General features: G+C 34.7%; 2 protein-coding genes across 2 annotated transcripts; both read left to right on the top strand.

Annotated features, from left to right (window-relative positions):
- Positions 1-28,370: 28,370 nt before the first annotated feature.
- Positions 28,371-103,442, top strand: LOC131038795 (patatin-like protein 2). The gene is made up of 9 exons (XM_057971340.2): positions 28,371-28,487; positions 28,596-28,777; positions 28,876-29,056; positions 29,155-29,353; positions 29,756-29,853; positions 29,935-30,116; positions 30,234-30,298; positions 30,400-30,485; positions 103,158-103,442. Exons 1-9 carry the CDS (start codon positions 28,371-28,373, stop codon positions 103,440-103,442), a joined length of 1,395 nt encoding a protein of 464 aa, XP_057827323.2.
- Positions 103,443-132,321: 28,879 nt separating this feature from the next.
- Positions 132,322-132,723, top strand: LOC131038794 (patatin-like protein 2). Its single transcript, XM_057971339.1, has 2 exons — positions 132,322-132,447; positions 132,556-132,723. The coding sequence occupies exons 1-2, from the start codon at positions 132,322-132,324 to the stop codon at positions 132,721-132,723; spliced, it is 294 nt and encodes a 97-aa protein (XP_057827322.1).
- Positions 132,724-144,179: the final 11,456 nt, after the last annotated feature.

Genomic DNA, 144,179 nt, shown 5'->3' with positions numbered 1-144,179 from the left:
AAGCCAAAGTCCACCACTAAGTAACTTCAAGTATCAAGAAGGAAAATATGAGCGGAATGTATGTCTCCATGTTAAAGTGATCATGCATGCCTTATTGGGAGTGATTTATCTAAGGTATGATACACCAAAGAGAGAGAAAGAGAGAGAGAGGGAGCACATTATCGCAAGGATTTAGTCCCCAATCGAGGAATAAACCCAAGGATAATGAACGCAAAATGCAAAGAACAAGGTGGCTTCACTTTCCTCATGGTCAATATGTTGTATGATAACTCATGTACATCATGTATATATATATGCATAGAATAGTCCTTATTCCCCAAATAAAGGAAACCACCTTGGAAGAAAGGGAACACATGGGTCTTTTGAGTCAACATAAAAGAGACCAAAAGATATCTCAATGCTTTGCATCGTCCTCATGTAGACATCACTAGGGAAAACAAATAGAAGAATGGTCACAAAAGACCAAGAAAGGAGAGAGGTATATGATCTACAGTGCTAATGTAGCTAGTCTATCATGGCATCCACCTCTTGGCCTTGTTGATCATTATTTTGGGAAGGTGGGAAATATTCCAGAGGAGTGACATCGAGCACATAAGATGGAGCTATCACAAGATCCAAACAAGGACTATGCTCATGTGCTAGGTCACTTTGCTCGTTTCTAGGAGCTAGGATTAAGGCTTTTGAAAACTCTGTAGATAAATGTTTGTATTCATATTCACTATCAGAAGCATTAGGACCTGTATTGCCATCATGAATAACATTTTGACCTATTTCTTCATCATGATTTATAGAAAGAGAAGCTCTAACATGAATAGAAGTAAAACCATCACAAGTTTTTTGCAACTTATGATTTGGAGATTTAGGCTCAACATCTTGCTTAGGATAAAATGGAATCATGTCAAGTGTTTGTGTTTTGGGAGATTGAATAGTTTCAGAAACAACTTCACAAGCCTAAGCATGACATTTTCATCAACGTTCTCTCGCACAATGATTCTATCAAGTCTTAGCGACAGGCTAAGAAGAAGGAGGAATATTTGTTGAAGGGGAAATATTCTTATCTTTGGTTGCTGGATGGTTAGGTTGAGGTCTTTTAGGTTTAGCAAGAGGAGAGGTGGGTCTCTTCTCTCTATAAGAGAAAGGAGGTGGAACTGTACCATATAAAGGAGGAATATTTAGTGTAGGAAGGAGACCAGATCCATCATGAGGAGGATGTATAGGTCTAAACTTTGAAGGAATAGTATTGTTCTTCTTAGAAGAAGGCATAGTTTCATCCATAGGAATAGGTTGGGAATCTTCCTTAGGAGAAAGATTAGTTGTATCTGTTGGGGGAAGAAATTCATCTTCAAGAATGATGGGAATATCAAGTTTTGGAGTTCTATGTTGGCTTAAGTATAAGATCATATCTTTCTTCCATTTTTGATAAGATTGAAAGAGAGCAACACTTCTCAGTGGAAGAGATCCAAATTATTGAGGCCAAAAGTAATCAATAGGAACACCTAGGCTTCTTTTGCTTTGTCGAAATAAGTTATGGTTAACAGTTATGATTTATCCATTGTGGGGAAATTTTAAACACTTATGGATAGGAGAAGCAATAGCCTTCATGGAAGATAGCCAAGGGTAGCCTAACTTCAAATGAAATTGTTGAGAGGAAGGAATGATAACAAAGTTGACATCGATAGATTTAGTATGAACCTCAACAGGAAGTGTGATAGAACCAATAGTAGGACAAGAAAATCCATCAAATAAATTAACAACCATATTAGTATCATAATAGATTGGTTGATGCAAATATAAAGTATAAAGATATTCTTCAATGATGATATTAACCATGCAAGAGGGATCAATAAGCACACCATGAAACGGTTTGCCTTAGATCTTCACAACTATGTATAGAGGGCCATCAGGTGCGCTAATGGTCTCACTAGGGTCAAATGTGACACATGGAACCTTAGGTGTTTCTTGTTTCTCTACCATATTGACCATGTTTCGAGCTATGAAAGTGACATTAGAGGGAGAGAAAGAGGTATGTTCAATTTCAGTCATGTTAGAGGTATGAGAGGGTAAAGGATTAGTGAAAATATTAATATTTTGATTAGGAGGAGCTACTGATTTGTTTCCCTTATCATTCACACCTACCACAAATATAGTATTGTTATCAATCAAGTCTTGAATCATATATTTTAATGAAAAACATTCCTCAGTATCATGAACAGGTTAACAATGAAATTGACAAAAAGAATTATTATCAAAGTGAGGCAAGGTTGCCTTAGAAGGATCAATTGGTTTTATTGGAGGAATTTTGATAAAATTTCTTTGTAACAACTAAGACATGATTCTATGCAAAGATTCATTCTAAGGAGTAAATTGTCTTTCTCTTTTGAAAAATTTAGAAATAGGAGGCACACCTATTGTAGAATTCACATGGTTTTTGTTTATGCTGTCATTGAATTTTAAACCTTTTTTCGGTTTGAAATTCGCAAACGGTTGTTGAGAACTCTCACCCTTATCACTCAGAGCCATAGGAGTATATTTATCTAGTTGACTCATAGTCAATTGATAATTGTGAAGTGTTGTGCACAACTACAGAAAGAAAGTAAACTCAAAAAGGAGAAGTTTTTCCCTAATGTATTTTTGCAATTAGAAAAGAAAATTATTTGAATATCATTATCAGGCACCGGAAAAAAAATTTGAGAACACAAATGCTTATATCTACCAATGAATTAAGTTACTTTTTCTTGAACACCTTGTTTCCAATGCATTAAATTAGTCAAAGTGATTTTAGGACCTATGTTGTTTTGAAAATGTTGAATAAAAATATTTGCTAATTGTTGAAAAGAAGTAATAGAATAAGAAGGAAAAGAGAAATACCATTGTAAAGCCTTATCTCTTAATGGTCTAGTAAACAATTTAGTAAGCAACCTTTGATCATAAGAAAAATTAGTACACAAAGTTTGACATGTGTTAAAGGATCACCTTTTCCATTATAGAATTCCAATTAAGGGACTTCAACATTCTTCGGAGGGATGACTCTAAAAATATCAAGAGAAAGTGGGATCACAACATCATATGTGGGCACACTAAACTTGGATTGACTCAAAGAAGCAATTTGTTGTTATAATGAAGACACAGTTTGAGCGAGGTTATTAATGGTTACTTCGGTTAAAAAATTTATGTTAGACATGTTTGATTGAGAAGGTGGTGTAATGATATTGAAAGAAGGCATTGGTTGAGAATAAGGTGGTTGGACACTATGGTAATTAGGAATAGGTGATGATTGAGTAGTAAATGGGACACTAAAAGGAGGAGTAAAATGATTGGATGAATTGCCCCCTTGTGTCACATTGATAGGTTGAGGGATATTATGAATAATCATTGAAGGCATAGATAAATATGGAGGATTGAATGAAGAAGAGGGATTTCCCCCATGACTAATGGTTGTAGGTATGACATTCTGAGTTGAAGTAGCCATAATGTATGAAGTGAAAGTGGGAATACTAGTCATAGAAGTGGTCAACCGAATAGAATGATTAATTTATGTAGAAGGTTGTGAATAAGCTACGTTCTTAAGACAACTCTTCATAGGCATAACATTAGAATCAACAATGTGAGAAATACCACACAATATATCAATTCCATTTTTATCACTTTGATTCATGCATTTTAGACCTTCAATTAATGGAAGAGCTTCACTATTGGGATATTATTGGAACATCCATTGTTGGAAATTGTCAAATTGATTATCCAAATTTGATAGTTGATCTATAGAAACTCTAATTAAAGCTTCTTCTTCATCATGGGAATCATCAATTGGGTAGATAGGATGTTATTAGGATGAGAAGAATTAGCCATATCCTCATTGTAGAAGTCACCCAAATTAGGTTCCATCTCTTTGGGAATTAAAACCTGGGAAGCCTTAATTCCAATGCTTTTTCTAACGGGGATAGTATAGGTAGGACTAATAGTTGTCAAACTCATGCACTAGGGGGAAAATTTGAAATTCGAATTTTAAATTTTGAATTTTGGGAACACAATTTGTAAAAATAAAAAATGCAAAATTCAAGAAAATGATGATTATATAATTTGAACTTTATGGAAAGAAGAAATGGCATAGTTTCCAAGAAAATTTATGATTAATAAAAAGAGATTGAAATTTAAAATTAGGGCCAATGGGATACTACTTAATGACAAAATTAAGATCTTAAAATTAAGGCAAATTATAATCAACCACTTAATTTTAAATGCTTCCTTGAAAGTTGTAATGTTGAAATTGGGAAGTATTTTTTATTTTAGAGGGATCCAAATTCAACAAAATTAGCCATTTTTCTGGATTTAAGTAATTAAATAGTCATAATAGTCTCCCAAAATTTCAGAAAAAAAGCCAGGGACCAGGTTGAAAGTGTACCTAGTCCTCCCAACTTTTTCAAAAAATTTCAGGGATGAAAGCTATGATGATTTTGAGAGCTAACCCCAAAAAATTGATTGATAGTACGATCTCTAGATAGGCAAAACTAAGGTTTGAATGTCAAAATAGGACCCTATTAGGATTTTGAAAAAGATAAGAAATTGAATTGCAATTTTGAAAAAGGTCAAATCTAATGGATAGGGCCACCTTGAATAATATGTAGACAACTGAAATTGGTTGAAATTGATTGAAATTTGCACAAAATCCAAGTAAATTTGAAAATTAGGGTTTTAGGACCTAACTACTGAATTTTGAAATTTTGAATTTTCAAAAAAGGAGGGAAATTGAAAATTTGAATTTTAGGCAAGAATACAAGTTTGAAAATAGTCACAAATCTGAAAATTAATGTAAATCTAATTTTTGGACAAATTCAAGTTGATGTTTAAAAATTAGGGGTTTAATAATTAACAACTTAATTTTGTAATTTTGATTTGTAAATTGAATAAGACAAAGAAAGAATTGAATTTGATAAAGAATGCAATTTTTAGATCTAAGAAAATAGATAGAAATTTTTGCAAAACACAAGTTCAATTTCAATTTTAACAACTAGTGTTTTGATTGAATTAACCACTAAGTTTTATAATTTGCAAGAAAATTAAACTTGTAAATGAAAAATATGCAATAATTTTCAATATCAAGCATGTAAAACGCTGGGTTCACCAAAATGTGATATGGTGAAAAGTGATGATGGGAGATCAAGTAGAAAGTTTTACTCCCCTCAAGAAAGGGATGAAAGTTTCACAAAGGATTCCCTTCAACTTCTCCTACATATTACATTTAAAAGAGGGGTTGAATTCACTAGATCCAATCCCAAAAGATAGAGATTGAATGCTAAGTGAATTGTAGGGAATTTGGAATGCATTCGGAAAGTAAATTAACCCTTTTTTAAAATAGACAAGTTGAATCAAGCAAATTAAGACTAAGTCTAGAAATGACAATGAAACAATTATACCTTGAGATAGAGATGCGAGATGAAGTTGTGCACCTGGAATTAGTAGTAAAATGTTGAGATAAAGCTTCCCTGCAAATCTGAGCAAAATTTTTTGAGACCGGGTTGAAGTTGCACTTGGTCTTCCAAAAAATTCACGTGTCAAAAAGGGTTTTTCTGTCTCTGAAAATGAAGCCTAAACATGTAATTATATATGTGCACCTGCAACTTATGCATAGAAAAGAGAGGAAATGTGGTTGGGATTGTGAGTTTGCCTTTAGGTCAAACCCCATTTTGGAATTGACCAAGTAATTGAAAAATGTTGCAAGTAAATGAAAGGAAATGTCTGAAGTAAAACCCACCTCAAGAAGGGGATGCAATTGAAATGTTGAGGAATTTTCTTTGAAGGATATGCGAAATAGGTTGTCTTGAGTTATGATAGGAATATCCTCTTCAATGGTTGAATCCTTGACTTGAATGCAACAACTAGCAGTGAAAGGAGACTTGAAATGCTCAATGGATACTTGAATGCTTGAATGTTTGCTTGCGCTTTATGATCAACTTGTTGTTGCTTATCATCATTTTTTTGATTGAACTTAATTTTCACTTATGCAAATAGGAGGGGATATTTTTCTTATATACTTGCCAATTAGGGGTATTTAGATAATTTTCCATCTTAGGCTGATATAGGAAAACTTTTATCCACTCACAATTTACAAGCCCAATGCAAAGTTTGATCAAGGGAGGCCCAAAATAGGGTTGGGACAAGGACACCATGCCCCTATCCTAGGAGGATAGGGGTGCCACACCGCTGTCCTTCCCTAATTTAGGATAGGAAATGACAATAGGTCATGCAGAATGGTAGAAAATTCAAGTTTTTAGTGTTTTAAGCATGTCTCGAGTCTCCAATTAGTCTTAGGGATTCATCCACTAATGCAAAGACCCAAATGCAGTCGAAAATTGCAAGGGTCGCAATTTTACGATGCTACAAGTTTTTAGATTTTAATGTTTCATTTTTCTAAGCCTTGTATCTCATCTTTTGATTAGTTTATTGGATGGAGATCTATTTTCATAATCTATCATATTGAAGTCATTTATTGCAATGATAGAAACATAAAGTGAAAGTGTAGATGAACCAATGTATCTAAAAGTTAGATTAAGTTTTTATTCTTCCATAATTATAGCCTAGCCAGGTAATTGTTTTCCTCATTATTACATTGCTATATGGATAGACATTCCCAATGATCACTTAAGAAAATATTTATTTTGGCTACAATATCAATAATATATATTGACTTGCTTTCAATTCTAGTGAAAAAATGTTGAAGTCAATATGTTAGAGTTCATTAGTATATAAATATCTAGTTATGTGATTGTATAGCATAGATTGAATGTTAAATAAAAATATAGAAAAATAATATTTTAGATAAGAACTTCTATTTCTAAATAAAATCATTAGTATATTTTGGTTAGTTAGTTACATATCATGATTCTCAATATACCAATAAGAGGAATAGTGGAAAATACCATGGACGGTTTCATGATACTTGTTTCCTCTATAACATCTATTTATAATATTTATTAACCATGAAGAGACCTTGGAAAAAATGAGATAAGTAAATCATCCAATCTAAACAATGTTGTCAACATTAAATGTATATGTAATTGTCATGATGCATTATGTCTTCAATACTACATTTTTGGAAATTATGCATGCTTTGTCCTCTTGGTTGTCCAATGCCACCTTCAGAGATTCATGACATGTCTTAAGTGCTTCTTGTTGTTTGTTTATCTTTCGTGCTTATATCGAGCATTAACAAGTCGATCTTTTGGTCCAATGAAAAACCTTGGCTAACATGAGCTTGAATCCATTAGCCATGCTAGGAGATATTGTTGGAAGGTGTGTACCTTCCATCCCCTTGGTTGTTCAGTGCTACCCTTTGGGATTCATGACATGGCTTAACTACCTCCCATGGTTTTTTTATCTTTGGTGTTTGTAGTAATCATTAACAAGTCGATATTTTTGCACAATGACAAACCTTGGCTAACATATATGCATAATAGTATTCTAGTGTCTTCTTGATTATGTTGATCATCACTATATTTTTCCTTGTGTCTGAGATAGATCTTTAATCATCGTATTAACATTAAATAGATAGTAAAGTTGTTGTACTAAAATATAAATATATCCTTTTGCACAACTCCATTACTCTTGCTATTACTTCATTGATAACATCCTTCTGTAGGGTTAGGATTTCATCATGTCAAGAAGAGGGGAGTGTAAGTACTTCATGCTTTTGGTAGGTAAGTGCTCCATCAATGTTCCTATCAGTGGTGTACTTGACGAAGATAGATGTTGGGAGTTCCTGTCATGGTAGTATTCATGTTTTTATTCTTTATGTATTCATTATATTTGACTTTGTGGTCTATTGTAAAGGGAGATGTTTCCTTATGTTCTTCCTTGTTATTGTCTTATGCACTAAATCTTTATGTAAAAATGTAATTTCATGTCTCTGATTTTATATAGTTGAATATATGGCATTAATCTATGCTTGAGTATGCACATTTTGTATATTGTTTTAATTTGATATTATGAAGGTCCTTACACAAGTGATACCAAGAGTTGTGTTTTTCATGCATGTAAACTATATGATCGTGCCTTGTGATAGTCGAAAGCATCTTTATTGGTTCTCTAAAAATAAGAGGTATGTTAGGGTGATTTCTAGGAGATTTTAGAGATTCTTGCATGCACTATTATGTTGCCAAAATTATTCTAGGATCTCATTGTGTTTTTAATACCCCTTATAAGAGCTTTGCTACGATATATTAGAAATGCTATTTATAGATAGTACATCAGGTTGTGCTTTTGAGTGGGGTGTTTTTAATTCAAAGGGTTTTCCCATGTTAATTTGGTGTTATATTTTTACTACTTATTTCTATTTTCATTTAAGTTATTTGAATGTACATTTTCTCATTGTTACTATTAAGGCTTTTAAGAAAGATATAGCACTCTCTCCTCATAAGATCAATGTAGGAATCTATTTAAACTTATATTGCTTCATTTAAAGAACAACTCAAAAGGTAACCAACAAAGATAGAATCCCCTTTATCACTTGCATTTGTCGGGATTTTTAGTTCAAGGAATTTTTTAGGAGTTTTTGTGAATATTTAGAAGTGAGAAACAAATGAATGGAAGGAAAAGAACCATAGAGCTTCTTAAGACGATATCAAATGTTCACTTGGGGTATGCATGAAATGGGGTGCACCTTATTTAGGGTGTTTGTGCCTTTTACAATCGAAAACTCTTGGAGGCTACAAATTTATGGCAAAATTCCTATAACAATTCATATTTTGTTTCTAGTTTATCTCTAATCCTGCACAACTATAGAATTTCTATTAAATTATTTATATTAAATAGGTTTACTGCATCATTTTGACCCACTTGGTGCTCTCTAGTTTTCACTTTTATTAAGCATATGGACAATTGATTGATATAGGTGGATTATAAGGGACAAGAAAATGTTGGGTTTTTATAGTTTCAAGATATTCTAATTGTAGATAGGAATTCAGAAATAATCAAAGTAAATTGAAATTAAACTAGCTCAATCACAAAACCAGAATGTAATGACAAGAATCCTAAAAACACATAATAGAGATACTGAAAATAAGACATTCAATTCAAATGCAAACCATCACAAACGTGAATGTCTCCTTCATGATTCTCCATTGTCCTTCTTTCTCCTTCAAATTGCTTTGTTTTTTGGATCTCACCTTCAAGTGCATAAGCAAAATGTGAGAGCAAGATTGACAAGACGGTAGCGCAAGAATACTAGAAGCGTGATTGATTCGGGGATCGATTTGAAAAAGTGATTAATTGGGATTGAAGAAATTCATCCAATTTATAGATAAATTGGAGAAAAGACAAGATTAGCATGAAGATATTTGAAAGGAAATTTCAAATCAAGAATGACAAATATGACAAATAATGACAAATTGACACTTTCTATGCGAAATTGATTGATTGATAATTATGACAAATTGCTATGTCAAAATTGATTGATTGACAATTATGACAAATTATGACAAATTTGCTATGTTATTCCCATGAAAGTAGGAGAAATAGGAGAAATTAGATGAATTAGAAATTAGAAATTAGAAAATTGATGAAAATTAGAAAATTGGGAATTAGGAGAAATTAGTAAATTGGAAAAATAGGTAAATTAATTAATAATTTTTCATTCATTAATTAATTCACAAAGAGAGGAGGAATTAGTTAGCCAATTAAATAAATATTTAATTGTGACAAGAAGACTTAGGATAAATAAATAAATTATTTAACCTAGAAGGAGAAATGACAAACAAGATTAAATGAATAAATCATGAAACCCTAGAAACTGCAAGGACGACAATTAGGTCTTGACAAAAGATAATTGATATCGATTTGATTTGATCATGACTCTGACTGACAAAGGACCAATGTTGATAAGTGATTTGATTGATAAATGCACCAATTGACGAGGAACAATGACTAATTGATCCAAATTGACATGATTGAGAAGGACGACGATCGATGTCAAATCGATCGCAAAATGACAAGATTGAAACAAAATAGATTGCAAAACAACAAGATTGAAAATGACCACGATCGATGACAAATTGATCGCAAGATGATAAGATTGAAAATGACAATGATCGATGACAAATCGATCGCAAGATGATAAGATTGATAAGAGGACAAAACCCTAATTCCATCATCGATTAGGATTGACGATGTCAAAATATGCCAAATGAGCACGCACATTGATGCGACAGGATAAGATCGACCAAAATCATGATTGAAGATTGTTATTGACAAGACCAAATTCGAAAGTGAGACAAATGAAGAATACAGAAGAAGGACTTGATGCTCGCAAATGATAAAGACCAAGTGCGCAACATAGAAGAAATGTTAATGCGACACAAAAACCCTAAAATAAGGCAATGCGCCAATGTTAAAGTATGACTCCGCAAGTGTTGACCATTTTTAGATGTCTACATTTTGCCCCTCTTTGAGGCAATGTGATTTTAAGTGTTGTTTCAAAGAACGATAATGAAAATACCCTAGATAATGACAATGACATATGCATGCCCCCTTGAGGAATTGGCCGGAAACATCCAAAAAAGAGGCCAATTCATCGATAAGAATGATAGAAAATGATAGGATTAAACAGACTGACAATTGGGGATTGGATACACAAAGGACAAGCAATTGAAGGCACAAAAGACCGTGACTAGCATAAGATGGAGAGAGTGCACATCCATCTATGCATTGACAAAGATCTATAAATGAGACAAAGAGAGTGAAAAGAGCTCATTTACACTAGCCAAAGAGGAGGATTTGTTGCTTTGGAAAAGGACACTTGCAGAGAGATGGTGAAAATTCCAATGGTAGATCACCTTGAGGAACATGTACACACCCACAAATGACCAGATGATGCAGGAGCAGTGGTATGTATCTCAAAAACCCATATTGTCAATTTCATGAATTTTGATCGCTTGTGGGACATTGTGGGGCCCATAGGGAATGAAGAAAGTGATTTCTGTGCTTGTGTGAGAGCATCTTGCACTTGTCTAGGGTAGCCTGCACTTGTGTAGGGTACACAGGCACAAGTTGTTGCTACACAGGCGCAGGACCTAGCACACAGGCGCAGTTGTGCATTGGGAACCCTAATTTGACCAAAAACAACATGTGAATGATCCTGAAAAGGGGGTAAGAGTAGGATAGGTCAAAATAGATAAAGAACACCCTGATTTGTGGATGAAATGAGGAAATTCAACCCATACGAGAAAACCCTAAAACTGACAAAGTGTACCCCAATTGTGATGCAGAGTCAACAGTATCCACTGATTACACGGGAGAACTGACCTGACTGCTTCATGTTACGACATAGACTCAGGAACACAGACATAGATACATTAGCAGGAATTGGATTATACTATATCACATTCATGCTCGAGATTAGGGCAAACATAGGACTGCTTACCGCATTGGCAGAGCGATGGCATTCAGAGACTTCCTCTTTCCATCTGGCGACTGGAGAGGCGACTGTGACACTAGAGGATGTATGGCATATCCTCCGCATTCCAATTCATGGAGAGATGATAGAGTATGACCCAGGGATAGGGAGAGACACTTTGTGTAGATTATTTGAGTGCGATGCAGATGATTTGGATATCGTAGAGAGGGAGATTGGCTGGGAGAACATGACATCAGAGTATGATCGGTGATATGTGGTGATAGCAGTGGTTATAGCATGCTTATTAGCAGGGGACAGATGAGGACATGGATTCCCTATTGGATGGGGAAGAGTGCTAGAGTGGATGGCGATAGAGGGGAGTGTGTACGCATGGGGACCATGTGTGCTTGCTATGCTATATTTTCAGTTGCATCAGATAGCATACCAGGGAGTGCAGACTTTGAGCTGTGGAGTCACACTGTTATAGGTATGGGCATTTGAGCACATAGCCATATGTCGACCAATTGCAGAGAGATAGGTAGTACCACATTGACCATATGTGTACTGCTATGGGGGAGCACTGAGATAGGGTCTATTCGGATACATACTATATTGGCGACATGAGATAGACAGATTGAGAGAGTTCACATGGAGGCCATATCTTGATTGCCTTGGATGGTCAGATGATAGTGAGGAGCTACTGTATTGCAGATAGGAGAGATACCTGATTGGGTGACTAGTGAATCACCAGAGAGTGATTGAGATGTACCTACCAGAGAGAGTGAGATGACAGTTTGGAGAGAGGCGGGATGTACCTAGAGGGACTGCACACTTTGTTCGATCTCACAGAGAGACGAGTCAGTGGGATAGAATGATTCAGCCACACATAGCATATGCTGACTTCACATAGCTATAGTAGAGATAGTGGGATTGGAGATCAGATCTGGTGGATACCTGGATGATAGAGGAGTATGAGCGATGGTTTGCATGATGACAGCCAGTGCCATTGACAAATCTTGATATTCCAATACCTAGGAGATAGGAGGACTTCCCACTTGCTGGAGAGGAGGGAGATGATGAGGATAGAGATGAGGATGGTGATGAGGATGAGGGGGATGATGAGGATGAAGATTATGAGCCAGACTCAGCCGATCAGGAGTCATTGCAGGATATACCCATAGAGCCGGAGACAGCTAGCATAGAGGAGATGAAGATGTGTAGGGCTACCATAGCAAGTCAGCATGATCATATTGCGACATTAGAGAGATAGAATGCTATCTTGAGGACAAAGTAGGATCAGTTCATAGTAGAGATAGCCAGAATTATAGTGGCTCAAGATATAGCGATAACCCAGGCACAACAAGAAGGGCAGAGAGTCACCGAGTATATTGGGTCGATTAGGGATGCCAGTGCGCGTGAGATGGAACAGATGCTAGTAGAGACCGGAGAAGAGATACGCCATTGGAGGACACTATATGAGAGTGCAGTTCCACCAGAGTAGAGAGCAGCGTCATATTGGGTACGATCGAGGACAGAGAGTAGGCCACACTCTCAAAGGTTAGTGAGCAGCATGGGGGTGAGTGGACCTATGAGACCACCACAGCCAGGACCAGGGACAAGAGGGACATCATCCTTGAGACATGGAAGGAATGAGGAGGACAGAGGGAGCACCCAGTGATAGAGGCACGTACTCCTTATGATAGATACATATATAGTGTGACATTTATGTAGTCATCCTGCGGGCCATACTTAGGACAGACAGTCCAATTTTGTACTCCGATATTATTTTGATATATGATATGATATGCATCTATATGATGGAATGCAACGGGCTATGACATATGTTTACTTTCCATGCATGGATGTCTGATACACTATTTATTGTGGAACATGTATTGATACAATTTTATATGTTTTTTGATGCATGTATAATATGAAAATGGATAAAAATGCTTGATATAATGCAAATGTGCTAACCGATGAATGTAGGATGCAGCTTTTGTGTTTTGGAGATTGGAGCACTAAACCGAACTAAATACCCAAACTGACAAAAGAAATGTTAGTAAGAAGAAATGAGACAAAGGACAATTAGAGACGAAGAAAAACTTGCTTTCACTAATGCACAGAAGTAGGTGAGAACCTTTATTTGATATGGCAAAATGGATGCAGCGCAACATGGCAATGAAGGCCAGAGCGATAATGCAATCCCTTTGCATAAGAAAGACACATCGCACACAAGGAATGAGTGAATCATCCTAGGGTGCATACATCAAGGGTCGAGGTATGTGCGGCATTCACAAAGCAAATGTACTTATCACAGACACCCAATGATATAGTTGCCCCCATTTGTGACAAACATTCCACAAATAGAAAACACAACAACAAAAAAAAAGGGACCATGAACCATCCCGGGTACTCTAAATCACTCAATGACATCATTGAGCAACATAGGAACATGATCGAAGATAAATCAATAAATGATAAGACTCACTAATTCCAACAAGTCAAACAAACATCTTGATCTTCATTGTCAAAAGTTGAAAGTGTTGATAGGATGATCATGCTGTCTGGTTTTAGGACATGCGGTATCCCGTCTAAGACAGGACACAGTCTAGTTTCGAGCATACCACACCCTGTATAAGACTCATGATAATGTGCCAAGGACAAATGATATTGATGTTGATTGATTGATATGACAATTTTAATCAGTTTGAATGTCTGGTTTGATTGAAAAAGTTCATCTATGAATGCGTGATTTCATTAAAGCACAATGTGTGATTGCATGTCGTTGGAGGTATGCTCAACGATCTGTCTATGCACAAAGGGGATATTTTTTGTTTTACTTTTCGAGTTTTTACAATTTTTTTTGTGTTCATTTTTTTCAAGACTGTATTTGACTTTTTAGGGATTTATTTCAGGACAGTTTTTTGATTTGTTTAGGGATTATTTCAGGACATTTTTTTGATTTTTTTTTTGGGATTATTTCAAGACATTTTTTCAATTCGAAAGTTCCAGTGATTGATCATGACAAGGGACACGCACCTAATGCACATCTGAAAGACATATATAGAGACCAGGGGTGAAACATATGCACAAGAAACTGGAGTATGCAAGACAATGATGTTGACAAATCACAGGCTTGGAACAGAACATTGGGTCAGGACAAGGATAGGCGCGATAAACCTGTAGAGAGAAAGCATAGCTAGAGGTCATGATAGAGGACGGAGCAATGATCTTTTTACACATGGCACCTATTTGCTAGGTTTTCACCATGGTACCTACCCAAAGCACTTGTTTGCTAGGTTTTCACTAGAGGGCAAATCATTTTTCTTTACTTTTTGTTCCTTTTCTTTTTTTCTTATTTTTTTCACTTTTTTTTTTGTATTTTTTTCACTTTTTGATTTTTTGGTATTTTTTTCAGGATCATAGAATTGTTGATAGAAAATTATGCCCAGTACTTGTGAAGGTGCATGCTATTTACAGGATTGGACAAAGGTTCACCTTTTGGGGTGGCAAGCTGATATGCCCCCAAGCCATAGGCTGCAGTACCTATGAAAGACCCAATCCAATTAGGTTCAAACTTTCCTTTGATGATATCAGTAGATTGTGCATTCTTGGGGTTTGCCTTTAAAACTAGATCTCCCACTTCGAAGTGTCGCCCTTTGACCTTCTTATTATAAGAGCAACGGAGATGGTTTTGATATGCTTGTAAATGTGTCAGGGCTGTCTGATGTTTCTCATCTAACATCTCAAGCTGATGCAACCGAGAGACTCTGTGCATTTCATCATCAATCAGATGTTGCAAGGAAACATGCAAAGAAGGAATCTCCACTTCCAAGGGTAAAATGGCTTCCGCACCATACACCAAGGAATAAGGTGTTGCGCTAGTAGGTGTGTGGATAGAAGTGCGATAAGCCCATAGTGTTGGATTCAACTATACATGCCAATCTTGACCAGCACCATTGACAACCTTTTTCAAGATCTTGATAATGGTTTTATTTGATGCTTCGGCTTGACCATTACCCTATGGATAGTATGGACTGGAGAAACGGTGTTGGATGTGAAACTTTTCACAGAGTTCTTTGACATCTTTATTCTTGAATGGATGGCCATTATCTGTGACTATGGCAAGGGGAACCCCATATTGGCATATGATATAATTCAATAGGAGTTTTGAAATTTGTACACCAGTAATATAGGTCATGGGGATAGCCTCAATCCATTTTGTAAAATACTCTATGGTTGTAATGATAAATTTGTGTCCATTTACAGATGTCGGGTGAATCTTGCCAATAAGATCCAATCCCCATTGAGAAAAGGGCCACAGAGATATGACAGAATGAAGCTCTTGGGCTGGCGCATGAATGTAATTTCCATGGATTTGGCATTTGTAGCACTTCTTGACAAAATCATGAACATCCTTTTCCAGAGTGGGCTAATAATACCCAGCATGAATCAACTTTTTGGCTAAGCTCAGACCATTGAAATGGCCCCCACATATACCATCGTGAACCCCGTGTAAAGCCGTTTGTGCTTCATCAGAATCCAAACACCTGAGGAGGGTATGGTCAAAGGAACGACGGTAAAGGGTGTCAGCAATGATGACATATTTGGCTGTCTATCGAATGAAGGCTCGGCGTTGGTTGGCGGAAAGGTTAGGTGGTAAGGTTTGGGATTTCAAATATTGATAGATGTCATTTTACCATGGGGAGTTAGGACCAACAAGAACACATATCACATCTACTGTCAAAATTTCAAAAGAAGGGACAAGCAACTGTTCAACCAAAAATTCACATTTGTCCATATTGTGGGGCATATTTAACATGGAAGCAATCATAGCCATTGCATCTGCTGACTTGTTTTGCATTCTTGGAACTTGACTGAAATGGATAGCCATGAATTTTGTCTTGAAGAAATCTACCATATGCTTGTAGGGAATAATCTTTTCATCTTTTGTTTTGTAGTCATCATTCACTTGACGGATGACTAACTGAGAATCTCCATAGACTTGTAAATGTGTGATGTTCTAGTGGACCGCTACTCGGAGTCCTGTGACTAGAGCTTCATATTCTGCAATGTTATTGGTATAATGGAAAGTTATTCTGTAGGATTTGGGAATAGCATCACCTTGAGGGGTGACAAATAATATACCTACTCAAGACACAAACTTGGTATGGGATCCATCAAAATATAACTTCCATTCATTAGAAGATGTGAAAGCAAAGACTGATTCATCTAGAAAATCGGTCAACATGGGATGATCATCATAAATAGGAGCCTCTGCAAGTTGATCCGCTATGATTTGTCCTTTTATTGCCTTTCACTCCATGTACTCAATATCAAACTCACTGAGGATCATAACCCACTTTGCTAGGCGACCTGTCAAAGTTGCCCTACTAAGCAAGTACTTCAAGGGGTCAATTTTTGTAACTAGCAATGTCTGATGACTTAACATATAGTGTCGAAGCTTCTATGTTGCAAAGACCACTGCTAAACATGCCCGTTCAATAGTGGAATAATTCAACTCATAGCCTACTAGTGTCCGACTGATATAATAAATAGCTCGCTCTTTGCCTTTCTTGTCCTGTTGGGCCAAGAGAACTCCTAGTGCCATTTTAGTTGTAGAAATATACAATATAAATGGCTTCCCTTCTATAGGAGGCATTAGAATAGGTGGCGACAACAAATAATCCTTGAGAGCTTGAAATGCTGATTGACATTGCTCAGTCCATTTAAAAGTGACACCTTTATGCAATAAATGCTAGAAAGGATGACATTTGTCTGCTAATTGAACTATGAATCGGTGGATTGACTGTAGCTTTCCTTGCAGACTTTTTAGTTGACGGAGATTGGAAGGAGGAGGCATATCCATTATTGCTTTAACCTTGGCAGGGTCGACTTCAATGCCTCTATGAGAAACAATGTACCCTAGTAATTTGATGGCTGTGACACCAAAGACACACTTCTTTCGATTGAGTCTAAGCTTGTAGGTCTCCATTCGGTCAAAGATTGGGCCCAGGATGGCTAGATGACTATCTCTTGTGACAGATTTGCATAATAAGTCATCAATATTGTCCTCCATCAAAGTATGCATGAAATCATGGAAAATTGTTGTCATAGCTCTTTGATATGTTGCACCAGCATTTTTAAGACCAAAGGTCATCACATTCCAGCAGTAAGTACCCCAAGCACATGTGAATGTAGTCTTATGTTGATCTTCAGGAGCAATGCGAATTTGGTTATAGCCAGAAAAACCATCCATCAATGAGAGCATCTCATATCCAGTAGTCATGTCAACTATGATGTCTATATTTGATAGTGGAAAGTCATCTTTAGGGCATGCTTTATTGAGGTCCCTAAAATATGTACAAATTCTGATGCCCCCAATTACTTTGCTAACTGGTACCAAATTTGAAATCCAGTCTACATAATCAATGGGTCTGATAAAGCCCACGTCTAGTAATTTTTTTAGTTCTACCTTGATCAAGAGAGCCACCTAAGGATGCATCTTTCTGAGTTTCTGTTTGATAGGCTTGGCATTTTTTTTTAATGGCAAGTGATGAAGGACTAATTTTGGATCAAGGCCAGGCATATCTGCATAGGACCACGCAAAATTGATCTTTTTCTCAAGAAAGAAATTGACAAAATCTATCTTTTCCTGTTTTGATAGAGAAGCAGCGAAATGAATGACCTTAGGGTTGTCAAGCGTACCCAAATTTATTTCTTCGGTCATTTCCACAAGCAATGTTGATTTATCCTGACTTGACGAGGGTACGTCCAATCTTCCACCTTGGGGTGCCTCAGAGAGGTTTTCACCCATAGGTATGTCTTTTATTTTTACTTTTTCATGCTCAGAGAGCGCCTTACGGTTTTCACTCAAAGACCTATCTTTTTCATTTTGTACTTTTTCTTTTCTTTTGTCATTTTTATGACTGGAAGATGGAGTTGACTCCCCAAAATATGCTGTGGAATCCAGATCAATAGCAAATCCAAGGAATTCTGCAATTGCTTCATCATTTTGAAAACAATCCAATGTGAGTGGTTCTTGTTGGTCATGTTGGATAAACTATGGATAGACAAGGGGCATGTCATCATCGGTTTGAAAGAGAGAAAGGGCTGAGATGGTAAAGATGTAAACATCCATGGTATCACTGTCTGAACTGCTTGTATCTGATTCGGAGCTTGGGTCCTAGAATGACTCTATCCAAGCATCAGGACATGTTTTAGGAGGGGGAGTTATTTCATGTTTGTCTTCCATGGGCACATCATCAGGGTCAAGGAAAACATTGTCAAGGGCATAGGAGCTAGAAGAAAAGGAACTCCACTCCCATTCATTGGAATCAGTTTCGGGTCGGGTATCCTCAGGTGTTGTTTCATCATCAGAGTTACGCCCCTTTCTACACATGGTCATTTTGGTAGACGAAGGTCCAATTCGCAATGGTACAAAACCTAACCCTAAAGTTGGAGGTCGCATCTTGGGTATAATAGGTTCTAGCCTTCCTTTTTTGTCAGGGCCCAAGCCACTGCAGCCATCATATCCTTTCTTCTGCAGCATAGTAAATCCTTTGCCGTACCGCTCCACCGGCAACCTGACAGGTGGGGTCTCAGTTGGATCCTTATAAAGCCAATCTATGACATCATCATCTAATGTTTCTTTGTCAAGTTCACCCCATCTTGTAAATGTAGTGGGGGGCTGATATTGAATAACTACCTTAGGTTCCTTTTGCAACAAATGTGGTTTGCCATATGATTTTGGAGATATTGGTAAATTCTTGATGAGGAATGTTTGAGCCATTGAATACTCTCCACATCCTTGGTCCTGTATCTTCAATTTTCCTCTGACAGCATCTAACAATTCATTAGGATCCACATAATTATGTGAGTGGGCCTCTCTATTGACTAACACTTGCTGCTGCGAGGAATCCTTTAGAGTAGCACAAAATTGAAATGGATTAGGATCTCCTGGAATTGTTAACTTAGTTCCATTGTAAGGATATTTTAAACATTGATGATAAGTGGATGGAACTGCTTTCATTGCGTGGATTCACGGACGGCCAAGAATCATATTGTAAGGGAGATCGAGGTCTCGGACCTGCAAGAAAGTGTTCTCTGTCACTGGACCGACTCTGATAGGCAATGTAATTATCCCTTTAGATGGGCACTCATCATCATCATATGCTTTGATTGTTATTCTTCTGGAAGCATCAATGTCATTTTCTGTATAACCAAGACCAATGACCACTCTCAAGGTACAGATGTTAAGACCTGCTCTGCCATCTATCAAGACTCGTCGAATTTTGCAATTATGGAAAAAAGACTTCAAGATGTAAAGAATCATTATGAGGGAGCTTATCAGGTGAAATGTCATTATCAGAAAATGCAACGTGTTGGGAAATAGCTAGATGTCCAATTCGGGCTTGAAACTAGTCAACATCAATGTCTGTCAGGATAGTGGGCTCAATTAAAGCTTTATCTAGGATTGCGCGATGCATGGGGGACATTTTCAATAGTTCAAGGATTGATATTTGTGTAGGTGTCTTTCCCGGATGATCTAGGAGATTATACTGACTCGCAGGGGTTGATTTGGGAGGAACTGCAGGAGCTCCTTTCAGGACTATTTTGGATCGACGAGTGGTGACTGCACAAGAAGGATCTTCTCCCTTTATTCTTAGAGTGGAAACATACTCATTTGACACTTGAAAACAATTGATGACATTGTTATAACTAGTATTTGCATAATTTGTTGTTTGGGTAGAGTTTGAAGAAGATGCTTTACCCTTGTCATGATCAAGCAAAGGAGTTTTGAAAATTGTATGATCAGTGTTAGAGGTCGTGTTGGGCGGATCTACCTCAATTACTCCTTGGTCTAAAAAATCTTGAATCATATGTTTTAGTTGAAAACATGATGCAGTTTTATGTCCTTTTGACCGATGGTACTCACAATATGCATTATCATTCCACCAATGTGGCTTTACCAATGGTTCTGCCTTGATATTTGGTAACTTGATAAATTTTGCTTGTATTAATTATTTCATTACTGACTTGATAGGCTCTCCCAATGGCGTAAATTGTCGAGGAGGTCCATCCCTTGATCAAAAAGGTTTTCGTTGCTGGTTTTACTGCTGACCTTGTTGTTGATTGTATTGTTGAGTGTATTATTGATATGGTGGCTATTGAGTAACATTGCTTGCTGGTGTTTGATTTTGTTCCATAGTTGACATATTAGGAGCACTCAATTTCTTTATTGTGAATGGGGGTTGATTTGCATTCACCGCTCTTGCGTCAACAACTCCATCATTAGTGACATTCTTGTTTTTGTACCAAAATCTATTTATGTCCCCTGAATTGTTTGTGTTGTCACTATCTTTGTTGAGCTTAATGATTCCCTTAGCTACAAGAGTAGTTTCAATGTTCATCCCTTTCTTAATGAGTTTCTTAATGGTACTGGGACTTTTCAATTTGAGTTCATACATCATTTCTGGGACCAGATTTTGAATGAATAAGTTTACTTGTTGTTCTTCAGGTATATCTAGGGAAGAACGACTATACAAGCTTAGCCATCATTGCAAGAATGTCACTAATGGTTCGCCTTGCTTTTTCTTGGTGTTGCATAAATCTGACATGGTCACATCACTATCGATGTTGAATGCGAAGTGAGATATAAAATTTTGAGCCAATTCCGACCAAGTCCTTATATTCCCTGGCAGATGCGAATACCAATCCATGGCTTGTCCCATGAGACTTTGTGCAAATAAGCACATTAAATATGTTTCCTCATAACTCACTTCAGTACATGCCACAAAAAATGCTTGAATATGGTCTTTTGGATTGCCATTCCCTTTATATTTCTCAAAATTAGGTGCCTCAAAATGCTTAGGGAAGGGAGGCATGTACAAGCTCTTGTCAAATGGATTAGGACATAAATCTTGATCTGTGTACAACTTCTTTGTTCCTTTGGTTTCCAATGCATCGACTTGTCGTTGCAACTTCTCAAGCTATTATGCAATTGTGTCAGATTTTGGAGGTCCATCATTAATCCTGGTGGGTACTCTTTGTCTATACATCATGTTTCCAATCGGTTGTTGATGCTCTAAAATTGCCATCTTTGGTGTCTCTGGCATATAATGTTCTTGGTACACCTCTTGCTGTTGTGGTTGTACCATGCCTTGATATTGACCTTGCTACTGTGCTTCTTGCGGTGGAATCATCATTTGTAGCCTAGGTTGATATTGCAATTGAGGGTGTTGTTGATATTATGCAAACGTCAATTGCGGTTGTGAAGTATGATAACTTGTTTGTCTTGGCACATATTGAGGCATATGTTGTTGTTGATGCTGATGAATCAGAATTTGCTGACTTTGTGCCAATTGTCATTGTCTCAGTGTAAATCCCATCATTTGCAAAAAACTTTGTTTGGGATGTTTTTGTTGTTTCTCCTTTAGATGGGGTATGGCACTTGCATTGACTTGTTGTGTCATTTTTCCAATCCATTATGGTGGTTGCAAGTTTGCATTAACTTGTAATGGTGTAGAGGGCGCTGCAACTTGTTGTCGAATGCGATATTGTTGTTGTTGTGCATTGTTTGTTTTCACATTCAATTGTACCTTTTGTGTATTACTCAATTGTTGCAACATTTGCTGTTGATGCAAATCATTATCTGTAGCTCTTTGTGTCGCCATTATCGAAGGATCTATCATAATAGTTTGCATAGCCGGTACTTGAGTGTTTAGCAAATATATTAAGCTTAATGGGACATAGGAACTTTGTTGCATTGTGGAATTGTTTTGGACATTGGTGAGATCAGGCATTCCAGTCGTGAATTTTTCTTGCATCTTAGATTTTGATCCAATTTTATGCATGTGAGGAACCACTTCTTGTTGAGGGACAACTGTCAATATTTGTGTGGTCCTCATTTGATCTTGTGTTACAAGTGTTGTATTAAATAATGGATTATTTATTGTTTCAAACAGTGACTTTTGAGGAATAGTCACTATCAATGCTTTTGAAGCACGTTTACTCATCAAGGTAGGTTGAGTTTCTTGTTGCACATTTTCCTCATTTGGATGTGGAGAAAAACATAACAGCTCACTGCCTTGTTGTTTTTGCACACTGATTTGCTCACTTGAGGAGGTCACATTACTCATCATGTCAAGATATTTTTGTGGGAACATCTTAAAGACCTTGTTCAAGAATTTATCCATCTTTTTTGTCATCTTAGGATCTTTAAGGAACATATCAACATCATCGGAAGCATCAAAATCTGATGAAGAATCTGGTAAAACATTTGGATTTGTCTCCTGTTGAATGCCTTGATCTGAACCAAATCCTTGTGAAAGAGTTTGTTCCTCATATAATTTTTGAGTTTGAATATCATGTTGCAGGTTTGATTGATTCCAATTGAAAGGTGCATTTCCTCTTGGTGTTGGTGGAACACTCCCATGTCTTCGTTTCATGGGTACAAATATTGGTTCATATAATGGAGGTGGTCCAAGTTGAACCATTCCATATGGTGGTAATGATGTGCTTGACAAACCTTCAATTTGTACTATTTGACTAGTTTGAAACTGTGAATTTGACATGTTGTCAATGGGTTGATACGTTGGTTCGTCCATCTTCTTAGATTTTGACCTTGTTTCAACAGGCATGTCACTATGCAAATGCAATATTTTTGAAAATTTTCAAGGATAATGTATGATATGCAACTAAATGCAAACTAAATAGATGAAAATGCAATCTATAGAAAGAATGCAACCTATGTTTTTGGTTGTTTTTCAAGATTTTGACAAACTTTTTGGAATGCAAATCTAAAAAGAGACCTTGAGGAAATTGAAATGATGTCTAGACCTCAAAGGACAAAAGGACCAAGTGACAAAAGGACAAAATGACAATGTCTCCCCTATATGCTTGGATACTAAGCTAGGTTCAAATGAAATTGATGACAAAAAGACAAAAATTTGATAAGGTCTAGACTTCCTAACAATAACTTAGGGTTTATCAAAGATTTGCATTACTCAAGTATGACAAAACCTAGTTTTGACACTATATGCAAAGGGACAATTACTATGCAAATGACCCTAATATGATATGATAATGACCTAAGCTTAATGAAGAGACCTAGGGTATGCAAATGTGACATAATGTTATGAGGACAAGGATGCAAATGCAAATGTATTAAAATGTCAACCTAAGGAAAAACCTAAGGTTGAATTATGAAATGGTATTGCTCTAATGCAAGATGACACATGCAAATGGATGAGCCTTATTGATATGCAAAGGAGTATGACCTAGGTGAAACCTAACCTTGGTAGTTGACAATGAATTTGCAAAATGCAAACCTAGGATGAACCTAAATCTAAGTGACATGAATGTTGAGACAAGATTTTGAAAAATGTTTGACAACCATGTTTGAAGGTGTTTTGAACTTTGTTGAATGAAATACTCTTGTGCTTAACTTTGTTTTGAATCAATTTGTCTTATTTTTGAAATGAGACACAACTCAACTTTTGACAAGCAAAGAAGACAAGATATTTCAACTTAGACTCAAGACAATCATGCTCATTCACACATTTCTTATGGTAGGTAAGGACAGTAGGTACTTGAGAGGTAGACTCATTATGAGATTCAAGGAGAATACATAGATGCTTGACCCCACGGGCTCCCCTCCATGGCACTCACTTCTTAGGGCAGCCAAGCATCAGTCCCCATGGAAATCTCCCCATGGCGAACTTAGTATCTCTTCCAAGTATCCGAACTCCTCCTTCTCAAGCAACTAGAAGGATTTTTGGCCCCTAAATACAAGGTGTTTAATAAGAATTTCTGTTAAGCGTTACTCCTTGGTGTCACGCAAGTGTGATTGAGACATAAGTCCACCAAGATACCAAACAAATGTAGTCATGCAAGTACAATTTAGACCACGAGGCCCTACTTAGATGTTGATATGAGAAAGAGTCCAAGGGTCATCACTTCCCAAGTAACTACAATTCCCACGTAACCCTTCCTTCAAAGCTTTTGCCCATTAGGTATTTATTTATAGTGAGTTAGAATGCCAAGGTACTCTGGCTGTGCTCACTTTGGGTCGTTCCCTTCTCACGATTGTCACTTGCTTGCAAAAGAAAGAAAATGGTTGGGAAGGCAAGCCCTCTAAAGGTGACAAACAATCCAATACATGAGAATGGTATCAAAGATTTGGATTTCTGATTACCCTAAGAAGGATGAGAGCATACTCTCCTACTCCAATGTCAAACTCAACAATCAAAGCAAACACATGTTCATTCCATCCTACTTAGCAATCATACTAGGTGCCTAATTATGAATCACAAACACAAAGTTCGGTTGGAATACAAGGCAACCTGCAAAATCACTAAGTTAGAAGTTTGATTTGTTTGGTCTTTGACTAGTGAACCTGCATAAGATTTGTTAGTAGTTTCATTTTTGTCTTCGCCATGCGTAATGCCAAGGTGCTGCACAGAGAATCAGTACCAAAGAAAACCAAAATACCAGAATAGAATGCAAAACAAAGTAATTTGCAAGTAAAAACACTGATTTTTACCTTTGTTTCTGGCCTTACATAGGCGCAGAATGTCTTGACATAGGTGCAGAATGCATTGACACAGGCACATATCTCTTTGACATAGGTGCAGAAGTCCTTGACACAGGCACAGATCCCTTCACACAAGTGCAGATTCCTCCTACACAGGCGCAGAAGTGCCCCGAAAGCCCTGAGTTGCCCTGTTTCTTGGGTTTTCACCTGCAAATCAACTCAAAAGGCACTCAAAACATGTTTAAATGGTTAGTTTCACGTCGGGTTGATCAACTGATTATGACTATTTTTTTTTTTAGAAGAAAAATCTACAATTTTCTCCACAAAAAAAATCTGCAACTTCACAAAACATTCAAAAAAAAAATAGATCCAAGCATGTTCACGTTGGGTTCACCAATTAATGTAGATAGGAATTCAGAATTCATCAAAGCAAATCAAAATTAAAATAGCTCAATCACAAAACCAGAATGCAATTGCAAGAATCCTAAAAACACTCAATAGAGATACTGAAAATAAGACATTCAATTCAAATGCAAACCATCGCAAACGTGAATGTCTCCTCCATGATTCTCCATTGTCCTTCTTTCTCGTTCAAATTGCTTTGTTTGGTGGATCTCACCTTCAAGTGCATAAGCGTAATGCGAGAGCAAGATTGACAAGACGGTAGCGCAAGAATACTAGAAGCATGATTGATTCAGGGATCGATTCGAAAAAGTGATTAATTGGGATTGAAGAAATTCATCCAATTTATAGATAAATTGGAGAAAAGACAAGATTAGCATGAAGATATTTGAAAGGAAATTTCAAATCAAGAATGACAAATATGACAAATTATGACAAATTGACACTTTCTATGCGAAATTGATTGATTGATAATTATGACAAATTGCTATGTCAAAATTGATTGATTGACAATTATGACAAATTATGACAAATTTGCTATGGCATTCCCATGAAATTAGGAGAAATAGGAGAAATTAGATGAATTAGAAATTAGAAATTAGAAAATTGATGAAAATTAGAAAATTAGGAATTAGGAGAAATTAGTAAATTGGAAAAATAGGTAAATTAATTAATAATTTTTCATTCATTAATTAATTCACAAAGAGAGGAGGAATTAGTTAGCCAATTAAATAAATATTTAATTGTGACAAGAAGACTTAGGATAAATAAATAAGTTATTTAAACTAGAAGGAGAAATGACAAACAAGATTAAATGAATAAATCATGAAACCCTAGAAAATGCAAGGACGACAATTAGGTCTTGACAAAAGATAATTGATATCGATTCGATTTGATCATGATTCTGATTGACAAAGGACCAATGCTGATAAGTGATTTGATTGATAAATGCGCCAATTGACGAGGAACAATGACTAATTGATCCAAATTGACATGATTGAGAAGGATGATGATCGATGTCAAATCGATCGCAAAATGACAAGATTGAAACAAAATATATTGCAAAACAACTAGATTGAAAATGACCACGATCGATGACAAATCGATCGCAAGATGATAAGATTGAAAATGACAATGACCGATGACAAATCGATCGCAACATGATAAGTTTGATAAGAGGACAAAACCCTAATTCCATCATCGATTAGGATTGACGATGTCAAAATATGCCAAATGAGCATGCAGATTGATGCAACAAGATAAGATCGACCAAAATCATGACTGAAGATTGTTATCAACAAGACCAAATTCAAAAGCGAGACAAATGAAGAATGCAGAAGAAGGACTCGATGCTCACAAATGATAAAGACCAAGTGCGCAACACAGAAGAAATGTTAATGCGACACAAAAACCTTAAAATAAGGCAATGTGCCAATGTTAAAGTATGACTCCGCAAGCGTTGACCATTTTTAGATGTCTACACTAATCACTTGCTAGTCATGCATCATAGGTACATCTACTCCCTTTTAACTAGGGAAATTTGATCCCTTTTCTTGAGGACAGCTTTGGTGACTTCTATATTTTTAGCAAACCTATATACAATCAATCTAAAACTTCTAGAAGTCTTAGACCTATTTTTCTCTCCAATTGTTTCTATTTTCTACCCCAACTCTTATGTTTGTTGGATTGGATCCAATAAGAATATTATATTTGTAATATTAGGTGTAAATTTGATTTAAAGCTTAATAAACACACTTAAATAAAAATAACTCCTATACCATATTCTTAAAAACATAAAATATACATGCATAAAAATGTTTCCTCAATTTCTTCTCTTCAATAATGAAAAAAGAAGTTTTCATTAAAAAATGTGTTTTCTTAATTTTGTGATAGGTGACAGTGAAACTTTTGATTTTGAATGATGTGATAGAAAGAACTCATCTTTAATAGTGGTTTATAGGTGTACTATTTGAGGGTCATCAAACTTCAATATGATGAAAGTGGCTTATTGAGAAAGGTCATCTTCCAATGAAATGTATGATTAACAAAAAAAAATTGAGATATTAATTTGTTTGCAAAATAAATTGAACATTTATAATCACAATTTTTTTCAAAACAAACACTTTACGCTCTCCCATTTGAACCTCTGTAAGATTATGAAGTTTACATCTTTCAATATTTAAATTTGATAACCATATAGCTACATTTTCTCCATAAAATACCAACAATTTTTCAAAAACTATATCGTATGGAAGAAAAAATTTAGATTTACTCACATTAACTTTAATTTGATATATATACCTCAGAATAGATAACCGTAAGGAAATAAATTGCTTGGAGGAAGTGTCGACCGTCATTTTTGCTCCGGTGTTTATGCTTCATTCAAAGCGTTAAATAGCCGTTGATTAGATGTAAGAGAAAACCAGAAAACTACAGAGAAGAGCATGAAGCACATTTTAGGATTTCTGAGATGCCCTCCATGAAAACCAAAACACAAGTAGCAAGTAAACAAAGTGTGAGGATAAGTGCAGCCTCCAATCTCAAGAAGTCAGGGACAGAGAATATATTCTCTGGCTTCGCAAACAATGCTTTTTGTCAAGGTTACATTCACGGGGAATATATATATATTTATTTATTTATTTTTTATATTGCTTGATGAAATGAAAATTGAAAATATTTACAAATAATAATAGAAAAAGATAAAAGAGAGTAAATGTGGTGAAGGTTTTATTGGGTTTAAAAATGTTAGGTTTAAAAACTGTGTCATTGTTTAGTTTATTCACATGTTTTTATTTAGATTTGTGAAACGTGAAACATAAAACAAAAATTTGAAAGAAAGAATCTAAGGTATCATAAAATGGATATCTTATATATACCATATTTTAAACCATTGAGAGGTACCATTTTTTCATTCATATACTGGATCGGTGGTCCAGGATCCTGCACCACTTGCCTGGGCTTCTCCCTTTTCTGCCCCGAAATCAGGTCCCCATTTTATAGCTATTGTTTTATTCAATATTTGCCTCTAATATTCTGCCAACCATGAGAAACTTCTCACAGGCTGATGGAGATACGATCACCATTCTTAGCATAGACGGTGGAGGCGTCCGGGGCATTATCCCTGCAACTATCCTTCAATGTCTTGAGGAAAAGCTTCAAGTATTTATTTCTTTCTCATCCAACCCATTACATATTCTAGATTATTTCTACTATTCTTATTGTTTTTAAGAGTTTTTTTCACTTCACTTAACTTCAATCTGTTGTTAGAAACTGGATGGCCCAGACGTTAGAATAGCAGATTATTTCGATGTCATTGCGGGGACAAGCACTGGAGGGCTGGTTACCGCAATGTTAACTGCTCCAAACAAGGAAAACAAACCACCGTATACGGCCAAGGAGATTCAAAACTTCTATTTGGACGAGAGTGAAAAAATTTTCCCATCTGCAAAGTTAGTGCTCTACTATTTCTGAGGATTCTCATTTTTTAGAATAGAAAAACAATTAAAATTGTGTAGGTGACTAAGTTTGTTCAATGAATCTTTACCAGCCGTGGAAAGTTGCATTCAGCATACACTTTTCTATTCGGCCCTAAATATGATGGCCTTTATCTGCAAGATCTTGTGAAAAGAATAGTAGGTGACATTCATCTGGACAAACTACTAACTAATGTGGTGATCCCTACCTACGATACTGTGTTTCTGCAGCCTACAATTTTCTCTACTTTTGAGGTAGTCTTGTTTCTTTCACTATTTCTTGAATCAGATTCTGTTAGTACTATTTTTTATTTCAAATAAATAGATCGTCATTTGTACTGGGTTATCTACAGGCCAAGCGAGACGCATCAAAAAATGCAATGCTATCAGATGTATGCATGGGTACTACGGCTGCCCCAACATATTTTCGTCCTCATTATTTTAAAATAAAATATTCGTCCAGCAAGTCTAGAGAAAATCCGTCCGGCAAGCCCATTGAGATAACCAGAAAGTTCAATCTCATAGATGGAGGAGTGACTGCTAACAACCCAGTAATATTTCTTCCACTAACTCCACTATTCATTTGTTAATCGCCAATACTTAGCTACGACTAACTCGAATGATTTCAACTCTACTTTCAAAAATAACATTTGCAGGCACTAATTGCTGTCAACGAAGTGAGCAAAGAAATAAAGAGTAAATCCAGCCAACCAAGTTTCAAACATTCCGAGGAGGTGAATTAATCAAAGAACTATACATTATTTTGACTTGGTGATTTCACAAATTTTTAACGGTTAGCAATTTTCAATCAGGAAAAGATAAATATTGTGGTCCTGTCTGTTGGAACTGGATACCAATCGGCACGACACAAAGCCCGTGATGTTGCAAAGTGGGGAAAGAAGGACTGGGTCAATCACAAAAATGAGGTGCCACTAGTCGACACTTTCATGCAATCAAGTTTAGATATGGTGGACATTTACGCCTCCTTAATCTTCCAATCCTTTAAGACTGGAAAGAATTTTGAGCCTGGAAGGAACTATATCAGAATTCAGGTGAATAAATTTCTTCACCTACAGAAGCTCTTTACCCATAAACTTTAAAGTGATCTTTAACCATTCGTTGTTCTATTTTAGGATGACAGCTTGGAGGGAGATGCAGCTTCTACTGATGAATCTTCTAAGGAAAATCTGCATAAACTTATTGAGATAGCCAATGGTGTCCTGAAAAGGAATGTTGGAAGAGTCAATTTAGAGACGGGAGCGTTTGAGCCAGCTCCTGGTAAGGCTAATGTTAGCAACAGAGAAGACTTGGAGAGGTAAGTATCTATAGAAAGATTCACATTTTTTTTGATAATTCCATTTTGAAATCGAAAACAGAGAAAGTATTAGTCGATGATTTGAATATTTATGATGGTATCTTGATTTCTGAGCAGCTTTGCGAAGAGACTCTCGGACGAAAGAAAGTCGCGAATGTCGCGATCATCTGGTGATAGAGCTCGTAATCATATGCGAGCTCTCTGATCAACCGAACCACGTGATTGATGACCCTTCTGGTGCCTGTTTCTGTTTGCTTTCTGTTTTTTTTTTAATGCTGATCAGCTATTTTCTTCTCGTGTTATGTTCAATCATGGTGTAGTGTAACAGTGGTTTTATCGTTATTTCGATATGAAGTTGGAAATATTGATGTACAGGGTTTATGGTCCCCTTCAAAACCAATTTATCTTAATCAAAATCATTTGTACCAAAAGACTGGCCATTTTTTTTAATTTATTATTTTAAAGGAGGAGAATAATCATATTAATTGTTTTAACTCAAACTTTGTTAATAAGTGAAGTGAAAATATTTTTTCAAGGGCTGGAATGCCAATAAAGGAATATCTTGCTTCGATGATGTATTGTATAATAATGAACTCAGAAGTAGGATGCAATTGAAACAAGATATTAATCTAGCAGACTCTAATAAGAGGCCATTTTTATGGTTATAAAAGCTTTGAATTGGATTCAATTCTCTGCGAATGTCAAATTCAGTTCTGAATATTTTTAGAGCTTCAAATCACAAGATGGACCTCCTCTCCCGAATGTCAAACCAATTAATCTCTATTAAATTTTATCTGTCCCATGATGTCCTTGAACATGTCAACCGGATTTGAGGTATTAAGATTGAAAAAGATGAATGGTCTTCTATTATGAATGTCTACTGGTCTAGCAAAATTGATCATAAAAAATGTTGTTTCAGATGGCTTTTGCTGCTTAAAAATTTGGTGACTGGTCCTTCCTAAACTGTGAGATATTTGTAATTGTGTCAATGACATCGATCATATATTTTGTAAATGCAGATTCGCTAGTAGATTTTTTTCTTTGTTTATGTTTAATATTGTGGAGCGTTGGTCTTAACTTCTTTTGGCCTATTTTGTCCATTGAGATAATGAGGTATATCTGGAAAAATAGAAACAAGTTTGATTACCAAGGCAACAATAGTGACCTTACTGAGACAACTTTTTAGAATCGCTTTCTTACTGATCATTGAATAGGTTACTTAAACTCTAAAGGTTCCTGCCGATAGAGTCATGAAGACCATTGACGAAGACTTTAGGCAACTATTCAAAGAAGAGTCGTGAAGACCATTGATGAAGACTTTAGCCATATGAAGTGAAAAATATTGCTAATAAGTTTAGGAATGAGTCCATCAACTTCTGGAATAAGTATTGCAAACACCACCAGTTTTAATTAAGGATAAATACTACTTTGAAAGGCATTCAAAGAAAGGAAATTTATTGATGTTAATATTGATCGAAACAATGATGATTATGTTTGTTGTTGGAACAAGCTGTTACAATATCATGTACAACAGAAAATTAAATGGGTTGTATTTTTTTATGTTTCAAATTAACAAAAATGATTGATCAATGTGATATATCTTTTGATAGAAGTTAATTGAGAAGATAAGTTTTTAATGAAAAATAATTAATATTTTCAAATATTATTTTAAATATATAAATTAGTATCTAGCATTGAAGTTACTTAAATCTAAAAAGGAGAGATGAACCCAGAAAGAAATATGAGATTGAGTAGTTGTCTTTAGTATCCTACATTTATTTTAATTGGATATTGGACAACATGCTAAAACAACATGCTATTATGCCTTTAAAATGGAATGGACATAGTTGATTTCCAATCATATTAACATTTAGAAGAAAGATGATGTAGCTTATAGATTTAATTAAATTTCTACAACATAATGACATACAAATCAGCACTTCAAAAATATGAAAAGGGAAGAATTGAAGACAGTAAATCTGATTTAAAACCTAATAAACACATTAAAATAAGAATAATCCATATTCCATATTCTTAAAAGCTCAAAATACACATATATAAAAAGGTTCCCCTTCGTTCAAGGGGTTGAGCTTAACTACACTGGGTTCTCATTGTGGAGACCCAAGTTCAATTCCCAATAGGGACATCTAAAGTGGAATTCTAAGCTGTGACTCTTGGCCTTCCATAGGATGGGGAAGGTCTTGGGGTCAATCTAATCAAACATAATAATAATAATAATAATAATAATAATAATAATAATTCAAAGATATGTAATAGGTATGGGACCCCTACTTTTTTTTGAACAACAATGAAGGAAAGATATTTTCAATTTATGATAGGTGACAACAAAACAGTTAGCATTAAATGATGTGAAGTCGGAGTCATATTTGGTTGACTTCAATATGTTGGAAGTGACTTAACAAGCCAGGTCACCTTGCAATGAAATCTATAATTAAACAACAAAAAGAAAAAATTGATGAATGGAGTAGAGGGTGTCATTTCTCTTTCACCGCTCTGCTTTCCAACTTTTGTTTAATCTTGTGGCCGGCTCTCTCTTCTGGGTTTTTGATAATTGCAGCTTAGATTTGGGTGCTATGGCAATGGATTCTCCTATTTGTTTGAAATCTTCAAAGAGTCAAATGGCATTTATAGGACAAATCAGTGAAAAGAGGATGCATCCTTTTGAATTATCATTTCATCATCTCCAAGGTGGTAAGCTCATCTTGGGTGACATTTTTATGAGAACAAACCACAAATATAGGGTGAATACTGAAATCCCTGTGGTTTTTCTAGAAACCATGCTCCATTTTGGCCTTTCAAAGAGAAAATTAGAGATACTATGCAGGAAAGTCTTTAAATTCGACTTTTGGGGGCCCTAGACCAAGTCCTGTAGAATATTGATGAAGAATTGACAATCCCACTGCTAATAGATTTTGGGGTGACATTTAAGAATGGGAAAAAACTACCAAGGTTCCCTATTTTATATATTGAGGACATGCAGACTTTCAAACATACCAAAATTGAAAGAGAAGATTGGATTGCAAAATTTCTTGATTTTCATGGGTTTTTAGAGTTTGCTTCAGAGGAGAGAATGAAGGATTGGGCAGAAGAGCTTCATGATGCTGAGGGAGTGGATTCGATCTTCATTATATGTCTTTGAATGGTAAAATCTTTTGAAGACAAGAGACGTGTCTCTTCATAACTCGCATCTTTCGATCCATAATGCATGTTCCCTTCTTTATCGCTGTATTTGCCTTACTAATTATAATCGCGGCAGACTAACACGAAACAAATCGCCCTTGTATATCTTAGTCGTTGTCTTTGCAATGACCGGGATAATGACTGTTCGTGGAATGATTAATTATGTTATTCCCCCTGTCTAATGATTAGTCTTTGACTTGTCTTAATCAGTATAATAATCGATGCATTAACCAGATTAGACAGATGGCGCAGATCCGACAATTTTGTCTCTGCAGTTACTTCCCAAAATTGGCCCTTCAACGAAAGCAATTTGGGTATGTCTCCTTGATGGATCCAAGAGAATCAATAGTTCCCAAGATTTGAGATTGTTGATTATGTTCCAAATTTATGATTGTCACGTCATTATTCATGATTATAAAATTTTATAGTATGTTTTTTTTGTTGCATTTGTGTGTTGTTGATTGGTTTTTCATTAAGCGTTTGTTTGGGTACACTATTGCTAAAATTAGAGTTGTCAATGGGATTGTTGTTTTTGACACAAGTGTTGACATTTTTCAGATTGTAGGATTCTCTTGAAGATTATATATCTAATTGATGATTGTATGTCCATTAATCAACATGTTTGTTGATTTTGCTAGTTTTCTGAATATTTCATTTGTACTTAGAAATATCTTCCCATTTCAATATTTTTTACAATTGTTTTTTTCAATTTTGGGTTTCCTCAGTTATAATAATTGCATGGATATTCTTATTAGAATTAAATGTTTTAGAGTAGAGTTTTTGAACGAAGAGATGCCAATTTCAAATCATATTGAGAGGTTGCAGTTTTTTGTAGAGTATTGAGTTTTTGAATGTTTGAGACATTGTAGAGGTTTCGATAACCTTGTACAAAATTGTTTCATTATATTTTTTGAGTTTTGGCACAGATTCTTTACCACAATCTTTTTTTATATGTTTGCATGATTTTTCATTTATAGAAGTCATTGACTTTACAGACCACTAGGAACATGGTTATTCATTGTCTTTACACGATGATAAGTCTATACTTATGTAGTTGGCAGCTTGTCCATAGAAGTTTTTGTATACTTATGAAAAGTAGCATGCAATATCTAAATTTGAATGTTTGTCGATACTTGATGATGGATAGCATGAGAGATCAACATGAAAAAGATTAGAAACTAATGGCAAGCGACAATGTGAGCTTCTATATTTTTAGTTTTGGCATACTTGGAATACATAATTCACCTTGTTGTTCTCAAAAAGAGAAAACCCAAGTTCACCTGCAATTTACCTATGAAGCAGCCAATTTTAATCAATGAAATACTTTAGAGCTTGGGACAACATAACAAGGATAAATATCCTTCTACTCTTTAGGCTTTGCAAAGCCTAGGTGGGTGTACCTTTGATGCATAAAATTAGACCAATGACAACATCAACAGAAGTAGATAGATCTTATTAAAGGTTCAAAAACAAGGAGGGTACTATAGAGAGGCTAAATCTACAGTGGCAACTCAACATGTTTGAACATGAGATAGGTGGAACAATTCCACAAAATAGAAAAGAAAGATATTATGATTTGATTTTAAAATGTTGATGTAATTGACTCCCAGCTATAACAAATTAGTGCCTCAATCCAGGCATAGAGTCACAAATAGCTACAAATGAAATCTAAGCTGCAAATCGGATCTACTGATAGATATCCCTGTATTAATGCCTGACATTAATACATTCTGAACTTCAAATCAAAAGATCATACAAATCAAAACAATAATTCAAAATTCACAATTTCTGTTCATCGAGTTTAAATCCTTTCTGTAAAGCATGCCTAAGAATAGGAATTACACTCTCCCTTGGAGAGGATAAATTCAAACCTCCTTGAAGACTGGATTTATTGAAATTTGAAAAAGCCCTGAAGACAATCCAATGGAACTACATCTATGCCTTACATATATGCGACCGACAACTAAGAAATTACAACTAAATGTATCTATTCAATGATAGAAGAATGAGAAAATCAATAATTACAACCCCAAAAATTAAATGCATAAAACTGGAACCCCTCTTGGAAATCTCCCTTAGAGAATTTCTAAAAAATTGGAACCCTTACAAATGAGAAGAATTGAGAATATAAAGAAGGGGGAAAAGATCAGATCTACATCACAAATTGCCCTGTATCGTCTATCCCCAACTAAAAATATTCCTTCACCCTTCCCATGGAAAATGCTCTCAAAAAATCTAACATTTGTTGAAACTGATAGCAAAAACCTATTTGCCATTTCGAGAGCTTTCCAACGATATATAACAGTTGCATATTTGGACAAAAAATAACCCCTCAACCATTAATCTCTTGGATGCACAACACTCATTTAAATTTTTGAAATTTTCCTATAGTTGGAACTATATATGTAATTTTAATTTTTCCATTCTTGTGCGTCGCCAAGTTGCGATGATTAACTGGCGAGCTATTTCTCATCGCGGTATAGCAACAACCGTTGGATCTTCTTGAAATTGCTCGATCTTTAACACATCAAGTTGCTCCTCTACTAGGCCCACCATTCAGTTGCTTCTTTAACACACTTGAGTTGCTCCTCTATTGGGCCCACCAATCAGTCGCTGAGTTGCAAAGGTTAACCGTCAAGCATTTTTGCATTGCCGTATAGGGACGACCGTCAAATCATCTGCAACTTTCTCTCTTGTTAATTCACCCTTTTGTCATAAACTTTAGACCCCTCAAGATGTGTGCATGCACATGGGGTACACTGGGTCGCCAGGCAGTCTCTTGCCAAAAGCCTTTAAGCTTTGACACTATAGATGAGTGTGTTCTAGTATTTAAATGAAAAATTTTCTCCCCACTACCAATGTGGGATAAATGCGTTATGCCTGGCAACTCAATTTGCATGAAAAATTCTTCAACCTTTCCTGCTATGCCAAAACCCATGGCAAAATAAGCATTTTCCTGAAGGTTACTAAAATCTTTTATCTGCTCATGGAATTTGTTTGAAAATTTTAATCGCCTGCTAAGTGCATTTGTTTGAAATTTTAATGGCTTTTTCAAATTCCACTCGATGCAAGAAGGATGTTGGAAAGGGTTAGTGGACCTGGGTGAATGCCTGCGAATGAAATTCATTGAAACCTTCTATGCCTCCCAAACACCATGCGCCAAGGAAGACATCGCTTTACACTTGCTAAGTGCATTTGCTAAAAAAATTTAATGGCATTTACCTCACACCACGCAGGGGAATTTGATTTAAAACCATTGCATTTGCGTGAATGTTTAAAATGCCTTAGTCTGCTACCATGCCTTCTCCACCATTTTCCACCTTTTGGCTCACAGTAACGGGGAAGCTTTACACCGGCCAATTGCACTGCTTTGAAAATTTTCTAAGCCTTTTTAGTAGTGTAGCCCATTTCATTATTAAGCCACCTATAGGGGAGGATCTTGGTAGAGGCAGTGGACTTTGGTTTTACACTGGCCAAGTGCTTTTTCTTAAAAGTTCCTTTAGCCTTTTCACGCTCCACGAGCCAAGTTATTCCTTGAAGAGGCTTTCAAATAATTTCGTCTTATTCAACCTATGCTAGTAATATGAATTTTGTGTCCTCCCCTTGTAAGGAAACATTTACCAGTTCTATAGTTCATTTGTATAGTTCATTGTTCTTGATAACTAGATATTGTCAACCATTCTTATCTCTACTCCTATTCATTTTTACCATCCTCAGCAAACATACAAAGGTCAAGCATTGCACGGGATCCATTGTCATATTCCACTATTACATATGCATTATCTAGGATGTCCATTAGTATTTCATAATGTGTCATATTGGGTGTTGAAACCACCAGTATGTCACACTACTCACAATTCAAAAACTCATGGTAACTTCGAAAATACTATCTGTGCTAGAACATCCCGCATTTCTTTTACCTAGACCCACACTTCTTGTGTTAGAAGAAACTTTCTTTATCCATGTTCCAGAGCCATTACATACAGCCATAATAATCCCCAGAATGTGCTTCCTTAAATGATATACCTTCATTCCTCATGAACTCCTTAATACTTAGATCATATAAACATATGATTTGAAATAACAATTTAAACCTTGATTCAAAAGACATTGTGAAGCTACAGGTCAGGTCGGGCCCCAAAATAGGCCCGACTGATTAAAAAAAATCGTTTTCATTTAACTGACCCTTGAAATGCCTCAGGCACCTTGAACCTACCTCTGGAGTTGGTCTGTACAATTGTCTGTTAATTAAAATTCAACTTGCAACTTTCCGGCACTTGTGCCCAAAACACTGAAATGGCCTCAAGAACTGGCTCTGAAAACTGATTAAAACATCTTACTGTATCTTGCCATCTAAAGGACATACTATCTAGTATATTGACTACCACCTTGCAAAACCATTCGTCATGACAAATCCCAGGTGATGAGATATTAATGCACAGAGTTGATTAAATGGCTCTATCAGCAAATGAACCTGATAAAATCAATGTGCATGGACCTCAAAGTGCATGCATTAAAAATATCAAATAATCTCTGTAGATCCCCAAATCTGGGGCATAGATACTTTGAAGTACAAGGAAGACCATGGAATGTTCAGTTTGAATAGGATGCTGGTAGGGTACAAATGGTGAGCTCATGAAAATGGCAACTTTAATAGATGCAACAATGAAAGTGCAGAAAATTGAATAAAATGGCTCAAGAAAACCTCTTGGAAAACTAATCAAATGGATTGGTAGGAGCTTCAAACTGGAAACACAACTTGTCTTTCATACTAGTAGTAACCCAAAATAAACATTTTGATCTGACACTCACCGGGTCATCTTTTACACATGTGCAAAGTGGTGCTCTAATATAGCTATTGAAACAGGGACTTATGCAAACAATACAAACTGCAAATGGATTGATCTTGCCAAACTGAGCAAATGGATTCATAGGGTCTTGAAATTTGGCATGTGAACTCACCTATATGAATACAATTCGATACACTTTTAATTTCAACATGACACTCATTTGGGCAATAGTTATAGGCACTCAAAGTAGGCCACTTGATAAAATCTGAATTTGTGCATAGAACAACTTTGGGTCTACCCATTAAAATGGATACTTGATAAACTGATCTCAACTAAATTCTAAAATTTTTAGAACACTGCATAGGCTAAATGAAAGGTGTACAATAAGTTTCCAGAGTTGTACCTCTTGATAATCAACTGGCTTCATTTTGCATGCCCTCAAAGTAGGCCCCTCAGTTTGATTTATTAGGTGGTCATTTTAAAGTGCAGAGAAAAATTTTGAAATGGGCCTCTTAAAATACTCAAATTTTATGAGTCCCAACAATGGCTCTAACTGGGGATGGTTGATTGCAAGATCAGCACAAGAATTTAGAATCTTTGGTTAAGCAGACCATCTAAAAACAGATCACTTCTCTTCTTCTCAAAAACAAGGGTTCCTTATTCTACCCAAAAAATGGAGTACTTTATTCTACCCGAACAATAGGGTACTTTATTGAAAACTACACAACTGAAAGAAAAATGACTATACAAAGTATACAAACATATTTACAACTGATTATAAACTGCCCCAAACAATCTCAGCATTTACCTCTGTCAAAAGTTTGATTCTCATCACCTGATATAATGATCCAAACAAAGGCACATTTTAACAACAACTGAGCATAATCCTTATGATCAACCTCTTTCATCTAATTACTAAAACAGCTGATGTGCGCACCTTTCACTTAATTTCAAACTTTATAGCCACACACTACTTCAACAAAAGTAAAATCATGAGACAAATAACTATAGAGGCCTTCCCACAAGCTACCATACATTTCACTATCCCAATCAACTCTATCCTTTGCAAGGGCATCGTCATGCTGAATTTAAAAAATAAAACATTCATTTTCACCATTGTAATTCTCATCAACACATGCCTTGTTATCATTTAAATTCATAGAATGAGGAACATTAATAATCGATTGATACAAACAAGGAATATAAACATTTTGGTCCAGATGTGGTACTTCACTATGCTAGCCACACTGTATATTATCCTTGTTCATCAAACTCAATACATCAACATTCTCAATATCCCAATCATGGAAAATAATGCATACTTTTGGCTGAAGCAAATCCTCAGCTAAGTCTTTCTCATTCAGACTTACATCCATCTAAAAAAATTCAATTTGTGGTCTGAAATAATCATCACACAGCCCATGCCTCTTATCTTAATCATGAAGTATATTTTTAAAACACGTGCTACTGCTATTTGGAACTTCACCAACATCAAAAACTTGTTCAATACAAGGGGAAACCTTAGCATTTTCATCATTGACAACAACACTATGAACATTTATATCAAATGCAAAAAGCTCCATATCTGGTTCAAACATACCATCAACATTCACATCCTTTTCATAGTATGCCAAACTTTGAAAACATTCAAATATAGGTTCATTTAAATCTGAAAATGAAACATTATCTGCACTTTCACATATGTTTTTATCTTAAAAAGTACTTCCATTTTCATATTCCTGACTGAGATATATGACTTGATCTCCTCTTATATCATCTTCACTTGCATAATCAGCAACACTTGGTGATACTTCAGTATTTGGTACTTCAACATCAAATACATTAGCAACATGTAAAGACCGATGGTCATCACCATCATTGTTTTCATTATTATTATCCCTAGGATATGCATGATTAACTTCATATTTTGCAGCCACATAATCAACATAACCGACATACAAATCAAATGGTGCATATCCTTTATATATATATATCTATCTCTGTAACAACATTATCACAAAACTTCTCACTGATTATTCCATCACTACTGTAAGAGACAACCGTCATCGACAACAAAGATTCTTGGCAAAGATTGTTTTGCTCAGCTTCATATGGTGTTTCACCATTGAAGATGTTTTGACAAGAAGAAGCAACAAACAAAAAATTATTTGAGATCCCAAACTTTAAATTTTTTTCAATGTCCCTAGCTGTGTTAAAAGCTTCATGAAAAGTTTTGGGTTCCTTGTCTTTTAATAAGAAACCCATCTTCTCATCAAAATCACTCATATAAATCTACAAGCATGCTCCATCATTAAACTTATACTTGCTGGAAATTTTATACAATGTGTGAAAACCTGATATTAAATGTCGGTACCAATTCATCTTCCCTAATTTGCACATACATGAATCCTCTCAGCATATCATAATCACTCACCTTTTTAGCAAATTGGGCTATAAAGTCACCTGTTAGTTTATCCCATGAGGAAATACAATTTGCTCACAAAAAAGAGAATGAAGCCCTTGCATCCTCGTTCAGTGACTGGACAAATAATTTCATGCACATATTCTTGACAAACTTCAAAATCTCCCATCAAGTTTGAAAATCTTTTCAAATGTAGAGGTGTTGATTCTGATTTCTTTCCACTAAATATTGGCAAATGCTTTCTAATTTCTATGGGTATAAGATTTGGGTAACCCAAAATACCTTCAAAGTTTAGAGCAACATAATGGTTCATTTTGAATCATTTTGAAACTTCTCTTATAACATGTTTGTGACATTTCACTAGGCATGCCTATATGTGGAAGTGTACAAGGCTAAAAAAATTCACTACACATTTCTACTTGCTTCCACAAATAATTGTACAACCTTGTGTAGAATAACAAAAAACTCAAGCATATATCATCATACTAATCTATTTATAACATTGCTTGACATAAATTTTCTCCAAATTTGCATACTACAACAGAACATATATGCTAGAAACTTCAGCAAAATAGATATGCAAATCAATTTGTAATTTCTCTTTTTCCCTCTTTACTAGTACTATTCATCTAATGGGAAAACTATTTTAGTCATTCAAATTATTTAGAATAAATTATTTTTCATTGAAACTTCTGAAAGTATCTGGATATTTGCAGCTACTGACTTGTAAATCTACACATTTATTCACATTTTAGCTTGGTCTTTTACCTTAGAGTCACCTCCTCTTGCATAGAGGACCATTCAAAACATATTTAATTCTTTAATTCTGCTTCAATCTTAAACCTCCAAGCATTGGCTAAATCTTTGTTGTAAGTTCACCAAATCTTTTAAAACTTTTACAATAATGCACACTGGTGCAGAGATCTTTCGGAGTCGCCACTCACTGCTGTGAGAATTTATAAAATCATTTATAGAACATGAACAAATCTGGACTTACACAAAGATAACTGTATAACAGAATTTCAACACTTGGCACACAACACTACCAACCAAATAACTACAGATCTGGAAATACTTTCATATTTACAACACTTTAATGACTCTTTCCCAAATGAACATGGTTGGAATAACTGGCTTTAATTGTTGATAGACAAAGAGTATTCACAATTTGAATCACACATGCAATTCCCCAACACAGTCGCCATTTTGTTGTTCTAAAAAAGAGAAAACCCAAGTTCACCTACAATTTACCTATGAAGTAGCCAGTTTCAATCAATGAAATACTTCAGGGCTTGGGACATCATAACAAGGATAAAAATCCTTCTACTCTTTAGGCTCTGCAAATCCTAGGTGGCTGTACCTTTGATGCATAAAATTAAACCAATGATAACATCAATAGAAGCAAATAGATCTTATTAAAGGTTCAGAAACAAGGAGGGTACTGTAGATAGGCTAAATCTACATTGACAACTCAACATGCTTGAACATGAGATAGGTGGAACAATTCCACAAAATAGAAAAGAAAGATATTATGATTTGATTTCAAAATGTTGATGCAAGTGACTCTTAGTTGTAACAAATCAGTTCCTCAATCCGGGCATAGAGTCAATACATATAGCTACAAATGAAATCCAAGTTGCAAATCAGATCTACTCAAAGGTATCCCTGTATTAATGCATGACATTAATACATTCTAAACTTCAAATAAAAATATCATACAAATCTAAACATTAATTCAAAACTCACAATTTATGCTCATCAAATTTAAATCCTTTCTGTAAAGGATGTCTAAGAATAGGAATTAAACTCTCCCTTGGAGAGGATAAATTCAAACCTGTCACAAACCCTATTTTTCCATAATTATTTAATTAGGAAAATAATGTTTATTTTCCAAATGAAATTGAAATGAAATGAAAATAGAACTGTTAATGAAATATGAAAGGATATCGAATGTACTGATATGATTTATATACAATTGAATGATCAGAAATAATTTTTATTATAAATTGGGATCGTCATTGCTAATGAGCGATTGAGTGCAAAGTGAATGCAAGAACAAGTGAACAATGATGAAGGCAAGAACATGGTTCAAGTAGAGTTGTCTTAGCTCTTGTATTTCATTAGGATAGATGAAATCTCTCACACACCACATTAGGATTTATATTTGCATCTTGAAAGATGAATGATTTAAATGACCTTATTTGAGTGTTTGTTCAAATTGAAATGATGAATTTGGAATGAGAAGTAGATTGATTTAAATAATTACACATATGCATTGATTGCATTATTTGAGTAGTGATTGAATTATATATAAGTTACATGAGTGACTGTGAAATATTATGCTTTATTGTTAAAAGAGATGAAATGTGTAAAGGATTCAAAAACAAATATTGACCCAAGGTTTTTATGTTCTTCTTGTTTAGATATGTATAATCTATGAAAAAGTGTACTTATGAGTTTACTTTTGTAAATTGGTCAATAGTATAAAATATATATGTATATGAGAAATCGATTTAATAATATACATGTATATCTATATAGTTATAAATATCCAATTATCATGAAATATGATTACTTCATGAATTTTGTTAATATCTATGTAATCATTCGAGATTAAAATAAAAATATATACGTATTATTTAATATATATGAGTTCTAATAATTCAATCATGTTATGGTAACTGAGTATATAATTATCGAATATGTAAATATTTACATAACTAATTTATGAAATTAAGTTATTTAATGAATATCTAAAATATATATTTATATATATATATTTAATTATAGAAAAAGGGTTATTAAAGAAATTGTTAGCAAGTTTATTGTTAATATATATATTAATGAAAAGTCATTAACTATATATTAAAAATATAATAAAAATTTGGAAATTAAAATAAATTAAAAACTAAAAATTAGAAATAATGGAAGTGGCTGGTTTTTAAGAGAATTAAACAATAAAGAGGGTGGTCGATACTATCAACCACCCCCCTTAATAAGAGGGAGGGGTCGGTATCACCACTAACCACCCCTCTCCCTTTCAATAAAACAAACTCTCGTTGCAAGTCGAATACGGTGGAAGACAAATTAAAGGTAAGTTGTTTTAAGGGAAACACCACCGAGCACCCCTCCTCCCATTTAAATAAAGTTGCACCACGTTACAATAAACACCGATCAATTTGCAACCATGTCTAATAATATATGTGGTGGTAGGGATTAATGTAGGGATAGGGATTAATGTAGGTATTAATTTGGAAAGTAACGTGGTTCACCAGCCCACGTAAACCCACCGATATCCACCATGATCGACATCTATAAGATAGTTATTTAACGTGCATGTTTTTAGGAAGTTATTTTTAGTGAAGTCGACTTAGTCTTGGAGTTAAAAGCCACATGGATAATCTATAATTATGGATTTAACAACTTTAGAGGTTTGGTGTCACAAAATAGATAATAAATAACTTGCATGGTGAACACATAGGTGTTCAAATACGATTAGGACTGTTATGATGCAATTAGATCATGAGTGGTGTCATTTAGAATCAATCCACCACTTGTACAGATAGCTTGAAAGTAGGAAAGAGGGTAAACGACTACACTATATATAGACCATTGAGTTGGAAAAGAAGAGGAGGTGAGATGCAACTAAGGATTAGATAATTGAATGAAGAAGAGAAAAGTAGTGAGATTTAGATATGTTTACGATCGAGTCGTAAAAGATCGACCATGATCATCTCAGATTTAGAGTTGAATTTCAGAGTAAAGTTCAGAAATGAAAGAGATAGAAAAGAAGGATAGGGAGGATGGAGTTAGTAGAAGAATCGACAGATGGAGAGCGTAAAAGAGTTTGTGAACCATCTTCAAAAAGAGTAGGCAAATGTGAAGAGGGAAGCAAGTCCATCACCTCAAGCCAGTAACAAGAGCATAAGGAGGTAGGATCTACCTTAATTATTTTGTCATTATGCAAGGATAGTGAGTGAGTCATGAAGTATGTTTATTAGAATAAAGTTTGATTGAGACAAGTCATGATTAGAACAAAATTGTGTGAACTGTCTTTTGAATAGTGTTACAGAGAAATGTATTATGAGGTACATTTGCTAAAATAACTATGAACATGCATGAAAGATGCTGAAGAGTTGTAGGAATTGCGTTATAAGTTTCTTTAGATATTCTCTAAAGGATGATCTAGTTTTAGACTTATGCAATATACTAATGGAAGAGCTAGAGTCGAAAAAGGAATCATTGTTAATTGTTCAAAAATAACGTTCATGTAAATAAAGATACAATAGTGAAATATTTTCTTAAAGTTTGTTGATAAACTTAGTGAAACTCTGATAAATTAGATCATCCAATCCTCTAAGAAAAAAGTAAGAGGATAGAGAGATAAACTATGAGATTGAACCACGAAGAAGATGAAATAATAGGATAACGACTTATTAAATAATGAAGTTGTTTTGATTTCACAAGGAAAGTCTCACACTTTCAAATTTTGCATGAAAAATAAAGATGGTTATTGAGTGTCTCATTTAAAAAGCCTTATAGATAGGCATTTTGTGAACTTGTATCATATTAGATTATTGTTATGGTAAATTAGTGAAGTTAGTGTGTTATGTTTTAAATTATCAAAAGTCACATATTAGTATTAAACTAAATATGATGTTTTTAGAAAAGAGGTAAATGAACCACGACACTTGGAAAGATAGAGAGAGTTTAGATGAGATAAACTTAGAATTCTGAACCATAAGAAATGAAATGCATGTTAATGATTATGCTATGTTTTGATAATTGAATTGAAGAATGTGTACTCATTTTATTCAATTGATATGTAAGATACATACATGTGTTACACCTTCTTAATATTTTATTCTTTTTTTTAAATTGCTTGAAAGATAGAAGCAAAAGATTGTTTTCTTTCAGAGGTATACTTGTTTGTTTATGAAAGAATGCTTCCTGTCAGATAGGATTGGATTAACAAAAGAATGGTTCTCTCTCTATTTCTATTCAATGAAAGATTGTCTTGCTTAAACATTATATTAATATCTTATGAGATATAAGAAGCTAGAATTGAAAAGATGAAAGATTGTCTTCTGTATATTTTATTCTAGATTTATATGAACAAAGCTAGATAGGCTTGTGTTTGTGGAAAGTTACCTTCCAGGACGGGTGCTGAATGTGGATTATAGAGAGAATAGTTGCGTTTTCCAACTATCTAATTTTGTTGTGTATGGCATTATACTTGGCCGAGTAATCAAATTGAATTAACCATTGAAATAGATAGAATTCTTTTATTTTATCCTATGTACCACATCCTTGAATGATAGTTAATGCTTGCTTCTTATAAGAAATAGAAAAATGAAAATGCTTGTATCATTTAGGAATGCACCAAATTCCATCTTGCCTTTCGAATTCTTTTGCTAAGTAATTCGTGCAGGGTCGGGTATTCTTGATTGACTAAGAATTTCGGGGAAGCGTAAGCTTCAAGGTTGGGTGGAAAAAGTGCCTGAATCTTGTTCTCGTCTTCATGCTAAAGATTGCATTGGCGATAGCTTTAGTTGCAGATCAATGGACGCATCTCACCCTTTACTTTGTATTATTTTGTTATTGAACTTATGACAACTTGAAATGCATAAGTATTATATGATTGAAATACTACTTATATCGATTTATTGAATGCAGAATCATTATCTTTTATAGAAATTTTGTGTTTATTACGATCTAAATGGAATGATAAATTTAAGCTATGAATGGAAAATGGAATGAAATAGATTTATTAACAGATTTATGAGTTTATTTAAGAATAAAGAGTATTTTGGCTATTATTGAAGTTAGCATGATTTACATCTTTACATTTTGGTATCAGAGCGCAGTTTATAACTCTAGGGCCTATGAGTCCACTTCATGAATGAAGTCATGTGCTTGACAAACTCACTATTGGATATTTAACACATGAAATTTGTAAACAAAGGAGCACAAAGCCTTTTACAAGTTGAATTGATGACAACAACCTAAAAGAAGGATGATGATTGATTAAGGGAGAAATATTTCCCTCCTACTATGAAATGATTTTAGGATATTCAAGATGAGAATTATAAGGTTGAGGAAGGCAGTTGTTTACTTCTAGGATGAAAGAAGAAAGGAATCAACTCCTAAACCAAGAGAAATGAATTAGCTAAGCAAGCTAAGTAGGGTAACAAAAATCTCACCTACCTTTCCGTTGGGAGACAAGTATAGTTGGACGATCCTATTGAGGAGATAGACGAAGAAAATCAATATGAGCATCTCCCTATTGATTCAACTATATTTAGATCAAATGAATCAAAAGGATGTACCCCATTGACTCCAGGAGAAGAGATATAAATGTGGGTGATATCATTTATGAACAATCTATAAGTAAAGTTGATTTTTTGGAAATCAACATGGTGTTCGGATAGATTGAGAAAGAGTATCTCCTAGAATGACATACTTAATGGACACATTCGTCAAAAGATAGTTATTGAGTAAGAGTTGGATGCTTATATAGTAAGTTGTGGTTGAGATTTTATTGATATGCAAGTGATGGTTGTTATTAGAACCTAGATGCTTAAGATGCTTGATTTATTAGACTGATAATTATTCTAACTTATCTCTTGCAAAATATATTATTCAATGTCTATAGTGTACGAGGTAGGTACTATATGGATAGAAATTATGGATGATATGATGAAATATTCATAGGACTCTGTATTGTAGTTTGTGTCCTTATCTTCAAACATGAAATTGTAGGTACTATGTTTTATACTCTCTCTCGCACACTCTGGAAAAGATACCCCAAGGTGTTGTAACACTCCTTCATATGTGATTAGTCCTAGTCACTCAATACATTTGATATGTATTCAGTTTGATGCTTTATTTGGTTTATTGGTGAATTATGTGATCATTGATTTTGGATTAGTTTTGACTTCTTGACTTGATTATATTTTTTATTCATTTTCTAAATGGACAAGTCACAAATTTTCTATTTTGTGACCCTTGGTTACACTTGACTTAATGTTTCATTATGTGCATTTTATAATTTACTGTTGAAAATGATCACTTGTTCTCTTAACCTTTATGGTGGTTGATCTTATGTTTGAAATTTTCATTGTCTTTTGGTTGCATATTGCATTTAGTCCTTATCATGATCATAGTGAACCCCTGAAGGTATGTCCAAGAGAGTAAGAGCAGAGAGTGGACCAAACATAAGAGTTGTGCCAGTAAGGGCAATAATACTATGTGTTGTGTATTTTTTAGTTTAGTAAATTTAATGTGTGGAATAAGAGAATAGGCCTTGCAAAGGGAAATAAGTTTTTATATACATATTTAGTAGATAGACAAATTCAAATTAGTTCATCAATTATATGAGATCCTCCTTGGTTTTTACCTTTGAGATCATGTGACCATGCAAGATGTCTTTTGTTAAAAAGGTTTTTGAGTCTTAAACATCCAAGAATATATGGTCTTTGGCATTAAAAAAAAAAACACATTTGAGATAATTGAGTATAAGGTTGTGTTAGTAGTTTAATAACATATGTTATGATGTTAGGAAATTTTTTGTCGTCATGGTTGCTTTGTCGTTTGTCGATTAAGAGCATACATAGTAATTTGGAAATCTTATGGATTGATAGAAGTTTGAGGTATGAAACAGATTGAGTTGGTTGGTATAGTTGGAAATAAAAAGGAACTCAAATGATGGGTTCTCATAGATCAAGAGAATTTTATCTACCATGTTTACTATAAATTCAAACTTGAGATAGCAATAGATGCAGAATCACTTGGAAGAAAATCATTTTTGAGGTTTTTAAAGTAGATATTTTGGATCATAGATTTGATAGATTGAGAAAAGAACTTGAGGGTAATTAAGAATGTCAATGAAGGACGTACTCACTTAGAGGCAGAAACTTGAGCAAGTTAATATTGAACTCTATTTAAAACATTTGGAAATATCTAGTTAACCAAGAGATTGTTGATAAAGATGTGATGAACCTAAGAACTTTGGAAAGGATAGTTGAGTATGTGGCACAATGTTTAGCAATCGAAAGTTGAGCAAGATTGTATAATAGGCCTTTTTTATCAAACCTAAGTATAGTTGGTTGAAAATCAATATGAAATTTATTCAAGGATTGCTTTTGAGAAAGAACAAGAATGACATCATAGTTGGTTATTGTCAATAGATTGACAGAGTTTGCATATTTCATACTTGGATATATAGAAAGATGAATCAAGAAATCTTGTGAAGACATTTACTTATTCAACTTAGAAATTGTATAAAGTTTCAAAAATAGAAATATCAAATAGGAATGTTTGGATGACATTTTGGAACTGAACAATATTGAATATATCTTTGGGAACTAAATTAAATTGGCATGACATGTTTACGTAGATGACCGAATGTAAAAATAGAAAGAGTTAATCAGGTTGTGGAAAATTCATTTTTATGTATCGCATGAATTAGAAATACAAATGGAAGAAATATTTGCCTTTGGACTAAGCTGGCATACAACAAAATATTTTCATATGCTTTTAAGAAATAATACCCATTATGATGTTTATGACAGAAATGACAAACATTTGTTAGTTGGGATAGAATAAAGATAGGATCATCATTGGTTCTAATATGCTTAAAAGAAATGAATGAGAAAATGAAATTGATCAAGAATATATTCGAAGAGATAGTCGATAGACAAGAAAAAGCTATGATAATAGAAACAAGACTTTCAGATAATTGTTACTAAAGAAGAAATTCTTTTGATGAAAAAGCCTCATAAGAGTTTTATTTTATTGAGGAAATCATCAAAGTTGGTACCAAGATATATGGGACCCTTCGATGTGCTGGATGTATGAACCCAGATGCTTGTGGATATAGGATCTAGGAATAGTGCTAGTGGAGCACATCCAAACTCTTGATCAAAGTAGCGTTAAGACTACTTAGCAGAGATTTCACTCAGTATTGGATGTAGTGGGACCGATATTCTGATGATAGTGCTATTTGGGAGGATGATGTGATGATTGACTATCATATTCATCTTTTGTTTTCTTAGAGTAGTATTTGCTTGATGCATGAAATACATGAATACTCTGATTTTGATTTGCATGTTGTAAATTTGGATAGTATAGATGATACTATTATTGCTATATTTGATTGAGATCATAATGAATGGTTAATGTTTATGATATTGAGAAAATATGTTCTTATTGATATAATAATAAGACATTGAGATGATGTCTCTTTTAAGAGGGGAAGGATGTCATGAACCCTATTTTTCCATAATTATTTAATTAGGAAAATAATGTTTATTTTCCAAATGAAATTGAAATGAAATGAAAATAGAACTGTTAATGAAATATGAAAAGATATTAAATGTACTGATATGATATATATACACTTGAATGATCAATAATAATTTTTATTGTAAATTGGGATTGTCATTGCTAATGAGCGATTGAGTGCAAAGTGAATGCAGGAACAAGTGAACAATGATGAAAGCGAGAACATGGTTCAGGTAGAGTTTTCTTAGCTCTTGTATTTCGTTAGGATAGATGGAATATCTCACACACCACATTAGGATTCATATTTGCATATTGAAAGATGGATGATTTAAGTGACCTTATTTGAGTGTTTGTTCAAATTGAAATGATGAATTTGGAATGAGTAGTAGATTGATTTAAATAATTACACATATGCATTGATTGCATGATTTGAGTAGTGATTGAATTATATATAAGTTACATGAGTGACTGTGAAATATTATGCTTTATTGTTAAAAGAGATGAAATGTGTAAAGGATTCAAAAACAAATATTGACCCAAGTTTTTATGTTCTTCTTGTTCAGATATGTATCATGTATGAAAAAGCATAGTTATGAGTTTACTTTTGTAAATTGATCAATAGTATAAAATATATATGTATATGAGAAATCAATTTAATCATATACATGTATATCTATATAGTTATAACTATCCAATTATCGTTAAATATGATTACTTCATGAATTTTGTTAATATCTACGTAATCATTTGAGATTAAAATAAAAATATATACGTATTATTTAATGTATATGAGTTCTAATAATTCAATCATGTTATGGTAAATGCATATGTAATTATCGAATATGTAACAAATTTATGAGTTTAAGTTATTTAATGAATATATATATATATATATATATATATATATATTTAATTATAGAAAAAGGGTTATTAAAGAAATTGTTAACAAGTTTATTGTTAATATATATATTAATGAAAAGTCATTAACTATATATTAAAAATATAATTAAAAAATGGAAATTAAAATAAATTAAAAACTAAAAATTAGAAATAATGGAAGTGGCAGGTTTTTAAGAGAATTAAAAAATAAAGAGGGTGGTCGATAGTAATATCGACCACCCCCCTTATTAAAAGGGAGGGGTCAGTATTACCACCGACCACCCCTCTCCCTTTTAATAAAACAAACTCCTGTTGCAAGTCGAATATGGTGGAAGGCAAATTAAAGGTAAGTTGTTTTAAGGGAAACACCACCGACCACCCCTCCTCCCATTTAAATAAAGCTACACCACGTTGCAATAAACACTGATCAATTTGCAACCATGTCTAATAAGATTTGTGGTGGTAGGGATTAATGTAGGGGTAGGGATTAATGTAGGGATTAATTGGGAAAGTAATGTGGTTCACCAGCCCACGTAAACCCACTGATATCCACCGTGATCGACATGTATAAGATAGTTATTTAACTTGCATGTTTTTAGGAAGTTATTTTTAGTGAAGTCGACTTAGTCTTGGAGTTAAAAGCCACATGGATAACCTATAATTATGGACTTAACAACTTTAGAGGTTTGGTGTCACAAAATAGATAATAAATAACTTGCATGGTGAACACATAGGTGTTCAAATACGATTAGTATTGATATGATGCAATTAGATCATGAGTGGTGTCATTTTTAATCAATCCACCATTAGTAGAGATAGCCCGAAAGTAGGAAAGAGGGTAGATGACTACACTATATATAGACCATTGAGTTGGAAGAGAAGAGGAGGTGAGATGCAATTAAGGAATAGAGAATGGAATGAAGAAGAGAAAAGTAGTGAGATTTAGATATGTTTACGATTGAGTCATAAAAGATCGACCATGATCATCTCAGATTTAAAGTTGAATTTCAGAGTAAAGTTTAGAAATAAAAGAGATAGAAAAGAAGGATAGGGAGGATGGAATTAGTAGAATAATCGACAGATGGAGAGCGACAAAGAGTTTGTGAACCATCTTGAAAGAGAGTATGCAAATGTGAAGAGGGAAGCAAGTCCATCACCTCAAGCCAGTAACAAGAGCATAAGGAGGTAGGAACTACCTTAATTCTTTGGTCATTATGTAGGCATAGTTCGTGAGTCATGAAGCTATACAATGTTTATTAGAATAAAGTTTGATTGAGACAAGTCATGATTAGAACAAAATTGTGTGAACTCTCTTTTGAATAGTGTTATAGAGAAATGTATTATGAGGTACATTTGCTAAAATAACTATGAACATGCATGAAAGATGCTAAAGAGTGGTAGGAATTGCATTATAGGTTGGTTTAGATATTTTCTAAAGGATGATCTAGTTTTAGACTTATGCAATATACTATTAGAAGAGTTAGAGTCAAAAAAGGAATCATTGTTAATTGTTCAGAATTTACGTTCATGTAAATAAAGATACAATAGTGAAATATTTTCTTAAAGGTTGTTGATAAACTCAGTGAAACTCTCATAAATTAGATCATCCAATCCTCTAAGAATAAAGTAAGAAGATAGAGAGAGAAACTATGAGATTGAACCACGAAGAAGATGAAATAATAGGATAACGACTTATTAAATAATGAAGTTAATTTTGATATCACAAAGAAAGACTCACACTTTCGAGTTTTGCATGAAAAATAAAGATGGTTATCGAGTGTCTCATTTAAAAAGCCTTATAGATAGGCATTTTATGAACTTGTATCATATTACAATGTCATTATGGTAAATTAGTGAAGTCAGTGTGTTATGTTTTAAATCATGAAAAATCACATATTAGTATTAAACTAAATATGATGTTTTTAGAAAAGAGGCAAATGAACCACGACACTTGGAAAGATAGAGAGAGTTTAGATGAGATAAACTTAGAATTCTAAACCATAAGAAATGGAATGCATGTTAATGATTATGCTATGTTTTGATAATTGAATAAAAGAATGTGTACTCTTTTTATTCAATTTATATGTAAGATACATACATGTGTTACACATTCTTAATATTTTATTCTTGTTTTTAAATTGCTTGAAAGATAGAAGCAAAAGATTGTTTTCTTTCAGAGGTATACTTGTTTATTTATGAAAGAATGCTTCTTGTCATATAGGATTGGATTAACAAAAGACTGGGTCTCTCTCTATTTCTATTCACTGAAAGATTCTCTTCCTTAAACATTATATTAATATCTTATAAGATATAGGAAGCTAGAATTGAAAAGGTGAAAGATTATTTTTTGTATATTTTATTCTAGATTTATATGAACAAAGCTAGATAGGCTTGTGTTTATGGAAAGTTACCTTCTAGGACGGGTGCCGAATGTGGATTATAGAGAGAATAGTTGATTTTTCCAACTATCTATTTTTGTTGTGCATGGCATTATACTCGGCCGAGTAATCAAATTGAATTAACCATTGAAATAGATGGAATTCTTTTATTTTATCCTCTCTACCACATCCTTGAATGATACTGAATGCTTGTTTCTTAAAAGAATTAGAAAAATGAAAATTCTTGTATCATCTAGGCATGCATCAAATTCCATCTTGCCATTCGAATTCTTTTGCTAAGCAATTCATGCAGGGTCGGGTATTCTTGGTTGACTAAGAATTTCGAGGAAGCGTAAGCTTCAAGGTTGGGCGGAAAAAGTGCCTGAATCTTGTTCTCATCTTCACGCTAAAGATTGCATTGGTGATAGCTTGGGTTGCAGATCAACGAACGCATCTCACCTTTTACTTTGTATTAGTTTGTTGTTAAACTTACAACAACTTGAAATGGGTAAGTATTGTATGATTGAAATACTACGTATATCGATTTATTGAATGAAGAATCATTATCTTTTATAGAAATTTTGTGTTTATTATGATCTAAATGGAATGATAAATTGAAGTTATGAATGGAAAATGGAATGAAATAGACTTATTAATAGATTTATGAGTTTATTTAAGAATAAAGAGTATTTCGGCTATTATTGAAGTTAGCATGATTTACGTCTTTACAAAACCTCCTTGAAGACTGGATTTATTGAAATTAAAAAATACCTGAAGACAATCCAATGGAACTGCATATATGCCTTACATATATGCGACCTGCAACTAAGAATTTACAGCTAAATGTATCTATTCAATGACAGAAGAATGAGAACATCAACACTTACAATCCAAAAAATTAAATGTATAAGACTAGAACCCCTCTTGGAAATCTCCCTTAGAGAATTTCTCAAAAATTGTAACCCTTACAAATGAGAAGAATTGAGAATATAAAGAAGTGGAAAAGATCATATCTGCATCACAAATTGCCCTATGTCCTCATTTGTTGAAACTGATAGCAAAAACCAATTTGTCATTCTGAGAGCTTTCCAACAACATATAATACTTGCATATTTGAGCAAAAAATAACCCCTCAACCATTAATCTCTCGGCTGCTCCTCTGTCGGGTGCAAATATCTCACATGTTAATTCTTCCATTTGTCGCAAAATTTCGATGCCTCTATTTGTGTGAGCGCGCGTGGGTTCCACTGGGCCTCCAGGAAGCCTCTTGCCAAACACCTTTAAGCTTTGACACTATAAATGAGTGTTCTAATATTTAAATGCATAAATTTTCTCCCCACTACCAATGTCGGATAAATGCTTTATGCCTGGCAACTGAATTTGCATGAAAATTTATTCAGCCTTTCCTGCTATGCCTAAACCCACGGCAAAATAAGCATTTTCCAGAAGGTTACTAAAATCTTTTATCTGCTCATGGAATTTGTTTGAAAATTTTAATCGCCCGCTAAGTGCATCTGTTTGAAAGTTTAATGGCTTTTTGAAATTCCACTCCACGCAGGAAAGATGTTGTAAAGGGTTAGTGGACTTGGGTGAACGCCTGCCAATGAAATTCGCTGAAACCTTCTATGCCTCCCAAACACCACACGCCAAGGAAGACATCGCTTTACACCTGCTAAGTGCATTTGCTAAAAACTTTTAATGGCATTTGCCTCACACCACGCAGGGGAATTTTATTTAACGCCGTTGAATTTGCCTGAAGGTTTAAAACGCCTTAGTCTGCTACCACGCCCTCTCCACCATTTTATACCTTTTGGCTCACGGCAAGGGGGAAGCTTTACAGCGGCCAATTGCACTAGTTTGACAATTTTCTAATCCTTTTCAGCAGCGTAGCCCATTTCATTCTTACACCTTCTGCAGGGGAGGATGTTGGCAGAGGCAGTGGGCTTTGGTTTTACGTCTGCCAAGTGCTTTTGCCTGAAATTTCCTTCAGCCTTTTCACACTCCACGAGCCAGGTTATTCCATGAAGAGGCTTTCAAATAATTTCGTCTTATTCAACCTGTGCTGGTAATGTGAATTTTCTATCTTCCCCTTGTAAGGAAACATTTACCAGTTGTATAGTTCATTGTTCTTGATAACTGGGTATAGTCAACCATTCTTATCTCTACTCTTGTTCATTTCTACTATCCGCAGCGAACATACAAAGGTCAAGCATTGGACGGGATCCATTGTCATATTCCACTATTACATATTCCACTATTGCATAATCTGCCATATGGGGTGTTGAAACCACCAGTATGTCACACTACTCACAATTTAAAAACTCATGGTAACTTCGAAAATACCATTTGTGTCAGAGCATCCCGCATTTTTTTTACCTAGAGCCACACTTCTTGTGTTACAAGAAACTTTCTTTATCCATGTTCCAGAGCTATTACATACAGCCATAATAATCCCCAGAATGTGCATCTTTAAATGATATACCTTCATTCTTCATGAACTCCTTAATACTTAAATCATATAAACATATGATTTAAAATAACAAGTTAAACCTTGATTCAAAAGACATCGTGAAGCTACAAGTCAGGTCGGGCCCCAAAATAGGCCCAGCTAAAAAAAAAATCGTTTTCATTTAACTGACCCTTGAAATGCCTCAGGCACCTTGAACCTACCTCTGGAGTTGGTTTGCACAATTTTCTGTTAATTAAAATTCAACTTGCAACTTTCAGGCACTTGTGCCCAAAACACTGAAATGGCCTCGAGAACTGGCTCTGAAAACCGATTAAAACATCTTTATGTATCCCACCATCTGAAGGACGTACTATCTGGTATATTGACTACTACCCTACAAAACCATTGCTCATGACAAATCCTGGGTGATGATATATTAATGCACAAAGTTGATTAAATTGGTATGTCAGCAAATGAACTTGATAAAATCAATGTGCATGGATCTCAAAGTGCACGCATTAAAAATATCAAATAGTCTCCGTAGATCCCCAAATCTAGGACATAGATATTTTGAAGTACAAGGAAGACCATGGAATGCTCAGTTTGACCAGGAAGCTGATAGGGTACAAATGGTGAGCTCATGAAAATGGCAAATTTAACAAATGCAACAATGGAAGTGCAGAAAACTGATCAAACGGATTGGTAGGAGCTTCAAATTGGAAACACAACTTGTCTTTCATACTAGTAGTAACTCGGAATAAACATTTTAATATGACACTCACCGGGGCATCTTTTACACATGTGCAAAGTGGTGTTCTAACATAGCTGTTGAAATAGGGAGTTATGCAAACAATACAAATTGCAAATGGATTGAGCTTGCCAAACTGAGCAAATGGATTCATAGGGTCATGAAATTTGGCATGTGGATTCACCTATATGCACACAATTCAATACACTTTGAATTTAAACATGACACTCAATTTGGCAACAGTTATAGGCAGTCAAAGTAGGCCACTTGATAAAATCTGAATTTGTGCATAGAACAACTTTTAGTCTATCCCTTAAAATGGGTACTTGATAAACTAATCTAAACTGAATTCTGAAAGTTGTAGAACACTGCATAGGATAAATGAAAGGGGTACAATAAGTTTCCAAAGTTGTACCTCTTGATAATCAACTGGCTCCGTTTTACATGCCCTCAAAGTAGACTTCTTAGGTTGATTCATTAGGTGGTCATTTGAAAGTGCATAACAAAATTTTGAAATGGGCCTCTCAAAATACTCAAATTTTATGAGTCCTAACACACCTTTTAGTGAATGAAACGAGCCTCTCAAAATTATGAGTACTACATATTATGAAGAATTTATAAAGATTTGTGCTATAAAAAGTTTCAGACATTATTCTTGCATCATTTCAATCTACAAAATGAGTTCAAAACATTCTGGCTCATTCTTTCTTCTAGCAATTAATCTACAAATAAAAATAATAATATTAATAGTGAAAAACATAAACAAATGAGTTGGAAATGAAAGGTTATACATGAACATTGAATTCCCCTATGAAGCTAGTTGTAAATGTATGTTTCATACGTTTATTTCACATTAATGGTATTAATGTTGGATGTGGCAAGTCTGAGGCCATCATAATTCATCTTATTCAATATCATGGTATACGATTAAACTTCTTAATGACATATGATAGATAATATTTGGAAGGAATGATTGCTAAAGGGTTTACTATATTTTTTAGCTTTGTATTTGTCAATTTCAAATATTTAGTCTTTTACTTATGCATTTTGTCTTATCTTCTTGGAGCACTTGCATCCAATTCTCACTTGTGAAGCTTTTCTTTCCTTGAAGCTTTACGCATGGTGTTTTCACTTTGACACATCACAAGGCAATTTCGGGACCAATACAATGTTCCCAACATAAATCTTTAGATATTTGATGTTGTCAATGCAAAGCTTATGTTACTCAAATTGAACTTATATATCTTGAAACAGAATTTTTTATGACTATATGACAAAGCTCTCTTGATTGATTCTAATATGCTAATAACCTAAATACATGACCACAATACTGAAATTCAAATGCATATACAACCTCATACAATGCACACACTTCTATGTTGTTAATGAATACAATTATAACTATATGATGAAGCTATCTTGACCGATTCTAATATGTTAATAACTTAAATACATGACTATAGTACAAGAATTCAAATACTTATACAACATCATGGAATGCACACACTTCTATGTCATTAATAAGTAGAAGCTCTCTTGGAACATGGAAATTAACAAATTTCTCATATCTAGAAGATGTTTCATCTTCCTACTGCTTTTCTCATTTCTATCTTCTACTTACCATCCCCAATAGGCCAATTGATCTTAATACATTGATCAATGAATGCATGTCTTTCAGTTGAGAAAGGTTGCCTCTAACACCCAAATAAACCGACAAGAAGGTCAAAAACGACTTATTAAAATAGAACCTTCTGGTTCTACATCTTTTGGTTTTCTTCTCAAGCCAATTTGATCTGCAAAGTATTATATAACTCAGGCATTTACTGTATACCCTGATTACACAATTTTAAAAAATAAGATATCAAATTTTGTGTTGGATCTAATATTGTCATTACTAGTGTTAAAAAGGTGATGATTTTTTATATAGCTATGCGAAGAAAACTAGATGAATACAGAGAAGGGCATCAAGCATGTGTTAAAATTATTTATCTACCCAACGTGAAAACTAAAACACGACGTTATGGACAGCGAATATATTCTCTGCCTTTGCACCCAATTACGTTACAGGGAATACAGTATTACACATATCTCCTACTATTGACCCTTGTACAACATGCTTACTTTTATATTATATTAGTGAACGAATAATTTTTTATTATTTACAACTTGTTATAAGATCTATCTTTTAATAGATAATGAAAAGGGTGCATTGAATATAGTCAAAGGTTAGATTTAATGGGAATAGAATTTTGGACAGAAAAATATTATTTTTTATTTATTTTCATGAAATATAAAACAAAATTGAAATAGAAGATTCAAAGGTATAATAATAATGTTTATTAAATTCAGATAAGGTTACATTTTAGGAAATATAATTTTAGTTTATTAGTAGTGTATTAAAAAACACAAGTATTATAAGAAACATGCAGTATACATATGTGTAGTATATTTTGAACATAATTCTTTTAGTTAATTGAATGCAAAATAGATGTATTCCTAAGGTATAGGACCTTACTAGAATGTTCTACATAAGAATGACACCTTTTTCTTTTACTAATGAGTTGCAATCACAATTTATGTGTAGCTATTTAATTAAAATTTTCAAAACTACTATGAATTATATGATCTAGAATGATATTTTTTCTTATAGAAACTATGAGCAAGTAAAAATGTGAAGGCACTAACCAATGATGTTGTATAATGCTCAATGCACATAGAAACAACTTGGGGGGTCCATCTTAGAGGAAGAACCATAATTCAATAAAACCTTAATTGCGAGCCTCACAAGGATGAATAAGTTTAAATGTATCTTCAAAAACTATGATGAGATATAAATGTTTGATAAATAGTTTTGTCAGCTTGTCTTTGTGGAATTTTCCAAGTCACATTGGATTAACCCAATGATCAAAAGAATTTAAATGGCTTCACATGGTAGAATGTAAATTGCAGAAACTTTAATATCAATTTAAAGGCTTAGTGAGAAACACTCTTATTGTTCAATGAGTATAATAATTGAGCATTGATTTTGTAATAATTAAGTTTAAATAAAGAAAAAATCAACCTTAATTGTAGATATCTATATTGATTTTTCAATTGTCCTTAACTTTCATTTTACCAAACATTTCACATTCTTCCTTTTTCTTGTATTTGTTTTCTACTATCTCTTCATTTTCCTTAATTGCTTGTTCCAAATTTTCTTTCTCTAATTCATTTTCTTACCTTATTTAACTACTTCACTTTCATAGTTCTCATATGAAATTGTAATTTTAAACACTAGTACTACACAAAAACCTATAAGAAATTATATCGCATATGGATTACCATAATTAAACTTATTCATAGATTTTTCTCATTGTAATTACCCTATATGAATCTTTCTTTTTTCAAATTTATGATCACTTCATCTCCAATTTCATATTACTTATATCCTCTCTTTATAATATACTTCTCTCTTTATACTTATTATTCATCTTTTCGAATTAGTTTCTTACCCCATCCTATAATATCCTCATGCGACATAAAAATATTCTTCCTTAAAAATAATCTTCTCTTCATTTCTAATATTTCTTAGCTTTCATACATTTCTTGGATTAATTCATACATTTCTTGGATTAATTTTATATACTGACTCAATATTTTTTTCTTCTTATACTCATATTCACTAAATGATAACTCCAATTGAACCAATATCATGTCTCAAGTACTTATCACCTACTAAACATCTCAACTAGTTACCTAGACTCATTTTAGCTTTCTTTTTCTATCTATTAGGCATTGATGGCTTGTTGAATCAAATTTCAATCATATCTCCATATTTATTATATTGTCTTCTAAAGATAACAAGAAAACATGATTTTTATATTAGAAAATATACTTATTTAAATTCAATGTAATCTCACAATATATTAAAAAAAAAATCACATACATGTATGACATCATCAAAGTTTTTGCATGGTACAAACCATGTTATCTTTGAAAACATATCCTCTATAAAAAATATTAAATCATTCCATATTTTGTGATCACTATATGATAGAGAATATTACATTATTGTTGGTTAGCTTAAATAATTAATAAAAATAGGTTGGTTATTTTTTGGGAAGTTATTCCCATTGGCTATTTTCATAAAAGAAAATAAGTCTTTGAAATTCATTCCATTGTAATGTAATATGATCTGATTGAATCCCAAATAAACATCAATATGTCATTTTTCTACTTCTAAAATTTGATATTCATTATATAAATTTTCTATTGTATGTTTACGCTCATTTTTATTCACTATAAGGTTAGTGTCATAAGATTATAATAATGTGTTATAGATTTTAGACACAATTATAGATATAAAATTTTGTTATTTTATCTCTATCAAGAAATTCATTTATCTCAATATAATCTCAATATGATACTTTATAAACCTTTTCTATTTTGATTTACCTAAGAGGTTGTCTTTAGGTGGATTAAGCCTTAGTTCAAAAGCTTGTGCAAATTGTTCCTTCATATTGGTAACTTTAAGCCCATGTTTAACTATACTGAATTTTTACAACATTTGACTATTTATTTCACTTCCTCTACATTTAACACTTTTCGAAGACTAGTATTCACCCTTTTTTTTATGCCACTTATGATTGAAGGTTTATTATTCTCAACATCTGTAAGTGTTTCTTTAATATTATATTTGGTATAGTCCTATCGTATTTAAATATTATTTATGTTTATAGTTATATTCACTTAAAATACAACTTCAATTCGTTATGTAATTGATTGTTCACATACTTATTTTACTCATCTACTAGTAATTATATAAATCTTTTATGTTGAGGAAAATTTGTTTTTAATCTATCAGTATGATTCCAAGTTGTCATTTATGATATTTTCTTCATCTATAAAAACTAAAATCCCATAGAGTTGTAGTTAATACAAATATATATTATATTTTTGTAGTGTCGTAAATTGTACACCCTTCCTAGGATGGTACGATTCCATGCTTGGTTTAGCACTCGCCTTAGTGTGTTTGCATCTTGCATTGTAATTTCCCTTTAAGCATTTAATTAAATCTAAAGTCACATTTCATCACTCCTCACATCATAAAAATGGGCCCTTTACCCTAAGTGTGCCCCTTTTTATTTTATTTCTCCAATAAATCATTAAATCATAAACCCTAATTATGTCCTATTTCAACCTTTAAGGCCTTATTTTGCATATCAAAACATCTCAAAATCAACTATAACTTTGAGATTCACTCTAATATCATTATATCTAATGACCTTGAAAATTTGGTGAAAAGTTGGTCGGACCATGTGCAAAGTGCACATGTTCCTCGACTTTTTTCCCAAAATTTTGGGAGCATGATCCTAAGATATTATATTGCTTAACCCCAATAAATTGGCAAGAAATTCAGTCTCTAAGTCAGCATAAAGATGAAATTAATATCTAGACTTTCATACGTAAGAGTCCTCTTTCTTCATTTGAAGGGATCTACCAGATCTAAGAATCTAAGAGCAGGTTTTTGGAGCACAAGGAGCCATCTATGTAGTGAAAGAGAAGCCTATGCGGAGTCTTCAATAATATTCACTAATATTCAACAATATTAAACAAAATTTCATCAAGCATTTATCATCAATTAGGAGCCTTGAAGACACTGAATAATAATAGGAGATCATTGACTGATGATTGGCTTGTACCCCTCCCTTAGGGATTGGGTATGGTTTAATGTTATTTTAATGTCTTTGCATGAGCTTCATTACATCAATTTATATATTTACATTCAGGATTTAGATCACTTTGTATCATTGATTTAGAGATTTTACTTTGTCAATTATAAGAAATTAGGATTTACTCTTTAGGGTTGCTCTAGATTGTTTGCTTTCATTTTAGGGTCTTGCACACACACAAGATTCCTGCACATACTATTTTACTATACAAATTGGCTATTTGTGGAGGTGGAAATCACCAACATACAATTTGACTAAGGCAAAACCCTATATAGCCACCCAAACGCTATCTTTTCAATTGCAAGTGCAGAAATAGGTACCTGGAAGGAGTTTTAGATTAGTAAAATGAACAAGTACCACCCAAAAGTCTCAGAATTGCTCAAAAATATCAAGCACAGGGGCGTGACACCTTGGTACTTCCCAAGAAAGTGGCGTGGCACCATGGTCCGCCTCAAACTTAGTGATTTTGACAGGGTATGTGATATTTTGCCAAGATCAAGGGCACAATGAAACCTATAAAATAGAGACAAAAGAATGACAAGAACAAACTGTGTTTTCATCAATATGCAAATGATCAACTGGATTCCCCAATACAATGAATATAGACTTGGTTGTATAGACAAGGCCATATGGATGTACGAGCACACTATCATGACACATGGATCAATGGGAAACAAGCGTAGGTAAGAAATACTAGGGGTAGGTAGGAGAAATAATATAATATTCCACAAGAGGTGGATGACCCCCCGAATGTGGAGTGTAACAGAAAAAAAAGACCACAAAAGGTGGAATTTCTCCTACAAGCTATATCCCTATGTGCACACTTCCCTAAGTATCTCAAATCCAAACTACGAAGAGATGCATTGTCCTAAGTTAACTTAAGTAAAGTGTAATAATATCTATAATGAATATTTATTTACACTAACACCCCTTCTTAAGTGCAACTTAGGGGAATGAAGACTCAAGTCAACAATGTAAGATGGGTCCTGACTACTAGGCCATGATAGGTACCCATGTACAATATGAAAATGCAAGAAAAACTAGGCAATGCAATCTCTCATAAACGAAGAAAGGGAGAAAACTCGGTGGGAAAAACCTCCCCCCAAAATAGAGATGAATGTACAAAAGACTCTCAAAGAAGAAGGACAAAACCTCAAAGATGAAAATGTCCCCCCTATAAGAGAGGAAGGAGAAGTCAGCTGACCCCCCTTAATGACACATCTCGCATCCCCAAGAGAGCTCACAACTACTGGAACTTACTCTCAGTGAAAGGTTTGGTGAATATGTCTGCAACCTACTCCGATGTAGGACAATACTGCAAATTAATGACCTGCTTCTAAATCAGCTCTCAGATATAGTGCATATGAATCTCGATGTGTTTGGTCTGCGGGTGCTAGACCGGGTTCTTCGAGATTGTAATGGCACTCTGATTGTCACAATGTATAAGTGTCGATCGTGGAGTGGTGAACCCAAACTCTGTGAGAATCTGCTGAAGCCAAATGGTCTCAATCGCTGCGTTAACAGCTCCTCGATACTTAACCTCAATCAAAGAGAGAGCAATAGCATGTTTCTTCTTGCTCTGCCAACAAATGGGGCCTGAACCAAGGTGAAAACTGTAACCTAAAGTAGACTTACAATCATCAAGATCGCCAGCCCAATCGAAGTATATGTAACCAACCATGCAAAGTTCTGTGCATGCTGCATAGAGAATCCCATAGTGATGTGTACCCTGGATGTAATGAAGGATGTGTTTGGCAGCTTTCCAATGAAGCTCATGTGGTTCTTGCATGAAGTAGGAAACCATGCCAACCACAAATGAAATATCAGGGAATGTATGAGTCAAGTAGATGAGACTACCCACAAGCTAACGATACAAAGTGGCATCAACTAGTGGACAAGAACACTGAGCCTCAAGCTTGACTCTTGAAAGAAAGGCAGTCGGTGTAGGCTTACAATCAGCCATATGAAAGCATGTAAGTAGATCAAGAGCATACTTGGGCTATGATAGTGTAATCTCGGAAGGTGACTGTGAAATCTCTATCCTGAGAAAGTAGTGCTAAAGACCCAAGTTAGTCATAGAAAATCTATCATGCAAAGCAGATTTGACCCTGCTAATGATGGATGTGGTACTCCCTGTAATGATCAAATCATCAACATAGAGCACAAGTATCAAGTGAGAGTCATCCTATCGCACAATGTAGACATTCGGATCTGAATGAGACCTGGTGAATCCTGCTAAGAGAAGAAAGGAGTCCATCTTCACATAGCAAGCCCTGGGGTCCTGCTTAAGGCAATAGAGAGATTTCCTTAGTCTGCAAACCAAGGAAGTATCCTGGATGAAACCATGTGGCTTCTCCATATAAATCTCCTTATCAAGATCCCCATGAAGAAAAGCACTCTCCACATCCATTTGATGTACAACCCAACCATGAGCTGCAACAATAGCAAGTGTCAAGCGAATGGAGTTCATCTTGGCTATGGGCACAAAGGTCTCAGTATAGTCAACACCTGCTATCTATGAGAAACCTTTCACAACTAGTCAAGCCTTATACTTATCCACACTACCATTCGCTACATACTTGGTCTGATAGATCCACTTGCATCGAACCATCTTTCTCCCCTTAGGGAGATGGAATAAATCCCATGTGTTGTTCCTCATCAAGGAACTATACTCTTCCTCCATAGCTTGGTCCCACTGAGGAACCCTTGATGCTTCCTGAAATGTCCCTGGATCAGAAGTAGTAGCAATGAGTGCATGTGGCAGATCTTGATGCTGTGATAGAGTTCTTTATATATTTGAAGGATCCCCAATAAGAGAACCCGCAGACTCAAGTGTCTGTCGAGCCCAACAAGGTCTAGGTGGAGGTGGATAACAAGGCTCCTCAACTACGAGTGGACCCTGAGGAGGTGTAATCTTGTGAGTCGGAGTTGAAGGAGTCTCATCATCTGAATCACTAGCATCAATATCCACAATGGAGGAAGGTGGAGTAGGTAGAGAGGCTAAGCTAGGAGAGCTTTCCTCAAAGTGAAAACTCCTCTCAATGAACACCTCATGTGTCTCAAGATCCATCAATCTATATGCCTTAACACCCTCAAGATATCCAACAAAAATGCAAGGCCGACTCTGAGGTTCCAATGCCTTGCATTTCTGCGGAGGTATGCGAGCCCATGCTAGACACCCAAAGACTCTGAAATGTCTCACAATCGGTTTCCTACCAGCCCAAGCCTCAAAAGGAGTAATACCTTGCAAAGCTTTGTGAGAAACCCAATTCTGGATGTGTGTGGCACAACTAATAGCCTCTACCCAAAAGGCGAGATCAAGAGAACATTCATGTATCATACAACTAGCCATTTCTTTGAGAGTTCTATTATTGCATTCTGCAACTCCGTTCTACTGTGGAGTGTATGCAATAGAATGCTAAAGATCAATACCCTCAAATGTACAAAAATCCTCAAGTCTCTTGTTCACATATTCCCTTCCATTATATGTACAAAAAATCTTGATCACTTTCCCGGATTCCTTCTCCACATGAGTCTTGAAGTCCTGAAATCTGTCAAATACTTCACTCTTATGAATGAGATAGTAGACCCAAGTGAAGCAGGAGTAGTCATCAACGAAGGTGAGGACATAGCGGGCCTTACTAAATGAAGGTATTGGAAATGGACCTGCTACATCATTGTGAACAATTTGAAGCACTTCCAAATCTCTCCAAGCTTTCCCCTTATCAAACTTCTCCTCAGGATGCTTGCCCATGGAACAACCTAATCATACACCCTCTAAAAAACTGATTCGAGGTAGACTTGTGACCATGTCTTTAGTGCTGAGCTGCTGAAGATAGCAGTAGTTGAGGTGACCAAACCACTCATGCTATAGCTTACTTTTGGAATCTGAATGAGTAAGCAAGGCCCTAGAAGGTGAACTTGGCACAAAGTGGGAGAATTAATAAAGCCTTGAATTGTCATTGACTTGTCCCATTGCTACCAAGGCATCATCATCAAGTTCCTTTACCACAACTGAGTTAGGTGTAAAATCAACCTTTTTCCCATTCCCATAGTGAGTGATTTGGTAGATAGAGAGAAGGTTGGTAGACAAGTTAGGAACATAAAGAACATTCTCAAATGTTCCATCATCCATGTCAACTAAACCTTTCCCTTCAACCTCTACTTGTGTATCATCACCTATGTAAATGTGACGTACCTTAGATGGCTCCAATGTAGAAAACTGCTCCTTTGTAGAACCCATGTGATATGAGGCACCCAAGTCAAGTATCCATTGCTGTGAAGAACCTGTTGTAGCCACAAATGCTTGCCATTTTCCCTTAGACTATGAGGAAGAGGAAGGAGATGAATCCTTCTTTGTGTAGGCGTATGGCAAGTTGATGTTGTTTTTCTTAAGAAGAATTGTTAACTCATCAACTTGCTTGGTGTGGCATTGATGCTCATCATGACCATACTTCTTGTAATATGCACAAGTTGGTTTATCCTTCTTAGGTGGTGTCCCCTTCTTGGAAGAGGATAAAAAATCACCTTGTGATGGAGAGGATGATTGCCCTTTTTCCTAGTGTGGCTTTGACTTAGAGTGCTTCTTGTTGTTGTTGGAATCTTTGCCTTGACCTCCTTGATTCCCTTGATTAGCCACCAAAGCCTTGAACTTTGAAGACTTTAGAAACCCCATGTTCAACAACTTAGATTGTTCCAATATCAACATTTGTATGAAAGCATCAAATGAAGGCATAATATAGGAACTCCCCACTGTCAAACGATGAGTTTAGAAGCTAGACACAAATGCTGCATATTCTGGTGCAAGCTTGTCCAACAAGTTGAATATCAATTACACAATCCTTAAGCTTCTCTCTTAGCTCATTTTCTTTGGTGACATAACCTTCAATTGTATCAAAACTCTTGGGATCCAAGTTAGTGAGCTCACTATCAATCTTGTAACCTATGATTTCATCAACTTGACCATACAATTTCTAAAACATATCCCAAGCATCTTTGATTGTAGTACACTTCTCGATATGAAAGATGAGGTCATCTAATACATACTTACGCAAAGTTCTAAGAGCCATACAATTCTTAGTGAGCCATTCTAACTAAGCATTAGGATCAACCTTAGGATTAGGTGGTGCTGCTATTGTTCCATCTATGTAATGGGTGAGACCTTTTTCCATTAATTTGCTCCATACTTTAATTTTCCATGATGCATAATTATGTGGAGTTAAAGGTGGAAATTTATGAGGACTCATTGCAACAAAAATGAAAAAGCACAAGGAAAGAGAGACACAGTCACACAAGACACCCCCCAAATTCACTCAATCAAAGAACCCCCCAAAAGTGATGATTTGACACTTTATACTTAGTGCATGTACAATGGGCCACTTGCAAAAAATGGCAAAGTGGACTTCTGATTTCAATTTTACAACTACCTCAATAAGGCCAAAAGAGACTCAAACTAATAATGCAAGAGATCTAAACTAAGATCCAAGCAATTTACAAGTACCAAATAGGCCAAATAAGACCAATATCTAAAAGTACAATTTCCACTCAAAATCTTTGAAATCTAATCATAGATTATGAAAGTAGATGAAAAAGCACACATTTAAAAAAAAAATGGCACCTAAAAAAGAGGTTGTATGAGCTCAAACGAGGCCTTTGAAGTTGCCAAATTGAGGATTGGATAGGTATAGCTGAGAGAATTCAAAAACTCCAAAAAGCATGTTCATCTAAATCAGAATATAGCCACACCATTGCGAAGAGCATGAAAAATTAGCCCAAATAAAAAAAAATGCACCCAAAATGGAGCAAAATTGAGCCAGTTATGAGCCTCCAAAGTTGACCCAAAAAATCCAAACTAGTCAACGGAGAGGGGTCTAAAAATTTCCAAAGAAAATGCTGACTAGGCGCTGATTGGGCACTAACTGGGCAGAAGGTACGAGTTCTTCAAACAATTTTCAATTTTTTTTTTTGTTTTTTTTTCAAAAAATAATTTTCAGAAATTTTTATTTTAATTTTTTTTGAAAAAAAATCTGAAAATTCTGTACCGTACCACCTGAATTGGGCAGAAAATTTCCTCTACACCCAAAAATCGATTTTCACCAAAATAGGTCAAGTTTATACTCATTTTTTATGGAAACGGTCTCCCGGATGCAATGGTGATGTCAAAAATGCTCTAAGATGCCTCCAAAAAATGCTTGTTCCTTAGATCCAAAAATAGAAGTCTTCCAAAATATCTCCAAAAACCAATCAATGAAGCCCCAATGGCTCTGATACCATGTGAGATTTTGCCAAGATCAAGGGCACAATGGAAAGTAAAAAATATAGACAAAATAATGACAAGAACAAACTGTTTTCTCATCAATATGCAAATGATCAACTGGATTCTCCAATACAATGAATATAGGCCTTCTTATATAGGCAAGGCCATATGGATGTACGAGTACACAATCATGACATGTGGCTCAATGAGAAACAAGGATAGGTAAGAAATACTAGGGGTAGGTAGGAGAAATAATATAATATTCCACAAGAGGTGGATGACCCACCGAATATGGAGTGTAACAGGAAAACAAGACCACAAAAGATGGAATTTCTCCTACAAGCTATATCCCTCTGTGCACACTTCCCTAAGTGTCTCAAATCCAAACTACGAAGAGATGCATTATCCTAAGTTAACTTAAGTAAAGTGTAATAATATCCATAATGAATATTTATTTACACCAACAAGGTATAGGCTCAGGGTCTCAGAATTGCATCCCCTCAGTTGCAACTTTCTGTCAGGTTCTCAAGGACAGGGGTGTGGCGCCCTAGTCCTGGTCAGTTTGGCTCAGTTTTCAGCATCATGTACACATCCATATTCCTCTCCCTTATCTTCTTTCATTATCTTTGTTTCAAATTTGCAAGTTTGTTCAATTTCAGTTCATATATTCTTCACTGTTCATCTCCTAGTCTAGTTGATCAATCAAACCCTATTTTTCTCATCACATACAAAAAGAGGAATAGAAACCATAAGAGATAATCCCTGGCTCTCTATTTCTCACAAGAGGTATGCAAAGTGATCTATCTCCCTAGGATCTTTCGTATTCCTAATGTGTTAGCTAAAGTGGGATTAGGTCCTAGTCACCCGATCTCGCTTTTTCCCCTACACATTTTGGTGAACCCGACATGAATCCAATCTTCTTTAATTCTAATTTATGTTCTCAGATCTGAGTATATTTTCTATTTCAAATTCAAATTCACATTTACAAGTGTCAATTCCTTGCAAATTTATTAAATTTAGTGGTCAATTTTGTTAAAACCCTAATTTTTCAATTCAAATTCAAACTTGTGGATAGCTTGGTTTCGATCATTAACTTCAGATCTGATTTAGGAACACATTTCACTCATAAATTTAATTTTCTAAATCAACATTTAGAGTACTTGAATTGGTTAAAATTGATGGTAAAAGTACAAAGTCGTGTCACACTTTTATAAAGGAAATGGTCGATGGTGATTCAACATATTAAATTAAATCAATAGAAAGTAAAATATATGTCTTGAATTTTGAAGTGGTGTAAACTACTAAAATTTATATTATTCTATCTATTTTATGTTTTTAATTTTAACAAAAATTTAAAAAATTATTTGAATGTAGTTTTTATAAAGTAAACACTATAATTTAGTTGCTGATAAAATGTTGAAATTGAAGTTACACAAGCCACCACACTTTATTTAGTAGAATTTACCTTTTCTTCTTCAATTTTTTTGTGTATATTCATAACTTGAAACTTTAGCGCATGGATATATTTTTTTATTATTTTTTATATTTTTCAATAAATTTAAAAAATTTTGTGTGCTAAAATATAACTCCTTCCAATTCCAACCACATTTTTCTTAATTATTTATCTAAATTATAAAATAATTATGTCATCTTGACATAGATTATTTTCTCTACTACATCATATTTTTTTCAAAATTTTTAAATAAATTTGAGTATTTTTCCTTGACAAGATAATCAACTTTATATTTTAGTGTTGATGACCTACTTTCAATAAAAATAAAATATAAAATGTAAAAAATAATTAAAATATTAAAAGGTGTATATTTTAGAAAATTCACTCATAGATCTATAAAAGGTTATTTTTACATTTAAAAAAATGTATTATTTATAAGAGTAGGAGTTGTTGACACCTTGGGTTTTTTCAATTTTTTTATTTTTTTTGGTAATTAGACCCAAAGTTGTATAAAATATAATTAGAAAAGTTGTGGCCCATGTATAACTTAGCTATTATGAATCTATATAGACCATATGTTTGACTAAAATTAATTTTTAGTTAGAATTACTTAAATTCACTTGTGCTGATAGGTTGGCTTGAAACGTGACATAGTTTTGTGCTTTTACCCTTGAACATTTCTTGCATATGCTATCATTTGAAAGAGGAATTTTTTTGTCATGATGCATTCATTTCATAAAAGTGATAATGGGTTAGCTTCCCTTGCTTCAATGTTTCCATCTCTTAAAGAACCTCCTCCTATCTATGACAACATTTTAGTGCCTAAAAGAGTTGTTACCAATCATGTCAAAATTTGCCTATGCTCTAAGGATGAATATTTGAAGAGTGATCTTGACAATTCTCCTAAAATGTGCCCTTCCCATCTAGCTATCTTAGAGGAAAAGGATGATATCATAAACATCTTTCTTAATGTTACTTTACCTTCTTTACATGATGCTTCTCTAAGTGAAAAGGTATTGATGGACATTGAATTATCTTTGTTGGCAATATGAAGGAATTGATTATGTGTTGCATTGATGTTTTGTCATTGATGTGAACACTAGCTATTATGGTTGTTTACCGGCTTCCAGTAGAAGGATTGGATTAGGAAGATTATCAGTTGATTGCCACCGATATGATCTGAATGATGGAATAAGTTTGTATGAATGGTTCATATGCTTCTGAAGTATGTTTCAGTCAGTTGGTATTGACTTGATGATCGGATGCTATCTTATATTCTCATAACCCTGCTTTGTAGGTCCGGTATGTTAGGATTCTCAAAGCTATTGAGAGGGGGGGGGTTGAATCAATATCTTACCGGTATATCAATTTACTTGACTTAAAACATGAAATGCATATCAAAACTGTGTACCGGTAAACCAGAAATAATGCAGTAATTAAAAATAATAAAAACAACATGAAAAACACACCATAACACAGTATTTTAATGAGGAAACCAGGTGTGGGAAAAACCTCAGTGGGATTTGTGACCCACAATATTCGCTTACTGGCCAATAAGGGAATATTACTCTTACATTAGGGGCCTACATATGTAGGAAGGCCAAGTGCCTAGAGCTCACTGCTCAAATACAAAAGAAGTCTCACTAACTTACAAAAATGGATTATATAAATCTAATGTCTTGTACTGCTTAAGATTAGCATTTTCTATGCCAGATTCAGTATTGGTTTATGCTCTGCTACAACATAAACCCTTAACCAATAATACGCATATTAGGTCTACATATTTCACATCCTCCTACACTCTACAAAATGATCTACAATGATCTCATACACATATGAGTCATATTACAATTCGCCATGTCGGCTTACAATAATTTTACAATTATTTACAAAATACATTTCAAACAAAATTGAAGTCGACCAAGGTGTCGGTATCCTTCCTTTTATTGTCGGTGTTTAGTCTATTGGTGCAGAGTCAATCTGTCGGTGCCGGTGCCAGTATCTTGTCTTGCTAGTGTCATATGATTGCAAGGTTGCCATCAATGACAAGACCTTCAATCACCTACAATTTCTCATTGGAGTGTGCATTTGCCAACAATCTCCCCCTTTGGCATTGATGGCAACACTCATGAGAAAAATTAAAAAAAAGTGTCATCCAAAAAGAGTGTTAAAATTGTCTTACCAAAAATGTGTTACCAAAAATATGTGCTCCCCCCGAGCTGATGGTTCATCTGCTGATCATTTTTCTCATTGCCTCTACCACCCCTTTCACATCAATGACAAAGGTTGTCATTCAGTGTTAGTGGAGTCCTGTCGGGATTCTCGTAACCGATGGGTTACAATCTGAAATATATATGTCAAGATCAAATTTATACCATTGCTAAATATCTTGCTATCTTTTATTGCCTCTTGTGTTCTTTGCACTGTACTAGTTAGTATGTGCATTTTCTCTTCCGGTGTCTTTAGTCTGGGAACCAGATTCTCTGATATTTCTTTTCTTAAGGAAATAAGATACTCTAGTCTTGGACTAAGTCTAGATTTTAAGTCCTTTGCCTTATCCTTTATTCCTTGTTTGTCATTTTCCAGTTTCTTGATTTTCTCTTCTTGCTTTGCAATCTTCTTTTCTAACTCCAAAAATGAATCTGATGCTCCTATTAGATTGTCAACAATATTGTTTATCTTTTATTGAGCTTTGTTGATCTCCTTGTCAAGATCCTTTATTAATACATTTGTTTTGCACGTGTCCCTGTACAGTTTCTTGAAGTCATAAATTATTTCTCCAAGTTCTGGTAAAAGGGTGTCCATTTCTTCCTCGTTCTTCTTAACAATATCCACAAAGAATTTCTCTTTTTCTTTTATCATTCTTTCCTTAATTTTATCCTCATTTATTTGATCAATAGTCAATAAATTGTCAGTGATGAACTTAGACAATGTGTATAATTGTCCTAAAGAATCTTTATTGTCAACTAAGCACTTTGGTGCAATCAATTTAAGAATTGGTATTGTATCATCAATAGCCTTATAGGCTTGTGCATTGCATTCAGTGATCTTCTTTATTGAATCTAATAGGACCTCTATTACATTAGTAGGTCTGAATTCTATCATAGCTATACCAGATGTTTGACCAACAGTCTTTACAATAGCCATGCTATCGGTTGTGGTAATTTCCTTGCTTGGTTTGACCTCTAGTAGGTCACTCTATGTTTGCATTTCTACAAACAAATTTTTATGCTTTTTAGTTTGTGTCAGTGGCACTATCTCTGTGTGAACTTGTGCTTCAACCTGTGCCTATTTTGGTTTCTCTTTCTGTGTCTTTGCCAGTTTCTCAGATGTAATCTCTATTTGTGCCTCATAACTCTCTTTTGTTGGTTCTTCAGATGGTTTATTTGATGTATCTATAGATTTCTCTGTGGTATCCTCTACCGGTTGCTCTGCCCGTGAGGATTCTATGTTTATCTCAACTTTTGCAGCCGATGACTCAATAGTCACATCTTTTACCTTATCCTCAGTGGTTTCTCTGTCAACCACAACATTAACTTCCTGAGTATCTACATTTAGTGTATACAAAATTTCTGATTTAGGATTTGTATCTTCTACCGAAGTCTTCATACTTTCTATGGCCGGTTGATTTTCAGTAGTGTCTACCGGTGGAGTATCTGAAAGGGGTGGGGGCATATTGTTAGTTATTTTTATGCTTGGTGGTCCACCTACCTTACCTTTTCCTTTGTCTCTGTCCTTTTGATATACTTTGATAGTCTTAGGTTTGAGTAATTCTTCCTGGCTTTCTTTTTCCACAAAGAAAATATCCCATGCATATGCAGTTTCCTTCGAAAGTTCCTTTAGTTTGCCAGCCATTAGTGCTACATGTTGGTGAGCAGTAGAAAATATTGTCTAGTTAGCTTTACTGATTAAGTTGTCTATTTCATCAGTTGAATTAACTGGATGTACTGCCAGTAATTTTTCAATCTTAATCTTTTTATCCAATTCCACAATAGGTAATCTTCTAGCTTCAAGTCTCCTATACAAATCATTTGGAATTTCATCGTCAACTTCCATTAAAAATTTCTTGTATATATCTAAGTGTAGAATTACACTATTCTCTATACTTTCTTTGTCATCAGCTGATAGTGTATTGTATAATTTATTTATGTTCTTCAGCTTACCATCCTTTGCGATTTCACTAAGAAGTTTGTCAAGAGGAGTAATGGTCTCTTTTCTCTTCTTCTTCTTAGGAGTCATTTTCTTTGCTGGAGGCCTTACTGCATGTTGCTTCTATCTTGTCCTTTTTGGTGAGGGAGAAGGTACTGGTGAGGGTTTTCTTTTCCTTTCAACCCTTTTGAATACTGCTAGTATGTCACTCTCAAAGGAAGTTCCAACCGGTGAAAAATGAGTTTCCGGTTGAAGTGCTTCCAACTCACCTTTAGTTATACCAGTTTATTTTAACACATCTTCCTTAATTGCCTTTTCTTGCTGGGTTCCTTTCCTTACAGTTGCTTCAACCTTCTTAACCCTTTTTCTAGATTGAATTTGACTTTCTACTGTTTCTACACTACCAAATAATTTCTCTTCTAGTTCCCTTGGAGCTTCAAGGAGGGCTTTTGCATATGTTTCTATGATGTTGTCATCTATTTCATAGCCCATTTTAGTTACCCAAATAGTTCTAGGGATAACTACCTCCATCCAGATTTCATCTTTCTTGATCACAAAATAGATTTCTTTTTGATACTTATCCACAATAGCCTTTGATAGTCTTACTCTAGTTTTCATTCGAGCCTTCAATGCTTGAAAATACTCATTTAGGTTTTTCTCCCTGTTTTCTCCCATATTGTTCAATAGTTCTGATAGTTGCTTTCCTACTGGGATGTCATATCCAAAATCTCTAGGACCAATACCGGGCACTTGTTTGGTTATGTACAACATCAAACAAACAAGCAAATTTCCAAATTTGAATGTTCCTTTATTATCCTTTTTAATATTACCCAATTTGTCTATCAACTCATCTTTAAGACATTCATAAATGTCTATTCTTGCATTATCATTTACCATATCATAGGCACTCTTGATACATAGGCTAGAAACTGAATTTAACCTATTTTCATGTGTAGCCTTATAACCAAAGATCATACTGATAAATTTGACATTTATATCCTTCACATCATTTACCCTTAGAGATCTCTTATCAAATGTTGCACCAGTTAGGTTTATCACTGTGTCATTTGAGACCTTCTTTGTTTTGTCAGGCCTATTGCTGGTGGAGGGTAACCTTGTTATAGTTTTTACCACTTCTCTTGTGATTTTATGAATTGAGTCTAACCAAAAAAATTCACCATGTACTCTTCTTAACACAATCCTTCTGATATCCTTGGGAAAATCTGAGATACCAAGAATTTCAGTGAAACCTAGGGTTTCTACTATCTTATGTTCAGGTTTGGCATTTCTAGATTCATCACAAATAACTGTTTGATACATATTCTTAATTTCCTCATCACCTAGTTCATCAATATGACAGTGTATATACATCCTAGGGTCTTCAACATATACTACTCCCTTAGGAATTTGAGAAAGTGCACCTATGCTATCATCTTTCTTCACAATTTCGGGAACAAGCTAGAATACGGGTCTAGGGCACTTCATAACTTCAACAAAAGTAGGGTTTGCGATAAATTCAGGAGTGGATGAAGATGCCATAGCTATAAATACCTCAATCTACCTTAACGATGAATGATTTGATGAATTACTTCACTTCTTCGCTTGGAATACCTTCACTCAGGAAGTTTTGCGCTCTCCAAGATTTGAATGCTTGGTGAAATGAAAATGGAGCCAAAACACTTGCTTTATAATGTTATTTTCTCCAACTACCACATTTAATGCTTGCCGGTTAAGTTACAACTTAACTCATCCACCGATATAGAAGTAATTTCAACTTCTCACCATCAACTGAGGGAATAGTAGCATGTTTTTCATTTGTTGCTAAACCCCCAAAGTATTTTCCTTTAGATAGATGAAGAGTCTCCTACTAGTGGAGTGTTACTCTATTCTGCTGGTGGAGGAGTATTCCCATCAATATTTTGATCTGACTTTCTGATCCATTATTTTGAGAATTCTTTCTTTACCTCATCAAACTTTTATTTACCTTTCAAACTAGGACTTTTGTTATTTGCCGGTGATGACTTGCTTCTACAAAAATTAGCAATATGTCCAATTTTGTTACAAGCATAACAAGTCACATTGTTCTTCTGAATAGCTTTCCCATATCCTATGTCATTTTGTGTTCTGCATTGATTAGACAAGTGTCCAAATCTTCCACAAACATAACATCTTACATTCATTCTGCAATTCTCTAAATTATGATCAACTTTTTTGCATTTAGAACATTGACCGGTGGATGTATTGGTGTTCTGATAATTTCTAGATCTACACTGATTTTCTCTATGACCATACTTGTTACAGTTAAAGCATTTTCCATTAAATTCATAAGCATTTGGTTGCCTTACCGGTTTGCTATGATCATGTGTGTTTGCAGTACCAGAGCTTTCACCAACTTCAAATCCAAGGCCATTTGTGTCACTATTAGGTTTTTGATTCTTCAGCATGTCACCAAGTTCTTCTGAGCTTTTCTTGAATTTCTCCTTGTGGTGATTTGCAATAGCCAGTTCTCTTTCCTAGATTCCTTTCTGTGTCATGAGTTCATTTGTGTCATTTTGTGTATGCATCAGATCTGTCTTCAACATATAATTTTCATGACTAAGTCTTGTTTTTTCATTTGCAGCATCATTCAGTCTTGTAGTCAAGTCTTCTTCATTTTTATTTCTACCTTCAATTTCTTTGCAAAATCTCATAGTCATATCCTGCATCTCATTCTTTGTTGTACTACTTTCTTGTCTTAGCTTTTTTACCAGATCATTAAGAGTTTCCTTTTCATCATTCTCATTCTGCATCTTTTCACAAAGTTCTCTTCTCTCACTTCTTCCAATAGTAAGATTTTCTTGAAGTGCTTGAATAATATCCTGAGCAGCCTTTAGATCATCTTCAAGTTTGATGTTCTTCAACTTTTCTGCATCATAGTCTGAAAGAGTTGTTTCCATTTCTATTTGTGTCAAGATCTTCGTCAAGTTGTTAGGCTTCTGAAAATAGAGGACCAAGATCTGATACCAATTGTTAGGATTCCCAAAGATACGAAGAGGGGGGGGGGGGGTGAATCAGTATCTTACTAGTATATCAATTTACTTGACTTAAAACATGAAATGCATATCAAAATTATGTACCGGTAAACCAAAAATAATGTAATCATTAAAAGTTAAATAATAACATGAACATGAAAAGCACACCATAACATAGTATTTTAACGAGGAAACCCAGTGTGGGAAAAACCTTGGTGGGATTTGTGACCCACAATATTCGCTTACTGGCTAATAAGGGAATATTACTCTTACATTAGGGGCTTGCACATGCAGGAAGGCCAAGTGCCTAGAGCTCACTGTTCAAATACAAAAGAAGTCTCACTGACTTACAAAAATGGATTATATAAATCCAATGTCTTGTACTACTTTAGATTAGCATCTGCTATGCCAGATTCAGTACCAGTTTCTGCTCTACTACAACATAAACCCTTCACAATAATTCGCATATTAGGTTTGCATATTTCGCATCCTATTTCTCCTACACTCTATAAATTGAGCTACAATGATCTCATACATATATGAGTCATATTACAAATCGCCATGTCTACTTACAATGATTTTACAATTATTTACAAAATACATTTGAAACAAAATTGAAGTCGGCCAAGGTGCCGGTATCCTTCCTTTTACTGTCGGTGTTCTGTATGTCGGTGTAGAGTCAGTTTGTCAGTGCCGGTGCTGGTATCTTATCTTGTCAATGTCATATGATTGCAAGGTTGCCATCAATGACAAGACATTCAATCACCTACAATTTCTCATTGGAGTGTGCATTTGCCAACACGGTAAGGGTTTCACCAACAAATATTTATTGAAGATATTTGATACAATGCTAAGTGGTGTTGGTGTAGCTTCTAGAAGGGATTTAGGATGCTGATAGTGATTGTGTTCATGCCTTGATTGATTGGTGTCATTTCTTTGGTGTGTGTGGATCTAATTTAGCTCCGATGCTATCTAGGTTATGGACCGGTTTAATGAAACATGTTGGTGGATCCTTCTGATGTGCTTCGGGGATATTTTATTGATTGGATGATATTTGTTTGGCCTTAGGCTGACATGTTTTATGATTTTATTTCAGGATTATGTAATGGGTCTATTGAATTATCATTTAGGTGGCTGACCTAATTGTTTTGGTTGAGGGCTTGTATAAATATTATAAGATCTCATTGTAGATCATAGACAAAGAGTAAATAATGTAATAATCATTTGTGCAGAGGATTTGGTTGATCATAGGTGATCGAGTTGGGTTTACGTAAGAGGTTTTAGACCTTTGGTATTGAGCTTAACTCGAACTGTAATCTGGCATGTTTGATGCTATCATAGGTAGTTCTTCTTTCTGGATTGTTGTACAAATATTTTGAGGTGGTTGACCTCTTCTTTAGTTAGTGAGACTCCATTGGGATGTGCAGTGCACTCTAGGAAGTATGCCTTCCAGCATGTGTAGGCCCCTATTGTAATCATATAATTTATGAAGAAGTATCATCTGACTATGGGTAGGGTTTCCCATCATGGTTTTTCCCTTTATCGGGTTTTCCACGTACAAATCATGGTGTTATATGTTATGGTTGCATGGTATTGATTCTCTAGTTTTCAATTATGCTTTAATGTTTTATCAGGTATTCTGGTATTTGTTTTCTTATCTTCCAGTAAAAGGTTTTAAGTTCTTTAATTCACATAATTTGTTAACAACTGATTCACCTCCCCTCTTAGTTGTCCACTAGTTATCTTAACAATTGATATCAAATCCTTGCCCTCTTTTTTGAAGAAGCCTAATCGCTCAAGGAAGATCCTATGGCAACTAATAGTTCATCTACTATATACCGGAAGGACAACCCTAAGCTTGATGGAACAAACTATGGAGTATGTAAAATTTAGATGGAGGCTCATTTAAGATGCATTGGAAAGGAAATTTGGAAAATAACTTAGAAAGGTTACACTACTCATGATCCAGCATCTGGCAATCCTACACCGGAAGACTTGGAAAAGAACATTGAAAATGACTGTAAAGCTAGAGAAGCCCTCTTAAGTGCCTTATCAGATAAGTAGATCATGGGATTATCAGATAAATCATCGCTAAAATCTATATAGGACAAGTTGGAGACTCTGAATGAAGGTGATCCCACTATTAAAATTCCAAAACTTGAATATTACTGGATAAGATATGAAAACTTGAAGATGGAGGAAGATAAATAATTTCTGCATTCATGGAAATGGTAAATGAAATTGTATTAGGAATTCAGTGATGTGGTCAATCTCTAAGTGAGGAAGAGATTGTTTCAAAAGTATTAAGGGTTTTTCCACTGGCATATAAGATGAAGGTAGTTTTGCAATTAATCAACTAAGAACCATGCCTAATTCTTCAGTCAATAGAGATACTCTTGTTGGGAAGATATCTTCTTTTGAGCTTGAAGAATTTGGTCCTCCACAAGCTGCAAAGGTTGATACTGCATTTAAGGCATCTACATCATCAACCAACAAGAAAAATTGGAAATTTTTGTATGCAAAGGAATTGGAAGAGATCAGGAAAGAAGATGAAGAGCTTGAGAAACTTGAAGCCCTATTTTCTACAAGGATACCTAAAGGTCTGACATGAAGAAAGTATAAAGGAAAATTTCCTTTCAAATATTTTGCATGTAATAAGATAGGTCATTTTTCATCTAGATGTCCTGAAAGGAATTCAAAATTGGAAGAAAGAGAAATAAGATCTTTTAAGCCTAACCCTGAATATCAGATCAAGCATAAGTACAGGAGAAACAAAAACAAATCATGCTACTATGCTGATGAGGAAGGAGTAAGTAATGACTCAGAGGAAGAACTGGCAGGAGATTTAGCTAGTGGATCTGACAATGGAAGAGACTGGGTATTTTATGCTATGAAGCAAGATGATCCAGAACTAGTTATCAAAAATGAGGAAAAGGCCCTTGCAGTAAAAGTTGAAGACATAGATGAATGGGTAATAGATAGTGGATGTTAACATCATATGAAAGGAGACAAAAGAAAGTTTCTAACCCTACAAGAATTTGATTGTGGTCAAGTTAGATTTGGTAATAACAAAGCATGCATGATCAAAGGAAGAGGAACCATTTCATTTGATGGTAAGCATAACACTAAAAATTTATATTATGTTGAAGGTCTCAAGAATAATATTTTTAGTGTAGGATAGTTGGTAGACAGAGGATTTGAATTATAATTCAAGGATGGGAAGTGAAAAATCATTAGCAAATCAGGATAGTTGGTAGACATAGACAAAAGGTAACATCTTTCATTTGAACTCCGGTGAAAAAATATGTTTGATTGCATGTATTGATGAAATTTGGGTATGGTATAAGAGGTTGTGTCATGTAAATTTTGATTGCATTGTAAAGATCAGTTCAACTAAGGTAGTTAGAGATTTACCTAAGATTGTGAAACCTCATAATCCAGTTTGTAAGGAATGTCAAATAGGTAAGCAAATACGAACTTCTTTTAAGAGAATACCTAATAAATCTAATGATATTCTTGATTTGATTCATACTAACCTATGTGGTCCTACTAATACAAGAAGCTTTTAAGGAGATATATATTTCATGTTAATCATGTAGGTTGCTTTTGTAAGGGAGAAATATGAAGCCTTTGAGAAATTCAAGATCTTTAAAGCTATGGTTGAGATAGAGACAGGGATGAAAATCAAGTATCAGAGATCAGATCAAGGTGGTGAATTCATGTTCGATGAATTCAATAGCTCTTGTGAGAAAAATGGCATTAGGAGACAATTATCTGCACCCAAGACACCTTAGCAGAATGGCATTGTGGAAAGAAAGAATAGAACCATTTTGGATGCAGATAGAACCATGATGATGGAAGCTAATTGGTCTCATATCTATTGGAGAGAAGAAGTAAGTACATCTATTTATACATTCAACAGGGTTCATATCAAAGGAGATACCGGTAAGACACCTTATGAATTATGGTTTGGTCATTCCCCTACTCTTAAGTATTTCAGAATCTTTGGAAGTAAGTGTTATATCAAAAGAGATGATTCGATTGGAAAGTTTGACCCTAGATGTGATGAAGGAATATTTCTTGGTTATTCAACTAAGAGTAAAGCATACAAATTTTATATCAAAATATTGAAGAGAATTGTGGAGAGCACTAATGTGAAAGTGGATGAGTAGCACAAAGACCAAGCTAAATCTTATGACAGAGAACTAACAATGGAAATGATCATAATTGATCCACTAATGCCTATATTGAAACAAAATGCTAAACTAGTTACCCTAGTATCATCAAAAAACTCAACTGTAACTGAAGAGAAGCATAGAGAACCTGAAAACCAGAAAACACCAAGGTATGTAAGGCTAAATCTTTCTAAAAATTAGATCATTTGAGACAAAAACAAGGGAGTTATGACAAGAAGAAGAATGGAAAATCAAGAGGTATGTTTCATTTCTCATATTTAACCAACATCAGTAATTGAATCTTGTAAAGATGAATGTTGGATGAAAACTATGGAAGATGAATTAGATTAGATAGAAAAAAACAATACTTGGACTTTGGTTCCCTGGCCTAAAAATAAGAATGTAATTGGAACTAAATGGGTTTTTAGAAACAAACTAAATGAGGATGGAAAATTTGTAAGAAAAAAGGCTAGATTGGTTTGCAAAGGATATTCTTAGAACAAAGGAATTGATTATGGTGAAACTCTTGCACCACTATCCAGAATTGAAGTTGTTAGACTATTATCACTTATGTAACCTATAAGAACTACAAGGTCTATCAAATGGATGTTAAGTGTGCATTTTTGATTGGAGAACTAGAAGAGGAAGTCTTTATTGAGAAACTTGATGGAATTTTACTAATAGATGAGAAAAATATGGTTTGCAGATTAAGGAAAGCCCTATATGGATTAAAACAGGCTCCTAGAGCTTGGTAAGCAAGGTTGGATAAGTAGCTTTTGAAGCTTGATTTTATAAAAGGTAATGCTGAAAGTAACTTATATTATAAGATCACTAATGATGATATTCTGATTATTGAATTATTTATTGATGATATCATTTTTGGAGGTGAAGAAAAATTGTGCATGGAATTCTCTGATAATATGAAGATAATTTGAATTGTCTATGAATGGAGAAATAAGATTTTTTCTAGGTTTGCAAATTACTCACACTAACAAAGGAATCTTTATCTATCAAACTAAGTATCTAAGGGAATTATTGAAGAAATTTGGTATCGAAAATTCCAAACCGGTTAATACTCCTACAGTTACAAGTGAAAAATTGTCAATTAAAGATGTATCCCCTAGAGTAAATCCTACAAGATATAAATCCATGATTGGTGGTTTGATGTATTTAACTCAGACTAGACTGGATATACTGAATGCAGTTAGTACTATATCAAGATTTCAATGTAATCCAAGAGAAAATCATGAAAGTGCAATAAAAAGGATATTCTGGTATTTGCAAGGAACAACTAAATATGGTTTATGCTACCTAAAAGATGTCGACTTTACTTTATGTGCATATACAGATGTAGATTGGGCAGGTGTTGCTGATAACTAAAAGAACACACCCGGTGGAGCATTTTCTCTTGGGAAAAATTTGGTCTTGTGGATCAACAAGAAGCAGTCATGCATTTCTTTATCTACTGCTGAAGCTGAATATGTTGCAGCCACAACTAATTGCACTCAATTTCTTTGGATGAAGATGATGAAGGATATACAATTGAGTTGTAATGATCTAGATGTTATTCATTGTGCTAACTCTGTAGCTATTGACATATCAAAGAATTTGGTATTTCACTCCAAGACTAAGCGCATATCAATCAAGTATAACTTTTTGAAGGAAAAGGTGGAAGCAAAAGAAGTCAGATTGGTTTATGTGAACACTAAAGAGTAGATAGAAGACATCTTCACTAAACCTTTGTCTCGAGAATCATTTGAGAATTTGAGAGACAGATTGGGTGTTTCTACCCATCTAGTAGAGACTTAAATGATATAGATGTAAATCAGTCCTGTATGCATTATCAGAGCTATCCTTTTCTCCAGATTGATGAACTAATGCTACTACTCAGGAGGAGTAGTCAACCTTGAGATTTAGAGTTCATATTTTGTTTGATGTCTATGTCATATCTTTGGCATTGCTGTCAAAGGGGGAGGAATATATGTGAAAAAACATTTTTATTTATTTTTCAAATTGATTGCACTCATCAAGGGGAATGTGGTGGCAAGTTTCGTGGTATTTGGTCTTTTGATTCAGATCTTCATTGCTATATCATTTTATGGGAGATTGTTGAATATATGTGAAAAAATATTTCTATTTATTTTTCAAATTGATTACACTCATCAAGGGGAGTATGGCGATGAGTTTGGCAGTATTTGGTCTTTTGATTCAAATTTGGTTCAGAGCTTCATTGCTATATCATTTTATCAGAGATTGTTGGTTGTCTTTCATAGGGAGAGACTTGATTGACATTTCTTGGCAATTGGATATTTTTCACATGTAGTGTTGCCATCAATACCAAAGGGGGAGATTGTTGGCAATATGAAGGAATTGATTATGTTTTGCATTGATGTTTTGTCATTGATGTCAATACTAGCTGTTATGGTTGTTTACCAGCTTCTGGTAGAAGGATTGGATTGGGAATATTATCAGTTGATTGTCATTGGTATGATCTGAATGGTGGAATAAGTTTGTATGAATGGTTCATATGCTTCTAAAATATGTTTTAGTCAATTGGTATTGACTTGATAATCAGATGCTATCTTATTTTTTAGTAAGCCTGCTTTGTAGGTCCAATAAGGGTTTCACCAGCAAAGTTTTATTGAAGATCTTTGATATAATGCTAAGTGGTGTTGGTGCAACTTCTAGAAGGGATTAAAGATTTTGATGGCGATTGTGTTTGTTCCTTAACTGATTGGTACCATTGTGTTGGCATGTGTAGATCTAATTTAGGTTAGGTGCTATCTAGGTTATGGACCGGTTTCATGAAACATGGTGGATCTTTCTGATGCGCTTTAGAGATGTTTTATTGAGTGGATTATGTTTGTTTGGCCTTACGCCGACCTGTTTTATGATTTTACTTTGGGATTATATAATGGATCTATTGATTTATCATTTGGGAGTCTGACCTAATTTTTTAGGTCGAGGGCTTGTATAAATATTTGTAAGATCTCATTGTAGATCATAGGCAAGGAGCGAATAATGTAATAATAATTTGTGAAGAGGATTTGGTTGATCATAGGTGATCGATTTGGGTTTATGTAAGAGGTTTTAGACCTTTGGTATTGAGCTTAATCGGAACTGTAATCTAGCATGTTTCATGTTATCATAGGCAGTTCTTCTTTCAAGATTGTTGTCCAAATATTTTGCAGTGGTTGAGCTCTTTTGTAGTGAGTGAGACTCCATTGTGATGAGTAGTGTGCTCTAGCTAGTGTGCCTTCCTACATGTGCAGACCCCTATTGTAATCATATGATTTCTGCAGAAGTATCATCTAACTATGGGTAGGGTTTCCCACTGTGGTTTTTCCCTTTATTGGGTTTTCTATGTACAAATCATGGTGCTATGTGTTATAGTTGCATGGTATTGATTCTTTGGTTTTCAAATATGCTTTAATACTTTATCAGTTATTCTGGTATCTGTTTTCTTATATTTTGGTAAAAGGTTTTAAATACTTTAATTCACATAATCTGTTGACAACTAATTCACCCCCTTCTCAGTTGTCCACTAGTTATCCTAACAATCTTGTCCTAAATTTGGTCTTACCAATTGGGTCATGTTAGTGAAATGAGAGGTTATGAACACTTCTTTCAAAGATCTCCTTCCTAATTCTTTGAAGAAAGATGTTCATCTCCCTCCTCAAGAATACTCCCCTGATGAGGATCATTTTGTGCAAGAAGATGGTAATGTCCCTACTTTTCCTAGTATTGGCATTTCCTCTTTTTAATTTGACAAAAATACCACTAGAGATGATGCATTAATGAGAAATTCTTCTCCTTGCCCCGAAGCTTGTCTTACCCATAAAAATGCCTTAGAAAATGAAGATGAGATTATAATCAATTTTCTTAATGTTCTCTCCCCTAAAGATCCTATTGAACCCATTTTGAGGCAAGAGGATGATTTAAACATATTTTGTGATGCCCCCCCTCCTAAGGAGGAAGAATTAATGAATGATTTTATCCCTTCTCCCAAAATTGGCAATAAAAATAAGGACATCCTTGTGCAATATATTTCTAATACTTTATTCAATGACCTCACTATTTTGGATGAACCATTAGAAAAAGGTGTTGATTATTCTCTACCCTATGAGAGTAATCTCCTTGATAGAATATCACCTTCCATGAATCTCAATCATTCTCCCTCTTAAAAAATAGCATCTCCCTTTCATCAACTTGGTTCTACTTATAAGGACACCCTATTTCAAGGTAAGATTTTTGACATCTCTTTCAAAGGTCTCCGTCTCAAAGCTGAAATTTTAAAGAGTAATGTTGATCCTTCTCCTAGAGAGTCTATTCCCTATGTATATCCTTTGATGATAGAGGATGATATGACCTTTCTTACTAATACTCTTCCTTCTAAAACATCAATGTCTACTTCTAGCCTATCTCCTAAAATTGATCTTATTCATGATACCATTTTAATGCAAGAAGAAACTATCAAAAATTCTTCCAACAATATTGTTCATTATTCTTCTACAATTCATAAGGACTCCTTTTATATTCCAAAACCAACTTAAATCAATTCGATACATGTGAATGAAACACCTAATAAACCTCTCTTCACAATTGAAGGTGCTTGTCCTTCTCAAAGTTCTCAACATAAGCCTATCTTAGTGGTTCAAGGTGGTTATGCGATTGATTCTTTTTGCACTCCTAAGAAACCTATTATTATTGTCCAAGGAGGTTATCCTACTAAGAGCCCTTATGAGTATGCTAAGAAAATTACTAAAGAGAGTTATCATATGGTTGTTCATACCTACAACACAAGAAACAATAGGAAACCCAATCCTCCTCTAGTTATCCCAACTTCACTTCCTCCCTCTCAACCTACTCTTCCATAAGTACCTCATATATCACAAACTCTTAGTAAGGCGTATGATCTCATTGAACAACTTAAAGCTACTCCTACTAAGATTTCTATTTGGGATTTGGCTCAAACTTCACGTGCTTATCATGGGATGTTACAAGATGCTTTGAAAAACTTAGATGTCCCACATATAGTGGCACCTAATAACATGGCTTCCTTGATTGATCCTACAAACAAACCCAAAGCTCAAATTGTATTCACACAAGATGATTTACCTTCTCGTGAAATCCAACATCAATATGATCCTCTTATGATTATGGTTATTATCAGTGATAGTTCTATAAGATGAACCCTTGTGGACAATAGGTATTCCCTTAATGTTTGTGGTGTGGACTTAGTGGATAAGATTAATGCGGATAGTTGTCTCATCTAACCCACTTCTCTTTATATTCAAGGCTTCCATGATGTTTCTAAACAATATTTAGGTGTCATTATGTTACCTACACCTATTCATGTCATGCTTAGTAATTTGACATATAACCTTTTATTAGGCAGACCATGAATTCATAGCATGCAATTTGTCCCCTCAACTTTAAATAAGCAAATCAAGTTCATTTATAACAATAAGACATATACCTTGTTAGCTAACAAACCTTAAGAACCATTAAAATCTGAATCTTCTTGTTCAACTACTTCCCATTCTTCTTCAAATCCTCCTACTTCTTCAAATACATCTATTCCCTTTAATGATCTTGTTCCTTCTAGCACTCCTTACTCTTCTACTCAATCAAAATCTCCTCTCTAGGATATCTTTTCTCTGGAAGGAGTTCTCTCAGATGATTATTGGTGATCTCTAGACTTTAACCCTACTTTTTTAGGAGAGTATAGAGTATCTCAAAAAGAATCTAAGACTAAGAAGGATAAATCTAAGGAGGAACTTAAAGAGAAACCCACTTTGTGGTTGATTCTAATTTAGATATTTCTTCAAATCATTCCTATAATCCATATAGAAATGAGACCTATGAGACACAACCATCTCTTTCTGATTTTGCATCCCTTTATGGTCCTGGTTTTCACATTTTAGCTAAGAGTGTCTATAATGGCAATGGTTGTGGTGCAAATGAACAAGGAATTAAAGTTCCTTTAGAACATAACACACATAAAGATTCATTTGGACTTGGATATAATCCTTCTAAGCCCACTAAAGCATCTAAAAGACCATTTCTCAATGTGAATGCTATATTTAGTAGTGATGATGAACTCACCTCACTTAAGTCATCTTCTACCTCTTTCATTACTCATCCCCCTCATAAGAAAATCTTGGTGATGAACAAATCTCTTTATGTATCTCCTCAAGATATTTCTAATCCCAGTTATGAGAATTTATCTTCTACTCATTTTAAAATCCTTTCTTCTAGGAATAATGTTCTAATGAATTACACTTATCCCTCTCCTAATATTTCTTGTGTGCAAGAAAAGTATGACTTAGTGGCCTATTCTTCTCCTATAAACTTCTCTCTTTCTAAAGACTTTTTAACATTTGTCATCTTATACATGTTTTTAATTTCACTTATAGTAGAGCATTTAATATGTCATATTATAATACCTCATTCAATCTATCATGTCTTTAAATAACATTAATGGCTATTATGTTGCTCATCATTATGTGACTTTGGTAGCTCACTTATTAGGGGGCCATTGTCATTCATGATGGTACAATTTCACATGCAATCATACTTTTTTGAAGCAACATAATAGCCTATTTTTATCTTATCTCTTTTCCCTATATATGGGGTGGAAAGATTTATTTCAAACATCTCTCCTTCTTGAGATTAACATTTCCCCTTTGTGAAGTGTCAACGTATAAAAATGACCATATTCCTAAATGAATATTTTAAGTTCATTTCTCTATTTAATTAAATCCAATTTAATTAAATTATCCACCTTCTTCTATTTAATTAAGTAAAATACTCAATTTATTTAAATTAAATTCACTATACCCATTATTGAATAAATCATTTTATTCAATTAAATCCCCCCTATCCACTTTTAATTAAATTCAAATTTAATTAAATAGTTACCCTAAATTGAATAAATCTAATTTATTTAATTTCTCCAAATTGTAACCAAATTGAATGAAAATCATTTAATTCAATTAAATCCTATCATCCCCCCCATCCACTTGCAAAATCCCAAACCCCTTCCTAATCCCTTCTAGAATCTTCTAATCACTTCTAATCAGCCTAAACCCTCCTCTAAACTTTGTCACATCCCTAAGCAAAGGGAAGTCACTTCTCAAACCCACAAAGTCTTTGATAACCATTAAAGGCTTCAGGTCTTCAACCACTAAAATCCTCAAAGTCTTTGAAAACCATTGAAGGCTTCCAACCTTCAACCACTTAATCCCCAAAGTCTCCAATAACCATTAATGGTTAATTCAAACCCTCCCACATGGTTAAAACATTTGTTTTGACTCAACCTCTATCCAACCCAAGGGTCTCATCAAGCCATTAATGCTTTGACCATGATTATCTCTTAATCATTTGCACAAAGGTTTATCCTTAGATTAAATCTTAATCCATTGGGTAAACCTAATTTAGACTTGACCCTTAGCCTTTAGATAACCATGAGGTCTTCTCAGGCCTTTAATGCCTCCAACCTCTTCTCTCAACCCAATCCTATGTTGACACTTGTCACCATGTCATTGGTGCAAATTGTGCACATGGATCCCCAACTTTCAAGCTTGGCCCTTGATTAAACCTTTCAATCTTGACCATCCATTGCCTTGTTTGTGCTATAAATAGAGCTCTCATTCCTCCATTTCAAAATCATCTTTCAAATTTGTAGCATCATACTTATGCTCAAATTCTCTCAAGCTTTCATTTCATATATGCTCATAATTTAGCCTCTCTTTAGAATAGAAATTAGTCTAAATATGCATGTTTAGAATAAGTTCTTTATCATTTTAGCTCAATCATAGACTAAATATAGTATGCTAGGATAGTATTCATACTAATCTTGTCATCTTATCATTTAGTTTATCGCATTTTAGCATCATACATAGCTTACAACACATCTCATACTAAAATCTAAAAAAGCATCTCTCGTTCTCATATTTGCCATCCCTAAACCATTTTGCTCAGTAATCTGAGAGCAAAAACGTTGGTTTGAGGGACATTGTGAGATAGAGAACCATGGGACCCTCCTTGGGAAGCTGAGTAACACTACGTTACTCCATAGCTTGCACCAAGAAGTCATGTGTGTGTGTGTGGACTAGTATTAACAATATTTTCATATATTTAATTTTATTCGCCCACTTTTCCCGCATACATTTCTGGCGCCCACCGTGGGGCCCGAGCCCCAATAACACATCGTTTTTTGAAATTGATCATTTTTGCAGGTCCGCGGGAAATGAGAATCAGCGCATCGAAAAGATATATTAGCGCATCCGCCTAACAGTTTAGCGCTTCTAGCCTACTGTTTAGCGCGTGGGCTCTGTGTCTTAGTGCGTGAACTCTTTTCCTTAGCGCATGATTCTGTTTAATAAATTTTCCTGTAGGTGTCGACGTGGGCAAAACACATAGTAGCGCATATACCTAACAGATTAGCGCATACGATCCACATTTTAGCACATGTAATACATCTTCCAGCCCGTAGAATCTAAACATTAGCGCATCAGATTCAAACTTTTCCTGCATAACTGACCGCAGAAAAAACAAAAAAATAGAGTAGCGCATGAAACACATAGAGAAGCGCATCCCAGTAACAAAATAGCGTAGAAAAACAATTGTATAGCGCATCTGGAGCATATTGTAGCGCGTACAGTTTGTTTTGTAGCGCATCACAGACAAAACAAACAAACAAAAAAAAAAAAAAAAAAAATTTATTGTAACCGAATTAAAATTCTAGACTTGTAGAAGTCCCCCGAATCAACTAACGATTTTATCTTTTTGTTTGTTTGCAGGGTTATAACGGTTTTTGGCAGGTAAAGCGCAAAAATTCACTTTTACATCAAAACGATTTTTTTTTTTTTTTTTTTTGACCTCCAAAAACGAAAATTTTGCTTTGTTGACCATTTTTCACTTTTCTAGATTAGAAAATCTGTCTTTTAAAGATTAAAAAGAACATCATGTTTTTGTGGAGCAACATCTCTGCATAGATTTTAGCAAATCACTGATTTGAAAGGATAAAATAAGACCTCATTGTTTGCTTTGTCTCGAAAATGGAAGGTATATGCTCTCCCCTTAACTGGGTGATCAAAAAGCCAAACCACTCTTACGCTTTCAGTACTTCACGCATTTAAATCCTTTAGCAGGCCTGGCTTCTCGAGGAGTTGCAATCAACTCTTAAAGCCGTTTATGGCCGGTGTGAAGGGAACGACCTAAGTGGGGAACAACTTTGACGCCAAGAATTCCAACCCACTATAATCAAATGTGGAAAGTGACGAAAGTCCTTTTCAACGGTTGTGCGCAGTGATTAGCCTTCCCTCAGTATCTTTACGATACGTAAAGCCTTTGTTCTAAAGGTTGGGAAGCCTCCTGAGGGAGTTTATCACTGACGGTCGAACAGGAAGCCTGATTATGAACCTTAGAAATAGAAACCTTGAACCAAGTCAGTCGCCAAACATTGGCAATATCATAGTGCAAGGGTGGGGAAGAATCCGCCCCCAAGATTACTCACCATATATCTCCCAAGATAACTACTCAACTATGAAGCAATTCACTTTGAGTTAATTTCTGGCAAAAGGCAAAAAAATGGGCACCCTCTAGGGGGTGACAAGGTTGTTTGAGCTGACGGAGTATCAAGACTAGTGGGCTATGATATTGTCAATGACCTTTGAATAAAGAGTCTATCTAATGTGTCTTTTGTTGTAAATCAAACCAGTGATAACATCGAGGATTTGAACACATCCTCAAAAGAATATACACTCAATGTTTAGCATTAGGATGATCATTGTCTTCATGTGTGCTATGTATTCTTGTCACAAATGCTAAAATATCTTGCAAAGTATCTAACAATCAAACTCAAAAATCAGTTCAAACAAGGAAAAATCATAAAGTGGAGAAGATTTCCATATCCAACAAAACATCTTTTGAGATGGCTATCAACATTTCAACTATCTTTAGGAAAGACTTTCATCCAACAAGATTAGGGGAATACCAAACCAAGTAATCCTTTCTAGAAAAAGTTTTCAAACTTCTTGAGTATCCTTTCAAGTCCAATATCAAACGTGATCACAAGAAATCAAATCAAAACACCAGAGAATCATTTCCAAATCAAACAAGTTAGTCTTAGAACAAAAGTTGTCAAATCCAAAACTAGCTAAAGATAAGACTTTATCCTATCAAAATCAGGTATTATCATCACCTTGATCAAAAGGTCCATCATCTAAAGGATTCTATCAAACAACATACCAAGTTTAAACCTTAAGTTGTCAAATCAAGTTTCTATATCGGGAGACTTTATCCATATCATTTGACACACTTTGTCATGAGGGGGCATCTAAACCTTCATTTGATAAAAGTAGACTTAAGTTTTCAAACAAAGTATCTCAATCCAAACATCGAAGGAAACCAATGATCATTCGTGTATGACCACTCCTCATATTTTGAGACGAACAAGTCTTCATCACAAAACTAAGTTAAAGAAGAGACAACCTAGTCCTAAGACCCTTACCAAAAGGAGTAAATTTCTCTACATCAACCTATCAAAAACATCAACTTTGATCATTCATATGACCATCAAACCGAGAAAAAGGAAACTCAGTCAAAGGAAATAAGTCCTAGCATAAATCAAGATCACAATATCATGACTTCCCAATCTGGTCCCATTTTTGATCAAGATCCCACCTGTCAAGAATCTTATGATGATCCCCTAAAATTTTGGTATTCCATCCCCGATGATCCCCTTTCATCTCAATAGCAGAGTCCCATTCAACATCCACCTCCTAAGCAAGAGCATGATATCCCTTCCATCTCCTCCACTCATCTAATTCAAAATCAAGAGGAAAGCACAAACTCAAATGATCCTACTCCAAGTCAAGATCAAGATCAAGGAATGTCTTCTTCCTCCAAATCTATCTTAGGTCCTTTCATTCCAAAGTCAATCTCTTCATCCTCAAAATCTATCTTAGGTCCTTTCATTCCAAAGTCAATCTCTTCATCCTCCAAATCTATCTTAGGCCCTTTCATTCCACAATCAAACTCTTCATCCCTTTCATCCATCTTGGGTCCTTACCTCCCTCCATCACTAATCCATCACCTCAAATGATCCATAAGAAAGATCAACGAGGAGCACATCTTTGAAATTCTTTCAACCCTCTATCTAAACATCTTTCCAAAACTATTCTTCTATCATTTCCTCTATCTATTTTGGGTCCTTCTGTCCCAAAAATTCAATTTTCCTCCATCTCTTCATCACTTCTCAAGTACCAACACTCATCCTGAATACATTTCCCTCTATCCTTGCACAAATCTTCAAACATTCTATCTATTATCCAACACCTCTTTCCATCCCTATCATTCAATCCTTTGCATAAATCCTTCATCTGTGAAATAGGAATTTGTGTCATTTTGTCACATACTTTCCCATGCTCGAATCTAATGTTCAGTCCTTTTCTTAGATATCTATTCATGAAATGCTTCAGAATCCGAGGTAGTTCCTCTTTAACATTTTCTTTGGTTGGGATACACACTCAATCCAGAAAAGAACCACTTATCGTATCTTGGTACCGACATCTTTTGATTACTATATCTCATACACTTAATCGATTGCTCTAAAAATCATTGTGATCTCTTAAATTGAAGACATGGCTAGTGAAAAATCTAAAATCTTGCTTCAGTGCCACTGTAATTATCAGACCCATGTAAGTTTCATCACTTACAAGCCAATGCAAGAAAAAAAGAGAAAAAAAAAAGAAATATCAAAAGCATGAGCAAGAAAATGAATATCAAGAAAAGCAAAATGCAATGAAATGCAATATCAAAATGATTGGCTATGGGAACATGCAAGTAACTCCATCGGGGCTATGGACGCCTGGCTGGCAATGGAGCAATATTTGTGAAATTACATCGATAACCTCGTCGGGGCTATGGACGCTCGCTGGCAACGAGGCTCTATCCAAGATGCTTTTGAAGTTAAGGTAACTCATGTACCTAGCCATGTTGGATTCTGAAGATTACAATGATCATATGAGCCAGAATGAACCCACTTGCACACACATGGGTAATCAAAGAACTAAGTACCTTGATCCAGTTTGGGATTCTTCTTCCCTTTTGAGTCTGCTTCCTAGTTGCTAGAAATGTTCAGTTGAATTTTCCAGAGGTTCTAAGTGTGGGTTGGGTCTCTATCTTTGAAAAGTTTGAGAACACTTATTCAGATGGTGCTAAATACTATGACAATCTTACATATCACCTTTTTGCAAATGGAAACTTCTATGCTTGGGGGCAAAGTTCATCTACTCTATTCTTCCTACAATATCTCCCAAATCCTCTAATCCATATCCCTTATTCTATCTATTCATTTCTTCTATCATCCAATTCTTTCTACAATCTTGCTTCACTCTAATCCATATCCCTTATCCTATCTATTCATTTCTTCTATCATCCAATTCTTTCTACAATCTTGCTTCACTCTAATCCATATCCCTTATCCTATCTATTCATTTCTTCTATCATCCAATTCTTTCTACAATCTTGCTTCACTCTAATCCATATCCCTTGTCCTATCTATTCATTTCTTCTATCATCCAATTCTTTCTACAATCTTGCTTCACTCTAATCCATATCCCTTATCCTATCTATTCATTTCTTCTATCATCCAATTCTTTCTACAATCTTGCTTCACTCTAATTCATATCTATCTATCCTATCTATTCATTGCTTCCATCATCCAGTGCTATCTATATCCTATCTCTATCCATATCCCCTTTTTCATCCTTGATCTTGATCAAAACTATGGACAACAAATCTATTTTGGTTCAGTCATCCATTCATCCATTCCTTGTCTTGATATACATTGGGGCAACCAAATACATCTTTCTTCTAATCCAAAAACTCAAAAAAATCAAAATATCCAAAAACTCAAAAAAATCAAAATATCCAAAAAAACTCAAAAAAATCAAAATATCCAAAAACTCAAAAAAATCAAAATATCCAAAAACTCAAAAAAAATCAAAATATCCCAAAACTCAAAAAAATCAAAATATCCAAAAACTCAAAAAAAATCAAAATATCCCAAAACTCAAAAAAATCAAAATATCCAAAAACTCAAAAAAATCAAAATATCCAAAAACTAAAAATCGACAAAAATCAAAAAAATCAAAACAAAAAAAAATCAAAGCATGAACACATGGACCATCCATCAAATCAGATCAACAACAGGAGAACTCTCAAAGTCTACAATCAAACTTATCACATGTCTTGTTAATCAATCCATTACTTAAAATCAACATCAACATCAAACATGTCTTATACGGGGTACTCACTCTTTGAAACTAGACATTTCTATCAATAATCAAGTCTTGATAATCAATCCATCCATCAAACATCATTTTTCATCAAAGCAGAGTGACAAACAAACCATTAAAACTATTTCTCGAGTTAAATTTGTGCTAAAACAAAAGTTGTCAGAATCCTAAACAAATCGCATGATAAAAGATGTCTCTCTTATCATAATCCGGAGACCTCATCATCAGTATAAACAGAACCCTTTACCATCTTACGGATTTTTATCTCAAAAACACTTGTTTAAAATTTTCAAATTGTCAAATCCAGTTTCCAGATCGGGAGGCTTTTATCCATATCATTTGACACGCTTTATCGTGAAGGGGCAGCTAAACCTTCACTCTGATAAAGTAAGATTTGAAATTTTTCAAAAACAAGAATCAACTGAATCCAAACCAATCAAAGGAATCCATTGATCACTCATGCATGACTAATCCCCTTATTCTGAGAAGAAAGAACTTTTATCGTAACATCATGTTGAAGAAACAACAACCTAGTTTTTCCAAATTCATCAAGAGAAATAAGTTTTTATACATCAATCATCAACCAAATCATAACAATGACATCAATCAGTATGACTGCTGGATTTTATTATAGTTAGCCTTATCTTTATCAATTGATGGTAGTACAGGGTTCACAAATCATATTGTACATATCATATCCACCCATCTGAGACATCACCAGAAATTCACAAATGCTTATCAATCTTGGACATACTTAGTGTAGTCACTGCCCTTGGTTTCTCTGAAACAATTATCCAAATAATATCCCACCATGGCTTGGTGATCAGTATACATATACATATCAAATTAGTATCAACAATAAGGGGGAAAATCCTGACCTCGCTAGGGGCATTTCGCCTTCAAGATTTTCAACATCAGACCAAAAACGTAGTAAGACAACAAGGATCAAAACAACCAACAAATGACAAATGACAATGCGAGAAGGCTAAACATCACGAACTTGAACTGATTTCAACTGAACAAAGATCTATTTTGCAAAATGTTTTAATTGACAAGAATACATTCCAAATAGCATGCATGCTTACTTATGGTTGTTAATTTTTGCTTATCATATCTCCTGAGCACCTCTAGGATGTCTTACGACTAGAGAAGCAAGGAAGGAATGTGATGTTTTATTTGTCTTCTATCTGTGAGTGAAGTCTTTTACCATGCAAATTTTCCCTATGAAGAAATTCGGTGGCATATCGCTGAGGACATTTCGGATTTGTATGGGACAAAGGTTAACTCTTGTATGTTTACGCAATCCGCACTCAGGTCATCCTGGTTCAATTATACCTTGACGCTTGTGCTATCTTGCAAAATCAAATATCATGTAAATTTTTCTTAGGTCATTATGGTTCAATTATACCATTATGCTTGTATAAATTTTCAACATATCTTAAACAAATCAATGCTCAATGATGATATCTACAAAGAAAGCAAACAAATGGCTATATCGGATGGCAAATGCAGGACGAGGATGCTCCAAAAAAAAAAAAAAAAAAAGAAAAATATTAGTTGCATATCATTTTACAATTAGTTGCATATCATATCATACATCTCATTTTCAAAATATCATTCATCATTCATCATTGCATCCCTCGCATGCATATCTATCACATCATCATGGAATCTTTCTTCACTTTCATATCTTCTATCATTCTTCCAAACTACCATCATTCTTCTAAACTATCTTCTATCATTCTTCTAAACTATCTCTATCATTCTTCTAAACTATCTTCTATCATTCTTCCAACCTATCTTCTATCATTCTTCTAAACTATCTTCATCATTCTTCCAAACTATCTTCTATCATTCTTCTAAACTATCTTCATCATTCTTCCAAACTATCTTCTATCATGTCTTATACAGGATATATCGTTCCTGAAACCAGATGTTTTGATCAGCTCTTATATAGGCAGTATCATTCTTGAAACCAGATGCTCGATCATCCATGTCTTATACATGAGGTGTCATCCCTGAAACAAGACTTGCTCTCATTCCAATCAATCTAATCAATCTTATCAAACCCATGCATGCCATCACTATCTACTCTTCCATCTTTCAAACAACATTCTTCTGCTTTCGAGAGATCATTCATGCTTTGTGTGCACGAACGATCTCCCGAGGGGGCATTATCATATCAACAAACAAAGCATATCCAATATCAGTTTCCACATCACAACAAAGATATCAAAATCAAACTCACATCAACAACATGAAACAAATTTTCTCATCTACATCAAGTTCAAAAACCTATCATTTCATATCAACTTGTAACACAACTCAAGTTCTCAAAAACCATATCAAAACTTGTAAAACAACTCAAGTACCAAAATCACATAAACTTGTAAAAACAACTCAAGTTTCCCACCCATATCAGCTTGTAACACAACTCAAGTTTCCAACCCATATCGGCTTGTAATACACATCAGGCTTCCCACATCGAACTTGAAATAGAACATGCAAATAAATCATATTTTGATCAGAACAACACATTGATATCTACATAACTTGAAATATCTCACATCAAAACAAGTTATACCAACACTCATATTGGACAACTACATAAAATCATGACAGCACGACACAAATATCAAATCTGGGGCATCACACATACAATCAAATCTGGGGCATCACCATCAAAATATCGAATCTGGGGCATCACACATCAAATATCAAATCTAGGGCATCACACATCAAATATCGAATCTGGGGCATGACTTACAAATCATAAGAGCGACACAACAAAAATTGCATTTGATCATAAATCATGATAAGGCATCATTTTCTTTGAAATAACATGTGCACACACGTCACTTCAAAGAGGGGCAAAATGTAGACGTATAAAAATGACCACATTCCTAAATGAATATTTTATGTTCATTTCTCTATTTAATTAAATCCAATTTAATTAAATTATCCACCTTCTTCTATTTAATTAAGTAAAATACTCAATTTATTTAAATTAAATTCACTATACCCATTATTGAATAAATCATTTTATTCAATTAAATCCCCCCTATCCACTTTTAATTAAATTCAAATTTAATTAAATAGTTACCCTAAATTGAATAAATCTAATTTATTTAATTTCTCCAAATTGTAACCAAATTGAATGAAAATCATTTAATTCAATTAAATCCTATCATCCCCCCCATCCACTTGCAAAATCCCAAACCCCTTCCTAATCCCTTCTAGAATCTTCTAATCACTTCTAATCAGCCTAACCCCTCCTCTAAACTTTGTCACATCCCTAAGAAAAGGGAAGTCACTTCTCAAACCCACAAAGTCTTTGATAACCATTAAAGGCTTCAGGTCTTCAACCACTAAAATCCTCAAAGTCTTTGAAAACCATTGAAGGCTTCCAACCTTCAACCACTTAATCCCCAAAGTCTCCAATAACCATTAATGGTTAATTCAAACCCTCCCACATGGTTAAAACATTTGTTTTGACTCAACCTCTATCCAACCCAAGGGTCTCATCAAGCCATTAATGCTTTGACCATGATTATCTCTTAATCATTTGCACAAAGGTTTATCCTTAGATTAAATCTTAATCCATTGGGTAAACCTAATTTAGACTTGACCCTTAGCCTTTAGATAACCATGAGGTCTTCTCAGGCCTTTAATGCCTCCAACCTCTTCTCTCAACCCAATCCTATGTTTACACTTGTCACCATGTCATTGGTGCAAATTGTGCACATGGATCCCCAACTTTCAAGCTTGGCCCTTGATTAAACCTTTCAATCTTGACCATCCATTGCCCTGTTTGTGCTATAAATAGAGCTCTCATTCCTCCATTTCAAAATCATCTTTCAAATTTGTAGCATCATACTTATGCTCAAATTCTCTCAAGCTTTCATTTCATATATGCTCATAATTTAGCCTCTCTTTAGAATAGAAATTAGTCTAAATATGCATGTTTAGAATAAGTTCTTTATCATTTTAGCTCAATCATAGACTAAATATAGTATGCTAGGATAGTATTCATACTAATCTTGTCATCTTATCATTTAGTTTATCGCATTTTAGCATCATACATAGCTTACAGCACATCTCATACTAAAATCTATAAAAGCATCTCTCGTTCTCATATTTGCCATCCCTAAACCATTTTGCTGAGTAATCTGAGAGCAAAAACGTTGGTTTGAGGGACATTGTGAGATAGAGAACCATGGGACCCTCCTTGGGAAGTTGAGTAACACTACGTTACTCCATAGCTTGCACCAAGAAGTCCTCTGTGTGTGTGTGGACTAGTATTAACAATATTTTCATATATTTAATTTGATTCGCCCACTTTACTCCATAGCTTGCACCAAGAAGTCCTAAGGTGTTACTCAGCTTCCCAAAGAGGGTCCCATGGTTCTCTATCTCACAATGTCCCTCAAACCAACGTTTTTGCTCTCTGATCACTGAGCAAAATGGTTTAGGGATGGCAAATATGAGAACGAGAGATGCTTTTTTAGATTTTAATATGAGATGGATGTTAAGCTAGGTATGATTCTAAAATGCAATAATCTAAATGATAAGATGACAAGATTAGTATGAATACTATCCTAGCATACTATATTTAGTCTATGATTGAGCTAAAATGATAAATAAATTACTCTAAACATGCATATTAGTCTAATTTCTGATCTAAAGAGAGGCTAAATGATGAGCATATATGAAATGAGAAAGCTTGAAAGAATTTGAGCATAAGTGTGATGCTTCAAATTTGAAAGATGATTGTTAAGAATGGAGGAATGAGAGCTCTATTTATAGCACAAACAGGGCAATGGATGGTCAAGATTGAATGGTTTAATCAAGGGCCAAGTTTGAAAGTTGAGGATCCATGTGCACAATTGGCACCAATGACATGGTGACAAGTGTCAACATAAGATTGGGTTGAAAGAAGGGGTTGGAGGCATTGAATGCCTGAGAAGACCTCATGGTTATCTAAAGGCTAAGGGTCAAGTCTAAGTTAGGATTACCCACTGGATTAAGAGTTAACCAAGGATAAACCTTTGTGCATATGATTAAGAGATAATCATGGTCAAAGCATTAATGGCCTGATGAGACCCTTGGGTTGGATAGAGGTTGAGTCAAAACAAATGTTTTAACCATGTGGGAGGGTTTGAATTAACCATTAATGGTAATTGGAGACTTTGGGGATTAAGTGGTTGAAGGTTGGAAGCTTTCAAAGGTTATCAAAGACTTTAAGGGTTTTGGTGGTTGAAGGTTGAAAACCTTCAATGGTTATCCAAGACTTTGGGCCATTTTGAGAAGTGACCTCCCTTTGCTTAGGGATGTGACAAAGTTTAGAGGGGGGTTATGTTAATTAGAATCGATTAGAAGATTCTAGAAGGGATTAGAAAGGGGTTTGGGATTTTGTAAGTGGATGGGGGGATAATAGGATTTAATTGAATTAAATGATTTAATTGAATTAAATGATTTAATTCAATTTGGTTATAATTTGGGAAATTAAATAAATTAGATTTATTCAATTTAGGATGACTATTTAATTAAATTTGAAATTAATTAAAAGTGGCTAGAGGGATATAATTGAATAAAATGATTTATTCATTAAATGGTATAGTGAATTTTATTTAAATAAATTAAGTAATTTACTTAATAAAATAGAAGAATGTGGATAATTTAATTAAATTGGATTTAATTAAATAGGGAAATGAACATAAAATATTCATTTAAGAATATGGTCATTTTTATACGTCTACATTTTGCCCCTCTTTGAAGTGACGTGTGTGCACATGTTATTTCAAAGAAAATGATGTCCTATTATGATTTATGATTAAATGCAATTTTTGTTGTGTCGCTCTTTTGATTTGTCAGTCGTGCCCCAGTTTCGATTTGATGTGATGATGCCCCCTCGGGAGATGAATCAATATTTTTTGGAAAATTTTTTATTTTAAATTGATGAAGTTCGTATGATGTGTAGGATTCCGTGCTTGTAGAAAGTGTGTAAATTGATTCATCTCCCGATAAGTTACAACTGTTTTGGTGTAGGGGAGACCGCGACCATATTACAGGTCCAGTTGGCTAACCCTAATTTCATTTTCCTCTTATAAAAGGGGAAAAGGGGTTGATTTAAAGTCATTTGTGCTTTGTTGACTTTGAAGAAAAGAGAATTGGCTCTGGAGAGAAAATGCCTATTCCTTATCATAGACACCGTTTCAAGCGCCTCCGGAGATATCGGAGACCAGTAGCGCGTGGACCACTAGTAAGTCAACATTTTTGACCCCTTTTGGATTTTTCATTTTGTCATTTTCAGGTGTTTTTTGAATTTTAAAGTTTGGATAGTTCGTTTTAGCATGTCTAGGGTCAACAGTAGCACATACGAAGTGTAGAATAGCGCATCAGATTTAAATTTAGAAGTTGTGTCCGAAAATGTTTAGTTAGCGCATAGGATCTGTAGGTTAGCGCGTGTAGATAAAATAGCGGATGCAAAGGTTTGGGTAGCGCGCAGGGGAAACAGGGTAGCACGCAGGTATGACTAGCGCATAGGAGCTACCGGGGTTCGCATAGGCAAAGGGGTTTAGCGCGTAGGACTAGCCTGGCGCATAGGGCTAAAAGGGTAGCGCCTAGGAGGGATATGTTAGTGCGTAGATAGGTTCTAGCGCATAGGATAGATTAGGTAGCGCAATGGAAGAAAAGAGTAGCACATAGATATATTCTAGCGCATATGACATAGAGATTAGCGCATAGGACAAGCAGCCTGGCGCGTGGGTTTGTTTTAGCGCATCCAAAAATTTGTTTACAGTTTTGACCAAATTTGAAAAGTTGTATTTTTGTGTGCCTGTCACATTGTGATGTATTTATCCAAGATGAGTATTTATATAACTTGTTTTGATGTGCAATTTTCCAAGTTATGTATAGATTATCAGGCTGTTGTTTTGATCAGAATATGATGTATTTGCGTTGTCTGTTTCAAGTTCAATGTGTATGAAAGCCTGAGTTGTTTTACAAGCCGATATGGGTTGGAAACTTGAGTTGTTTTACAAGCTGATATGGGTGGGAAAACTTGAATTGTTTTACAAGTTTATGTGATTGTGGTACTTGAGTTGTTTTACAAGTTTTGATATGGTTTTTGAGAACTTGAGTTGTTTTACAAGTTGATATGAAATGATAGGATGTTGAACTTTGATTGTAGATGAGCAAATTGTTTCATGTTTTTGATGTAAGTTTTATTTTGATATCTTTGTGTTGATGTGGAAACTGATATTGGATATGTTTTGTTTGTTGACAGGAGCGATTGGGTATTGTGCAGTTGAGGGAGAGATTCTCGAGACCATGGACGCTGATACCACATCTGTCACAGGCAGATTTGGACATTATAGAGAGATGTGGATTGACCTTGCTTCTAGATATGCCTCGGTTCACTATGAACCGGGGACTGTTGACAGCATTGGCAGAGAGATGGCATAGCGACACGAACACCTTTCATTTTGCCACTGGAGAGATGACCGTGATATCAGAGGATTGCTACCACATTTTGCGCATTCTTGTGGTAGGGGCATTGTTACCCTACGAGCAGTCAGAGGAGGGTGGCACAGAGGCACTGCGCCGTATATTTCATGATGAGACTGTCTGTGGATACGAGATCCCCTAGCAGGAGTTTTTGGATTTGGATTATGCACCGCTGCCATCTGTATTGGCAGGATTCATTGGGGGATTCCTTTGTCCTGATCGTAGGTCAAAGGGATTTTCAGTAGGATGGGGGCTGGTCCTAGAGCAGATGGTTGCACAGGGTCAAAGATTTGCGTGGGGGTTAGCGATGTTGGCCCATCTTTACAGGAGCCTGCATGAGGTAGTATACCTCGGTTATGGGAGCTTATCAGCGGGCATGACCCTATTACAGGTATGGTGCTGGGAGCACATCCCAGTAGCGAGGCCATTGGCAGATAGAGATAGGCTCGTAGGTACAGCATACGCCTATGGATATAGAGGCCTAGTTGTCCAGCGTAAGCTGGGCAAACTAGAGCACTGGAGGAGAGTTTTTGATGACATAGATACGGTCACGTGGAGACCGTATACAGGTTGTGAGGTATGGGCGGAGGATGGTATAGAGATACCTTTCATTTTCATGATGAGGTATCTAATTGGGAGGACTCCATTCGTCATTGAGCGGTTTTTGGTGACCCGAGTTTTGCGGCAGTTCGGGAGGCAGCAGGGGATTCCGTAGGGAGCGTGCTTGTATGCATGGCGGCAGCAGGATGTGGCCGATTGGGGGCCAACTATTGATAGTGTCGTGGCCATAGAGGCGTTCACAGGGCTGGTAGGACAGATCTGGGACTATGCCCCAGAGATAAAAGATGCAGGGATGACTAACGAGTTCGCTCGTTTGTTTGCTGCACGGGCAGTAGCGAGGATCTCAGATCCAGAGGAGATGAGGCCAGCATTTGATTCGGATGGAGAGGAGGGGGGAGATGATGGAGATGACAGAGACAATGGAGATGATGGAGGAGGTAGAGGAGCCAAGGGGAGGCAGGGTGGCAGAGGTGTGCAGAGAGCAGTACGACAGGGTAGGATTGAGAAGGGGAGAGGAGGATTGGCCATTGGAGCCGGGAGAGAGGGGAGAGTGACAGAGGTGCTAGCTGCAGTGGGGGGAGAGGAGGAGGTGGTGAGACCAGCATAGAGGAGGAGGGTAGATATACTCCCACCTCCCGTACCTAGGACAGGCCGAGTGGGAGGGGTGGCGCCAGCACAGGTACCACTGCGGGTTTGAGTGCCGGGTCATGTAGAGGATGCTCAGATCCGGACCCTATAGATTACTATTCAGCAGCTACAGGCACAGATTTTGACATATCAGCAACAGATCTCGCAGTTGACCGCTGAGAGAGATACTGAGATAGAGCGGCGGGGTCGAGCGGAGGAGGCGTTGGCGACTGTGCAGAGAGCAGCGATGGGTGGTCAATTAAGAGACACCCTTAGAGAGCTGACACGGAGAGTGCAGGAGGCTGATTATTATAGACAGCATTATGAGGCTGCAGTACCTAGAGATTCGGCGAGTGGAGAGCTTTGCACAGTCGAGATCGAGCCGATCTCGAACTGTCGGTACATGATCTGAGAGCCGAGGTGTGACTGGGCCGGCGAGACAGGACCCTCCTAGAGATCCAGGGGTGAGTGTATCTGGAGCGAGGCAGGACCCTCCTAGAGATCCAAGGGCGGGTGCATCGGGAGCAAGACCATCTCCGTCAGGAGATAGTCATACTTGAGAGACATGGTCTCTGTTGTATTTTTGGATCTTTTGTATATTGTGTACTGGACATAGTGTTGAGGCACATTTTGTAGATTATGATCATTTTTGAGATATATATATGGATGGCATCATTTTTGGATCATGTGATGTGTTTATGGATGCATTGTTATGTGTGCTACTTCCTTTTTATATGATGATGTAATGTTTACATATATGATGTAATGTATGATGCAGGATGTATGTTTTTATATGCTATGAGATGTATCTTGAAAATGAGATGTATGATCTAATATGCTATTACATGTAATATGATATGATGTAAAATGATGTAATAATGATGCAAAATGATATGTAACTAATATGCAACTAATTGAAAAAAAATGATATGTGGGAAAAAGTGTGCGAATAAAACTTAATATGTGAAAATATGTAAATATTAGTCCACACACACACACAAGACTTCTTGATGCAAGCTATGGAGTAACGAGGTGTTACTCAGCTTCCCAAGGAGGGTCCCATGGTTCTCTATCTCACAATGCCCCTCAAACCAACGTTTTGCTCTCAGATCACTGAGCAAAATGGTTTAGGGATGGCAAATATGAGAACGAGAGATGCTTTTTTAGATTTTAATATGAGATGGATGTTAAGCTAGGTATGATTCTAAAATGCAATAATCTAAATGATAAGATGACAAGATTAGTATGAATACTATCCTAGCATACTATATTTAGTCTATGATTGAGCTAAAATGATAAATAAATTACTCTAAACATGCATATTAGTCTAATTTCTGATCTAAAGAGAGGCTAAATGATGAGCATATATGAAATGAGAAAGCTTGAAAGAATTTGAGCATAAGTGTGATGCTTCAAATTTGAAAGATGATTGTTAAGAATGGAGGAATGAGAGCTCTATTTATAGCACAAACAGGGCAATGGATGGTCAAGATTGAATGGTTTAATCAAGGGCCAAGTTTGAAAGTTGAGGATCCATGTGCACAATTGGCACCAATGACATGGTGACAAGTGTCAACATAAGATTGAGTTGAAAGAAGGGGTTGGAGGCATTGAATGCCTGAGAAGACCTCATGGTTATCTAAAGGCTAAGGGTCAAGTCTAAGTTAGGATTACCCACTGGATTAAGAGTTAATCCAAGGATAAACCTTTGTGCATATGATTAAGAGATAATCATGGTCAAAGCATTAATGGCCTGATGAGACCCTTGGGTTGGATAGAGGTTGAGTCAAAACAAATGTTTTAACCATGTGGGAGGGTTTGAATTAACCATTAATGGTTATTGGAGACTTTGGGGATTAAGTGGTTGAAGGTTGGAAGCTTTCAAAGGTTATCAAAGACTTTAAGGGTTTTGGTGGTTGAAGGTTGAAAACCTTCAATGGTTATCCAAGACTTTGGGCCATTTTGAGAAGTGACCTCCCTTTGCTTAGGGATGTGACAAAGTTTAGAGGGGGGTTATGTTAATTAGAATCGATTAGAAGATTCTAGAAGGGATTAGAAAGGGGTTTGGGATTTTGTAAGTGGATGGGGGGATAATAGGATTTAATTGAATTAAATGATTTAATTCAATTTGGTTATAATTTGGGAAATTAAATAAATTAGATTTATTCAATTTAGGATAACTATTTAATTAAATTTGAATTTAATTAAAAGGGGCTAGAGGGATTTAATTGAATAAAATGATTTATTCATTAAATGGTATAGTGAATTTTATTTAAATAAATTGAGTAATTTACTTAATAAAATAGAAGAATGTGGATAATTTAATTAAATTGGATTTAATTAAATAGGGAAATGAACATAAAATATTCATTTAAGAATATGGTCATTTTTATACGTCTACATGAAGTAGTGTCTTCTGTAAGGATTTCTTATTGACTGTAGAGGTGTATTCATATTAGAATTCCTTCTCTGATATTGGAACAAGCATCCCTAATGGGGATCTTAAGTACATATCCTTAATTGGGACCTCCTCCTTAGTGTTTCTATAAATAATCTCTCTTTGATGTCATTTCAATCCTCCATTCTTTCCCAATTTCCTTTATGGAGTTGCATTTTTTTTTAATTGTATCTCTTGCATTTGTTTCTGTTTAATTATTTCATCTTGTGTTAGAGATCTCTCAAATCCTCACACTCTTTTTTGTTTTGGAATTGAGGTTTAGTCCTATTTCTTACCAAATTATTCTCCATTTAGTTTGTGGTCTTGTATCAAATCTTCTTGTGAGCATTTGTCATCAATCTTCTTTCACAATTTGATGTGATAAACATGATACCCTGTTTCAACTCACTAAATTGGCAAGACAAAATAGGGGGGTATATAGCTACCTTCAAATTTTCATCACCTTCCTTATTAAGCATTTAGGTGATTTTGTAGGGTGTGGTTCCTAACCGTGTACTACAGATACCGTTGGGGGCTTCGTTTGACAACTTATGGATATATCCTTTTTCATGAATTTTTACTTTTATTTACTTTAGATTACATATTCATGTAGTTTCATATGACTGCTAATGTGGGGGATAAATGTAGTACCGTAAATTGTATACCCTTCCTAGGGTGGTACAATTCCACGCTTGGTTTAGCACCCGCCTTAGTGTGTTTGCATCTTGCATTGTAATTTCCCTTTAAGCATTTAATTAATTAATTTAATTAAATATAAAGTCATATTTCATCACTCCCCATATCATAAAACTGGGCCCTTTACCCTAAATGTGCCCCATTTTATTTTATTCCTCTAATAAATCATTAAATCATTAACCCTAATTATGTCCTAATTCGACATTTAAGACCCGATTTTGCATATCAAAACATCTCGAAATCAGTTGTAACTTTGGGATTCACTCTAATATCATCATATCTAATGACCCTAAAAAATTTGGTGAAAAGTTGGTCTAACCATGTGCAAAGTGCAAATGGTCCTCGACTTTTTTCTCAAAATTTTGGGAGGATGATCCTATGATATTATAATTCTTAACCCCAAGAAATTGGTGGGAAATTAAATATCTAAGTCAGACTAAATATGAAATTAATATCTAGGGTTTTATACATAATATTTCTCTTTCTTCTTTTGAAGGGATCTGTCGGATTTAAGAATCTAAGAGTAGGTTTTTGGAGCACAAGGAGCCTTCTTTGTAGTGAAAGAGAAGCCTATGTAGAGTCATAAACAACATTCAACAAAATTTCATCAAACATTAATCATCAATTAGGAGCCTTGAATACATTGAGGAATAATAGGAGATTACCAACATGACAATTGGCTTGTACCCCTCCCTTAGGGGTTGGGTATGGTTTCATGTTATTTTCATGTCTTTGCATAAGCTTCATTACATCAATTTGCAGCATTTATTTACAACATATAATTTGTTAATTATAAGCAATTAGGGTTTACTCTTTAGGGTTACTCTAGATTATTTGCTTTCACTTTAGGGTCTTGCACACACACATGATTCCTGCACACACTATTTCACTATACAAATTGACTATTTTGTTGAGGTGGAAATCACCACCAAAGGGGTTTGACTGATACAAAACCCTATATAGCCACCCAAATGCCATCTTTTTAGTTGCAGGTACCCAGAAGGAGTTTCAGATCAGGAAAAGGCACGAGTACCACCCAAAAGTCATAAAATTGCTCAAAACTATTAGGGACATGGGTGTGGCACCCTATTAATTCCTAAGAAAATGGCATGGTACCATGGTCCCCCTCAAAATCAGTGATTTTTGATAGGTTACAAGCTCAAGGTCTCAGAATTGCATCCCCTCAGTTGCAGCTTTCTATCAGGTTCTCAGGGACAACAGCATGATGCCCTGATCCTAGTTAGTTTGGATAATTTTTTAGCATCAGGTACACATACATATTCCTCCCCCTTCTCTTCTTTTAGTATCTCAGTTTCAGATGTACAAGTTTGTTCAATTTCAGTTCATATAGGCTTTATTGTTCATCTCTTAGTCTAGTTGATTAATCAAACCCTATTTTTCTCATCACATACAAAAAGAGGAATAGAAACCCTAAGAGATAATCCTTGGCTATCTCTTTCTCACAAGAAGTAGCCAAAGTGATCTATCTCCCTAGTCTTTTTCATATTCCCATTGTGTTGGCTAAAGTTGGATTAGGTCCTAGTCACCCGGTTTCACTTTTTCCCCTCCACAATGTTATATAAATCTTAATGAAATTAAAGGTTCTATATTGATCAAAATTTAATTGTTAAAATATATAATAATAAACCAATTTATATCTTCGGGTTATCCCCCCTTGATAATGGTTGGTTGAATTTAAAATTTGATGTGTCACAAATATGTAACCTAGGCTAGGTGGGAGGGGGCTGGGTCATTAGGGGTCCAAATGGTAAGTTAATATTTGCTAGTGCAATTAAGATTGGTACTCAAACTTCCAAAATTATTGAAGTGGTGATGTCTTTTTATGGGATCTCAATTGCTAAGGATAGAGGTTATCAAAGAATTAATATAAAGAGGTACTCAAACAATGTCATCGTGATGCTAAAAGGTAAATTTAAGCCAAGCTAGATGACAAAAGACCTCATCACTAAATGCCTAATTTTACCTTCCATATTTTTCCACATAAGAGTCACCCATGCCCTTAAAGAGGAACAAATTTGTGGGCAGGTTGACAAACTTGGTTTCTTTCTCCAACAATCTCAAAATATGGACAATGGTGCATGAGCTACCTAATCACATTTGTGCCACAATTCAAGAAAAAATAAATTATAATGATGCATAAAGATCCAAGGTTTGCCCTCTTATTTTTTGTCTTGTCTATCTTTACCTTCAATCATGTAATGACATGGATATGGCTAATTAAATACAAAGGTAGAAACAACTATCCAAATACTACGACTTCCTATCTTTTTTCTAGAGTTGGTTTTTGTAACCCTTTGCCAGTCATTGTTACTAGTTATCTTGGCAATAAACTAACTATGGGGCTGATCTCATCCAAATTGACACATATAATTGTGATAGGTTAAATAATTATGGTATTCTTTGTCCAGCGGTTTCAGAGAGGAAACCTTACATCCTATGTAGAGGGCATGAAGGGTTTTTACCCTTCTCTCTCATAATAGTTTGCTCACTCTTGGAATGAAGGAAATGTTATTATCAGGGGTCATTTTTTACTATATCCATGGAATATATTGGTTCTATACTAGTCTTATTTTAGAAGGAGTGACCTTCCCCAAAATACCTAATGGGCACTATAAAGCTAACTTCAAAAGGCTTCTAGAGTCAAGTGAGAAATTTTCTCATTTGTAAAATAGATTTAATAGGAAAGATTTTCGTAGTGTATGGATGTAGGCTACACTACTCCTAATTATATGAATTACCTTAGATAATAGACTCAAAAAATTTCTCCCAATTATTCCCTATGTTAAATCATTTAAGGTACAATGTGAAATGAACTTTGCCTACTAGATTTCCTCTTCCATTTCACAATCTGTCTTCATTGTTAATTCTCAGAATGTTCTCCCTTTTAATTAGGGTTTAATCCTAATGCTTTATAATGTCCACCTGGCTATGACCCCCAGTATCGATCCCTCCATTAACCCATCTAGTTCCTCCCTAACCCAACCCTCGTCATGGAACTCTATAGAATCCCTGATTGCAAGATGCCTCTAATGTGATCAATACCCTTAAGTCAAGATATCTACTTGGGGGAAATTATTTCTGGGAAATCTAATTCCTTTTGGTCCACGAGCTTTGAGTAAACTCCAAAAATCCCCAATGTGAACTATATTGACCCTTCTACACCTAATTTGGATTCTCCTCCTCCCTCAGTTATTGATTACCCCCAAAAGTGGGATTTACCAAAAAATAATGAGAAGGAAAAGAACTTTGTGGGGCTTATAATAGGAAAAATTCCATCATTGATTGGGTCCTCACCTAGTTTAATATTGTAAAAAGTAAAATAAATAGATTGGAGGTGTTGGCCAAGGTTTATGATAGAGCTTTTAATTGGGACATGGAAGATAAAGAGGAAAAGTTCTAGTTGGTGGCTAATTATCTATTGGAGACGCTCAAGAAATGGTATAAGTGAAGGAGGAAATTAAGGCTCTCATTGATAAGGTGAACTAGAGAGAGGATAAGAAGGACACAAATAGGGTTATTATGGAATTACAGGGAAACCAAGAGACTATTAAAAGGAAACTAGATGAGATGGTGGCTCTCAACAATGAAATGGCAAGAAAAAATTTGGCTTGATTGAAATTTATCCCAGAAGAGATTAATAGAAGACATGTGAAGAGGAAGTGGTACTTGGAAATGACATGTGACAATATTTTGGAGTCCACTGAATTGATGACCAAGGCTATTCCAAAGTCCCTTGTTATCTCTTCGAGTAAAGGTTCAAACAAAATATTGTTTTTTTGAAGAAGGTGAAAGTACTTTGCTAGGATTGGCGAGCTAAAAATTATGCCACTAGGTAGACCATCGATTTGTGTCTTATGTGGGTGGTGTAGGTTTCTGGTTTAGTTTTATGTTGTTTGTTATATTTAGTCGTTAGTTGGCTCTAGGTATTTTTGTTAGCTATTCTATTTATAAGGTGCTCTCACTCCTCTTGGGACCCCTGGTCTTGGCTTTATGGTTTTTATGTAAAGCTTCGAGCTTCTCCCATTTTATTTAATCATAACTAATCTATTTCTTCACTCAAATTATCAATTTTTGGTTGAATTACATTAGTGTACGATAATCTATTTCAAATAAGAATTTAATTGAAATATGTTAACATATAATAAAAATAAATAAAAAGAATTTAAAACATAGAATACATATCAATAAATTGCATTAGTTTCAATTTTATGCTCACTTTCTATTATTTTTTACTATTTCTATGTTCTTTGAAGATTTGAATAATGATCCTTATGCATACTATTTGTATTTTACTTAATTATAATAGTTTTACATTAAATAGTAATAAAATTATTATATGAAGTATTTGTTTCTCAAAATATAAAATAGTACAAGAAGTGAAATAATAAACTTGAATATCAATTTTAGAATGGTAGAATATATAAAATATTAAGAATAAAGAAACAATATTGAAGGTAAATATTCTATACCACTCAATTGAACAATTCGGAAACCATTATCACAATTTAAGCAATATAATAGCAAGAAAATCTATTTAACCATGATTATGGTGAATAGTTAATAATTTTATTAAGGGATAGGGCATGCATAGTGGTGTACCATAACGTTAGGCATTGACATGTAGTCATATATATGTCACACTAGAACTAAAATTTCATATTGACATGTACAAAAGGATGCACACAATTTAAACATTTTTCAAGTGCATATTGTGAATAAAACCTTGTTAAAATTATATACATTCTACGTATGAAGTCATTGAATCCTAGGTGTATGTTAGAAATATTACATACTAATACATAGTTAATTTTATGTATAGATTTAGGGCATTGTCATGTATTTAGCTAAGAGTTAACAAAATCCTAACTTTTTACATAGTAACTATTTAAAGATAATAATGTAATTACTTAAGAGATAATGAAACTCTAATATGATTCTCAATCAATTAACTTAAAAATATAGCACTCATTTTTAATGATTTTACAATAGCCATGCACTAAAACTAACTTTATAATATCTTTTACAAACAACCAGTTTTTTTAATATTATAATTTAATTAATAGAATAAATAAATAAATGAGTAATTTGCATAATGTAAAGTTGTACTCAGTATACCATCAGAACCTCCACACTATAGACCATCAATTTGTGTCTTTTGTGGGTGATGTATTTTGGTTTTGGTCATTTTTTGTTTTAGTGTTCTTGTTGTTTCTTGCTCTTTAGCTACTTCTAGTTGTTTTCTATGACTCTAGTTCTAACGTTGGGTGTGTTGACTCTAGTTCCAAGGTGATCTTGGGTCAGCGGGCTATGGGGGAGTTGCATGTGATTACAATGATAGGTATTTCTCGGCAATGGCACTCCTACCGGGCACTCAGACAAATAATTTTGCTGAGGCAAATGCAACCTACATTGGGCTTAAAATGGCTAGCCATGCAGGATTTAAGAAGGTATGCTTCTGGTGCAGGAGCACCTAGGTAGTCCAATACTCCCATTTGGCCATCATGAGTTATTTATCATTCTATGATATAACAAGGTCCTTGAGACCAATTTGTAGTGTTTGGATTCAAGTTGAGCTCTCAATTGTCTCATTGTGGTCAAAATTGCCATTATAGGGTGAAAGTCTGTTTAAGGCATCCAATGGGATAATACACCATTTATAAGGGGTTTTGGGGTCTATTAACATGTATTCATCATATTTTGAAGCCATGTAGGTTCTTTTTAAGTTTTGTGTCAAGTTGGGCAAAAAGTTGTCTATGATGACAATGTTGTCACAAGGAATTTTTGCACCAAAATTGGTGATTAATTGGTTGTTTGTTGGTATAAATTCAAAATACAGTTATATACCTTGTAGGAGGCTTGGGAGTAATTTAATAAGGAAATATCCATGACCAAGGGTCGGTTGAACCATCTAACTAAGCACAATAAATGAAATTATGAATTTTACCCTGCATGTTTATGAGCTTCTCAACATTGCAGACCGCTATACTAAAGTTTTACATGCTTTAACGTGCTAATTTGTTTGGAAAATCTCTTGAATGTGTTAGAGGGGTGAATCCCCTACAATCTCCCTTTGGTTTCATCTCATTTCATTTTGTAAGTTATAACCAAATTGGTGGAAACTATCAAAACCCTAGTCCAGGGTGATCCGAGGCAATCTAAATTGCATTAGGGGTCATTTCCACATTGATAATTTATTGTAAAGGTGTGGGATGAATCTTACAACCATGTATTTTGTTTTCTTAATCATTGTAGGGCTCCATGATATGGTTGGCACATGCTTGTGGAGGCACAAAGACTAATTTTTGTGTATCAGTCTGATAAGACAAGTGAAATGATGAGCTTTAGATGGTGTGAATGCAAAAGTTGACCTTGAATGCTTAAGGAAGGTAGTGAGGGAAGTATGAGGATTTCATAGACATGATCCAAGTAATTTGTGATCAAAGGAACCAAGTAAACCAAGAGGGTTTATGATTGTCCTCTTCTATATGTTAATTGCCACAGTTTGGTAGTGGATTAAAATATATACATACTTTGCAAAAATAGAAAGGTGGGTTGTTGTTGTGTTTGATGTTAGGAAAGAGAGAAGAAGGGATATAAATCATTGTGGTAGGAATTTAGAGTATTAGGAAGTAGGCATGTCCCCTATAAATGTGATTATCCCAAGCATACATGACTACTATAAAAGGACAATGTGGCAGTAGTAGAATACCTTGTGACCTTATGGGTGGCTGGGAGGGTAAAGGATCATGGTTGTTCATGTTGGGAGGTCATTGTAAGAGTTTGAAGGGGTTCATTTGTTTGAGGGTATCTATTTCATGATGTGAGTTGACTATTAGTGGGAATTAGAAGACCTTGTTGGGGGTTGATTTGAGTGAGCAAGATTTGAGAGTTTGGTGAGATCTAGAAGTTGGAAGGTCTTAAATTGGCCTTGGACAGAATGAACATGCCTTGAATGAAGTGTGATAACTGATGGGTGAGGTTTGGTGAGTATGGTTTATTTTTGAGGTATTGAAGCCTTTTGAGTAACATGTATCCTTGTGAGGGGTCTTGTGAGTCAGTGAAGGGTAGACACCTAATTGAATAGGTGAGTTGGGAAAATATCTCCCTAGTTGGTTGAGTTTATTAGATGCTATACATCATAGTGGTATCAAAGAAAGAGAGTAGATTTGTTGAAGCAAATAATTAAAGTGGAGAAAAGTGATTAAGAAGCTGAAGACAAGATGCCTCCTAAGAATTTTGGTATTGCTAGAGAGTCATAGGAGTTGAGAGAGAGGAATACTAGGTTGCAAAAGTCTTACAATACGGTGTTGGAAAGGACTAAAGCCTTGGAGTCTAATAAAAGAAAAAATGTTGATTTGGGAAATGTGAGTTACAAAGAGTTGGAAGAAGAAGAGTTATAGGAAGAAGAAGATGAAGAGCATATATATCCTGAAGAGCCGCACACACTCAGATTATTAAAGGCAATGAAGGGTGACCAGTATAAGGTAAGAGTTGATTTACCTATGTATGGTGGGAACGTGAATGAGGAAGAACTACTATATTGGATTACAACCATGGACACTTACTTTCAAAGTGAATATGTACTTGATGATCAAATGGTTAAGGTGGCAAAGACAAAATTGAAAGGGCATGCACTTCTATGGTGGAATTTGTTGATATGTGGGAACTGATCAGCAAAGTAGTGTACACTCAACATGTATATCAAATTTTTTTTGGACATTTTTTTGTTGATGAAAAATGACATTGTAATAAAACCCTAAAAAGGTCAACTTTGTTAGTTGCCCTAAAAACACATGTTATAAGCGACTGGGATGTTTAAGGCATTGTGAGGTTGATGTACTATATTTGTTGGATAATAAGAAAGATTGGATGACTGTGTATGGTGGATGTAACCCATTTTGGGTGAACCACGTTAAATCTCTTTGTTATCTATGTCATGTTTTATTCCTTTATCTTTTGTATTTAGATCTACATATAATTGTTAGTTCATATTTTCTTCGGATCTGCTTGAAACCCTAACAATTGGTATCAAAGCGAGGTTTTCTGTAAATTGGAAGGACTTTCAGATTTGAGTGGGAGCAATGGATGATTCCAAATTCAAGGTTGAAAAGTTTAACGACCAGAATTATCAGTTATAGAAAATACAGATGGAGGATTACCTGTATCAAAAGGATTTGTGGCGGCCATTGGAAGGAAAGGAAAATAAAGAGACCACAATGTCAGATGAAGAGTGGGACATTTTAGATAGAAAGTCACTAGGATCCATTTGATTGTGCCTTGCACCGTCTATAGCTTTCAATATAACAGAAGAAAAAATGATTATACATTTGATGGTGACATTGGTTAAGTTGTATGAGAAACCCTCAGCTTCGAATAAGGTATTTCTTATGAAGTGTTTGTTTAATTTGAAAATGAGTGAGGGAGGATCTATAGCGGAGAACTTAAATGAATTTAATACAATTACCAATCAATTGTCTGCGGTAAAAATTAATTTTGTAGATGAGGTTAGGGCTCTCTTAATTTTAAGTTCTTTGCCAAAAAGCTCGAATAGCTTGGTTATGGTTGTAAGTAACTCTATCTCTGGTAAAAATACTTTGATATTTGATGATATTGTTGGTGTTATCCTAAGCGAGGAAATGCAAAGGAAAAGCATAGGTGAGGCTCCAACATCATCAAGTAGTGTTTTGAATGTGGAGAACAGAGGAAGATAAAAGGAAAGAAGAAAAAAGCCCTAGGAATGAGAAGTCACGAGAGAAGTCAAAGAAAGGATGCTCTCAATCTAGAGGAAAGAAAGATTGTTGGTACTACGGAAAGCCCGATCATCTAAAGAAAGACTGTTGGTCTCGGAAAAACAAAGAAGGAGACAAAAATGAAAATGACACTAAGGAAGCTAATATTGCAAGTAATACTTGACAAGATGCTTTAATCTTATGTTTGGATAATGTTAATGATTCTTGGGTAATAGATTCTGGGGCTTCATTTCATGCTACACCCCATAGAAAATATTTTCTAGATTATGTTCAAGGTGATTTTGGACAAGTATATTTGGGTGATGATGAGCCCTATCAAATTGTTGGAAAAGGAAAGATAAAGATCAAGTTGCAGAATGGAAATGACTAGTTTCTGCAGGAGGTAAGACATGTTCCTAATTTAAGAAGAAGTTTAATTTCTGTAGGGCAACTAGGTAGTGAAGGTTGCATAGTTACCTTCTCAGACAGTATCTGGAAGGTCACTAAAGGATCATTAGTAGTAGCTAAAGGTGCGAAGGTAGGCACATTATATCTGTGTACTGGTAACACTTACTCTACCCTAGCTGTTAGAGATAAAGTTACTGCAGGGGCAACAACAATAGATGTTGCAAGAACAGATTCGATAATGTGGAACCATAGGCTTGGGCACATGAGTGAGAAAGGGATGAAAATCCTTCACTCCAAAAATATATTGCTAGGACTAAAGAAGATTGATTTAGAGTTTTGTGTAAATTGTGTTTATGGTAAACAGAAAGGAGTCAGATTTCTCAAGGTTGGAAAAGAGAAGAAGAGTGAGAAGTTAGAGCTTGTGCATTCAGATGTATGGGGACTGACTCAGGTATCATCTCTTGGTGGCTCTTGTTATTATGTTATTTTTATTGATGACTCAACCAGAAAAACGTGGGTATATTTCCTTAAACAAAAATCAGATGTTTTTGAAACTTTTAAGAAATGGAAAGCTTTGGTTGAGAATGAGACAAGAAAAAAGTTGAAGTGTCTCAGATCAGATAATGGAGGTGAGTATTGCAGGAAAGAATTTGAATATTACTGCTCTTTAAATGGGATTAGACCCACAAACTCCTGCAAGTGTTTGACATTCTACAAGGTCAAGTAGAACCCTTGAACGATTTTCTCCTTCTTTGTATTATATTTTATTAACTGATTCTGGTGAACTAGAAGAATATGAAGAAGCAATGCAGGTGGATGCCAAACAACAGTGGGAGCTAGGCATGAAAGAGGAGATGGACTCCTCGATGAAAAATAAGACTTGGGACTTAGTCCCTTTACCTGCAGAAAAAAGAGCTTTGCCTAACAAGTGGGTTTATAGGCTGAAGGAGGAGGAAGGAGGTCAGAAAAGATATAAGGCCAGACTTGTGGTAAAAGGTTTTGCACAAAAAAAGGGTATAGATTATGATGAAATATTTTCTCTAGTTGTAAAAATGACTTCAATTAGAACTGTACTTAGTCTTGTGGCTGCAGATGATTTACATCTTGAACAATTAGATGTCAAAACAACTTTTCTCCATGGAGATTTGGAGGAGGAAATTTACATGTTGCAACCATAGGGATATGAGCTCAAAGGTAAGGAGAACATGATGTGCAGGTTGAAGAAAAGTTTGTATGGCCTAAAGAAAGCACCCCGACAATGGTATTTAAAATTTGATAGTTTCATGGCTGAACACGATTATCATAGATGTCATTCTGATCATTGTGTATATTTTAAGAGATTGGATAAGGGCAGTTATATTATCCTGTTGTTTTATGTTGATGACATGCTTGTTGTTGGATCTAACATGCAACATATAAATGATCTTAAATAGAAATTAGCCAGGTCATTTGCTATGAAGGATTTGGGTGCAACTAAGCAAATTCTTGGTATGAGGATTACAGGGGACAAGAAGAATAGTACCTTGAATGTGTCCCAAAGTGACTATATAAAGAAGGTGTTGAAAAGATTTAACATGCAGGATGCAAAAGAAGTTAGTACACCTTTGGATAGTCATTTCAAATTGACTAAGGAGATGTGCCCAAAGGCATAGGAAGAGGTAAATAAAATGTCTAACATCCCATATTCATCAGCTGTTGGAAGTCTGATGTATGCAATGGTATGCACAAGGCAAGATATTGCACATGAAGTGGGAGTTGTGAGTAGGTTTATTAGTAATCCGAGTATGGAATATTGGAATGCTGTGAAATGGATTCCTCAGTATTTGAAAGGAACTACTATGAAGGCATTATGTTTCAAGGATCTAATGTTGTTCTGAGTGGATTTGTTGACTCTTATCTGGCAGGTGATATTGATTCATGAAGGATTACTACAGGGTATGTTTTTACTATAGGGGGAACTGCAATCAGTTGGATTTCTAGTCTGCAAAAGGTTGTTGCACTTTCAACCACTGAAGCTGAGTATGTTGCTGCTACAGAAGCTAGCAAGGAGATGATTTAGGTAGAATGTTTTCTGGAGGAATTGGGTCAGACACAGGAGGATCGCCCATTGTATACCAATAGCTAGAGTGTCATTCATCTTGCAAAGAACTCTACTTTTCATTCAAGGACAAAGCACATTCAGCTGAGGTACCACTTCATCCAGACTGTTTTGGAGGAGGGTCAGTTATGGCTTGAGAAAATTCACACAAGTGAGAATCCTACCGATATGTTCACGAAGGTAGTTTCCATAGGAGAAGCTAATTTCTTCATCATTTTCTATTGATCTTCTTGATTGATAATTGTGGAATTTATACCAGTCGAGTCCCAGTGTTTTATACAGTGGATGTTGCAAGTACAGTGGTGTTGTCTAGTATCAGTCTCCAAGTGGGAGATTGTTTGGTGTGGAGCCTGATCAATCTCCAAGTGGGAGATTTTTGTTATGTGGTGAATGATCAGCAAAGTACTGTACACTTAGCACGTATCCTCATCGGGATCTGGGGTCAGGCTGCGGGCATGCAGGTGATAGCCCGCTGCAGGGAAAAAAATTTTTGGACATTTTTTGTTGATGAAAACCGACATTGTAATAAAACCCTAAAAAGGTCGACTTTGTTTGTTGCCCTAAAAATGCATATTATAAGTGGTTGGGATGCATAAGGCATTGTGAGGTTGATGTACTATTTTTGCTGGATAATAAGAAAGATTGGACGACTGTGTATGGTGGACGTAACCCATTATGGGTGAACCACGTTAAATCTCTGTGCTATCTATGTCCTGTTTTATTCCTTTATCTTTTGTATTTAGATATGCATATAATTGTTAGTTCATATTTTCTTCGGATCTGCTTGAAACCCTAATAGGAATTATGAACAAGATGAGAAGAAAAAGTGGGGAAAATCAAAGAAACATCTTGGGATAGGATGGTTGCAAAAGTGAAAGGTAAATTCCTTCCTAGAGATTATGAAGTTCAATTGTTTAAGAAGTTGCAAAGTTTAAAACAAATGTACTTATATGTGAATAAATACATTGATGAGTTTTATAAGTTAAGAATAAGGGTAGATAGGGATGAAGATGAAGTTGAAAAAATGGCTAGATATCTTGGTGGCCTGCATTTTAATATACAAGATGAATTGATTGTTGCTAGCCCAAGAACCATGGAAGAATATTTTCAATTAGTTATTAGGGTGGAGGAGAAGATAAAGAGAAGGCAAGATAAGTCTACTAAAGGAAGGGACATCAATACAAGAGGAAGATGACTCTTTTCTACAAGCAAGGAGCCTTATGAGGACCAAGAAGAAGCACACAAGGGTAAGGAACCAAGTGTTGGTGCGAGAGGTGGCTTTAGAGGTTCAAGAGGCAAACTTGGAGGAGGAAGAAACTCCAATATATTTGCAGGTAGATGTTCTAATTTTAAAGAAGTTGGGAGCCTAGCTTAAAGTATCTAAAAAGGCAAGGATCCACATCAAGTGGTGGTGAAAGAAGGAATGAAAAGAGAGTCCATTGTGTGGAAGAAGAGGAGGGTGAGAGTGTCAACTCTTCAATTGGATATATTGATCTTGAAGTAGAGGAATCATTCATGGTGAGAATAAATTTGTTGAAGAGACCCAAGGAGAAAGACATTAGCCAAATGAAGAGTTTATTCAAAACATGCAAGTGTAGAGGTAAGGTATGCAAATTTGTCATTGATTCAGGTTCACAAGATTATAAGGTATCTAGGGAGATGGTAGACAAGTTGAATCTAGATAGAATACCTCATAAAGCACCTTATGATGTCTCTTGGGTAAATGATAATTAGTCATTTGGTAAATGAACAATATTATGTAGAGTTTTAGATTGGTGAGTATAAGGATAAGGCTTTATGTGATGTCTTACCCATGGATTGTTATCATTTGTTATTGAGGAAACCCTAAAAATTTGATAGAGAATAAATGTATGATGGTAGATAAAATACCTACCTAATCAATAAGGATGGAAAAGAATTTAGACTAAATTCTTTGTAGGGATATGAGAATGTGAAAGGTAAAACCAAGATGGTGATGTTTGGCAAGGAGCCTATAAGGTGTGATGAAGTTGAAGCCATTTCAAGGCTTTAATGCACTAGGGAAACAAAGTTAGATGATGGTATACTAATTGGGGTAGTATTTTGTCCATTTGTGGAGGAAAAAATCAGTCACCAAATAGAGATTGCAGGTGCAACAATTCTAGTTCAAAAGGGAAGGACCAAATCTGTAATGGAAAGAGTGCAAGTGCAAGCACCACATGACATCTACGTGTGTGAACCAAGAATGGATATGATTTGTAACCATTTTATATCTAATATTACTTTGTATTTTTTTTGTATCCTTTTGTTGCAGGTGTCCAAGATGTTCAACAACAACATGGAGTTGGTTGACACTCATAGGACATGAGTTTTCCCTTAAGGGGGGTGTATGGTGCAGGAGCACCTAGGTGCTCCAATACTCCCATTTTTCCATCATGATTTATTTCTAATTATATGATGTAATAAGTTCTTGGAAGAACATTTTTCATGTAATAAGGTCCTTGATGCCAAGTTGTAGTGTTTGGATTCAAGTTGAGTTCATGATTGTCTCATTGTGGTCAAAATTGCCATTATAGGGTGAAAATGTGTTTAAGGAATCCAATGGGATTATCCACCATGTATAAGGGGTTTTGGGGTCTATTAACATGTATTAATCACATTTTTAAGCCATGTAGATTCATTTTTAAGTTTTGTGTCAAGTTGGGCAAAAAGTTGTCTATGATAACAATATTGTCACAAGCAATTGTTGCACCAGAATTGGTGATTAATTAGTTTTTTATTGGTATAACTTTAAAATATAGTTATAGCCATTTTAGGAGGCTTGGGATTCATTTAAGAAGGAAATATCCATGAAAAAGGTTTGTTTGAACCATGTAACTAAGCACAACCAATGAAATTCTAATTTTTACATGATTTAACATGCTCATTTGTTTGGAAAAGATATTAAATATGTTATAGGGGTGAATCCCCTACAATCTCCCTTTGGTTTCATCTCATTTAATTGTCTATTGTGAAAGTTATAACCAAATTGGTGTAAACTGTAAAAACCCTAGTCTAGGGTGACCTGAGGCAATTTGAAATGAATTAGGAGTAATTTACACATTGATAATTCCCTGTAAAGGCCTGGTATGACCCTTACAACCATTTTTTATTTTTTCCTAATCATTGTAGGGTTACATGATATGGTTGGCACGTGCTAGTGGAGGCACAAAGACTTATTTTTGTGTCTCAGTCTGATAAGACGAGTGAAATGATGACTTTTGGATGATGTGAATGCAAAAGTGGGTCTTGAAGGCTTAAGGAAGGTAGAGATAGATGTATGAGGAAGTAATATACATGATCAAAATACTTTTTTATTAAAGGAGCCAACTAAACCAAGAGGGTTTATGACTGTCCTCTTCTATATGTTGACTGTCACAGTTTGAGAGTGGATTAAAATGTTTACATACTTTGCAAAAATTGAAAGGTGGTTTGTTGTTGTGTTTGATGTTAGGAATGAGAGTAGAAGGGATCTCAATCATTGTGATAGGCATTTGGAGTATTTGGAAGGAGGCATATCCCCTATAAATGTGACACTCCCAAGCATACTTGACTATCATAAAAGGACAATGTTGCAATAGTAGAATACCTTGTGACCTTATGGGTGGTTGGGAGGGTAAAGGATCATGGTTGTTCATGTTGGGAGGTCCCTGTAAGAGTGTCAAGGGGTTCATTTGTTTGAGGGTATCTATTTCATGATGTGAGTTGAGTATTAAGGGGAATTAGAAGACCTTGTTGGGGGTTGATTTGAGTGAGCAAGATTTGAGAGTTTTGCAAGATCTATAAGTTGGAAGGTCTTAAATTGGCCTTGGATAGATTGAACATGTCTAGAATCAAGTGTGATAATGGTTGGTTGAGGGTTGGTGACTATGGGTTTGTTTTGAGGTATTGAATACTTTTGAGTAACCTGTGGCCCTGCGAGGGGCCTTGTGAGTCAATGAAGGATAAACACCTAATTGAATAGGTGAGTTGCGAGAAAGATCTCTCTAGTTGGTTAAGTTTATTGGATGGTCTACATCAGGTTAGAGAGTGATTTGTAAAATATAATAAATTGTTTGAACAAAAAATCTCCCCAAAGATGGACAATTACCATTTAATGTAGGAATGCTTTGAAATAATGACCAAAATTGAGGCTAATAAAATCTCACATGTTTCGATGGAGGGTAATAGGCTAGCTGACCACATGGCATATCTTGGTGTGGTTAGAGATGATGAAAATTGGTGGCAGGAAGGGGATTCCTTCCCATTCTAGTTGTGTGAACTAGCAAGGAAGGATGCAGGAAATCTATCTTCACTTGAACATTAATGATGACAGGTCACATGTGTAGGAAATTTTATAAAAGCAAGCAAAGGCAAATTTCCAGATTGTTCTTGTGGCTCTGTTTGTTTTGTGTCGGCATGAAGCCTAGTTTTGGTGTCGTTGAAAAGAATTATAGAAGTAGTATCATAATGGGGGGAGATATAAAATAGAATGGAGCCATTCACATGTGAGATTTGGGAGAAAAATAAGGAGGTCTAGATGGAAATCATTGATGGGGAAATGTGTTGGCATTTGTATGAAGATTTCATTAATGATATGTTATGTTGTCATTGATGTCAATTAAACTGGTAATGATATTATTGATATCATTGTTAATATTGTTACTATAACCGGTAGCAAGAATTTGTGTTGAGAACTGGTAACCGGTGTAAGCCTTATCTATTGATGTAACCGGTAAACCCTACCTATTGTTTTTGATAAACCCTAACCGATTAAGTTTGGTGAATTGGTTATATTGGTTTATGATTTTATGATGAGCGGTAATGATTATGACATGTATGATTATTGTATGAAGATAATTTGAAGAGATTCTAGCAAGTTGTTGTAATGGTTTTTGTCTAGGGAATGAGAAAATATATTGCATCTAATACAAAGCGTGTGATGAGTTATTAAGTTCGATGAAGCGGTGATCAAGGAGCGATCAAGGTTTTCTTGATTGATGTGCAGAGATTGCTATGTAATCCAATGGTCATACTTGAACCGATTTGTTTGTAACCTCTATGAGAATTAGGTTTTTAGTGTGTTCCTAACCTGATTGATTTGTTTATAGGGTCTATGAAGTTGTTTAGTTTAATGAGTTGGCAAAGAGTGAGCACAGATTAGTTGAGTGTGTGTTTTTTGAACTAGATGATGTATCTGCAGTTTGAGTAAAGTCATATAGGAGCATGAAATGGATCTGATCAAGCAAATGTAGTGCTATTCAGACAAATCAACAAAATATTGTTGTTTTATAACAATTACAACAGAATTGAAATCCCCTAACCGGGTAAGCTCTAACAAGCTTAGTGTTATTTAAATCCTCTAACAAGGTGATCCATTAGATTGGATTTTCAAATCCTCTACCGAGGTTACTCCTTACAGGCTATTTCTTCTAACAAGGCATTGTAGTCAATCCCTTAACTGGGTGATTCCTAACAGGATCAGTTCTTAACATGACTTTTGTTAAATTTTAATAGGCTATGCTACTAACAGGGCGAACTTTAGAAGAGTTCAGATAGTTATCTTGTGAGTCTCATCTCACCGTGGTTTTTACCTATTTAGGTTTCCATGTCAAAACAATTTGTGTCAAGTGGTGGATTTTTTTGTGACTATGTTTTTATGGTTGATTTACTTAACTACTTAACTACTTTGATAAGTCATGATAACTGGAAGTATTGAGATATGAAGAAGTTGTTTACTATTAATTTGTTGTAAGAATCAATCGGTTTATCTTATGAGTTTTTATCTTGACAAAGGTATAACATTTATAGTTCTAAGTTTACTTTGAGAGATTGATTTTGAGATTGGTGAAGTTTGTATCTATTTTTCTATCTACTGATTCACCCCCCTCTCAGTAGTTGACTGGATACTTATTCTTTCATCATACCATCAATTGGTATTAGAGCCTATTAGGTCCTCTAAGGTCTAAGCCTAACAACTTGCGGTAAAGATCTTGTAGATCACGATGAAGAAGGAAGATCCGAAGTTTAATGGAGAGAACTATAGGATATGGAGTGACAAAATGAAAATTTATATCAAGAGTCTGGGAAGCCAGTATTTGGAACACATTGATACTAAATATGTTACACTTACTAGGATGTTTACTAATGATTAGAAGAAAGAGAAACAAGAATCATCAAGCATTGGAGGCTATTATCAGTTCTTTGTCTGATGTAGAGTATGTAGATGTTCATGGTCTTGAAACTGCATATCAGGTATGGAAAAAACTTGAAGAGATTTATAGCAGTAATGAACATGTTAAGATTGCTAAAGAAGAGAGTGTAAGAGGCAAGTTTGATAACATGTGGATGGCTGAAGGTGAGAATATCCAGCTGTATGGTCAAAGGATAAAGGAGATAGTTGATGAAATCAATAGTGCAAGAGGTAACATGGAGGATTCCACAATTATTAGTAAGGTAATGAGAACCCTACTACCAGTCTACGCTATCCAAGTTGCACCTATTTAGGAGCTGAAGTCCATTGCCAAAACTAAGTTAACTCTTGACTCCATCATTCGCAAGCTTACTACTTTTGAATTAAATGGTTACGATGGTAGTATATAGAAATCTGAGTCTGCATTTAGAGCTTCTATTTCTAACCAATCTGTGAGAAAAAGTAGAGATGCCAGTCAAAGTTATGAATCCAGATCCAACAGAGAAGCTGATGATGAAGACAGTTTAGTTGAGCTTGAAGCATTGTTGGCTAAGCGGTTGCCTAGTGGTACAGGTAAATATAGAGGTAAATTTCCTTTAAAATATTTTGCATGCAACAAGATTGGACACATTGCTACTAACTGTCCTAATGGTGATAATGAGCACAAATGACAGAAATTCAAGAAGTAAAAGGGTAAAGGAAAATGAGATTGTCTTATTGTTGTTGATGGTGGTATCACTGATGAGGAATCTAATGGTGATGCTAATGAAGACATTGTGTTTGTAGCTGTTAAAGAAGAGATATCAAACCAGAAAGCATTAGTATCCAAGATGGATAACTCTGATGATTGGATCACTGATAGTGGTTGTTCACATCACATGACCGGTGATAGGAGTAAATTTCTTTCTTTGAAGAAATTTGATGGCAGAGTTGTAAGATTTGGTAATGACTCACCCTATATGGTTAAAGGTAAGGGAACTATTTCTCTTAATGGAAAGAATAGTGCAGATAATGTCTACTAGGTTGAAGGTCTAAAGCACAATTTTTTAAGTGTGGCACAACTCAATGATAGATGATACCCATTGGAGTTTAAGAATGGTATGTGTAAAATCTATGGCAATAAAGGTGAACTGATTGCAACTGGGAAGCAAACTAAAGGTAACCTGTTTCATCTTAATCCTTATGTCAGTAACTGTTTAATTGTAAAGATAGATGATAGTTGGCTTTGGCATAGGAGATTTTGTCATATAAACTTTGATAACATTGTTAAAGTGCGTAAGTCCAAGATAGTGAGAGGTTTTCCTCACTTGGACAAACCGGTTAATGCTCTATGCAAAGAATTTCAGTTGGGAAAGATGACATCCTCAACTTTCAAGAGCAAATCTTTTTCAGCAGAATATTTGTTAGATTTGGTTCATACAGATATTTGTGGACCAATAAGAACAAAAAGGATTCGGGGTGACAAATATTTTATGATCTTCATCGATGATTGCTCAAGGATGATGTGGGTCACATTCTTGAAGGATAAGACTGAATCTTTTGGTAAGTTCAAGGCATTTAGGACATTAGCTGAGATGGAGAGTGGTAAGAAGATAAAGTTTCTGAAGACAAATCAAGGCGGTGAATTTACTTCTGAGGAATTCACTAGGCATTGTGAAGAAAATAGTATGAAACAAAATCTTTCTACACTGAGAACTCTAAAGAAGAATGGTATCCCAGAGAGAAACAACCGATCAATTGTTGAAGTTGCTAGGACGATGTTGATAGAAGGAGGTGTAGCAAAAACTTTCTGGAGAGACGCTGTCAGCACAACTATCTACACTATGAACCAGATTCTAGTAAAGAGAGGTAAGGACAAGAATCCTTATGAATATTGGTATGGAAGATCACCTGATGTTAGTTATTTCAGAATATTTGGAAGCAAACGTTTTATTAAGAGAGGTGATTATATTAGCAAATTTGAGGCTAAAAGTGATGAAGGTATATTTCTTGGCTATTCCACCAAGAGTAAGGCCTACAAGTGTTTTAACAACTGGACACAAAGAATTATTTATAGTGCTGATGTTCGAGTGGATTAAAACCTTTAAGTCTCAGAGGAAACCAGTTTGGAAAAAAAAGATGAAGATCCTTGCATTCTATTTTTGGAACCAGAAACGGTGAAATCTAAAATTGGCAAAGCAAATATTGATGTATGAGTTCAACCAGAATAGATAAATTCATAAGAAGATGATGATAATGAAGAAGTTGAACCTGAAGATAATGATCATGTTATTCCAAGATATGTGAGACTAAATCACAATCCTGAATAGAATATTGGGGATAAGGATGCTAGAGTACTAACCAGAAGAAGAATCGGAGAGAATTGTTGGATGATCTCCACTATTGAACCAAGAACATATAAGGAAGAATTTGGTGAGATCATTGGGTTAAATCTATGGAGGAAGAACTTGATCAAATTAAGAAGAACAACACATGAAACCTAGTACCCCGACCAATAAATAAAAATGTGATAGGTACTAAGTGGGTATTCAGGAACAAATTGAATGAAGATGGTGTTGTAGTTCGCAACAAAGATAGGTTGGTTTGAAAAGGTTATGCACAAGAGGAAGGAGAAGACTATGGTGAGACTTTTGCACTAGTGGCAAGACTGGAAGGTGTCAGAACTTTACTTGCAATTGCAGCACATAAGAAATTCAAGGTATACCAGATGGATGTTAAGTCAACATTTTTGAATGGGATATGAGAAGAAGAAGTATACATTGAGCAGTCGGATGGTTATGCTTTGACTGATAAGAAAGACATGGTATGCAGATTGCATAAGGCTTTATGTGGATTAAAGAAGGCATGAAGAGCATGGCATGAAAGACTTCATGCACATCTGATGAAGATAGGCTTTCTAAGAACAAGTGATAATAGTAACATATATCTCAAATATGAAGGAGATAAAATAATAGTTAGCGAAGTATTTGTTGATGATATCATATTTAGAGGTAATGATGACATGAGCAACAGTTTTGCAGATGAAATGAAAAATTACTTTGAAATGTCTTTAGTGGGAGAAATAAAAAATTCATAGGCTTGCAAATACAACAAATGAAGAATGGTATTTTCATCACACAGTCTAAGTATGTGAAAGAGGTCTTGAAGACATTTGTCATGAGTGACTATAAACTAGTTGGGACACCAATGGCTACGATTTGTAAGTTGTCTAAGGAAGATGAGTCCAAATCTGTTGATGAGAAGGAATGCAGGTCAATGATTGGAAAATTGCACTATGTTGTTTACAGCAAACCAGACCAGACATAGCTCATGCAGCTGGCATAGTTGTTAGATTCTAGAAGAATCCTAAGGAAACACATCTGATAGCAACCAAGAGAATTTTTAGATACTTGAAAGGTACTGTTGATTATGGGTTATGGTATCCATATGGAGGAAACTTTGACTTGAAGGTGTACACAGATGCAAATTGGGTAGGAAATGTCGATGACCGGAAAAGCACAACTGGTGGAGCATTTTTTCTTGGAGGAAGAATTGTTTCATGGAGTAGTAAAAAGTAGAGTTGTACCTTACAATCTACTATTGAAGTTGAGTATGTTGTAGCTTACATGAAATGTACACAAGCTATATGGATGAGGCACATTTTGGAAGGTTTTAAGTTGAAGATTTCAGAACCTGTAAAGATCCTATGTGATAATACTAGTGCCATAAATATTTCCAAGAACCCTATTTTGCATGCATGAACCAAGCATATTGAATTTAAGTATCATTTCTTGAGGGAAAAAGTATAGAGTAAAGATGTGATCTTGGAGCATTTTTCTACCAAGGAGCAGCTTGCAGATATTTTTACTAAACCTTTGCCTAGGACTACTTTTGAGTATCTTAGAAGTAATTTAGGGGTTGTCCCTCTTCATGACGTCAGTTAAGTATGATGTAGATTACATCACCCCTGAGGCTACTTGTAGAATTTTATAGAAGGATTGATGTAGAAGTGGATTTATTCCACAGGGGGAACATCAAGTTGCAAATTGTTGATGATAAATAGTGAAATTTGACATTACATGTTTTACTTTCAATTTGGCACTACTGTCAAAGGGGGAGAACAATTATGTGATTATGGGAAGGAGAACCAACGACAAATTGAAGACATGGACATCATGGTGAATACTTGATAATGTAAACCATGATTCCTATTTACAATCATGCAGCAATCAATGGTATTGATATTTGTATTGCCATCAATGCCAAAGGGGGAGATTGTTGGCATTTGCATGAAGATTGCATTAATGATATGTTATGTTGTCATTGATGTCAATTAAACCGGCAATGATACGATTGATATTGTTGTTAATATTGTTACTGCAATCGGTAGGAATAATTTATGTGGAGAACCGGTAACTAGTGTAAACCTTATCTATTGATGTAACCGGTAAACCCAACCTATTATTTTTGATAAACCCTAACCAATTAAGTTTGGTGAATTGGTTATATTGGTTTATGATCTGATGATGAGTAGTAATGATTATGACACGTATGATTATTGTATGAAGACAATTTGAAGAGATTGTGGTGATCAAGGAGCACTCAATGTTTTCTTGATTGATGTGTAGAGATTGCTACGTAATCCAACGATCATACTTAAACCAATTTGTTTGTAATCTCTATGAGAATTAGGTTTTTGTTGTGTTACTAACCTGATTGATTTGTTTATAAGGTCAATGAAGTTGTTTAGTTTAATGAGTTGGCAAAGAGTGAGCACAGATCAATTGAGTGTGTGGTTGCTGAACTAGATGATGTATCTACAGTTTGAGTAAAGGAAGATAGGAGAATGAAATGGATTGATCAATCAAGTGTACTACTATTCAGACAGATCGACAAAGTCCTATTATTTTCCAACAATTATGGCAGAATTGAAATCCCCTAACTAGGTAAGATCTAACAAGATTAGTGTTATTCAAATCCTCTAACAAGGTGATCCATTAGATTGGATTTTCAAATCCTCTACCGAGGTTACTCCTTACAAGGTATTGCTTCTAGCAAGGCATTATAGTCAATCCCTTGACCAGGTAATTCCTAAAAGGATCAGTTCTTAACAGGACATTTGTAAAGCTTTAATAGTCTAGGCTCCTAACAGGGTGAACTTCAAAAGAGTTCAGATAGTTATCTTGTGAGTTTCATCTCACCGTGGTTTTTACCTATTTGGGTTTCCACGTCAAAAATTTGTGTCAAGTGGTGAATGTTTTTGTGGTTATGATTTTATGGTTGATTTACCTAACTACTTAACTACTTTGATAAGTCATGATAACCAGAAGTATTGAGATATGAAAAAGTTGTTTACTATTAATTTGTTGTAACAATCAACCAATTTATCTTATGAGTTTTTATCTTGACAGAGGTATTACATTGATAGTTCTAAGTTTACTTTGAGAGATTGATTTTGAGATTGGTGAAGTTTGTATCAGTTTTTCTATCTACTAATTCACCCCCCCCACCCTCTTAGTAGTTGACCAGATACTTATTTTTTCATCATACCATTAGGATGGATCCGTTTGTTTCGAAACTTCATGGACAAAATCATCATCTCATGGACTTGTTTGTGAGAAATTAGGATGATGGGATGTTTCATGTGTATGGGGTAGAGTTCAGAATTGATGAATCCTTTAATGTTGAGATTACTAGGCTTAGTATGGAGGATAGGAAATTTTTTAGGGAAAGGAAGAATTCAGAAGAAGCCCTCTCATTTTTCTATGAAAAACGGAGTGAAAGAAGAAGGGTTAAGAAGAACCCGGATGGTAGCTACAATACGCTGGACCTTTAGAGTCTCTAGGTGGACATGGTGGAATTCATAATGAGTTACATAACCCTTGATGGCTACTTTGATAGCATCTTCTATTGCCATTTTACAATTCTAAATCATTTTAGGCATGACAAAAGAATTTCCATTCCGGTTTACTTGTTATCTTCATTAGAGTTAACTATTAAAAAGCATTCTAAGAATGAGGATAATCTGGTTCTACATGAGGGCTTAATCCTCCTAATCATGGAGTATGCGAAAGCCCATGAGGTTAAACCCTCCCGTGCTCTGATAAACCATGAGTCTTTAGCTAGCTAGGAGGTGCATGAGGTTTCAAATACAGAGTTTGACGATGCAGACGACAGAATGGCTATGGACTGGAATGATGTCTATGTGTCGGACGACTTAAATTATAAACCCTTAGAGGATGAGGGTACCATGAAGAAGATCACTCCTGGTACTAGTAGAAGTAGAAAAAACCCACCAAGGTGGGTTGCTAAAAATAAATGTCCTATCTTGCAGAGGCACATCCCGAGTGTGCAAAATCTAAAAAAATAGAAGATTGGAAAAAATGTGGAGATTCTTGGCAAGGAGGATAATGAAATAAAACTTGACACCCCCTAAATGTGGACCCCAATGAGACTAAAGATGATGATATGGATGTTGATAAGATTGTGGGGAAATGGTTGATATATCAGGAGAAGTTCTTCCGATGCTTTTTTAGGGAAATTAATATTCTGAAACAGGAGATTAAGGACCTCATTGCCACTTTCATTGAGATTCCAGCTCCAAATAAGACTGACGAACTCCTCAAGTTGTCACAACAAATTTTGAAAGATATTAAGGTTATCAAGACTGAACATGAGGCTAAAACCAATAGGGTGGAGAAAGAGATACATAAATTGAAGAGTAAACTTAAGGGATACATAAATTGAAGAGTAAACTTAAGGGTTTCGTGGAGGTTAGCAAGGAAGCCATGCATAACAGTGTTGAGGGTCTCAAAAGTCAATGAAGAAATTGCCATGCAGAAGGAGAAAATGACCAAAGCCAACAGATAGCTAGATATCAACCTCACTAAGATGAATTAGGAGGTACAAGCATCCACAAGACCGTGTACCAGAACTAGGAGCAAACATCAAGTAATAGGTAGTTCGAGGGTCATTATGGAGGAACTCCAAGAGATTAATAATAAAGCGATCTAGAAGAATGTTGAGCTTATGAAATCTCTTTCTTAGTTTATTTTTCTTGTGCATCTTGCTTAGGTCTATTTTTGGTGGTTCTCTAGTTAGACTCTAGTTATTGTGTTTAATTTTTTGTTCGATTTGGGTTTCGGGTCCCTGTAAAACCCGTTTATCTTAATAAACTTTTTTGGGTGATTTCACTCCTCACAAGACCCTTGTCTTATGTTGCACAGTTGTTATGTAAGGGTTTAAGCCCTCTCCTACTTTATCTAATCAAAACATAGGCTTAAAAGAAATGGATCAAAAATAAGAAAATATAAATCTTGTTTGAAGTTACAAATAAATAAGACATTAAAATTTACATCATCAAGAACATACAAAAGCTATCCTAAAATGTTTTGACCTTCAGTTGAACCACAAAAATTCTATAGCTATAAATAAATAATTGTAATAATTAAACTATAATAGATATGAATTTTTTAATATGATAAATAATAATATGTTGCCAAAACTACATCTCTTCTTATGTATATATGACATGGTTTTATCATTCATCTATAATTTAAAGGGCTTGCTACGAATTTTTGTGTTATCTATTCTATTCTCAAATGTCATCATGATAGAGCAATTATTGTACAAATCATTTTATTTTGAGTATAATTTCAAATTCTAGACAATAAAAATCATATTGCTTATTAAATAAGTCTTTTACAATCCACAATAAGAGACATTATTATTAAAAATAATTCATTTTTGACACACACACACCCTAATAAGACCATTTCAAAATTAACTCCAATAAAATATTAAATATAGTCTAAAATTATACATATACAAATATAGTCTAAAATTATACTAAATGTAATATTTTCAAGCATTTATAAATATAAAATTAATGAAATGTAAGCCAAATAAATTAAAGAACAAACGTAATTTAAACTCATTGTGGATAATATTGTTGTAGATTAGAGACCATAAGAACTATAGTAAGTTGTAGAAAAATTGTATATTAGATTCAAGGAAAAGGCTAGTAGATAACCTCATATGTCTAGAGACGTGTTATCCAATGAGCTTATTGTTGGTGTTTTGTGTACTTTCTTGTGATTGGAAAATATTTAATTATGTCTATAATATTATTAACCAATATCATGAAATTAGGATTGAAACATGTACATAAAAGATTGAATGAATTGATTAAATAATGATCCTTGAAATTTTTTAATAAATTTTTACAAAATTATTTGTTCTTGTTAGATATTAGTCTTTCTAAAAAAAATGGTGAATTGGTTAGTTAGCCTTACAAATTAGTTCTTGTGATTGTAAGCATTATTGACAAAAATGATCAATTCTTAAACAAATTTTACTTTAAAAATGCTCTATTCATATTGAAATACAAAACACATAAAACATGTTTGATAACAAGTTGATATATAATTTTGCTATGCAGGAATTTTAACTTTATTTTAATCTTATTTCATATTAATTTAAAATATTCTCTTTATTATATTATATTTTTCGAAACCAATCATTATTGCCCACTGTCATTATCATAAAATAATTAATAATAAACATATATCATATTTTAAACATAAACTAATTAATGACAAGTCCCTCTTTTTTAATTTATATACGAACTACGTGGTATAGGATCCAGCACAACAACCAAATTGTTTCCATCACAGAGCTCTTATTGCATTCAACATTTGCCTGTAATCGTAATCGTCGTTTGAACTAAGTGCAATGGCAAACATGAAAAAACTGTCACCCACTTATGGAGATATGGTCACCATTCTCAGCATTGACGGAGGAGGAATTCGGGGTATAATCCCTGCAGCTATCCTTCAATTCCTAGAGACAGAGCTTCAGGTTTTTATTTCTCTCCAATCCAACCCATTACATCTTCTAAATTATTTCAACTGTGCTTACTGTTTTTAAGGCTTTGTTGCAGTAAAATTAACTTGAATTTGTTGACAGAAGCTCGATGGTCCGGGTGTCAGAATAGCTGATTATTTCGATGTTGTGGCGGGGACAAGCACAGGAGGACTCTTTAGAGCGAAGTTAACTGCTCCAAACATGCAAAACAGACCAATGTTTGCGGCCAAGGATGTTACACAGTTCTATTTGGACGAGAGTTCTATTTGAAATCTAGTGCCCCACAATTTCGAAGCATTCTAATCTGCTAGAATAGAAGACTAAGTTGTTGAATGAATCCTTACCAGGGACATTTTGGGACGGTGGCAATCGTTTATAGTACGATAGGCCCAAATATAATGAGCGTTATCTGCACAATGTTGTAAAAAAAAATAGTGGGTGACATTCGAATGGACAAACTACTAACCGATGTGGTGATCCCAACCTATGATACCAAATTACAGCAGTCTAGAATTTTCTCTTCTTTTGAGGTTTTTTTTTTTTTTTTTTCTTTAATCAGATTATTTTAATACCATTCTGTCTATATGAATAGATGCAGCGTGTTAGTGACAGGTTAGTCAATCACGACCGTTAAATGCAAAATTGACGGTATAAAACGCGCAACTAACACGCATGTTAGTCCCTCCGTACTGCCTTTTTGAAACCAGAATAGACGTGTCCCTGGCTAAGCAGCAATGCAAACCGCACCTGCTTAGCCTAACCCCTATGTCCCTCCCTCTGCAAACAGGTACAATGAAACTGTGCCATGCCGTAGTCCGTTCTTAAACGGTTTTGGAGACGGTCCCAATGTCCCTTACTCTGCAAACAGGTACAACTGGATCTGTGTCATGCCGTAGACCATTCTTAAACGGTTTTGGGAAAAATGCCGTCCGCTTCCTTTAAAAGGCATTGCATAGCCTAGGCCCATCCTTATGCAGGGAAGTACTATCGTCAGGAGGCCTCGGGGTAAACAATGCCAAGGGAAAACGGTGTCACTAAAAACATAATGATTTAACATAATATTAAGTTAGTCATATTGATATAAAATATTATATCAATGTGAGTAACATTTTAAATTAACTTTTAATAAATTTTATTCTTTTAAAAATTATATCTACTTTTATTAATTTTTTTTTTATTGGATCAAGAAAATTATTAAATTTTAAAAATTTATATAAGAACACTACATATAAAATTCATGAAACCAACTCTTTAAAATTATTTTTGGTATAAGTTTAATTATATATAATTATATTTGACATAAATTTAATATAATTCAAAAGTTAATAAACGTTCACTTAAAAAACTTTATTAAATTTATAAAACTTATAAAACTAATTAAACTTTATAAGTGAAACTTTACAAACTTTATTAAACTTATAAAAAAAATTATAACTAAAAGTTTATTCACATATAAACTTTATTCACTTTTATAAAATTAAATATAAAAGTATGTAAACCCATTATAAATTTAATATTATTCACTTCTATATTTCATTTTCTATTCTAGCCTATATATACTGCTATTATATATAAAATATAAATAAGTGCTATTATTTTTTATATACCAAAGTTGGATAGGCACCTCCAGAAAGATATCATAATAGAAATATAAATATGCTACTAGAGTGGCCAAGCAATAATAATTAGTTAATATATAAATAGACTATTGTATTATTGGGCTTAGGGTTACAGTTAATTAGAATTAGGCTTAGGATTTAGGGTTTTGGTTGAATTATGCTTGGGATTATTAATAAGGTTACAATCTATAACATGTTTATTGTTAGGGTTGGTATTGAGGTTAGGTTTAGGATTGACGGTTATGGTTAACATTATGGGTTCACTTAAGAGTTTATATAATTATTAGTGTAAGGGTAAGGATTAAGGGTTATGGTTAGAGTTAGGATTATGGTTATTTTTAGGGTTAGAGTTATGGTTAGTGTTAGGATTTATATTATGGTTATGATTAGAATAAGGATTATGGTTAGGATTAAGGTTTAGATCATTTTTAGGTTTAGGGTAATTTGTTTTGGGTTAGGGTTTAGGGTTAGGATGTCGATTGTAATTAGTGTTTACCTCATGGTTAGGGTTATGATAGGGGATCAATTAATGTTAGATTTGGCTTAATTTGCAATTATTTTTAAGGTTGGGTTATGATTCTATTTAGTTTGTCTAAGGGTTCAATTTGTTTTAGTTATAGAAATAGGGTTCAAATGAGTTTAATATTTAATTACACAGAGGGGGTTAAGGGTTTATTTCAGTAGTTTAGATTTAAGGCTCAATATGGTCTAGGATTTAGGGTTAGGGTTACCCTCAATATGATTTATGAATACAATTGAGTCATAAATTAGGGTTCTTGTTAAATTTGGCATACTCTTAGGGTTACTTACATTAGGGGTTGGCTTATGGGTGTGGTTTAATTTCATGGTTACATTTTTGTGTTATAACATTTAATTGAAACAAAGGAAAGGTTACCATTGGTGAATTCATTAGTTTTCGCTTTTAATCTTTTTATGTAGTGTTCTTCCAATTTGAGAGGTTATATTTGTTATATTTTACATAGGTGTTCTTCTATGGTTAATCTAGTTTTCTATTCTTCTTTTATATAATTAGGCTACATGATTCCTTTTAATAATATATCCATGTTATTTTAATTTTATTTTAAAAAAATAATTAAAATCATTAAAAATATTCATATGTCAAAGTTTAATGATTAGATGTAATAGGTGGTTATGCATTTGGAGATCAACTATTTGAATATTTAAAACATTTAGATTAATATGTCTCTTCATCTATGTCAAGTTATTAAGATTTAAAATTCGATATTTAATAAATTGAATAATTAATTAGTTGTCAATGTTAATTCAATTACTAATATAATTATATTAACAAGTTTAATAACTTTATTAAACTAATTTTAAATGCATTGTTTAAATACATTTAAATACTTTCATATATTAATAATTTTTTATAAGTTATTATATAAGTTTATTCACTTTTATAAAATTAAATATAAAAGTATGTATCCCCATTATATATGTAATAATTATTCACTTCTATTTTTCATTTTATATGTTAAATTTTAAATTATTCTATATAATTTATAAATAACTACATATTCTACATTTAATCATATATTGTAAATTAAATTATTTTGTAACTTTATATACTTTATGTTATATTTCAAAAATATATAACTAATCAACATATTAAAAATATATATATATATAAAATTAAAATATATTAAAAAATTAAAAATAGAATATAAATAAAGCATATTAAAAATCTAAGAAAAATTAAATTTAAAATTTATTAAATAAAATATAATAAATATTAAAAAATATTATTGAAATATAACTAGAATATATTGATGCTTACACAAATGGTTCATATTTTAATAAATTAGAAATTACAAATTACATTCACCATATTCTTTATCATTATTTTATGATAGTTTCTTGTTTTTAGATAATAGAAAATAACTCTTGTTTTTCTATATTTTTGAATGCATATATATGATGTTTATTAAGACAAAATTATTTTAATATTATTAAACTAAAATGTACAATCATATAAATTTGATTTAATGATTAATAAAATATTATTCATAACAATCTATATCGAAAAAATTCACCTATATTAATTACATTAATTTTTACTCAAAATTAAAATTAAAATATAAATATAGAAAATTTCTTGATCCAATAAAAAAAAAATTAATAGAAATAGTTTTAATTTTAAAAAGAATAAAATTTATTAAAATTAAATTTGAAATGTTATGTCACATTGATATAATATTTTATATCAATATGGCTAACTTAATATTATGTTCAATCATTATGTTTTTAATGGCACTGTTTTCCCTTGGCATTCTTTACCTTGAGGCTTGCTGACGATGGTACTTACCTGCATAAGGATGGGCCTAGGGGATGCATCTATTCTAGCTCCAATAAGATAGTACGGATTGACTAACACGCATGTTAGGCGCGCATTTTACACCATCGATTTTGCAGTTAATGGTTGTGATTGACTAACCTATCACTAACACGTTGTATGATAGGTTTGTTTTGGAGCTAGAATAGCCATGGGCGGGCCTAGGCAATGCAATGCCTTTTCAAAGAAGCAGACGATGTTTTGCCCAAAATTGTTTAAGCACGATCTAAGACATGGCACAATTCCAATTGTACCTATTTGCAGAGGGAGGGACATAGGGGCTAGTCTAAGCAGGTGCGGTTTACATTATTGCTTAATGTTGACAATCTTAATATTAATGTTGACAAGCTTGTTTGCTACAAGGTTTTGATCTTGTTGATATTGAAACTTGACTTTGTTGATGGATTTGATCTTGTTGATGATTTTGAAAAAACTTTGGTTGAGATTCCACTTTGTTTTTGGTATTTTCTAAAATGTTTGAACTTGGTGAAATGTAGCAAAGGACAAAGCAGACACATCAAAAAGAATAAAACCATGAAAATAATACTTGTTTAAGGATATTTTTTCAAATTCCCATGAATGTTGAAGTCTTTTTCAAGACCCCATTTTGTTTTCGTTGTATTTGGGCAATTCGATATCACATCAAGCAAACTTGGTTTCAGAAGTTTTGGATCCCCATTTAAGACTGACCTATCTAGTTTCGAGAGTACCGATTCTGTTTAAGACAAGATGTTGATCACATTGATAGTTTGATAGTGATTCGATAAATTAGAGAGTTGATCAGGTTGATTGCAGATGTTTTGACAAGATAGATGTATCCTTTGTTTAACTTCATGTGAAGTGTTTATTGGATAACTACTAGGACTCCCCTAGCTCTCTATCTACTTCCCTCCATACTAATCTCTCTCTCTCTCTCTCAACCTCCCTTTTTCAACCTCTCTCCTTCTCTCTCCCTCTTTCTCTCCTCAACCCCCCTCTTTGTCTTTGTCTTTGTCTCTATCTTTGTCACACACTCTCTATCACTCTATATCCCCCCTCTCTTTTTATCTCACACCCGCTCTCTCATTTTCTCTCTCTCACTCAACCTCTCTCTCTCTCTCTCTATCTTTTTATCTCTCTCAATCCCTCACTATCTACCTCTCTTACTCTATATCTCTTTCTCTCTCAACTTTAGTCTTTCTCTCTACATCCATTTATCAACCCCCACTCTCTCTATTACCTTTTTCTCAACTTACATCTCCCTCCCTACCTACCTATATCTCTACCTCTATATCTTTCTGTTTCTCTCTACTAATCTATGTATACCTACCCATTTGCACTCCCCTCATAAAATGTTTATCTAAATACCTAGATAGATAGAGAGAGAGGTGTAAACAGAATGAGAGAGATATAGAGAGGTGATATAAATAGAAGTGGCTTGGGGATATTTATAGAGAGAGAGAGAGAGAGAGAGAGAGTTAGGGGAGTTAAAAGTAGAGAGGGATAAAAATAGAGCGAGGTAGAGACAAGGAGAAGGGAGATAAAGTGTGAGATAAAGAAAGATAGAGAGGGAAGGAGGGAGGGAGGAAGCAAGAGAGACATAAGAAGAGAGCAATATTTGTAAAGATGAATATAGGTAGGGAGGAAGGGAGGTAGATGTATATGGAGAGAGGGAGGGGGAATTATGTATATACATATATACGATTGGAATCACTACTGCCATTATGCCAAAAGCTCAAGTTGCCAGTGAACGGGAGAGTGGCCAGAGACAAGGATCCACATGAGGCGACAAGAAGAACATGTCACGGATATTGAAGGAGGTGCTTACCAAATCAACAATCTTCCCCTTAGCATTGATTGAGGGTTTTGCATAGATGGAATGAAGGAGGCCTCCTTGGATTCAAAGCCGTAACCCAACACTCTAATGCCAATTGTTGGAATCACCATTGTTGTTACACCAAAAGCTCAACCTATCAATGAATGAGAGAGCGGCCAAAGACAAGGCTCCATGGGAGGTGAGAGGAAGCACACATCACGAATCCTGAAGGAGGTGTACATGTATATATAGATGTATATATAAATATTATGTGTATATATGTATGTATATGTACATATACATGACATAAGTATGTATATATGTAAATGTAGTGTCCTAAATTGTACCTTATGCCTTTATGATTCTTGTGCATGATGCCTAAGACATTTATGACTATCTTGTGATTAAATATTATAATATTTTGTCATTGTAAGGCCTTCATTGCCAAGATCATTGCATAGCCATGCCAACTCTTTGGAGTCTATTCCCGATGGATGGACAACACGAAACGGGGACGTCCAAGAGATGCACTAACATCCTAGCTTGATTAAAAATTGGGTATGATGAAAAGGTTTGTTCTTGATCTTGATTTATTTCGTGACTAATTTCTTCTGATTTTTTATTGTCCTCATGACATGGGGGAGTTTGCATGGGAGATATTTGGAAGGTTTAGACCTTTTGACTTGATGAGGAAGGATTTTGAATGAGATCCTCTGAATCATGACTTGAATTAGATTGGATTTGTGCTATGGATACCCCTTGGGAGATTGTGTTATTAGATGAAGATAGTGTGGACTGGTCTTGTGTAACCTTAGGGGATGATGAAATAATGGATAGATGTGGTTGATTTGGACTTTGGTTGAAAGGGATTTGATTTTGGTTGAAAGGAGTATGATTTTGGTTGAAAGAGGTTTGATTTTGGTTGAAAGAGGTAATTTGATTGTTGTGTTGATATGATTGGTATGATTGATATGTTGGGTTGAAAGAAGGTTGACATGACTCTAATGTTGGTTGAACTAAGGTAGGAATGATTTTGTTGAAGAATGAAGGTTGGCATGTTTGAATGGGCTCACAAGAAGAAGAAGGTTGGCCTAATAATGATTCCCTCATCGTTATCACCTCCCTCATCATGTTTTCTAGCTAGCCCCTATGGTTACTAGGACTAGTCATGTCTCTCATTTGTTGTTGCAAAGTATTGATTTGTTGAGCTAATGTTTCTAAGGATGGCAATAGAATAGGAATGGTGAACCTCACGTGAACTAACAACAACTTCAAATTTTGTGTATGCCTAGAAGTTTCCATTTTTTACAGTTTTCCATTTCTAGAAAGTTTCCATATTTGATAGGTTTTCATTTCTGGAAACTTTATGTTTTTGGAAGGTTTCCATTTTTGGCAGGTTTTTGTTTTTTGCAAGTTTCCATTTCTGAAAAGTTTCCATTTTTTGTAGGTTTCCATTTTTGATAAGTTTCCATTTCTAGAAAGTTTCCATTTTTGTAGGTTTCCATTTCTGGAAAGTTTAGGTTTTTGGCAAGTTTTCTTTTTTGAAAGTTTATGTTTTTGGCAGGTTTCCATTTCTAGAAAGTTTTCATTTTTGGCAGGTTTCCATTTTTGGAAAGTTCCCATTTTTGGCAGGTTTCCATTTCTAGAAAGTTTTCATTTTTTGTAGGTTTCCACTTCTGGAAAGTTTCCATTTTTGGTAGGTTTCAATTTCTGTAAAGTTTCTGTTTTTGGCAGGTTTTTGTTTTTGGATTTTTTTTTGTTTTTGGCAGGTTTCCATTTCTAGAAAGTTTCCATTTTTGGCAGGTTTCCATGTCTGAAAAGTTTCCATTTTTGGTAAGTTTCCATTTTTGCAGGATCCCATTTCTGAAAAGTTTCTATTTTTGGTAGTTTCAATTTTTAGTAGGTTTTTGTTTCTAAAAAGTTTCTATTTTTGGCAGTTTCCATTTTTATTAAGTTCCTTATGTGAAAAAAAACCCACAAAAAAACCTCTTTTTTAAAAAATTCTAGTCTTTTAGTGTTCTGTTTTAAACAAGTCATTGATAAACACAAAAGAAGATTTTTTATAACCAAAGGAAGGAAATTAGGCTGGATAGCCCACCATGTGTCTACTAACGAAATAAACACCCAAATTGTTTCATCAACATCCAGTGGCAATTGTTGATGGTTGCCTAAATGGGTAATGCTGCTCTTTGAATTTGACTTGAAGTTCATCTCTCAGAAGTCAATAAAGGGATAGGTTATTGCTAATCAGTTAGTCGACGCTCCCTTAGGCAAATCTTTTGCCACCTTAGATCTCTTCGTCGATGGGGATGCCTTGATCATTTATCGAGACCATGTGTGGGACATGTATTTTGATGGTTCAAGATGTCAAAATGGTTCTGGAGTAAGTGTAGTCTTTGTTTCACCTGAAGTAAAATTGGTTCCTCCTTCTTTCCGCTTAGAATTTCATTAAACGAATAACATCGCTGAGTACAAGGGCCTGATTGCAGGACTACGTGTCGTGATTGCCATGGGTGTGACATATATCCACATCCATGGAGACTATGAACTCAATGTAAATCAAGTGATAGGTGCCTATCGCATGAAACAGCTGAAGTTATCTCAATATAAGTTTTAGTTTTGACTATACTGGAACAATTCTCTACCTACATGATTGATAGCATCCCCCAGAGATAAAATTGTCATGCCCATGCACTAGAAAACACAATTACCCTTCTAGGCCCCGATTTTGGCCAGGATAAGTATCACTTTGTGGTGTAAGTCCTTCGCTCTTTGGCTATTTCAGATAGCGTAAATCAAGATAATCTTATATGTGCTCATCTCTATTCAGGAGAATGGTTTGCACATATATTTGATTATCTAAAGACCAAAAGTATTCCTGAAGATGCTAGTAAAAGTTTACATGCACGAATTTGGAAATTAGCTACCCGTTATATTCTCTTATCTAATATATTATACAAGAGGTCATACAATGGTCTTATTTTGTGATGTCTAACAACAACCTAGATCCCTGTGGCCCTCCAAGAAGCCCACTTGGGTTCTGGAGGTGGTCATTTTGGTGGTAGATCTTTGGTGCACAAACTTATTCATATGGGGTATTATTGGCAAATGATGGAGCAAGAATCATTCACTTTTTTTAAGAAATACCCTCAATGTCAACAACACAACAACTTGATTAAAGCCCCCGCATAGGAGCTTCGTAGTCAAGTCTCTTCATGGCCTTTTTAGACCTTGGGACTAGATACCTTTAGTAAAATATTGCCTTCTTCATCTAAAGGTCATGTCTTTATTATTACTGCCACAAATTATTTCACAAAGTGGTTCAAAGCATTACCACTACGTTTGACTACCGGTGACATTATGTGTGGTTCTATTGTGGATAACATCATTTCTCGATTTGGTATACCTGCTACCCTCATTTCTGATAATGGTACACTATTTAAGAACAAGGAAGTCAAGCAGTTCCTCAAGAAATTTTGCATTCAAAACTACTTTTCACTCCTTACTAACCATAGTCCAATGGTCAAGCGAAACCATCTAACAAAACCATTGAGAAAATATTGTGCAAGACTGTCACTAAACATGGTAAGGATTGGCACTCACAATTGATTTATGCATTATCGACCTATCACATGAGCCTCTATATGGCTACAGGAAAAACACCCTATAACCTCATGTATGGCACTGATGCCACCATGTCTCTTGAATTGGAGATCCCCTCTTTGCATGTCTCCTTAAAAGGAGTTATCGATGATGATTGTTATCACATTCTTCGTCTAAATTAGCTGGAGCTACTAGATTAGCATCGTTTGAAGGCCCTTCAACACCTCCAAGCTTATCAAAAATCTCAATCTCATTAGTATAACCAAAATGTTCTTCCCAGAATATTCTAAATAGGTAACCTTGTCCTCTATGAGAACCAGAGAAATATCAATGCGCCATCTGACCAGCACGAAATTTTTTAGTCCGAATTGGTTAGGTCCTTACATCATCACTTTTGTATATGGTTTTGGTGCCTATGGTTTGTCTTCCATGGATGGCACTCCTCTCAAAGAACCTATCAATGATGTGCACCTGCATTGATACTATGTGTAGACACCTAAAAATGTGTCATTAATTCTACACTAATTATTGGTCTATTTAATTAAGTAATTCTTTAATTATTTGATTAAACTAACTATTTCTTCTAATCATCACCCTTCAACACTTCTAATTATTTTATTTCTATTCTCAAATAATTTTATTCAATTAACCCTATCTTGAATATTAATTAAATATTATTTATTTAATTAATTATGACATATTCTTTAGTTAAATAATCTTTATTATTTAATTAATTCAGTTTCCTATGATTAAATAATTTAATTCTTCTATTTCCCCGAATTCGAATTTCAAATAATTCCATCTAATTTCATTTCTCTCAAATTCATATTTCCCCAAATTTGAATTTCAATTAATTTCATTTCTTCCAAATTCACATTTCATCAGATCTAAATTTCAGTTAATTTCATGTGCATTTAAGCATTCGAATGACCAAATTCAAATTTAGATTGAAAATTAAAATCAAATTAAATTTCAAATTCCTATAACACATGCTAAAATCATAACTGATTGATCAAATCAGTTGTCTAATCAGTTAACTCATTAATCATCCTTTTTAACTCTAAATCACCATTTTCTGACTAATCCATCTATTCAGTCTACTGATCAATCAATCCACTTATCTCTCCAATCAATTCAATCTTCTAATCATTCAATTCAGTTAACTCACTAGTCTATTCAGTCTACTAGTCAAACAATTGAATTCACCCTCCAATCAATTTTGTTAACAGATCAATCTAATGAGTTAACTAGTCAATCTAAATCAGTTATCTGTCTATCAACACTTGAGTTCAAATCCTCATCTCCTCTTTGTTGAAAATCTATAAATTCAACCTTTTTGCTCAATTCATTCTAGAATCACAATCTTCAAATAATTTTCTAACCTATGTAGGAATCCTTGTGCAATACCTGAGAGCCACCTACAAGCACAATTCAGAGAAGCACAATGGAAGCCACGATGCAGGATGAGGGAGTTTCATTTATTTGAATTTATTCTTATCTTGTGTTAATTTCAATTGGAAAGAGAGGTAGGTAAGAGAGGAGAGGGGAGATAAAGATAGTAGGATTGAAGATAGATGGGTAGAGAGAAAGGATATAAATACATGAAGGGAGAGGGGAGATAAAGAGTATAGATTGATGGGTAAGTAGAGAGGTGGAGGGGAGGAGTGGGGATACATTTATAGAGAGAGGGTGAGATGAAGATTTATTTATAGAAATAAAGGTAGGGAGGAAAGGAGAGATATACATAAGTAGAGATAGAAGGGAAGAGAGAGGAGGGAAGGAGATCTATGTATAAAAATAAAGGGTCTAAGAGAGAGGTATGTAGAGAGAGAGAATGATAAGAGAGATGTAAAAAAATATGTCTAAATCCTAGAGTGGAGAGGAGAGTGAGATAGAGAGAGGTCTATAGAGTGGAGAGAGAGAAAGAGTGATAGGGAGATATAAGTATAAATCTTAGGGGAGACAAAAAGAGTGAGATAAAGAGAAATAGAGATGGAAGGAGAAAGGGAGTGAGTGAGAGAAAGGGATATATAGCATGTGTAGATAATAAGATGTAGGAAGGGAGGGATGTAGAGGTATCTAGAGAAAGAGAGGGGAGATAAAGGTTAGTACAGAGGGTAAGGTTGAGAGTGAGATAAGTAGTTAGGAAGCATGGGAGGGTGGGGCAATGAGAGAGAGTGAGAGAGAGGTATGTAGAGAAGTAAATGGAGTGAGGGGAGGTATGTAGGAAGAAGGAGAGGATAGATAGAGATAAATACAAGGGGGAAGAGAGATAGGCAGGAAGGGGATGAGAGAGGTGAGATAGAGATGACAGAATGTGCATGAGGTAGGTAGAGAAGAGAGAGTACTTTAATGA

Source organism: Cryptomeria japonica, chromosome 8, assembly GCF_030272615.1.
Source record: "Cryptomeria japonica chromosome 8, Sugi_1.0, whole genome shotgun sequence".
NCBI classification, from domain to species: Eukaryota; Viridiplantae; Streptophyta; class Pinopsida; order Cupressales; family Cupressaceae; genus Cryptomeria; species Cryptomeria japonica.
Note: the sequence above shows the minus strand (reverse complement) of the source record. Positions and strands in the feature narration are given on the sequence as shown.

Coding starts and splice junctions, on each gene's coding strand:
- LOC131038794 (XM_057971339.1), top strand. CDS start 132,322: ATGGCAAACATGAAAAAACTGTCACCCACTTATGGAGATATGGTCACC. Junction 132,448..132,555: donor TCCTAGAGACAGAGCTTCAG/GTTTTTATTTCT, acceptor ATTTGTTGACAG/AAGCTCGATGGTCCGGGTGT.
- LOC131038795 (XM_057971340.2), top strand. CDS start 28,371: ATGAGAAACTTCTCACAGGCTGATGGAGATACGATCACCATTCTTAGC. Junction 29,354..29,755: donor AGTGACTGCTAACAACCCAG/TAATATTTCTTC, acceptor CTTTCATGCAAT/CAAGTTTAGATATGGTGGAC. Junction 30,486..103,157: donor ATGAAGTTGGAAATATTGAT/GTACAGGGTTTA, acceptor ACTATTCAGCAG/CTACAGGCACAGATTTTGAC.